The sequence below is a fragment of the Balaenoptera musculus genome, chromosome 15 (assembly GCF_009873245.2).
Source record: "Balaenoptera musculus isolate JJ_BM4_2016_0621 chromosome 15, mBalMus1.pri.v3, whole genome shotgun sequence".
NCBI lineage: Eukaryota > Metazoa > Chordata > Mammalia > Artiodactyla > Balaenopteridae > Balaenoptera > Balaenoptera musculus.
In genome coordinates this window covers 32487130-32631308 of record NC_045799.1, presented here as the reverse complement: position 1 = coordinate 32631308, position 144179 = coordinate 32487130, and the positions used below count along the sequence as shown (strand labels likewise).

The following is a 144179-nucleotide window of genomic DNA, read 5'->3' as shown; positions in this document are numbered from 1 at the left end:
AACAGGAACTGTTTTGCTAAACACTTTCCACTGAAGAGGTCCCAAGAATGTCCTTACTTTTGGTTTCAGATGTGGAGTCACTTTATCCATTTTCAGATATGGGTGCTATTGTGTGGGCTTGGTCACATCCAGCAGGATCCCCAGTTAGGAGAGAAGTAGTTCATTGTTTATGTGGCCTCTGATTTGTTTCAAATCTAGCAAGTTGCATAAAAGTCTTCCAATGTCCTCCTTTTGGAAAAATTGGGCTGGCATTATAACTATGGGAATAACTGTGATGGTGGAAAGGAAAAAGCTGCTAAAAAGAGAATAAAGGGAACAAAGAGGCATACTTCAGGTAGGATAGTCAGGGGAAGCCTCTCTGAGTGCACAATATTCAGTTAACACCTAAAGGAAGAGAAAGCCAGAATAAGAAAAGTATGGGAAGAGCTTCTAGGAAGAAAAGACAGCATATGCATAGGTCCTGAGGCTGGACAGGCTGGTGTAATGAGCCAAAGAGAGAGTGGTTTGAAATAAGCTTGGGAAGGTGGGTGGGAGCCAGGTCCTGTAGCAGATTGGAGGGCACTGCAAGTTTATATTTAATTCTGGGTGTAGTAGGAATCCATTGAGGGAGGTTAAATAGACCATGACATGAACAAATTTTTATTTCAAGATGCACCTATTGTCTATGTAGAGAATGGGTTGGATAGAGCAAGGAGATTGGGTGGTAATGAAGGACAGGTTGATAAAATCAACAGCACTTCCGGTGAACCGAATATAGAGAGCGAGGAGAAGGATGAATCAAGATACACTGAAGTTTCTCACCAGGGTGTCTAAATGAGAGATGATGCCATTTACAAGACAGGTAAGGCTTAGGTTGAGGCAACAAGTTGGGAGGTGAGGAACCAAAAGCACCAGGAGATACATTGTGATGTCTCTGAAATTCTCTAGTGGAAATACCAAGAAGGCAGTTGGATATAGGAATCTTGAGTTCCAGGAAGAGATCATGGCTGGAGATATTAATGTTGGCATCTAGATGGTATTGGAGCCATGGTACTGGATAAGATTATGCACAAAGAGCTCAGAAAAACAAGAGAAATGATCAGGAATTCCAAAATTTAGAGGTTGGATATTGGAAAAAGAACTTACATAGATGGCAATGAGATGGGAAACAAGGAGAAAATAATATCCTAGAAACCAGGAGGAGAGTATTTCCAGAAACAGTAGGGGGTCAACTGGGTTATGCTGCTTAGAGATCAGGAAGTACAAAAACAGAAAAATGTCCATCAAATTGGGCAACAAGTCGGTCGTTGTTAACCACAACGAAAGCAGGTTCGATGAAATGGTGGGGGCAAAAGCCAGGCCAGAGGGAATGGGGTAGGTGAAGAAGTAGAAACAGCATGTAGAGGGCATTTTTCCAAGAAATTTGGCTCTGTTGAAAGTTTAAAAACTCTGCTTCCCTACATATTATGAAAGAACAAAGCTCTAAGGTTCTTGCCACATTACAATCTGCTTTTCCCTTCCTGTTTTGATTGCACAGTTCTCTTTGCTTCAATTTTCAATTAGCACTAACTGGAAAATCACCTCCTTTCACCACAGCATGAAACCTGGACATTATTGTCCTGTAAAGTAACTACTAATTACACTGGCAAAAGTAAACTTCCTGAAAGACTGTGTCCTTGCTGAATAAAGATGTCATTTAGGCAACCCTGATTTCTTGTTAGAAACTTAAAATATCTTTCTGTCTCAGAAAACCAATTAATTATTCAGAAGAAATATTCCCCTTACAGTGCAGCCAAGAAATTGAAAATGACCTTTTAAGGGCATGGAGCAGTTTGTCTCCTGTTGTTGGTGCAGGAATAACTTTGGAAGAGAAGAAATTGGTCATTCTTCTAGCTTCTGTTCAACAAGATGTGTCAGGGACTATAAGCTCTCAAGACTCCCTACCCCACTCCCAGCTCCAGGACCCAATTATTACTTGACTTTTCCGTAAAATGCTCTTGGTTCCAATATTACATACCTCCTTAGTCTCTTCTTTTCTCCTTTGAACCATATCTTTTCCTTTGCTTAACTGAGCTCAGTTTCTAAGATGACCCCAAATGATACCCCACCTCCTAGTATTCATACTTGTGTGTAGTCTCCTCCCTCACTAATAAGGCTGACCTCTGTGACCAATAGAATATTATGGGAACAACAGAGGATGACTTCCAAGGTTAGGTCACAAAAAACATTGTGGCCTCCACCTTCCTCTCTCTTGGACTGCTTACTCGGGGAGAAGGCAGCCACCACGTAATGAGAACAGTAAAGCAATTCATGGAGAGGTCCCCATTGGGAGGATCTAAAAGTTCCTGCCTATAAGCAGAGCTATTCGAATGTGTCATCTTGGAAATGGATCTTTCAGCCCCAGCCAAGCCTTCAGAAGACTACAGCCCCATACAACATCTTGCTGCAGCCTCCTATGAGACCTGGAGTCAGAACCACTTAGCTAAGCTGCTTCTAAGTTACCCACCCACAAAACTGTGGTATAAAATTGTTTCACAACACTAAGTTTTGAGTTTACATAGGAATAGATAACAAACGCATCACTGAAACTGAATTACTGACAAGAGTCCCACAACCTTCCAGAAAAGTTTACATATTCTAAAGAGGATAGTTTAAAACCCAAATCTATAATTGATAATTTTCAGACAACAGAAAAAGTGCAATGGAAGATTCAAGGCAAGGAAAAAGGAGAGAAGATAATTTTCTGGGCATATGTATGTTTTGGTAAGTAGGAGAGGGCAGAAGATACTAATGTATAGTTAAGTAGGTCCTGATAACCTGCTTTTAGATCAAACCTCTTCTAAACCTGTACTTCTTGTCAGAGCTTCTTTCCTTCCTTCCTTTTAAAAAAATATTTCATTGAAGTAGATTATCATGGTAGATTAAACATAGTCTTTTCTAGGGAAGCCAGCCACCATGTAAGGTGTCTGACTACCCTTAGACCACCATGCTGGGAGGAAGCTCAAGCTATCTATCTGGAGAAGTATTTGAAAAGAGAGAGGTGCCTGAGCTGTTCAGTCATCCCAGCTAAGGTGCCAGACACGTGAGTAGAGAAGCCATCTTGGATATCTGGTCCACTCAGCCTTTCAGCCAGCTCCAGCCCCAGCTGCCAACTAACTGCAACTGCATGAGAAAGTCTGAGCAAGAACCTCCCAGCTGAGCCCAGTCAGCTGACAGAACTAGAGAGATAACAAAATGGTTGTTTTAAGCCACCAAATTTTGGAATGGTTTGTTCTGCAGCAAAAATAATTAGAACACTGAAAGAGGAAATTGATCAGAGAACACTAGGAATGCCTGTTTATGCTGGTGATCATTAGTTTATTATGATGCCATTTGTCTGGCTGTGTTACTTTCTCTAGCTCAGCTTCTTAGTTTCAGGAAGAGGGAATGGATAGTAGCACTTATGCAAGATGATGATGATAATGATGGTAAAGATGATGATGATTTAGTGGCTAAAACAACAATTTATTATTATCTTCTAGAATTTTGGGCCTGATGTGCTCAGCAGGGCAGTTCTTACTTGGAGTGTCTCAGATGGTGGCAGTCAGAGGGCTTCTTTTTCTACCCAGTCTCTCCACATGGCTAGCTTGGGCTTCCTCACAGCATAGTGTTTCAGGGTACTCAGATTTCTTACATAGCAGCTAGCATCCCTCAGAGCAAACATTCTATGAGACACAGGCAGAAGCTGCAAGGCTTTGCAAGATTATTATTTTGCCAATGGCATGAAGAGACATTAAACACTGAAGGAGTGATAAATAGGCATATAACAAGACTCGGTTGATTTTAAAAGGAGAAAAGGAATCCAGAAAATGGAGCTGTGGTGCCCAAAGACTTGTTGTCTAGAGCCAGTGTTGCCCAAAGAATTAAGTTATTAAAAAAAAAAAGTACAAACTGCTATATTTTAAAAATAAATAAAACTGTGCTGAAAGTAAAAAAAAAAAAATTAATAAATAAAATAAAATCTTACAAGATTTACAGGAAAAAAAAAAGCGCTAGTCACAGACCATTAGCATTTCTCTTCTGAACTCTTGGTCACCTTGTTTCATCCACACTTCTGTCTCTTCTATTATAGTTACTTGGGCACTTGAGTTATCCCAGCTATGAAATGGTGACATCCAATAGGACAAGGGCCGTCTTATTCTTTTGAACATCATAGTAGCTTCATGCCCTATGCTTTAAACAGGTCTTCAACAAAAGTTTGTAGTGCTGCTAGGTATTTGGTCTTTAAGAAGAAACATCAACATCCTCTTATTAATATTTATCTTGATCATGAAGCAGAGTGCTGGAAGCTTTCAAAACAACTAAAGATATGCTTTCCATCACTGTCGTTGGTCACTATGATGACTTTTCTTGGTCAGGTTAACCTCCTCAGTCTTGAGGTGGCTCTTGACTTTGGTGCAGGCTTTTAATGGAAAATACTTCAGACTCGGATGTTAAGTATACCATTTAATAATGAAAATGCTTATTCTTCAGGGAGGTAGGGAAAGGCAGGATGATTTTTATCAATATGAGCCTTTGGCACAGCCTCTGGCTGGCAACAGGATGGCACCTGAGAGGTTAGAGAAGGAGTTTTGGAGCTAAGTGTCCCTAGGCTTATCAATGGATGGTTTCTACTGGATAGTCAAGAATAAGGGGGTTTATTATCAGAACATGCAGGGACATGCTATTGAGAGAGGCCATAGGACTGAAGTTTATTTTCTTGACTTGTACCACCCACTATCTTGAGGGTGTTCTACTTGGAGAACAAAGTGTGAGACTTATTGTCTGGCGTTTCTGTAGAAGCGGTCTCAGTGTTGGCAAATAAGTTACAAACTCCACAACAGCCACTCCCAAATGATTAAAATAGGCCTAAACCCATCCTATCTGGCAAGTAGCTACAATTTCACAAAACAAAAGTGAGAAAAGTAAATGCAGACCAAGCCCAAGATTTCATCCCATGACTGTGTTGACTGGGCATAAAATAAGTACTACAGATGCCTACAGAGCTGGGTTTTTAATCTCACTAAATACCCAGAAACTCAGAAAAGATTTGGAGCAGAAACAATCAAATGTAAATACCCCACCACATCCACCAAGAGCTTAGGGGTAGGGAAAACTGGCTTTCATTTCACTAAAAAGGTAAAAGACAAAAGTTATTTTCTACATACCTTGAAAAAAGTTTTTATAGATAACTTATCTTGAAAACCAAATCAACCATAATTCTATAATCTCAGATAAAATAAATGTGTAGGATATTTTGTGAATCTCTCATTCAACTTGGAAAACTTTGTTTTTTGTCATTTAAAGAACACTTTAAAGAGGTACCAATATGTCTCTTCCATATGTAGTTTTTAGTAGCTTTTAATCCTTTTGTTATTGAAAAAAGTGGCATTGTGAAATTAAAACAGGTAGATTTTTATAGTGTGGGGAAGGAAAAATAATTTTCCCTCTACCCTTCTACATTCTTGGCTGAGACATCCCCTGTAATAAAAGAGAGATTAAGGGGAGAAAAACAGATTTAATTTAACTTTGTACATAGGGGGAGCCCAAAGATTAGAGACCTTCCGACAGTCAGGCTATTGAGGTTTACATGTCATCCTGAGCTAAGGAGAAGGAAGTAGGGGTCTGGGACTTCAAAAGGGAAGAAAACAATTCACAGAAATATGGGAAGAGCAAATGTTTGGTAAACCACCATGCCATGCATTTAAGTCTATTTTTAAATTTTTTCTTCCAGTTTTATTGAGATATATTTGACATACAGCACTGTATAAGTTTAAGGTGGACAGCATAATGATTTGCCACACATACATCATGAATTGATTATCACAATAAGTTTAGTGAACACCCATTATCTCATATAGATAAAAAATTAACGAAATAAAATTTTCCTGTGATGAGAACTCTTAGAATTCACTCTCTTAACTTTCATATATAACATAAAGCAGTGTTAATTATATTTTCATGATGTACATTATATCCCTAGTACTTATTTATCTTCTAACTGGAAGCTTGTATCTTTGACTGCCTTCATCCAATTCCCTCTCCCCCCAACTCCACCTCTGGTAACCACAAAGCTGATCTCTTTTTCTATGAGTTTGTTTGTTTTTGAAGTATAATTGACCTAAAACATTATGTTACACAACATAGTGATTTGGTATTTCTATACCTTTCAAACTGATGACCACTGTAAGTCTAGTTATGTCTGTTACTATACAAAGATCTTACACAATTATTGATGATATTCCCCATACTGTACATTTCATACTTGTGACTTACTTATTTTGCAACTTGAATTTTGTACCCTTAATCTCCCTCACCTATTTCTTTCTTCTCCTCTCACCCCTTTCGTCTGGCAACCTCCTGTTTGAATTCTGTATCTATAACTATGTTTCTATTTTGTTTTATTTTTTAGATTCCACATGTAAGTGACACTCATACATTATTTGTCTTTCTCTGTCTGACTTATTTCACTTAGCATAATACCTTCTAGGTCCATCCATATTGTCACAAATGGCAAGACTTCATTCTTTTTCATGTCTGAGTAATATTCCTCTGTGTGTGTGTGTGTGTGTGTGTGTGTGTGTGTGTGTGTGTGTGTGTGTATCACATCTTCTTTATCCATTCATCTGTTGATGGGCACTTAGGTTGCTTCCATATCTTGCCTATTATGAATAATGCTGCAATGAGCTATCTTTTCTAATTTTCATTTTCTTCAGATAAATACCCAGGAGTGGAATTGATGGATCATTATGGTAGTTCTAGTTTTAATTTTTTGAAGAATCTCCATACTGTTTCCCATAGTGGCTGCACTAATTTATATTCCCACCAACAGTGCATGAGGGTACCCTTTTCTCCATATCCTTGCAAACACTTGTTATCTCTTGTCTTTTTGATAATAGCCATTCTGACAGGTGTGAGATGATATCCCATAGTGTCTTTGATTTTCATTTCCTTGAATACAAGGAAAAGAAGTGATGTTGAGCATCTTTCCATATGCCTGTACGTTTTCTTTGGAAAAAATGTCAATTCAGATCCTCTGCTCATTTTTTAATCAGGTTGGTTGTTTTTTCAATTAATTTTTTTGTTTTTTAATTTGTATGCGTTCTTACATATTTTGAATATTAACCACTAATCAGACATAAAGTTTGCAAATATCTTCTCCCATTCAGTAGGCAGCCTCTCCATCTTGTTTAGTTTCCTTAGCTGTGCAAAGGCTTTCCAGTTTGATGTAGTCCCATTTGTTTATTTTTGCTTTGTTTCTCTTGCCTGAGGAGACATATCCAAAAACTATTACTAAGACCAATGTCAAAGAGTGTTCTTCCTATGTCTTCTTCTAGAAGGTTTATTGTTTCAGGTCTTATATTTAAGTATTTAATCCATTTCAAATTTATTTTTGTGCATGGTGTGAGAGATTAGTCCAGTTTGATTCTTTTCCATGTAGCTGTCCAGTTTTCCCAACAACATTTATTGAACAAGATGTCTTTTCCCCATTGTATATTCTTGCCTCCTTTGTCATAGATTAATTGCCCAAATAAGTGTGAGTCCATTTCTGGGCTCTCTATTCTGTTCCATTCATCTATGTATCTGTTTTTGTGCCAGTACCATACTGTTTTAGTTGCTGTAGCTTTGTAGTATAGTTCCAAGTTGGGGAGCATGATATCTCCAGCTTTCTTCTTTTTTCTCAAGATTGTTTGGCTATTCTGGATCTTTTGTGTTTCCATACAAATTTTAAATTATTTGTTCTAGTTCTGTGAAAAATGCCATTTGTATTTTGATAGGAATTGCATTGAATCTGTAGATTGCCTTGGGTAGTGTGTTCATTTTGACAATATTAATTCTTTCATTCCATGAGCACAGTATATCTTTCCAACTGTTTGTGTCATCTTCAATTTCTTTCATCAGTGTCTTAGAGTTTTCTGAGTAGAGGTCTTTTACCTCCTTAGTTAGATTTATTCCTAGGTATTTTATTCTTTTTGATGTGATTGTAAATGGAATTATTTTCTTTATTTCTCTTTCTGATAGTTCATTGTTAGTGTACAGAAATGAAACAATCAGGATCTAATAAAAGAAAAAATGCAACAGATTTCTGTGTATTAATTTTGTGTCTTGCAACTTTACCAAATTTAATGATGAGTTCTAGTAGTTATTTGGTGGCATTTTTAGGGTTTTTTATGTGTAGTATAATGTCATCTGCAAATAGTCACAGTTTTACTTCTTCCTTTCCAATTTTGATTCCTTTTGTTTATTTTTCTTGTCTGCAGTGGCTAGAACTTCCAATACTATGTTGAATAAAAGTGGTGAGAATGGGCATCCTTGTGTTTTTCCTGATCTTAGAGGAAATGCTTTTAGCTTTTCACCATTGAGTATGATGTTGGCTCTGGGCTTATCATATATGGCCTTTATTGTGTTGAGGCATGTTTCCTCTATACCCACTTTCTTGAGGGTTTTTATCATAAATGGATGTTGAATTTTGTCAAAAGTTTTTGTGCATCTATTGAGATGATCATATGGTTTTTATTCTTCAATTTGTTAATGTGGCATATCACATTGATTGGCAGTTATTAAACTATCCTTGCATTGGGTAGCATATATCTTTCCAAATTAGTGTTTTGATTATACATATTTAATGCAAATAGCTATCCTTTTTAGCAACTGAGATTGTAAATAGGAGGACATTTTCCCCAAATAATCAAGATGTATGGGATCTGCAAGCTCATATCAAAGATTTGTGTAGGTAAAAATGACATGGTATAATTTAGTTCACCTTAATTTCTACTTGACTTGGGAAATTTATAGAATTTACCTCTGAATTTGTGACTTCTGCATCCAGTTTTTACAATTTTTTTTTTTTTTTTTTTTTGGTTGGGGAGGGAGAGCACACAACCCACTTGCTTCCAACATCTTTGATGGGTTGTAAATATTATTTTCTCTGCTTACTAGCTATAGAAATAACATAAGAAGTTAGGTGATTTATCTAAGTTCTCCACAAATGTAATGTGGGAAAAAGTAAATGAAATTGGAAGCAAAGATATTGAATACAGTCCTGATATTTGTTATTTACCTTCTGTGCAAATATTTTCCCACATTTTGTTTGCTTTCATGAGTCATTATGCTAAGGTGACTGCATAACAGTGGGGTGTGAATTATCAGTTAGCCTCTGCCTGCAGGGAGGCAATTTAAACCCAGTATTGTAGCACCAGGTCATGTGCAGTGACTAATTGTTTTGTTTAAGAAATGACCCTACTGGGGAGGGTGGGAGGGAGGGAGATGCAAGAGGGAAAAAAAAAAAAAAAAAGAAATGACCCTACGATTTTAGGTGCATGTAATTTTTGATGACTTGTCTTGGTTTCGCCTTCAAGTTCGGTTAGTGTTTTACCATCTATTGATAGAACTCCTGAAAATATATGAACTAACCCAAGAACATCAGATGAGAGATGGATCACAGATGCCAAAGGCCTACAGAATGATATATTCTTTGAGCATTGATCCACTGTGTCTAGACTGTGGTGAGCCTTGCTGATCAAAGAGTACTTGCTACTCAAAGAGACTGGTAACATCAGCATCCCGTGGGAGCTTGTTAGAAATTCAGAATCTCAGACCCCAGACCTGCTGAATTAGAATCTGCACTTTAACAAGATCCCCAGTGATTCAAGGGTAAGTTAAAGTTTGAGAGGCACTGCTCTAGGTCCTAGATTCTAGGGCATTCCATAATTATATTTCATTTCTGCAGATTATCCAAGTGACCCATGACAACCCTCTCTCTCTCCCTTCTACCCACTTCTCTTTTGTTCTCTCCATCTCTTCCTCTTCTACCTCTTTCTCCTCCATCTTCTTTTCCTCCTCTTCCTTCTTCTCTTCCTCCTCCCTCTTCTCCTCCTCCCTCTCTTTCTCTCTCTTCCCCTTGCCATCCCCATCCTCTTTCTCCTCTTTCTCTCATCTATAGAATATATGCTAGGAAAATAGAGACTTTTAACTCATGCATACATATGCATATTCACAAAATCAAATAACTCAGCTTACATGGAATATGAATCTGTAAAGGAGCTGAGACTGGGTCTTGGAACAGTGGTGAAGAATGTGGGGTTATAGTTCTTACCACTGAGTTTGAGATGCTCTCTCTTCAGTGCAACAGAGTGAGGAAGGAGAATGACAGGTGGAAGCCAGAAGGTGTGGGGTTTGCCTCCCTTCTTTCCCAGCCCTGAGGTAGAAAAAAAGTGGGCTTCAGGCTGGACTCTTACAACTAGCCTCCTGTTTGCATTTCCTGAGACAGGAGATAGGTGGGCTCCAGGTAAGGCATTTACAATCAGCCTCCTGTTTGCTCTCTGAAATGCAAGTAACAACAGAAATAGGGTAAATAGCCAGCCTTTGTCTCCTATGGACACCTTAAGATAGCAGTCATGGCAAGAACAAAGAGGGGCAAAACCTTGTTTGAATAAAGGATCAAGGGATCTCTACTTCCCCCCTCCTTGAGGCAAAGGAGACACTACACATGCACAGAAAGGCTCCTTGGGGGTCAAAAGTCAGGGGACAATGCCAGGCCGTAGTGAGTCTTGCTTCCCCCAGAAGCCTTCATGTCAAGATCCATCTTGGCTGAGAGGTGCGTGTGCATCTAAGGGGAGGGTCCTGAGACAAATTAGCGGGGGGGCAACAAAATGATTGGCCAGAAGGAAGACAAAGACCCAGAAAAGTGTCTCTTTATAAAGGATTTAAACTTCCTAAAGACACAACTCTCTCTCTCTCAGGGTTAGCCCGTGCATCTTTCCGCATGTACACTGCTTTTCCAATAAACTTTTTACTTTTCTCATTACCTTCTGCCTCCTCGCCTGAATTCTTTCCCAACAAGCCAGGCAAGAACTGGGGGTTTAGGCCCTGGCCGGTGGCCTCCGTTGTCTAGCAGTTAGGACTCCCTGTCCAGGAACTAAGATCTTGCTTCCAGCTACTGCTCACTGCTGCTTTCTGCAAGCTGCCGCTTATTGCTGCGTGAGTCCAAAATCAGCCTGAGGTCGGTCACTGAGGTCTCATCACTTACTCAGGCTTTTGAAGAGGAGGCTAGACATTGTGACTCTGCCCCCCTTGCTTTCTTCTGTTACCATTTTATTTTGAAATAATTTCAAACTTAAGGAAAATTGCAAAAATGATGCAAAGGACTCCTATACATCCTTTATTCAGATTCACTATTTTTAACATTTTGCCATATTTGCATGCTCTCTCTCTTTCCACACACATACACATATATGCAAATTATTATTATCTGAACCATTTGTTAGCAGGCTGAATCCATCATGCCTCTTACCCTTTTATACTTCAGTGTATATTTCCTAAGAACAAGGAGACTCTCTTCAATTTGGCTTAAATAGAATTTTTCATTTCTTTCCTACATGGACTGATTAATTTTTTTGTCAACACTACATATGGGAACCCCACAAAGATATGAGACTCAAAGAAGTGACCAGAGCAGGACTACTTTTTAGACAAAGAAACAACAAATCTGTGAAGAATTGACAAGACAAAGGGGTTTGGGCTTGGGTAGTAAATCGGTGAAGAAGTAACAATTTTTTTAATATAGGCTTTCAGCCCTAAATTCCCTATCTCTGCTGATAAGGGTGCCATCTACCCTCCTGATAGAGGGAAGGTGCCTTTCACAGGGGAGATTCATCTCTTGCTTTCAGGGGGACAAAGAAGGGTCAGAGTGTCCTTGCACCACTGTTTCTCAAGTACTTTTAATTCAAAATAAAGCGGCATATTTTGGGGTGCATATACTATTATATTTGCATGGTGGAAATACTGTATAATGTCCTCAGTTATGCATCTCATCCCAACTCAACATTCAGTCATGTTGCACAGGTAGCTGAAAAATGACCATGGTGAGAGTATTTGTACCATGGAAACTGGCAAACGCTACAAATCGGAATTTTTTTTGGAGAGCCAACTGTTAAAGCACTGACTTGTATATTCTTTATTGGCTTTTCTCCCTCCCCTGTCCCCTTCCCCCTCCCTCACAATACTTTCTGAGATCACCTTGCAAATAAGCCATTCGCACACAATTCTTTGTCTCAGAGTAATGCAAACTAAAACAATAGGAAAGAAAAATCAGGTGATTCCAAGCTGACATTGCTGTTGGAACAATGAGCTATAGTCAGGGAGGCTGGCCTCTTAGCACAGAGCTGGCCACTGAATATCCACCCTTATAGATGAGTGCAGTTTCTAAGCAACAAAGAATTGTCGTGAGTCCCATAGTTACTGCAAGGGAACCTGAAGTAACTCTCAGCCTGGTGAAAATTTATATGAAATGAGACATTTTGGGGGAAAGAAGCTGATGTGGAATTCATCAGAGAAAGGAATTGAATCTCCTACTCAGCAAAGCTTGTGGATGTTGTGTGTGTGCACCTCACAGGCTTCAGTGTGCTTTAGGTCAGTGCTTATCAGACTTCTAGAAATTTTGATCTAACAAAGTAAATTTTAAAAAATTCTGGATCTAGACATAGGATTGCCAGTTTTACATTTTGCCCCAAAGAGAACTTTATAAAATGAAACAAACTCCTGTTTTTTCAAAGGATGTTTTAACCTTTAAAAAGTAGAAATAAATGTCATTCATCATAGGATATGTTTTTATGAGATAAACTTGGCTTCATGAAGAACTAATGACATTTCCTTTGCATTTCTCACTTTTCTTGTGGCTGGTAAACATGTCTTCAGGAATTATTACCCATTCCACATGGACTTTGGAGCAATCTCTCTTCTCATCAAGGTTCTGATGGTTTACAGTATAGAAAAAGAAAGTCTCTCAAGTGAACAAAAACAAAGGAGGGGGGACTTCCCTGGTGGCACAGTGGTTAAGAATCCGCCTGCCAATGCAAGAGACACACGTTCAAGCCCTGGTCCGGGAAGATCCCACATGCCACGGAGCAACTAAGCCCGTGAGCCACAGCTACTGACCCCGCATTCCACAACTACTGAAGCCCACATGCCTAGAGCCTGTGCTCCACAACAAGAGAAGCCACTGCAATGGTAAGCACGTGCACTGCAATGAAGAGTAGCCCCTGCTCCCCGCAACTAGAGAAAGCCCTCGCACAGAAACGAAGACCCAACACAGCCAAAAATAAATAAGTAAATTTAAAAAAAACAAAACCAAAACCAAAGGAGGGAATTAATGAGTTAATGGAAGGGATGCAGTGGAGGCCATACTGTCCATCTTTCAGAGATTGTTCCCTTTGTTTCACTCTTTATATCTGTTCTGCCTGTGTCTTCCTCTTCCCATTGCCTTCTCCTGTTGACTCATCTCGACTTGGCCTGGTTATTTACAAACTCCTGGCCTATAGAGCATTCACTGAGGACTTCCTTCTTTTTTTTAAATAAATTTATTTATTTATTTATTTATTTTTGGCTGTTTTGGGTCTTTGTCTCTGTGCGGGGGCTCTCCCCAGCTGCGGCAAGCGGGGGCCACTCTTCATCGCCGTGCGTGGGCCTCTCATTATCGCCGCCTCTCCCGTTGCGGAGCACAGGCTCCAGACGAGCAGGCTCAGTAGTTGTGGCTCACGGGCCCAGTCGCTCTGCTGCATGTGGGAGCCTCCCAGACCAGGGCTCAAATCCGTGTCCCCTGCATTGGCAGGCAGATTCCCAACCACTGCGCCACCAGGGAAGCCCAGGACTTCCTTCTTAGTATGTTATTGGATAAACTGTGTCCCACAGAAAGATATGTTCCAGTCCAATCCCTGTATCTCTGAACATGACCTTATTTGGAAATAGGGGCTTTGCAGATACAACCAAGCTAAGATGAGGTCATTAGGGTGGGAAATCCAATATGACTGATGTCCTTAGAAGAGGAGAAGAAACACAGAGATAGATGCACACAGAGGGAAGACAATGTAAAGACAGACACACAGGGTTAGGATGATGGCAGCAGAGATTGGAGTAATGCATCTACAAGTTAAAGAATGCCAAGGATTGGGACTTCCCTGGTGGTCCAGTGGCTAAGACTCCATGCTCCCACTACAGGGGTCCTGGGTTTGATCCCTGGTCAGGGAATTAAATCCCACATGCCACAACTAAAGATCCCATATGCCGCAACTGAAAAAAAAAAAGATCCCGCATGCCGCATCTAAAGATCCTGCATGCCTCAATGAAGATCCAGCACGCGGCAATGAAGATCTCACGTGCCACAACTAAGACCCGACACAGCCAAAAAAAAAAAAAAGAAAAGAAAAGAATGACAAGGATTGCTGGCAACACCAGAAGCTAAGAGAAAGTCATGGAACAGATTCTCTCCTAGTGCCTTTAGAGGGAGTATGGCTTTGCTGGCACCTTGATTTTGCTCTTCTGACCTCCAGAACTGTGACAGAATAAAATTTTTTTTTTTCCAATAATTATTTATTTATTTTTGGCTGTGTTGGGTCTTCGTTTCTGTGTGAGGGCTTTCTCCAGTTGCGGCAAGCGGGGGCCACTCTTCATCGCGGTGCGCAGGCCTCTCACTATCGTGGCCTCTCTTGTTGTGGAGCACAGGCTCCAGACGCACAGGCTCAGTAATTGCGGCTCACGGGCCTAGTTGCTCCGCGGCATGTGGGATCTTCCCAGACCAGGGCTCGAACCCATGTCCCCTGCATTGGCAGGCAGATTCTCAACCACTGCGCCACCAGGGAAGTCCCATTTCTGTTGTTTTAAGTCACTTAGTTTGTGGTACTTTGTTACAATAGACCTAGGAAACATGTGGCATCCTAACTGAAGTTGCTGAGAGAAGCTTCCCTCTGATTGGGTGCCTAACACTAGTCCAGTCAGAGGCCAGCCTAGCTTTGCCTCCCAGCCTAATTAACTATGAGTGGGACACTTTGACCTACATGTCTAGTACAGGAAAGCTGGCAGGACCCATGGGAGAAAGGCCAGTGAAGGTGGCCATTGCTGGATGACATAGAGGGGGAAGCAGGACTTACCTTCATTAACCCCTTGGGTTGAAGCGTGAGTTTCAGGAGGGCACAGTGAACTCCAACAGAAAGTTTCCCATTCTTCAGCCATAATAAAGTAGTCTCATTATTTTATCCTGGAGGAAAGGGAAGCTTTCTGGGGTCGAACACCAACCACTGAAATAATGTTGACCAATACTGCCTTATTTTGACAAAATATCTCAGTTTCTCCATGCCAGCCATTCTTGCAAGATATGGTTCTACAGAGGAAGAAACACTGGTTAATGAACTAACTACTAACTACTCCAAGACACAAGTATGCCAAACAAAATGGGCTATTCATAAAATTATTAATCTGGGCCCTTTATGGTAGTAATAAACAGGATAGAGATTTTAAAAAAAACAAAAAACCCACATCAACACCCAAAGATGTGTCTGGCATATTGTGTTTTCCTAATCAGATTGAAACAGCTGAAATGGGAAAAATCACTTTCTGGGGATTTTTTGCCGTTCTTGGAATTCCTTCACACTGAAGCTGGGAAAATAGGCCTCATGACTTGCAGATCCAAGTTATGAATCATTCCCCCTACATAAATAAATAAAACCTGAATTTGAGCCAGACCAGTAACTCCATTTTCTTTCAATTTGGGAGCTGTGGTGTGCTGGCAAATACCCCAAAACCAGTTCTCCTGGGAGGAAGGCCCTGATTTGCATCATTTGCTGGTTTCAGACTCCCACCATGGCTGATTTCAAGTCACTAACCTGAAGACAGTGAACTTGAAGTTGGGAGATATGTACCACCTACACACAGCTAGCTCCTGCACAGGATTCCTTAGGGGTATGTTTAATAGTTGTACCTGACATCTTTAGAGAACTTAAAATAATTTGTTTTCTTTCTTTTTTAAAAAATATTTATTTATTTATTTTGGCTGCGCCAGGTCTTAGTTGCGGCACACGGGATCTTTTAGTTGTGGCATGTGGACTCTTAGTTGTGGCATGCATGCAGGATCTAGTTTCCTGACCAGGGATTGAACCCAGGACCCCTGCATTGGGAGCGTGGAGTCTTACCCACTGGACCACCAGGGAACTCCTAGAATTTGTTTTCTTTATACCAGGTGTCTCACATAAGAACTCCTTCACAGTTGTCATTCTTTTTAAATTCTTATACTTGATGAGGTAGATACTATCTTAGTTTTATAGGCTATAAAATTGAAAGCCTAAGAGAATGAGTGGTTTGTATAAAGTCAGGTAGTGGAGCTGAACTAGGCAAGTTATTTAACCTCAGTGGCTTTTGTTTCCTTTTCTGCAATGTGGGTTAATAATAGTACCTCAGACACGGTTGGGAGGATTTTCTAAGATGATGCATATAAAATTCTTAGCACATTGCCTGCTGTGCAGTCATTCTCTATTTCAAATGCAATAAATATTCAGTGTGGAATGTTAAAAAGTACCAATATGCAAAAAAGAAGAAAGTTTAAAATACTTCTCACTGTTAACAATCTTGGTGCAGAATTTTGGTTCTGGCTTATGAAGGGCAATCCGAGCATACAAAATACTTTTTCAATGATGAAACATTTGAGCAATTATTAAGTGCAATTCTGTTTGGATCATGATGGAAGCTTAAGTTGCATATGAATGTGTGCAAATTACTTCTAAAAATAAATTAGAGCAAGAACAATAATGTCATTGTCACTCTGAGTATGATATGATGTTCTCTCTGGAGTTGGAGTCCTAAGAAAGAACGTGAAGCCAAGGTCCAGGGCATGTAATAACCATGGATGGGACATCCATGGGTGCACATGGTGGCTGTAAATTATATCCCTGGTGAATGCTGCAAGAAAGATGGGGAGAGAACTGAGTCAAACAGATTCACAGTTAAGGAGAGCTAATGTGTTTCTTCCAAACCAAGTCATTTGTAAGAGCTCCCTGGAGCACTGTGTTGGAAAGGATAGTGGAGCCTCTCCTCTGGGGGTGGGGGCGGAGGGGGTGCAGGGGGGCTGTGGGCTATTTTCAAATCACAGTTCTTCTCTTCCTGATTTGACTGAGGATTTTCAGTGGATTTCAGGGGAAACAAGAAGTGATTTCTTTTTTGGCTGCACCGCAGCAGCATGAGGAACTTCCCAACCAGGGATCTAACCCATGACCACTGCAGTGGAAGTGTGGAGTCTTAACCACTGGACTGCCAGGGAAGTCCAGAAAGTGATACTTTTTTTTGTTCTGAAAATTTCACAATTTTTTTGCATTCAAAACAAATTTCTTGGGACTTGCCTGGCGGTCCAGTGGTTAGGACTCTGTGCTCTCACTGCTGAGGGCATGGGTTCAATCCCTGTTTGGGGAACTAAGATCCCACAAGCCATGTGGTGCAGCCAAAAAACAAAACAAAACAAATTTCTTGTTTTATCTGTGTTACCACAATTTGTTTCTGTAATTCAGTAGAAGATGAACTTGTAGTTTAGTTTGCTTGTTTATGTCTTTTCTATTGTTCTCAGGCATGGTTAAAAAATTAACACATATTCACATAGAATATTTGAAAAACTGAGAAACGCACAAAAAAGCAACAACCTCACATATTTCCACTACCTTTTTGCGCATTCACTCAGCCTTTTAAAAGTAGTATACCAAAAATATATTTCTATAAACACATATATACATATATCAACAAATACTTTTATTAAAAAGTGGGCTCATACTATATAACCTACCACTTGCTTTTTTAACTTAACAATAGACTATGAGGGACTCCTCTGGTGGTGCAGTGGTTAAGAATCCACCTGCCAATGCACGGGACACTGTTTCGATCCCTGATCCAGGAAGATCCCACATGCCGCGGAGCAACTAAGCCCGTGTGCCACAACTACTGAGCCTGTGCTCTAGAGCCTGCAAGCCACAATTACTGAAGCCCGCACACCTAGAGCCTGTGCTCCACAACAAGAGAAGCCACCGCAATGAGAAGCCCGCGCACCACAACGAAGAGTAGCCCCTGCTCGCCGCAACTAGAGAAAGCCCTCACGCAGCAACAAAGACCCAAATGCAGCCAAATAAATAAATAAATAAATAAATAAACAAAAAACCACAATAGACTGCGGACATCTTTTTAAGTGGGTACATAAGGAATAATCAAATTCTTTTCGTGGCTGTTTATTTCTCATGTAAATAAATGAGCATTGTTTATGTAACCATTGCCAAACATCCCATTGAGAGATGTTTACTTTGTTTCTAGTTTTTAAATTTTTGTTTGTTTGTTTGTTTGTTTTTGTGGATTTGTGTGTGTGTGTGTGGCAATTTCAAGCTACGTTACATGAATACTCTTGGTATATCTTTATGTGCCTGTAAATATATATTTCTAGAAATATAAATTCTGGGTTGGTAGCTATGCACACAAATTTTTCACAGCTATGATTCAAATACTCTCCAAGAGTGTTATCAATGAACACCCTTAGCATTAATGTGCCAGATTATTCATTTTCTCACATCCTTCCAAAACTGGGTGTTATAAATTCTTACTTCTATTATTGATAAGTTCCTGTGGTTTCTCCTTGTTAAGGATTCTTGGAAACCCAGGAGGTTGAAGGTCACAGAACTAGATGTGGTGGAATGGATTGTTCTGTTGGCTGCTAGGAGAGTTTTGGCTTTAGAGTCAAAGAGGGCCATTCTGGGGTCTGGGCAGGAAGAGACTCATGCTTGCCCTTAGGCCAAAGGATTACACAGAGTGTAAGCCTGTGGTGGCATAGTAAGATGGCAGACCCTTTCATTTTGGCTCAGGGCAGCATCCTTTCTACTAGAAACAGGATGAGGAGGGGTTGCATCTCTAAGAATAATTTAGTGCCAAATTTTAAAAGTCATGTGAGATTAAAGATGTGTGATTCTGAAATCCCTTAAAACTCTACTAAGGATTAGATGGAGTTTAAATAGTCATGTGAGATTAAAGATGTGTGATTCTGAAATCCCTTCAAACTCTACTAAGGATTAGATGGCCCTTCAGGTGGCTGAGTCTAATTACAAGAGAGAGTGGGCTTTAGAAGTCAATTATTTATTTACTCAGGCAACAGAAGTTACCAAATCCATTTGAAAGGCATCGTTCTAGACACTGGGCTTCCAAATAAAATAAGGTAAGATTCAGTAAATTCAAGGAGTTTACAAATTAGTTGGGTAGGGTGGGGGAGACTGAAAACCAAAAGCCATACCAATCAAGGTGTGGTTGACATTTGCCTATGCAAATTTACCCACATAAATTTTTGTCACACCCAAAAAAAAATAACTAAGATGAAAGCAGGAGGAAAGAAAAGGCTTGTAAGGAAAGGCTTCCAAGATAAGGTGCAGATAACTTGATGGCTTCTTGGAGCTAATTTTACAGTGGTTCAAGTGGGGGGGGGGGATGGGCAGAGAAGAAGGTTTCTCTGGAGCAGATCTTCTCAAACTTTGTGTTCAGTGAACCCCTAGTAATCTTGTTAAAATGCAGATTCTGGTTCAGCAGATCTGGGGTGGGGCCTCGAGACTCAGCAGTTCTAACATGCTCCCAGGAAACATCAGTGTTGCTGGTTCAAGGACCACACTTAGAATGGCAAATTTCTAGGCTGAGGTGACCCTAAATCCTTTGGTATAAGTGGGAGGGAAGGGGGTGGCTTGGATCAGAGATAAAGCTTTAGGGTTAGGTAGGATCCAGCTAATTGTGGAGAGCCATTGGGATACTAAAAAAGGAGTGCTTAATTGGGGGTGGTGGTGAAATCTAATCCAGAGAGGCAGAGTATAAGAATACATCTCCTACCCTTTCCCTTTCTTTGTCCTCTCCTCCCCCTCTTCCTCCTCATCTTGCATTTAAGTCATAAAAGTGGAGAATTACATGAAGCAAGCAAAGAGGAAGGCTTCTCTGTTTTGAAGACAGAAATTTCTGGCTATTACAGAATTCTTAGGTCTCTGAATTCCTTAACATTTCCAAGATGAGTTTTGGTCTCCTACAAAAGGAATTTTGGCTGTTTGCCTTATACAGTGGGTGCCTGCTTTGGCATTAATGTTACTGAACTCATATTTGGCTGTTCACTGCTTGAAAGCCAGTATGCAAGAGACAACTTGTCAAGAGACAAGTGTTGGTTGGAAAGGAAAGTTTGCTTTATTTAGGGGGCTAGCAACCTGGGGAGAAGGCAGACTCATGTCCAAGAACCAACTTTGAAGATTCTGGTTGACCATGAAAGTTTCTTAAAGGGAGAAATGGGAAGTTAATCATTTGGGGAAGGTGTCAAGAGTCTTTGTTATCTTCCACTGTGTGCAGACTTTCTTCTGATTGGTTAGTGGTGAGGTAACAGGGTGATGTTCCAGGAATCTTGTGCTCAGCCTGAAGTTACCATCCTCCACCTGGGTGGGGCCCTTAGTTCCTACAGAAGGACTCAAAGATATATTGTTATGTATATTCCTTAAGGAGGAACCAGGACCCTGCCCCATCCCTGCACTATTGTTTCTTGATTGCCCTTCCTTTGTTCCTGCACTCCCTCCCTTAAATGGACACCAGACTTCCCTGGTGGTGCAGTGGTTAAGAATCTGCCTGCCAATGCAGGGGACACAGGTTCAAGCCCTGGTCCAGGAAGATCCCACATGCCACTGAGCAACTAAGCCCGTGCACCACAACTACTGAGCCCACGTGCCACAACTACTGAAGCCCATGTGCCTAGAGCCCATGCTCTGCAACAAGAGAAGCCACCCCAATGACAAGCCCACACACCACAACAAAGAGTAGTCCCCGCTCTCCGCAACTAGAGAAAGCCCGCATACAGCAATGAAGACCCAATGCAGCCATAAATAAATAAATAAATAAATAAATAAAAGAAAGGGACATGGAAAGGATTTGTACCTGGGAGTGCCCCACAGGGTCCTGCTCAATTTCAATTATTCTATGATTTGAAACATGAATTGGTGACTTGACAGTGGATTCTCTGGACAGGGATCTGGGATCTAAAAAAATAATCACTGATTTTAATAAGTTTTATGAGACCATGATGCCATTTTCTTAAAGAACCTTTCTGTAATAATCTCCCAACTGGGAACTTCACTCCCCAAATCCAGTAAAATAAACATCTCTAAAACCAACTAATTAGTTGTATTTACTAATGCTCATTTCTGTAGTTGGCTGGGTAATAAAATAACTTGGGTGATGATTTCCATTTCTGATGGACTTTGGTTGACTCCACACACCATAACTGAGTCCTCTGACCATGAATCATAGATATAATATTTGTGTTAAAGGTCATTTATTCAGATTTTTTAAAAAATGCCTGGTAGGGGCTTCCCTGGTGGCGCAGTGGTTGAGAATCTGCCTGCCAATGCAGGGGACACGGGTTCGAGCCCTGGTCTGGGAAGATCCCACATGCCACGGAGCAACTGGGCCCGTGAGCCACAATTACTGAGCCTGCGCGTCTGGAGCCTGTGCTCCACAACAAGAGAGGCCGCGATGGTGAGAGGCCCGCGCACCGCGATGAAGAGTGGTCCCCACTTGCCGCAACTAGAGAAAGCCCTCGCACAGAAACGAAGACTCAACACAGTCATAAATAAATAAATAAATAAAAGAACGTGAATTTCTTTAAAAAAAAAAAAAAAATGCCTGGTAGTTAACTAAATCTGGTGAAAAAAAGATGGCCTCAGAATTCTACCATCATTTTCATAGGTCCTTGGGGTTTTCTTCTTTTCCTTAAGGAAAATATTTTGATTATTTTTATTTTTCTTCTTATTTTTTGATTTATTTTTTATTTTTGATGTCTTAGCATTTTTATGTATAATCACATTAATTGATTGCATGGCCATGTTGATGAATTCCAAGATGATGATCTCCACCCTCTCTCCATGCCCCGTGGGTTGGGATTTACATTTGTTCTTTTAGCAGGAAAATGCAGTAAGGAGCATAGCTATGGCATCCGCCTATTTTCATAAAAGGAAAATAAGGATCTCTTTAACCCAGCAGGACTAGGATAATCAGTAGTTTGTTTTGTTGTCCTGGAACCCAGACTCCAGGCCTATCTGGGCCAGGCAGGACATATGACATGTCTGATTAGTACAGTGGGTTAGTAACAGGGAGTTGGCTCTGTGTTGGGTTAGGGTGCGCATTCAAAATTAAATTTAAAAAAATCACTATATATCTACAGTTGTGGGTCAAATATATCATATGACTAAATGTCATTAATGGTAACTGGACACGGTGATATGGGTGCAAGGGGAGGTCATGCTATGGAACATGTAGCAGTGGGTCCCTACTTCTCCAATGGGTACATGTGACATTGTTTATTATTAAACATTGACATCTGCATTGACAAACTACTTAATATTTTTTCCTGAACTTTTCAGTTATTCCTACAAGCATGTTTATACCTGCTATGTGCCAGGCACTATGCTGGGATCAATAATTCCTGCTCTTGAAGGCCTGATTACAGGAGGGCAAAACAGAAATGTAACAGATAAAAGCAATGAAGTGTTAGTTCTCGGGCTTGTTTTCATTTTATAGGTAAAATAACAAAGGTATGGTGCGAGACAGCATAACAGAGAGTAGAATCACCACCTCTAAATCACTCACATAATAAAGGCACCACCAATGCCAAGAACCTCTGCCTTCCTGACTCCAGTTCCAGCATTCCTTGGCCTGTTGCCAGCCTGAAGTGAGCAGCTGGGCTTGTGAGCCTGGTGTGTGGTAGCAGTGCTGTTAGTGTTATTTTGTTCAGAGTAAGAATATGCCCTGTGGGGCTTCCCTGGTGGCGCAGCGGTTGAGAATCTGCCTGCCAATGCAGGGGACACGGGTTCGAACCCTGGTCTGGGAAGATCCCACATGCTGCGGAGCAACTAGGCCCGTGAGCCACAACTACTGAGCCTGCGCATCTGGAGCCTGTGCTCCGCAACAAGAGAGGCCGCGATAGTGAGTGGCCCACGCACCGCGATGAAGAGTGGCCCCCGCTTGCCGCAACTAGAGAAAGCCCTCGCATAGAAACGAAGACCCAACACAGCCAAAAATAAATAAATAAATAGATAAAAAAGTGAAATTCTTAAAAATAAATAAATAAATAAATAAATAAATAAACTCAGTTGTATTAATTAAAAAAAAAAAAAAAAAAGAATATGCCCTGAAAACAGCAGCTCATTCTGTGGAGAGTCATCAATATTTTCACTAAAATGGTAAAATGATGATAGCCAGTCAAATGTGGAACAATTTGAGCAGTAAAGGGAACTCCTTTGGGGGATTCATTTTAGTGCCAAATGCACAAGACTGAGAGGCATTTGGAAAGACAAAAAATAGTAATAAGTTGAACAGGCTGAAGACAAAATGTTCAGCGTTTTCTGATATAACTTTTTTTGTGTGTATTAAAAAAATTGAGAGACTTCCCTGGTGGCGCAGTGGTTAGGAGTCTGCCTGCCAATGCAGGGGAAGTGGGTTCAAGCCCTGGTCCACGAAGATCCCACATGCCGCGGAGGAATTAGGCCCGCGTGCCACAACTACTGAGTCCCACACGCCTAGAGCCCGTGCTCCGCAATGGGAGAGGCCACTGCAATGAGAAGCCCGCACACCGCAACAAAGACCCAACGCAGCCAGAAAATTAATAAATAATTAAAAAAAAAATTGAAATACAGTGTTAGTTCAGATGTAATACATAGTGACTTGACATTTGCATACATTATGAAATGATCACCATGATAAATCTAGTAACCATCATCCCCATACAAAGTTATTACAATATTATTGACCATATTCCTTATACTATACATTAATATCCCCATGGCATATTTATTTTATAACTTGAAGTTTGTACTTCTTAATTCCCTTCACCTATTTCATCCCCACCCTCCCCCCTTCTGAATCTATGAGTCTGTTTTTGTTTTTTGTTTCCTTAGTTTTTTAGATTCCACATATAAGTGAAATCATACGGTATTTGTCTTTCTCTGTCTGACTTATTTCACTTAGCATAATACCCTCCAGGTCCATCCATGTTGCCGCAAATGGCAAGATTTCTTTTTTCTTTTTTTAAATGGCTGAGTAATATTCTGTTGTATGTATATATACCACATCATCTTTATCTGTTCCTCTTTTTTAAAAATTTTATTTATTTACTTTTATTTTTGGCTGTGTTGGGTCTTCTTTGCTGTGCATGGGCTTCCTCTAGTTGTGGCGAGTGGGGGCTACTCTTCATTGTGGTGCACAAGCTTCTCATTGCAGTGGCTTCTCTTGTGAAGCATGGGCTCTACGTGTGCGGGCTTCAGTAGTTGTGGCATGTGGGCTCCATAGTTGTGGCTCACAGGCTCTAGAGTGCAGGCTCACTAGTTGTGGCACATGGACTTAGTTGCTCCACGGCATGTGGGATCTTCCCGGGCCAGGGCTTGAACGTGTGTCTCCTGCATTGGCAGGCGGATTCTTAACCACTGTGTCACCAGGGAAGCCCCTATCTGTTCCTCTCTTGAAGAATGCTTAGGTTGCTTCCATATCTTGGCTATTGTAAATAATGCTGCTATGGACATAGGAGTGCATGTATCTTTTTGTTTTTGTTTGTTTGTTTGTTTGTTTTTAATAAAGATTGTGGTGTGGGATGGAGTTTTTTTTTGTTTTTTTGTTTTTTATTTATTTTTGGCTGTGTTGGGTCTTCATTTCTGTGCGAGGGCTTTCTCTAGTTGTGGCAAGTGGGGGCCACTCTTCTTCGCAGTGCGTGGGTCTCTCACTATCATGGCCTCTCTTGTTGCGGAGCACAGTCTCCAGATGCGCAGGCTCAGTAGTTGTGGCTCACGGGCCTAGTTGCTCCGAGGCATGTGGGATCCTCCCAGACCAGGGCTTGAACCCGTGTCCCCTGCACTAGCAGGCAGATTCCCAACCACTGCGCCACCAGGGAAGCCCACATGTATCTTTTTGAATTAGTATTTTTTGTTTTCTTCAGGTAAATACCTAGAAGTGGAATTGCTGGATCATACGGTAGCTCTATTTTTAATTTTTGAGGAACCTCCATACTGTTTTCCATCAATTTACATTCCCACCAATAGTGCACAATGGTTTCCCTTTTTCCATATTCTAGCCAAGACTTATCTCTTGTCTTTTTGATAATAGCCATTCTGACAGGTGTGATGCACTATCTCGTTGTGGTTTTGCATTTCCCTGATGATTAGTGATGTTGAACATCTTTTCATGTGTCTGTTGGCCATCTGTATGTGTTCTTTGGAAAAATGTCTAGTCATGTCCTCTTCCCGCTATTTAATCAGGTTGTTTGTTTGTTTTATTTTGATGTTGAGTAGTATGACTTCTTTACGTATTTCAGATATTAACCCCTTATCAGATATATCATTTGCAAATATCTTCTCCCAGTCAGTAGGTGGCCTTTTTGTTTTGTTGGTAGTTTCCTTCACTGTGCAAAAACTCTTTAGTTTGATGTAGTCCTGTTTGTTTATTCTTGCTTTTGTTTCCCTTGCCTGAGGAGATAGATCAAAAAAATATTGCTAAGACATATGTCAGAGGTACTGCCTATTTTCTTCTAGGAGTTTTGTGGTTTCAATCTGATATAACTTTTGCTACTTAGTTTTACAAGGTATTAACTCCTAAAGAGTCCATAGGACAGAGGACTTCCAGAATTACAATTATGTTACACATGGCAATTTTTCTTTAGAGATTGCTTCATTATATCCAGTTTTATCAATATGCTAGTCATTTACAAACAGTATTCACTACTCTGGATGTTTCTGTAGCATGCTACAGTAGCTAAACATGAAAATTTGAACTAATCCTTGAATGGGGCTGCTGGTCCACAGATGACTTATTTATAGATGAAAAGTTAATTTAGTCAAAATTGAATGAAAGACTTTCCCAGTCATTCATGAAAAAATGGTTATTCTACTGCCCCTTTTTGTGGAGGAGACTCTATATAGTAATTGACAATTCTTTCTAGATTATTCTTCCATTAAATTAAAAAAATTTTTTTGAAGCTCTCCCTTTTTGATTACATACATTTAAAATATGGATAAGGAAAGCTAATGGCTAAATAACTGTATCTATCTAAACAATTAGCTTAATTGCCACAATTCTGTGAGTTAGGGTGGACATTACCTTATTTCATCCATTCTGCCGTCCCCTTTTTAAAATATAACCTCTGAAATCACTGATGGCCAGGCAGCAGCCCTGACATAGTTGTCATGCCTTAGACACACTTGAATGCGGTTGTTTTCCCTGAAGACCATTTGTAGATGGAGTAGGTGTCCAGGCTATTATCTGTAGACCTTTGTTGATAACTTCTCTTAGGATCAAAAATAACAATGGCATCAAAACTTGCCCAATGGCTATCAGTGGTTTATGTCCTAGAGATAATATCTGAGCACTTAGAAAAATGTTGTGTCACTAATGTTATTGGATAATATTGTTTAGAAAACAAGGGCATTACAATATTTTTTATGGTTGAACTATAAATATGAAGAAGTTTGAAAAATACCTAAACCATTTATTTCACTTATATTTTCCTTCTCGTATATATGCACAAGAATAATATATAATAAAATTTATGTCTAAATAGGTATAAAAGAGCCAGGTAGTGGTTGTGGGCCAAGGTCTTTGTTGACAGCAACCAACTATCTTGTTGCAATGTGAAAGCAGCCACAGGCAAAAAAAAAAAAAAAAAAAAAGGTATAAAAGAACACTTTCAGTAAGTAAAATGAAACATTATAAAGTATAAGTATTTTGGCATAGTTTAAAGGGCAGCACTTTTTGATTCTTAGTATTGTCTTACAATCAACTTTTTAGGTTTGATGAAATTGGTAGTTCTTTCATAGAATAGAGGCACAGGGAAAGTCTAGGAGGGACACAGGCATTAGGTAGCAGCAGGTACTGTGTGCTGTGTGCTGGGTGCCTTCTCAAACTTCATTTGAAATAACCTATGGTACTTAAATTTCCACTTCATTGATGAAAAAACAGGTCAAAGAAGGCATTTTGAGCTTCCCATTTGAATCTTTCCCGCTACAGACATTTTGATCTAATGGTACAGTTGAGAGCTTGGAAAGTATACACCAGAAAAGCTGCAGCCAATTTGAAATTGGTTTAAAGGTTCACATTTGCAGCACTTAAATTTCTTTGGAAATCTGCAATTTCCTTGGTTTCCTCCATGTAGGGTTGATCTTATATGAAAGAAAAATTAACAGCAAAAACGAACTATAACAATTGTGTCACTTATATGATGAATAAGTGGCGCCTCCTATAACTTGGGAATTGCTCATGGACTCATGTAGAGGGAATGAAAGGCATGGACCTTACCTTCGAGGAAGAGGGCCACCGGTGAGGTAAATGAACACAAAATTGATAGCCTTTTGAGTCTGTAAAAAGATTCTGACAGTACAGCAATTGTGAAGTATCTATCTCAGGAGAATTCTCATAGTATTTTCATGGGTTGATCAAGAGATAAGTACAAATGATCAGTCTTTTATCCAAGTCATAATGAGTATTTCTGGGAGAAGACTCAGCACAAAACAAAGATGTTTAAAATCGCCAAAGTAAAATGTGCTTTAAATGTTGTTGGAGGAACCAATACTTTGTGACAAAAATATAGGCTTGCAAAACTAGACTTGGTAAAATAAGGGCCACAAAAGTAAACTCACAATGGTAGAAGCTATAGCTGGTTTAAAAAAAAAGAAAATGATACCAACATAAAGCATTTTTTTAGCAGTAAAATTTATATGAAAAAAACTGAACCCAATAAAAATAATTTCAATAAAATAAAAATGGAACAAACTAGCAACAACTTAACTCTACCTTCTAGAAAATTTAAGTAAGAAAGTAAATGGGCTTAAGAGAGTTTTCTCCAGAATAAAGCCTCAGAATTCATCAATAGTGGTAAAAATTTTTCCAAAGACTTATATTTAATCACAGATAGTGAGGGATAAGATTTACATTCAAGTCTGGGACCTACGTCTAGAGGTTTTTCCACCAATGCCACTACCACCTTTAAAAAAATGAAGGTATAAAGTGAGATTATGCAGCTGATTTTAGACAAACGAGATAACGTTTCATTATTTAATCAAATAAGATAATGTTAAATATTTTTAAATGAGGTAAGATCCAATTTAATCTCATTAAACATTTCTCGGAATAGTTATAACATTCCGCAGAGGTAGGAGGAAGGAATTTATTGTTTATATTGTTTATATTGTTTATTGTCAGTATCTCAATCAGAACAGGGTATACATGATATAATCTAAAATATATTGCATTATTAAAGAGTTTTTAAGCAAGGCTGTGTAAAGTGGCAGCTCCAGGAGTCCCTTCTTCCCCTGCATGGGTCCAGGTTTCTCTGTTCTCATTTTTTCAATTATCCAATGCTGCTGGCTTGTTTTATATCTTCTAGATATTCCTCAGTTTCTGGCCCACTGATAGCAACTTTCAAATATGTGTAATTCTTCTGCTATTTCAATAGGATTTTGGGAAGGAGCATGGATTAGATCATCAACTTGGACTATAAACATTAGGCAAATAATAGCTTGATTAAATGGTGATTATAGGAAAATAAAGATCTACTATAAACATTTAAAAGAAGCAAACTCATGTGAAAGAAATTCATCACTGAAGTGTGACTAACAGCAGAGGAATGAAATCAACTCCAAGCTCTTATGAAATGTACAACAGCAGACTTTATAGTACATAATTGGGAGGAATTTTTAATTCCTTAAGAAATTTGGGATTAAAACGAGTGCCATCAAGAAACCATTGCATTCTGTGCCTCGCACAAAGCAGGCACTTAGTAATTATTTATTAACTGAATGGATAACAGACATGCTCTGGGATCTAATCCAAGCTCAAACATCAAATTCCGTCATGAACGATCCGATTTATAAAACTAGAAGCTGGGGCTTCCCTGGTGGCGCAGCGGTTGAGAGTCTGCCTGCCAATGCAGGGGACACGGGTTCGAGCCCTGGTCTGGGAAGATCCCGCATGCCGCGGAGCAGCTAGGCCCGTGTGCCACAACTACTGAGCTTGCGCGTCTGGAGCCTGTGCTCCGCAACGAGAGGCTGCGATAGTGAGAAGCCCGCGCACCGCGATGAAGAGTGGCCCCCGCTTGCCGCAACTAGAGAGGGCCCTCGCACAGAAACGAAGACCCAACACAGCCAAAATATAAATAAACAAAGTGAAATTCTTTAAAAAAAAAAACAAAAAACTAGAAGCTGTCTAAAAGCTAGAGCTTATCTAACTCAAACGCCTTTTCAATAGGACCACAACTTGCTGCTCGAGCTATCTCTTAGAGTCCTTCAACATCTCTTTTTAAATTTTCAGTATCTCACTCGATTTAAATGAAATCTGATAACAATTTTCTATTACGGGTGAACCAGTGGTTAACCTTGATGCTGGAAAGTAACAGTTTAATTTGGGTGAGTAGCAAATGCTGATTAATTTTTTTGGAACCGTCAAAGGAGAGAACAACTCTTGCCTTTTTTTTTTTCTTGGTAGGGCCAATTTTTTTTTACCAGAAAATAAATGACTACAACTTTTGCAGAGAGGTTCTTTCTAGCTTCCAGAAAGCTTCCTTCAAACTTTACGTACAAATAACCTGGGGATGTTGTTAAACGCAATTCCACCAGACAGGTCTGAGAGGGTCCCGAGAGAGCAATTCTGATAGCCTTCAGGTGACACTGCCGGTCCGAACACCATGCTTTGCTTAGCAGAGGTATAAACTCTCAACCATCTTAGGTCACCTAATTCTCCTTAACGCTAAAGATTTGATCCAAGTGTGCTTGTTATTTTGTAACGAAAGAAAGTTTCCACAGAACGTCAGGCCTGTTAATTTCCCTCGTTTTCCAATGGGAAAAAAACGCAGTTCAGGATCGCAGCTCCACCTTCCATCCTAGGTTGTCCTAAGACGACTTAGGGGACCAAGGTAGGCGTCTATGAACCCAGGCCAGGTCTGTGCGGCGGCTCCCGGCCAGCAGAAAAACCCAGCGCCGGGTACCGCAGAGAGGCCCCGCCACCCTCGGCCACGGACGCAGGCCCTTTCCAGGAACGCGCGGGCCCGCCCCCCGCACGCGGCCGCCCATTGGCCCGACGGCGCCGGGCGTGACGTCAGGCCCCGCCCCGCCACTTCTCCGGCCCCGCCCCGCGGAGTGGCCTGGCGGTTTGGTCTGGAGCAGCTGAAACCGGTTTGAGCGGAGCCGCTTCCTGCCGCTCGGCGCCGCGGTTGGCCGCCTGGGGGAGCGCTGGCGAGGCGCGGACGGCGGGCGCCCGGCACCTCGGCCCGCGGCACTGGCTCTCGGGTGCGGCGTCGGTGGTGGCGCGGACCGCGGACTCGGCAGGTGAGGCGGGAGGCCGGGGGGCCGGGCGCGCGGTGCGGGGGCTGTGGCGGCCGCTCACGTGGCGGCCGAGTTGTCAGGGCGACCCGGCTGGGGGACGCGGGCGGGGCGGGAGGCGAGGCATGGGCAGGGTCCCCCAGCCCGGGCGGGATCTGCCCGTCGGGGAAACAGCGGCCTGGACGTTCGCCCCGGTAAGTCGGTGGGTGACACATGTTTATTGTATTTATCCTTTGCTGCCGCGATTCCGCTGGGCTGCTGGTGCTTCGTTCCCCTCCGAAAATTTTGCAGCGTTTTCGATATACGAGAATGCATAAACCGTAGGACCACCATGAGTATTCAAAGAAACGAGTCTTACTCACCACCAGTCTCTGGCTTTATCCATAAGTAATTCATAGTGTTTTGACAACTGCTTATATTCTGAAATTGCCTAACCAAGTAGTCTAGGGTGTGCTTGTATAATTCAGTTATTCCAAGAAACCGAAGCGCCTAAGTCTCTTAGGAAAAGGTTCCAGGAACAGTCATCAGTGCCCTTGATACAATTTTAAGACAGTTTCCCCTTCTTATAAAGCTCTGCTTTTTCCAAAGCTCTTCAAATTGCCTTGATGACTTCTGGGAGAAAGCCTTCATCAGTTAGGTGCTTCATCGGCCCCCTCTTATCCCACTGCCCGGTTATAAAGGAAATTAGGCGTGAATTCAGCCACGAATTGTAGAGAAATCTTTCACCATTGAGGCAGCTGCCTAGTCGGTAACACATAGAGGAACTGATAGAACGAAGCAGGATGTTTGGACTTGATGTTTTCTTCATATTCTTCTTTAGCCCTTCCTATTTCTGCCCAGTTCCTATCCACTACTCCCCCCCCACCCCTTATGTATCTTGCTACGTTTCTGACAGTTGTGACTTAGCTAAGAAATAAATACAAACTATCAGTCCTTTTTCCAACTCCTAACATTCTGGGTACAAATAACACAAGATAAAACAAACAGGTAAAACTACACGGTGGTTCAGTGGTTCTCAACTTCACTAGGGAGAACCAATATTCTAGACAAAATAAGATTAGGAAAGTTGGACTCCAATAATGACCACAAAGGAAATCTCAGTGGCAGAGTGAGTAAAATTTGATATGTACAAAAAGTAAGTTGATGAATCAAATCTTTGTGTATAACTTAACCAGGAAAAATAAATGAAATGCATATGAAAATAATATCAAGATGAAATGGAAAAAATTTGGAATAGTTTTATGGCATTGTTTAGAAGGTGATTAAAGAATTAACCGGCTTAATGAAATCTCCAGAACTGCTTTCTTAATAAAAATCCATTCATGTCTGTGTACATTTGATTAAAATACTGGCTCAAAATATACTGGGGTCTGAATAGTGGGGTCATAATGATCCTCCAACAGGATGAGCAGGAATTAACTCAGGAAAATACAGGCATTTCATATAGTCAGTTAGTCAGTTAGGCTGTTGGAGCCTAGGAAAGAGCAAGGAGAATTGGAAACAGCTTTTTTCTTTGAAAAAGTATTTGAAGGAAAACAGTGAAATTTTTTTGGCTAGAAAAAAAACACATTTTAGCTGAAAATATCTGTGACTTCAGTTTAGCTCTAAAGTAAATGTTCCTGTACCTTTGTTTGCTTAAATCTCCCTTTTGTTCCCCAAGCTGGCAAACCAGTAAAGGAATGTGTTGGGATAGTTTATTTGACAAAAAGAATAGAGTAAAACTTATTTCAGGTAGTGTGAACTCTGAAATATTTTTTAAATGTAAATTACAATGTCATTTTGCAAATTACGTGAGTCCTTAAAAAAGTTAAAGTAGTGTAAAATGCTACTCAAAGTCCCCGATGAGAATGCTGTTCAATGCTTATCTTCAAAAAGCACAAAGTGGAGGTTATGTTTAAAAACCAGACCAAACCAAAAACCTGTCTCAGAAAGTCTGTATGTGAGGTTATAGGTAAATTGGTTAAGTTACATATGCAGTCAGCTCATGTATGTAAAAATGACTAGCATTTTTCATCTTATTCTTGTTGTATGTATATCTAGAAGACCTCCCCTGTCCAAGTTGAGATTTTCTTTGCTTGTTTGGAAGAAGAGGAAGTGTTGGTTGTATAAATTTTTCATTCCACAACAGAACAGTATTTTACTTTGGTGGTAGCAGGGTGCCAAAATTGTACGCTTCAATTCTGCACCAGAATTTTGGCCCCTGTCCACGATCAAGTAAACTGTTGTAGGAGCAGCTCTGCAGGCTCTTATTTGGTACGGTATTAAATTTGGGCAATGGGGGGAATGGAAATTAACCAGATTATATGACTTAAGGCAATCCAAGTTGGAGATGATGCTTTGTTGACACCTGGGGAGGTTGGGGGGGGTAATTTTGTGCTTGTGTATGTAGCTTTGGTGTAGTAAATACTGGATTCTGCAGCTGGTTCCAGTCAAGTTACTATAGCCACTTTTACAAGCAACCTTAAGAATGAGAAGCTCAATTTTAATCAGTTGATTTCCTTTTCATTAAATTTACATGTTTCACATTTAACGCAGTAGAACTTTAGAGATAATTTTGTACTAGGTGTTGATTTTAATACATAGGAATAATTACATCTGATTTCCCTAAAATTGGTTAAAATAGTTACTTAAAATTGATCAACAAATAACTGAACACCAACTTTTAATTATGTAGATGAGATTGTTCTTAGTAACTGAACTGTGGCAGTAAACACTGGGTGAAAGTACAGGTTATATGTTGAGATGGTGGTTGGTTATTCAGCAATTTGCTGGATGATGGGGCTTTTTGCTATGTCTCAAAATTAATTCAGTAACTTAAAAAGCCAAGCTTTTTTGCTAGCCTTAAGGTTTCTTCTTGATATGATTGATATAGATAAATTAAATGTAAGATTGCAGTGCTTCAATGAATCATTTTATTTATTAGGAAAGGAAATAGTCTTATTATCTTAGGGTTATACTCAGATTCGTATCAGATGTCATATTAAAAGAACTATTAAGATATTTGGGTTATATAGGTAAAAGGTGAGGTAACAATCTAGAACTAATTTTAGATTTGGAACATTCTTTGGCCATGCTACAACTGGATGTATATGCTTTAAATAGATCATGTTCACTCTTAGACACAGAAAGTAGATTAAGGTATCAAGGACAGGTGTTTTTTCCTCCAGTGTGGAATCTTGGGTTTTCTAACTGAAATGGTAGAGTCGCCAGATACGGAATTCTTTAGCCAAGTGACATGAAACCACACTGACTGGTGGTCTTGCTTAGTATATATACTGTATTTACATTTTGTAATTGATGTAGATGGGATGATGCATAGTTTATAGCTAACATTAGCTATAAACTATGATCTTCATTGCAGCCCCCCTGTGGTTAGATATTAGAGATTCCTCATCCTCAGCCCTCTTGATATTTGGAGCTGGACAATTATTTGTGGAGAGCTGTTCTGTGCATTGTACGGTGTTGAGCAGCACTCCTGGCTTCTACCCACTAGATGCCAGGAGCATCAACCACAGTTGTGGCAACCAAAAATGTCTCCTGACATTGCCAAATATCCTTTAGAGGACAAAATTGCCTCCAGTGGCAACTGCTGCTATCGATCTATCTGCCTTGACTTGGAAGCGTGGTTAACTGTGGGTTTTAGTGTTCATTAAATGACCATTGCAGAGTTGTACATGTGTTCACAGGGAGGGGAACATAGCGAAAATGGAAGAAAGAATAGCAAGGAAAGGTACTTGAGGATTTTTTTTTGAATAAAATAATGTGTAAATGAAGATAAGCAATTTCAGTTGGTAAATTAAAGGAAATGATGTAAAGACATCATTGGAATTATTTTAGGAACATTGATGGATTGGGGGTACAAAAGTTTTTTTGGAGGTGTTGGAGAAGTTATGTACAATATGATGTGGCCTTGTGTGGAGTACGTGTTCTTTCTATATTTAAATTCTACAAACTGCATGAGAATTGATGTACATTAAAATTTTTTAAAAATTTCCTATCTTGGGACTTCCCTGGTGGTCCAGTGGTTAGGACTCTGTGCTTCCACTGTAGGGGGCATGGGGTTCCATCCCTGGTTGGAGAACTAAGTTCCTGCGTGCCACGGCCAAAAATAAATAAATAAATAAAAATTTAAAAAAATTTAAAATTTCCTATCTTTTCTTAAGTACTTAAATTAAGGGACAGTAAGGTGAATAGGTTGGTTAGGCTGGGAAAAACAGTGAAGAAATGAAAAGTAAGCTGGAGAGAAAATGTGGATAAGGAATAAAGGACATCAAAGACTTAGGGATTTAGATTTCTATAAGTAATGGAAGTGATTCCAAGCCAGGAATGTGAGGGATATTCTAATTGACATAAAATGTATTGTTGAGAAGCCAAAATATAAGTAGGAGACAGGGTTTTTAATGAAGTTTAAACTTAGAAAGAAAGGCATGTGTGTAAGAGCAATTAAAATATACAGGGTTTGATAATGTTGGATTGGCCAAAAAGTTCGTTCGGTTAAGGAATATGTTGTTCAATAAAGTTCTTGGTGAAAATGAAAAATGGCAGACTTCCTGCTGGCACAGTGGTTAAGAATCCGCCTGCCAATGCGGGGGACATGGGTTCGAGCCCTGGTCCAGGAAGATCCCACATGCCGCAGAGCAACTAAGCCTGTGTGCCACAACTACTGAAGCCCTCACGCCTAGAGCCCGTGCTCCGCAACAAGAGAAGCCACCGCAGTGAGAAGCCTGCACACTGCAGTGAAGAGTAGCCCCCGCTCCCAGCAACTAGAGAAAGCTCACGCGCAGCAATGAAGACCCAATGCAGCCAAAAATGAATATATTAAAAAAAAAAGAAAAATGGCTACTTAAAACCGAACGAACTTTTTGGCCAACCCAATAGATTGCAGAGTTGAGACTCTAAATTCAAATCTGCAGAACTACAGTAATGATGGGCCTGTGGTTAATAAAGAGACACTTGAAAAGAGTGATTTGTGAGGGGGAAGGGGTTTTTGTTATTGTTTTTTTTAAGCCATTGGTTAGGTCACTTAGAAGCAGGTTCTCAAACTTGTTTCAGAACGTAACTAGTTTGTTTCAGTGGGTGGTACTTAAGTTCTTTGGTTGTTTTCTTGTTATTAAAATTGGAACCTTCTTAATTAAAGTAGAAATGCTCTCTAGAGCCAAGTTTTTTTCTGTCTCTAGTTGTTGGTGTGTGTGTTTCCCTCCACTGTAAACATGAGCCTGGTCAGGAAAGATAGGTTGAGTTCAGAACAGCCGCTTATTAGAGGAGAAGGTATATGACAAGATAATCTTGAATTCTTAAAAAATGTTTGGACACACTTGTTTTGCAGATTTTTCTGGTCCATACATTCTTACAGAATAGGTTTGTAACACTAGGTCCTAAAACTTGCTAGGTACTTCCTAAATAATTCAGTCTCTTTATATAAGGTCTCTGAAATCTTTTGCTCACAGTTGAGATTCATTTTTGTTTTTGTGTTTTTTAACTTGTTTCTTGGTGGTAGCTATCTAGAGCTGATATTCATGTACTATAAATGACATCTTTTTCTTTCTAGCACGACATCCTAAAATAAATCCATCAGAATGACACCTTCTCAAGTTACCTTTGAAATAAGAGGAGCTCTTTTACCAGGTATTGTAAAACTTTACTTTTAAACATTTAAAAAAAGTAAATAAATGAGCGTTTTTCTTATCTGGATTATCTTAAATATAGAGTTGTTACTAGAGTGAGCCTAATTATTAGATGAAAGTATCTTTAGGACATGCCTGATAACAGGAATGTGCTCGGAGCATAACAAATTCAAGAAAAAAAAGCTTCCCAAACAGTAAATGTCTTAGTCTCATGTTTTCCAGGAAAGCTGTGAATTTTGCACAGGACAGATAATTGAACTGTGATTTTTTTTTTTTTTTTTTTTTTTTTTTTTGGCTGTACTGTGCAGCTTGTGGTATCTTAGTTCCCCGACTAGGGACTGAACCCGGGCCCTCGTCAGTAAGAGCATGCAGTCCTAACCACTGGACCGCCAGGGAATTCTCTGAGCTATGATTTTTAAGTCATGAAAATGAAGGAAGTTTTTCTAGTGTTGAGAAGTTGGTGAAATATTTGGCGAAGGTAAATTTGTTCCTTACTTGTACATCTGTTTTTTTAAGCTTTATTGTATTTTCTGCTGTCTACTGAAGCAGTGTGAAATAATTTTAGTGTAAGGTAGCATGTCAAAACAGTATCACACCTTGCTACTTCCCTGGTGGTCCAGTGGTTAAGACTCCTCCCTTCTGCTGCAGGGGACACGGGTTCGATCCCTGGTTGGGGAACGAAGATCCCACATGCCGCACAGTGTGGCCCAAAAAACAAAAAAAACAAAAAACAAACAGTATCACACCTGGGTTAAAAAATTCCTTGTTTAATACACTCTGGCTATGCTGGCCAGTTCCTCAAATCTTTTGCATTCCTTTCCTCCTTTAGGGGTTTCTCAAATTGTTTCCTTTGTTTAGATCTGTGCCCCCACCCACCACCCCCCTAACTCTCCTTATCCCAACTTCCCGTATTCAACTAGGTTAAGGTCCCTGTGAAATTCAAGGTTCTTTTTTGTAGTACCTCTTATGAGTTTTATGGAGTTATTTGAGTAATTTTTGTTGTGGACAGATTGTAAGCTCTATGAAAAAAAATGTGACTTTATCTTATTCGTGCTGAATTCCTGTACCTAGCACAGTGCCTGGCTCAGAGCAGGGGTAAGTATGTGTTCGAACAATGAATGAATGATTCATTCTGTATGTCAAGCACCTTTGATACAGCATCCATCACAGCACCTGACGGTGTGTGTTTGTCCAAGTTCAGATTCTTAGCCAAGATGATTTTGTACAGCTCCACCTCTGGGCAAGATTCTGCAGATTGAAGATTGCTAGTCAGTTGATGGGGTTGCTCCCTTGGGTCTAGTACTCACCTCTTGTCCTGTGTGTAACCTCTTCTGTGGAGAGAAGACTGCAGACCTATATCATACTTTTGTGCATAGGCAGTTTAAGCTAGAAGGAGCTGGCCACATCAGGCAAATGTGGTGACCACAGAATTAGCCACAGAAGGGTCAGCTTGACAAGGTGGAACTCCTTCTCAAGGACTAGTGGCAGATGTGAATGTAGGTGAATCTGTAGGTGGGAAGGAAAGGAGGTAGAGGGACAGGGAGGGGTTGTTGGGGTGGATTCTCACCTCCCCTCCAGATCTCATGTCACCTTGATTTCCTCCCCAAAGTAAGGTGGAAGTGTTCTCTGCTGAAAGTGGAGAGACTGCAGAGAGAAGTGAAGTAAGAGGGAACAAGTAAAAAGAATATGTGGGGGTGCTGTTTGCAGATTCCTTTAGTTAGCATTCAGGTCTTTATAATCTTTTATAAATGAAATCCAATTAAAGAAAGAGGTCTGTTCTGGTAAAAAGTTTCCCTTTTTTTCTCATAGAAGCCATATTCAAAGGCAATCAGCAGAAAGAGACATTGCAGGAGGGAATTGGTAAAATGCAGGAGCACTTATATAGAAGGAAAGTAACCACAGATTGTCCAAGTTTCACTTTTTCCATGTGGGATACATGTTCTTTGCAGAGCAGAGAATAGCTGCTATTTTGAATGGGGATAAGAAATAACTGACTCCATGAGAAAGGTTAATGAGAATCTCCTTTACAGAGGAAGTGCAACCGGCCTGAGTCAGTGATTTGATGGTAATCTGTACTTCGAGCTACAGTGAGTACAGATGGTAATCTGTACTTTGAGCTGCATATGCTGTGCATATGCAGAGCAACATATATGATCTTGAGAATAAATATTTGTGCTTTGTTTTTAGCAATAGTGTTTATCTTTTTTTTTTTTTTAATCCGAAGAGGTAGTGATAACCTAAGTTAATTGCAAAAAAAAAATCTGGTTACTTTAAAGGATTGGTGAATATTTTAACATGAAATCTTTATACGTAACCACCGTATGCTTTTACAGACATGTGTTTAGAACCCTGAAAACTCCTGAATGACTACCACACTTGGGATTTTAGTTAAGTTTTAGACAGTCCAAACATATAAAATGCCATGCAGGTGGCTAAAGCCAATTAGAACTCTAGTCTTACTATAGTAGTGCCCAGAGCTTGGAAACCAAGCTACTCTCAGAGTGTGGAGGAGTTTGTCCTGAAGTTTGTTCATTTGGGCTCAGTTCCTTGTTTTTTCTTTATGGATTTTAGTTATAGTAATTCAGAATGTGTTGATATGTAAGTTAAAGATATCTGCATACTTATATTCAAGAAGATGTAGACTTTTGCTAAATATATGGAAATTAGCAAACATAGGTGATGGCTATATGTTGGTTTGTGTGTTGATGACAAGTGTTCAGATGAAGTGTGATAGTCTTTATTTTAGTAAGGAATACGAGATTTTTGGCTAGTTTTTCACTAGTCTTTGTTCTGGGGACTTTTTTTTCTTTGGTTGTTGTTGTTACATTGCTCATGTCCCATTGATAATTTTCTTGATCTTTAGCTTCTTGGTAGCTACTGTTTGAGTTCCTGGAATATATCAGGTACTGGTTCTGTAGGATACTTATATGCTCCTTTAAATTGGAAGCTGCCTTGAAGGCAAGGACTGCCGTTTGATCACCTTGTCTTCTTGGTGCTCATTATTGGCTCAGCAAGTAGTTGAAAAATGAAGAAAAGTCTGTCCCTATACATCCTTCCTTTTCTCTGCCTTTGGTTCTGTAGAGGTGGGTCAGGTTAATAACGCAGGTGCTAGTGTGAGTGGCACCTGGGTCCAAACCCGTTTCTCCGCTGAAGCTCTTCCATCTCCACTGCAAGGGACTCTGCATCCCATTAAATTAGTGCAGTTTCCTAAAACTAAAATGAGATGTTCCTACTTAACCCACTATAACTCGTTACGTTTCTTTAGGAGAGGTTTTTGCAATATGTGGAAGCTCTGATGCTTTGGGAAACTGGAATCCTCAAAATGCTGTGGCTCTTCTTCCAGAGAACGAGACAGGTGAAAGGTAAGCATGGACATGTCATAATACTGAATAATTGTGACATTCAGATTATAAACTTGGGGGTTTCTAAGATACCTTGGTATATTTTTCTTTTAATTTTTATCAAACTTATCACATATGTATAAAGAGTGAAATCATTTTACAAAGTTTGCTGTGAATAAACAAGTTCCTCTGTTTCTCAATTTCCACCTCACAAAAAGTCATTTTCAACTCTTGGCTGTTGGCTGGTTCTTTTGATGCTTAATACCATATTTCTAAACAGGCTTATATTGTTATTTCTTATTTCTTCTTTTTTTTTTTTAAATAGATATTCACATTCACACCTACTTTGTATTAACTCTGCATGATTCTTCTTTTTTTTTTTTTTTAAACAATGGTTTCATGAGCAGTGATGGGGGGCCTCTTTGTGTGTGTTTTTTTTTTTTTTTTTATTATTTATTTTTATTTATTTATGGCTGTGTTGGGTCTTCGCTTCTGTGCGAGGGCCCTCTCCAGCCGTGGCAAGCGGGGGCCACTCCATCGCGGTGCACGGGCCTCTCACCATCGCGGCCCCCCCCCCGCTGTGGAGCACAGACTCCAGACGCACAAGCTCAGCAATCGTGGCTCACGGGCCCAGCTGCTCTGCAGCATGTGGGATCCCCCCAGACCAGGGCGCGAACCCGTGTCCCCTGCATTGGCAGGCAGACTCCCAACCACTGCGCCACCAGGGAAGCCCGTTATTTCTTATTTTAAAAAACTTTTTAAGGCATTTTTTGGCTTCTCAGTACTATTCTTGATAAAGGATCTAATTTTTGCTTTAGCCTATGAAATGATTTTCTTGAGACATATATTCTTTTAAAAGTAGCAGAGAGTGGAACACATCCTTAGAAATTTTAGCTAATGTAATGAAATGAGTTTACTACTGACATTAAATGCAGCACTAAACTTCGCATGGGTGTGTTGGTACATTGGAGTGGGGAAAGGAGGATCTGGGTGCCAGTTTCAGTTCCGCAGTTAGCTGTGATCTTGGGCAGATCTTATACCTCTAAACCTTGGTTCCTTTATCTGCATGGTAAAGGCGTTAGGATAGAATCAGTGTTGTCAACAAAGGTGGTCCTTCTCTGTGTGGATATTTTGAAGTGTTATGGATTGTCAAGATGTATGTGTGGGGGTAAAGGAAAGATGAGATTCTAAATAGTATACAAGTACATGCAGTGCCCCCAGGGAGAAACATCAGATTAGATGATTATTAAGCAGCGCTACTAAAAATGTGGCCTGTGGACTCAGTGCTAGACAAAAAACATTTTTTTATCAGTGCACGATGTGAGAAATAGAAAAATTGAGAGCAAGCATTTAGAAATGTTTATGGCAGTTTGACATTGCTGGGATACCCATGCATGTCATGGACTTACCTCATTGAACTGGGTACATCATAGACCAGAAGTATTGGTCACGGGACAAGTAGGGTAACACAAAGAAGTAAACAGAAACTGGTCCTTCACAGCAGACAGTTTGAGGAGCACTGATGGCAAAGCAGAGGGAAATAACAAGGAAAGTAAAACAATACCATAATGTAAACTCAGGAAAAGAAAACAAAAAACATACATAGAACACCTGTTTCTCTATTTGTCATTAGTGTGACACATTTTCTCAGCCAATTCTCTTCTGTTTTTATAAGTTAAGTTCTGTTGACAAATGATATTGGGATCACAGGAAAACGAGATGTTTATTCTCTTCTAGTGGCTATTTTTTCCTTGATTTGTGGATTAGTCACTCCCGTCTGAAGTGAAACCTCATATCTTTCTAAACTTGTTTACCTCTGCTCTGAACTCTTGAGCTGCCCTGTTACCTGTCTTAAGTCCATTCTAGCCAACCTGGTCAAAGTGATGTGAACAGAATGAGAACAGTTAACTTCTTAATTTTAAGGAAGCAGCCATTTTGACATTGCTGTACAATGAAATATAATTGATTCATATATGGCAGATAAACAGTGCTTCACAAAGAGAAAGGAAGTAGATGACACAGGTGATATAAGTAGTTGATACAAGATGATACAAAAGGTAAACAAATCTGTTTGCCTGTAAACAACAGTCTTGTGGGGGTTTTTGGTTGGTTGGTTTGTTTTTGGCAGTGTGCTGGATCTTAGTTCCCGGACCAGGAATTGAACCCTTCCCCCTGCAGTGGAAGCTCAGAGTCCTAACCACTGGACCACCAGGGAATTCCCCAGTCTTGTGTTTTAGAACTGTGTTTCTTTGGGATTTCAGTGTACTCTGCATTTAAGTCCTCTGTTCCTTCTTTTCAGAGTCTCTTAAGTCTCTCTGTACCTACAGGTTTGTGGTGACAAGAGCTCTGTTGGAATTTTTTTCTTACAAACAATTTGAAGGTTGTGGTGTTATTTCCTAATAATGCAGAAAATGTGGGTCACTTATGATTTTATTTGCCCTCCTTGGAGATTTTATGGTATTTTTGTGGGGAGGATATGAGGGCAATTCAAAATCAGACAGGTGCACTAAACCTTCTCACTGCCCCTCTTTCCTGGTTTTTCTTGAGTTTCATCAGGTTACGTTCATTCTTGACGTCACTGAACAGTTCTGGTTCATTTTTTTTTTAAAGTAATTTTATTTATTTATTCATTCATTCATTCATGGCTGCATTGGGTATTTGTTGCTGCACTCGGGCTTTCTCTCTAGTTGCGCTGAGCTGGGGCTACTCTTTGTTGTGGTGCGGTGGCTTCTCTTGTTGTGGAGCGTGGGCTCTAGGCCCGTGGGCTCAGCACTTGTGGCTCGTGGGCTCTAGAGCGCAGGCTCAGTAATTGTGGCGCACAGGCTTAGTTGCTCCGCGGCACGTGGGATCTTCCCGGACCAGGGATCGAACCCGCGTCCCCTGCATTGGCAGGCGGATTCTTAACCACTGTTCCACCAGGGAAGTCCCTCTGGTTCATTTATAACTTTGCTATGTTTGCTTAGGGAAGTAAAGTAAAAAGACTCATTTTATTGCTCTCACCATCTTATCTTTTCGTTTGGTGGTTCTGAACCAGGGGAGCACATTGGAATCACTTTAAAAAATGATTTAAAAAGCACTTTAACTGGTTTAAAGCACTTTAAAAAAGGGGGGCTTTTAAAAAAATGCCTAGACCCTGCTCCTGTAAGATTGATAAATAGTGCACGAGAGAGGGGCCCCAGCACATTTTTAAAGCTTCCCACTAATTCTGCTGTGCACATCTGGGGCTAGTTTCACATACTCTGGCTGGTTTTATGGGTGAAATAATACTGGAAATTTGCCTTTTTTTTTTTTTTTTAGCAGAGATGGGAAATAAATTTCATCTCAGAGTTGGTAGAATCTGCCTGGAGCCCTGTGTTGAAAAGGATTCTGAGGCTTATCAGGGAGAAGTAGTCAGGGCACATGTCCGAGCATTTAGGCTGTCCTTGTTGTGCAGCAGTGTTTCTCAACCAATCACATATGTCCAGTTTATCAAACTCCACGAGACCAAGCTGCACCCCAGATCTATGAAACCAGAGTTTCCCAGGGTGGAGCCAGGGCATATGTATTTTATTATTACCAGGTTAATCTGATTGTTGAAGCTAGGACCAGGGGTGACAGCTGGTTGTGGATATTTTGTTAGAAATCAGAATTGAGTCAGAGTGAGGATAACGCCCTAAGTCTGTCTTGGCAGAGCCAGGTGGGGAGCAGTGCTAGCCATCTGGTATCATGGAAGAATATTTGGAGCTGCCGTTTAGTCACTGAACTATTCATGCTGAATTAATGTTTGGGTAATGGTCTATGACATGGGCTCTTAAACTTGTGTTCATCATCAGAGTCACCTGGACGCTTGTTAAATTACAGAGTGCTTGGGCCCTCCCCCAGAGTTTCTAATTCAGTAGGTCTAGATGTGGCCTGAGATTTTTTTTTTTTTTAATTTATTTTTGGCTGTATTAGGTTTTCGTTGCTGCATGCAGGCTTTCTTTAGTTGCGTCGAGCACAAGCTACTCTTCGTTGCGGTGCGCAGGCTTCTTACTGCGGTGGCTTCTCTTGTTGTGGAGCACGGGCTCTAGGCGCGTGGGTTTCAGTAGTTGTGGCATGCAGTCTCAGTAGTTGTGGCATGTGGGCTCTAGAGCGCAGGCTAAGTAGTTGTGGCACATGGACTTAGTTGTTTCGCGGCATGTGGGATCTTCCCGGACCAGGGCTCGAGCCCGTGTCCCCTGCATTGGTAGGCAGATTCTTAACCCCTGCGCAACCAGGGAAGCCCTGGCCTGAGATTTTGCATTTCTAACAAGCTCCCAGTTGATACTGATGGTCCTGGGACCACACTTTGAATATCATTGGCCTATGATTTGAAGCTAAAAATCAGTTATAATCATGAATTGTAGTGAATTCTTTCACTGTTGAGTCCAAGCTTTAGAATTAGCATTAGAATATGTAGAATGACATAGTTCAGAGGAAGACGTTGAGTAAGATACAAGTACAAGTAAGATGCAGACACTGATTGCTTGGCTAGGGAAATAGCCAGAGGCTGGGCAGGACAGAATAAGGGAGGTTGGGAACAGGCATTTAAGTTAGTGGCCTTGGCCTGAAAGCCTCTTAGCAGCCATGTAACATCCCTAGCTAAGTGGAAAGTTAGAGAAGATTCAGAGGTCTGCACTGCTTGCCTTTTCTGTTTGGAGTACTACTTCTCCTGGTTCTTTGTATGGCTCATCATTTAGGTCTCAACTCAGACAGTTCTTTCTTGTTGAGGTCTCCCTCCAAAACTTGTTACCTCAGAAAGGTCAGCTAGCCCTTCCTATGTATGCTGTTTGCTTATATATTTGTCTATCCACATAAGCAAGCAATCTCCTTGAAGATGGAGCTCTTTCTGCCTTATTCATCACTGTGTTCCCAGTACCTGGTTCAGATAGGCCTGGAGTAAAATTTTGTGTAGGAATAAATAAATGGTATTGATCACAGACCTTACTTGAGGGGTTTTATGAATTAATGAAGACCTTATGCATTTTAGTTTGATACTGATGCTGCTGCTTTAATTCTTTTTTCTCACAGCATGTTATGGAAAGCAACCATTGTACTTAGTAGAGGAGTATCAGTTCAGTACCGCTACTTCAAAGGGTGCTTTTTAGAACCAAAGGTATGTTTTCTTTATCTAGTTTCCAGTTTCTTTAGAAGACTTCTTTCAAAAGCAACTAACTTAAGTTTGGAAACATTAAAAATAAAATGAGTTTGTTTAGATCAAATAAGGAAAAAAGAACTCTAGATTAATAATATTTTAGTACCAAAAAGAAAGGAAGTAGCCTCTTCAGAGGCAAATAGTGTGTGCAATGGAATTTTTAAAAGACTAATAGTAAGTATGTTCTGCAATATTCTTATCATGAAATTGGTTTTAATGATAAGTGTTCTTGATAGGTGTGCATTTTCTGTAACTTTTGTAAACTAGTTAGTAACCAGTAGTAAGGGTTTTTCTTTTTGTTTCATTTTTTTAATTCGTCTGTGGTATAGATATATTTAGAGGTGTATATAGCCAGCTTTAAGTAACTTTGAAAAAATTATTTCAACGCAGCCATCTCCTAGTGGCTGCATTAACTCCTATCAAAACTGAAGTCATTCCTTTTAGATTTTTTTCAGTGATAGTGTTGATAGACCAGGATCTTTTCTGAAGGCCTTTGGAATATCAGTTAGATCTAAATCTGCTTGCTCACAATGATTTATTTATTATTTTGGGAACGTTTTCATATTTAGAAAAAGAAAGTTGATTCTTTATTTTAAAGATACTTATTTGCTGAAAGGATTCTTTTCCTTCAGATTTTTACCTTTGAGCACACTTTGGGCTGCATGTGAACAAGGGCTTAGGGAGGAGTCTAGGAAGCAAACATGGATTAGATCTTTTTAAAAATTTATTTCCCTTTGGGGTCCTTGAATACTTGTTACATGTTAAAAAAAAAAAAATGCAAGCAGCCACTGTTATCTCAGTCTCTTAGCCACCATTATAAAAGAGAGAAAAACTGACAAACCCACTTCAGCTGTCTTTTGCACCTATTACGTTTCTTATTCCAAGAATATATTGTGAATATACTCAGTAATTAAAATTAAATTACATTATAGTTGATCATTATGTTGGCTTATCTTGACAATAGTCTCACTTTAATGACTAAGGAAAAGATCATTTATTTGGCATAGGGGTTGTGCATTGTGGCAAAGTTCTTTAGTATAAAGTGAACATTTGTGCATAGTTATGTAGATCATAGCACTCATGACTTTGAAAGCTTATTTGAGAATCCTGGTATGTGAAATTAACTAAATTTTACTTAAGGGGGCATTTGGACAAGAAAAATCATAATGAGTCTTTTGGGCGTAGTTTCCTAAAGTAAGACTGTTGTCAACACAGGTCAAATTAAGCCAACCTACAGTATTTTCTCTTTTCATTGAAAATGTAACCAAAAGCAGCAAATCCGTCCAAAATGCCTTTTCCAAAAAATTGGCACGAAGTCTGCTTACCGTAAGAAACAAGTTTTTCCCCTTGTAATACTTGCAAAAGTTTACAGTATGTGTTGGTGAGTGTGTTTCTTTAAGTAGGTGCTCTGTATCGTGTACACATGTACCGTGTGATGCAGGGGCTGCCATGGTAAGTATGTTTTTCATGGAATAGAGTAAATAGCCACATAAAATCCCATGCATATGGCTAGAGGTTTTTTTTTTTTTCCCACACGCCAGCTTAAAGTGACACTTCTTTTCTTTTTAAAGTTGGTGGCGCTTTTTAAATGAATCATAATTTTTAATAGAAGTAATTAGAAACTTTGTCTCAATTGTGCATTGTCAAATGATAGAACTAATGTGCAAGGAATCTTAAATCGTGAAATGATGTAAATTATTGGAGTATATATCTTATGAATATAAAGAATGATTGGAAAGCAAAATAATTATGAAAGCATTGAAAAACTGAAATGGGTAATAAGGTTAATTTTACTGGGTCAAAAGTTTTAGGTTATCCAAGCAGTTGTAGAACCTAAGCTAAAAATCTTGTGATCTTGTCACTTGACCTTCAGAATTCAGCTTCCTCATCTATAAAATGAAGGGTTTGAACTATAGATTTCTTACATCCCTTCCATTGCTAAAATTTTTCTGTAAATAAAATTTTACCATTCATAGTTTCTCTTCCGTAATTTGCTCTTTCTCTCATATTCCTTTTAGTTTAGAAGTTAAAGAGTCTTGAAGTCCTTTTTCTCTTAATTTCCCACAGCTGTATGTTCTTATACTTTGTAGAATTAGAATAAGGTGTTAATATATTAAATTCTAAAATAATTTTTTACAGGTGACAAATATTATCTTATTTAAACATAACAAACAAAGGTAGTAGATATTCCTGGAATGGAAACATTGCTGTGAGTCTGCAGATAACCCATTAATTTCACATCTTCACCAAAGATAATTTTTGAATTAATGTGTAATTTAAACATTTTTTAATCCATGTTCACCCCTTTTTATTTGTGGCTGGAATTAGGGATTGTTGTCTCATACTGAGATGTTAGCCACTTTTTAATTATATTGTCTTTGAAATTTTCATTCATTTCAGTGAAATAGCTCTTTATTTTTCAGTAACATCTGCTTTTAATTTTTACAGGTGTTAACATTCACTCATAATTAGATTCATTACAAATTCTTTTACCTTGTTCTTAATGTCCCTTGATTTTTATTTAAATCCTTTAACAAAAGAATCAATCATCTGGTAGGCAGACAATTGTTTATTTTCAGAATAGCCCAGGTTGTCATTTTGTACAATGGTTTCTTAATAAAATTCTTCTGGATGCTAAATACCCTCAGCTGTTAACTTTGAATTTGAACCATCTCAGAGATGTATGTCGGCCTAGCCTTCTTTGCTTTACTCACTCCTAAGTGACCGTTTTTCTTCCTAGTCTTGTTAAAAATAGTGATTTTTAACTAACTGGCTCTGGCCTCTGACATAGATTAAAAATTCAGAGCCCCTTTCACATGGGCATTTTTTTTCCACTTTTTTCAAAATCGTAGAAAGGAAACAGTGAAATTTTTAAAGTTTACGCTTAACAGTTTTTATGATATTTGAAAGCAGTGATATTCCACGATAGTGATAGTTTTGCTTGGTGGTCTGTTAAAAACAAAAACCCCAGTCTACCTCTTATATAATCTTGTTTCTTTTTCTCAGTGCTTGATATAGCTGAGTGATGTCAATCAATAACTGTTTAAGAAAGCAGTCATTATGACTTTTTTGTGGAAACAGGTTTTTTGTATTTTTGTTAATATGCATGTTTGAGAAACATTCCAGCAATCATCTGATTTAACACATGCTAAAATGTGAAATAACTCTACCAGTCCTGTTAGTGGAGTACTGTCTTGGACTGATATTGTTACTTTTGTCTCCAAAGAGTCATTTTCCGCTTGACTCCAAAGTGCTTAAAATTGTGGCAGTCTTTTACAGAATGGAACTCTTGCTTTTTTCCTAAGATCTTGAAGAATGACTTACTGCATTTAGCATATTAAAAAGGATTGCATGTTTCGGAATCGTTACTAAGATCTTTAATTTCCCAATGCTCAGGTGTTAAGGTTTTTTTTGTTTTAAAGAACATTGGTAAGCTAAAATTTAAGATTACCTACTAAAGTTTAATAAAGTAGTCATAACAATTTTGGAAATTCAGTGTGTTTTAAAACTTGGTTCATTTGTCAATATTATAACATTTTATGTACCAACCATGAATTTGTAGTGTGAACGCCAGTAGACACAATTATAAGCCATCTGTTGAATTGGCCCTTTGGACTGCTCCTCAAGACTCCATTCTGTTCAAGCCTAGTTTGCTTTATGCTATGATTAGTGGGTTTGTTACTAAAACAGTTAGGGGTGGAGTTTTAAAAATTACTACTAAAATATGTTCCCTCTCAAGTGTTTAATCCACAGGGCTATTCTTACATGATTAAGTATAGATACTGTAATCAACACTTTTTGTGGAATTCCCCTGACACCTGAATTAAAACAAAAAGTTAAAACAAAAAGTCTCTCCTTTCTTTTACCCACTTTTAATCCCTGCTGATATTTACTATTATGTTCATTGAATTAAAACAAAAAGTTAAAACAAAAACAAAGTCTCTCCTTTCTTCTACCCACTTTTAATCCCTGCTGATATTTACTATTATGTTCATGGCACCCTTTCAAGTCACATTTGATTAGTAACTTTTATAAGAATATGGATCTACACCACTTTTGTAGCGAAGAGGATTTTTTTTTTTTTGAGGGGAGTGCAGGGGACATGGGAGGGGTGGAAGAAGGGAATAGATTAGTTATTTCTGGTTGCCCATTATTGCTAAGAAACATTCCTATTTTAATGTATACATTTGCATCTTTTGAGGGTTAGAAAGTTTGATGTGTGAAAACAAATTCAAAAAAGTGACAGCAAAAAGTTGTAAAAAACATCTAGCAGATGCAGGATCAGATGTTTCTTGTTTTTTTAGCGTAATTCACCATATTTTAAGATTAGCACTTTCACATTTACATTTTTAAAAACGTCTACACAGTTTATTATCAATTCACAAGTGAACCCTTATAACAAGGATGTATTCAGCTAGAGAAAATGAGTTCCTGTATTATCCCAGGATTAAGGAATTGAATGTATATCTAATGCAATTTTAGTTTTCAAACTTCAAAAGTTTGCAAGTTTTAAAAATGATTTTAACCTCTGGTTATTTTAAGTGACAGAATTATCTCTTGCCTGATTTGTTACATACTTATTTGTTATCATTTGGCACATTTATTATTAAATAAAATCAATATTGAAATCCTATAAAATGTTACAGAAGAGTATTTAATGCCATCTACAGATGTAATAAAGAGAGAAGCTTATATGTTCCAGACTTAAGAGTATATATATGCCTAGACAAGGGTTTAAAGATATGTGAAAATATGGATAGTGATTATCCCTAAGTAGTGTGATAATGGGTGATTTTTGTTTCTTTTTGCTTCTCTGTATTTTACTAAATTTCTTCAGAAGAAGAAAGAAAAATACCTTGTAAGGATATAGTTTGAAATTTTGCTTTTAAAATATGTATTTAAGGATTGTATTTTGGCACATAAGTTTAATTAGACAAGTTTAGGGTTTTTTGTTTTGTTTTAAATACTTCAAGGAAAATTAGGAAACACTTCATACTTCAGTACTTTAGGAACACACAAGGGAATCCTTGTGGTAGTTCATTCTTGCTTTTAAATTGCTGTAGACATTATCAACAATACATAAAGCTTTATTTTCTTTTTTAGTAAGAGAATTTGATAACAAGACAGTATTAAAATTTTTCACACTGTATGAATTTATAAACTTTAAGGCATTAAGAGTAAAACTGGATGTTCATTCCCCTTTAATCAAACTTGTTCTTCAGATTTACCCATGCATGTGTCCTTTCCTAAAGGAAAGGGCTTCCTGTGTTCCTTAGAAACACTGGTTACTATGATACGAGAATCTGATATTCTTCCTGTTACCTACTTACTAGTTAAATATATGTAATAAAGAACTTTATTATGCCCTCTAGTTCCTTGAGTATTGTGATAATTGATCTTGAAGTATTCGTTCTCAGTATTTCTACTATCAGAGAGTTTAGGCTTTTTCCAAACACTTGAGGAGTTACTTCAATCTTCCAGTAATACTTCCTTGACTTCCGACATACCAAACATAAAGTATATTTGCTGTTAACTTTAACTTACGACAGAATATCAGTTAAAGAATAAAACTGAGTATTGTAGGCAGATTTAAGAATGGGTTTAAAATGGTTTTATGTGCCAGTTCATCTTATTTTTGTTTACTGCCTCACCCTCATTTTCTTCCAGCATTTATCATGTTTTGTGACCTGGTACATTCCTGATTTTTCGCATATAATATTGATATTAACAAGGTGAATCTCTTGGTTTCATAATTAGTATAAGACTTAGGCCACAAACATCTAATGGCGTCATGGGTAGAAAATAAGATACAAGAAATTATTGCAGACGTTTAACTTTTAAATTGCAGACTATCGGTGGTCCATGTCAAGTCATAGTTCACAAGTGGGAGACTCATCTACAACCACGATCAATAACCCCTTTAGGTATGGGCATTAACTGCATCTGTTTGAGGCATATGCATAAAGTTACTAATATGCTGCACAATGGCTTAGTGGGATTTAATAAATATTTATTTTAAAGTTTAAGGTCAATGCATTGTCAGTACTACAAGTTTCACTTAGCATATCATGGGTCTTACTTTCAAAACTAAACAGTTCTTAATTGCCTTTCTTCATAAACTTTAGAAATGCTTGCCTAGTTATTTTTAATTTCTTGAATTAGATGGGTTTATTGTGGAATATATATTTACATTTGGAGTATTTACAAAAGTTTATAAAATAGCATTTATTTAACTGAGCATCCATCCGTGGCTTTGATATTACTTGCTCAGAGAACTTAGAACATTTGAGGAAAGAATTAATCCAAAACAATGATTCTTACATTTTTAACTTTGAATAGTAATAGAATAAGTTATTCTATTTGTGTGTGTTTTTTAAACTAGTAAATACTTGAATAAACTTGTATGAATGAATTCAGATTTCTTGGTTGTAGCAGACATTTTCCCCCAATACCCTGCTGGCTGTGTTAAAGTTGCTATTCAGATAATTTTTGTTTGTTTGTTTGTTTAAACGTTATTTAGTTTTCTTGTGCCTAAAAATGGCATTTCTCTTCATACAAGTATTTTTGAATTTCCTTTTCCATACTGAGATTAAAATTTGAAGTTCTTTTCACATACATTAAATTACCTACTTGGTTTCATCTATAAATTGACTTAGTGTGCTGAAAACTCTATTTTAGTTTCCAGAGAAAATTAGAATTTAAAGAATAAATGGCTTGTTAGTTACTAGCTTAGATTAGAAAGTAGTGAGAGATTCTGCTTTACCCTGTATGCAGCAAGGACACATCTCGTTTAAACAGCTATCTCATTCCATCCTCTTTATTGGATTTTCTTTTTGTATATACATTTTTGTAATATATTTTTGATAGTATATTTAGAATTTTTATGTAGTGTACTTTAGAATTAAAATAGTGCCATACTGAGGTTGGAAATTATTAGGAATTGGATATTTTAAAAATTGCATTTTGAAGCATCTTGCAGTTAAATATATTTTCTTATTTTGAGAAAGGATGATTTTGTTTCTTGTCTTTTTAATAAATGTATTTTATACTTTTGGAAAATATAACTTCTGAACTTAACAGCTGCGTGAAATATACCAGAGAATCTTTATTGGGAACTGTCACACTTATATTGACAAATTCAGATTTATGTTTAAAGTAAACTGGGAAAGGAAATAGCAGGGAAGATAATTAGTATTTTACTCAGAGGGTGGGGCTTAACAGCTTTTCTCATTTAGTTGAAATTTCTGTTAGGAGGCAATGTGCAAACACTTACTTTTTGGTAATTCCTCATAGCTCTATATATACAGGTAAGTTTATGCTGTTTAAAAAGCTTTTAGCTGGCTATAGAGAATAGTTGGGGTTTGAGGAGCATTATATTTTAGGTAAGTTCAGAATACGCACTACGTAAGAATAAGCATTTTAATTGTGCCAAGACCTTTGGTTTGAAAAATCAACCAGGAGATACTGTTGTCCAGCAACTTGTCAGTCTCATACATTGGTTGGTATAAACATTTGTACCAGTGCCTCTAGAGCACCTCTCTGAGGAGTTTTCTTTCTCTTCCTTACAACATTGTGAATAATCACCATGAATATAAGAACCATTACTGTTTGATAGCCTCCTTAAAAGGGATTTCTTTACTGAGGGCTACAATAAATATGCTTATTCACTTTGGGCTGCTTTTAAATTCTAAATTAATTTTTAAAAAAATCCTTAAGGTGGGTAATTTCTCAATTGTTCATTCTGTATATACATCATGAATTTTAACTAGATTTTCTATTTTCCTTCAATTTTAGAAAGTGAAATTATTATTGACGATGGACAATTTGGAATCCACAGTAAGTGAGACTGAGTTTTGAAAATTTTTATTCACATGGTTGAGATGTTACCTTACATTTCATTAGAAACAGCACAGGGAAATATGACAGTATGATATTGGAAATAGAGACTAGAAGACTAGATCCAAAAAACAAATGCATTGTGTTAAATAATAGTTTCCAGTATAATTATTATTATTATTATTATTTTGGGCCATGCCACATGGCTTGTGGGATCTTAGTTCCCGAACCAGGGGGATTGAACCCGCACCCCCTGCAGTGGAAGTGCAGAGTCCTAACTGCTGGACCGCCAGGGAATTCCCTCCAGTATAATTCTTATGCTTTAAAATTTTATTAATTTTTTAGTTTTTATTTGGCTGGTGACTTTAGGTATATGAATTAATATAATTAATTTAAAAGTATTATACTTAACTGTTACTATATCATCACTTAACACTACTATGTTTGAAAATGATGTTAATTGTTCTCAACATTTAAAGTGTGAAGTGTTACTCATAAGCTACGTTTGTGCATTTTGTGTTTGTATGTGCATTTATAGTAAAATCAAGACTAAGTAGCAGAATGTTCTAGTAATTATGGCTGAGTATTTAAACAATTAATTTACAGTGGAATATGCATTCATATACTTTCTGCATCAGTAAATACTTTATCCGAAGGATTCAAGTTGTTTCTTCAATGACTGGAATTCTCACAGTGTATCAGCATTATCATGCTAAACTGCATTTTCATTTTAGATACTATACTGTAGGAGTCAAAAGGTGTAAAGGGGGTGGACAGAATGTGTGCTTGCATTGACTGTGAACCAGAGATAATTGCTCATAACCAGTTTGCATTCCTGTTGAGTACAGGAAGGAATAGGGCCTGAATGTTTTGGTTGTGGTTTTACTAAGTACATATGTTTATCCACTTTAGAAATGTACATGCTTTTGCAGTATTTGGGCAGGAATTTAACTTATTTTTCTTGATTTTGTTGGGATTATTTATATCACATCATAAGGTAGTCTAACATACTCAAATAGTTTTATTTAGTGTTTTAGAGACTACACAAAATTTATGCTACATGTTTTGGAGAGCTTTTGTAATGGAGAAGTTGTTTTCTCATTTCTTCAACTGTGATGATGACATTATATCCTTCTATTATATGTTAGTTACTATGCATGGTTATAAACGCATGGCATTTCTTTTGTCATCTGTTGCTGTTGTCGTCATCTTCCTAAATTCAGCTTTAGTTGGCCTTCAGGATAGAAAGCCATTTCTCCAACTCTGTCCATTTCTGAAAACAGTTTAAAATTAAGAGATGGTAATGGTTTCTCTTCATGTATGAAATTTGATAGTTATGAAATCATACCTAAGGAGAAAAGTTTCTTGATTTTTTTTTTTTTTTTGAAGTCCTCTTGATGAAGAACTTAGGCCCAAAACAGTTGTCAGCTCCCTGGTATTTATGAAAATGTTGTTACCTTTGTTAGTAAGAAATTTCAAGTTAAACAGTGCTAACAGTGTTATCATAATCATGCAGTTTATCTATGGCAGAATATGTAAAATGGAGAATACATTTGTTTTGTTATTACCACCTCGTATCTCCACTGCCAGCACTAGTGGAATAACTAGTTTCAGCTGAATATTTCATGTGAAGCTTTGGAAGTGTAGTAGTGATCCACTGCCAGTGGAACAAATGCTAGGTTAGAAGCTGTCTTGGAATATGTATTCTTTCTGAGATAGATTTGTATTACTTCAATAATATATTCAACAGAAGTATTTTAATTTACTTTAGTGCTAAAGTTTGGCTAGTTGTTAATGTTCATTTAACTTTTCCCCCCTACTTGATATAAAAGTTCTTTTTCAATGACAAGACTACTTATATATTTGCTTTGGAGAGAAATACCAGTGATAGATAACCTGAGTATATTAAACTGTGAATGTGAACTAGAATTGTCAATATATATTGTACTTATTGGATTGGCTTTAAAAATGTGTATATTAATTACTGTTCTTCATATTTATTTTGCCAGATGGTGTTGAGACTCTGGATTCTGGATGGCTGACATGTCAGACTGAAATCAGATTACGTTTGCATTATTCTGAGAAACCTCCTGTCTCAATAACCAAGAAAAAATTAAAAAAATCTAGATTTAGGTATGACCATGTGTATTTGTTACTTAGGCTATTTATTTTCACTAATGCTGTAGATTTCTGATCCATCTGGTTATAGCCTTTATGTGTATAAACTAAGAAAATAACACACTTACAGATAATGTCACATTTTCTAATAAATACAGTGTCTTGTGAGAGTGAACTGCTTCCCTGCCTGAAGATTGCTACAGTTAAATGTACTTATGTTAGTCTTAATCTCCAAATTGGAAACCAGAAAATTTTGTTTTTACTTAGATAAATGATTTCTAGGCTTATGTATCTTTGTAGTTTCTACCATTTAAAATTTCTTAGTGTAGCAATAAATATTTTGTTTTAAAATTGACGTAACGAAGTGATTTTGTGCTAAATGAGGGGAGAATGGCATGAACAGAGAAAAATGATTGTTGGAAATATACTTCAGTGTCCTAAATTTTCCAGTGGCTTGAAAACGAGAAACTTTTTTGTTAAGGAGAGGTCACAGTTACCATAGCAGTTCCAGATTAGTTTAATTTTAATCTTAAGAAGATTTAGATGTCAAGCTTTGTATAAATAACAAAATAGTAAGTAACTTAATTTTTCTGTAATGTCACCATGTATATCTTTGAGTGAACTGATTTCTCAACGACCGAGGCAGCCCTATCATTTGAATTTTTGTAACTTTGGGACTGAGAGTTCTAAGTCTTGATACGTTATGCAGCTTTTTCTGACAAAATGTCAGGGCTGGGTTGAAAGGGCCATTTTCAGTAACTGAAGTAATTAATAGTAATACTTATTATCTTCAGAATAAAATTGATAATGATGTTGCAGTTTGTAAATCCATAAATGTTTTACAATAACTGCTGAAAATATTATAGTACTTACCTATACCAGTCATAAAATACCTAAGGGAAAGGGTGGGTAACACTTCACAGTCCTTTCCATTGGCTATTCTGTGAGTAAAGAGTTTTGGGTGTACCTTGCCTCTGTTCATTAGCTTTTCTAGGCCTCTGCTTTGCTTCTGAAAAACCTAGGTAATTGGACCACGTGGCTGATCTGCAAGATCCATTTGATCACAAAGATTCCCTAACCAGTTAGTCATAAATAACTGAATATTTTATTTACATGTTAAAGGAAGCAAATAAATTGTATTAACCACTGTAAAGTGTTTTATTAGCATAAGACCTTGAAATAAAGGTAGCAGTAGAAGATAAAGCCTTGGTTGGTTGGGCTTATTAGGATTTTTTTTTTTCTTTGACTGTAATTAAGAAATTAATAGAGGGAATTCCCTGGCAGTCCAGTGGTTAGGACTCTGCTTCCACTGCAGGGAGAACAGGTTCGATCCTTGGTTGGGGAACTAAGATCCTGCATGCCACGGTATGGCCAAAAAAAAAAAATTAATAGATAATTAATGGGGTTCTGATTGGATTGCACATGCATACTGAGTCCTGTACTGTTCTTGTTTATATAGTAATTGAGTGTTTGTATGTATTATTGTATTGCTTAGGCTTAAACTGGAAGATTTTTATAACCATACTTAGTTGGGCTCTACAAATTAAGTGACTGATTCCTACTGAAATAATTGTGCATAGCTAGAAACCAATGTTTGTTTTGACCATCTTTTTTCCCCCAAATTCATATTATTGATAGGTTAAGCCTTCCTTGGCTAGAAAATAAATTTATCTGCAAGTTTATCAGGACTTTTAAAATCTTAGCAACAGCATTTACATTTTAAATAAAACACTAGACATGATGTTTTATCTCATTACCACCACGTTTTCAACAACACAAGTTTCTCTTTCGCTTGATTCCACCAGAACTTGGAAAGCAATGTTACTTATGATAGACTATAACATTTATATAGCTATTTGAGTAAAACCTTTAATATTTAGTTCATTTAGAACTAAATTCTTTCATAGATCCCTTTAAACTTGATTTTTTTTGGGGGGCGGATAGATGCACATTGCTATTTGTAGATTAGCCTTTTTTTTTTTTTTTTTGGCTACGGCATGTGGGATTCTAGTTCCCTGACCAGGGATCGAACCCCAGCCCCCTGTATTGGGAGCGTGGAATCTTAACCACTGGACCACCAGGGAAGTCCTTAGAATAGCCATTTTTAATCTTCCATTCCTTCCTTGCTTGTTCATTACTATCCACTTGTGGTCGCTTTTCATATGTCCTGGTAGAGAATGTTTGTTCCTTCAGGCTCACCAACAAAATCAGTAAATCAGTTGTTCAGAACTGTTCCTAAGAGTTTGGAGAGAAGAGATGATCATTTTTGTTTGGATTATTAAAGTGGTGCTACTTTTGGTTTTACAGTATGATTACGGAACATTATTACTAATTGAATAACCTGTGTTCATATCCCCTCTGGAAGGTCTCAGAGTGTGTGCCTGTGAGGCAAGTCTGCACGGTGGTTGAAGGCAGCAACGTCATTCGGAGAGAGCAGGCCTCACTAATACAGTTCTGTTACTTGTATTATTAAGTGGATCTCATTTAAATCTAGAATGAAAAGTTTTCCTAGCGCAGCTGTATTCTGTACAATAACGTTGCTTCTACATCACTGGTATTAGAGTTACTTAATCTATGTACATTCCAGTTGGTGCAAGAAATATTCTAGAATTGAGTTGACTGTTTGGCATTGCAAGTGCTCTGTGCAACTAATCGCTTCTCATTGGGAGTAAACTAGTCTTTGTGACCCAATAGCCTGGGTAACTTGTCTTTTGTTTTCATTGCTGTGGAGTCTATAAGAGTTTTAGACTCTTGGTTTATTTTTTTATTCATTTGTTTCATTAAAAAGGTACATACGTACACATAAAACCATGAATACATACAAATATATATATTTAATACAATAATTTTCTTTAATGATGTACTGTTCACAAAGTACCTGGACTCACTGTGGTGAGGAGAAGAAAGAGGAAATGTAAAAATTTACAACTGCCAACTCTAACAGTCTTTTAATGCACACTAACAATATGGTTCAAATTTGTACTTGTTTTATATATATATTTGTGAAACTTCTCATAAGAAATTGAGATAGCCAATTATAAATGGATAATAGTAAATGTCCTTTTAGATTCATTTTAAAAAACCTAAAGAATTAATGAAAACAGCCTTAGGCATAATGAGCATTTATCTCATTTTAATACTTTGCAGAAATGTGTGGAGATAAAACATCACTATTTTATAAAGTATAACTAATGCCTTAACCTGTAGTATGTGTAGTCTGTGTAATATTTTTATTTGAGGGTTTAGCATATACAAGGAGCATTTTTAAATTTAATGTTTTGGTAACATTTATATGGATTTTCCCTCTTTTTCACTTTTTGCATTTCATTATTTTTTCCTTTTATGTAGGGTAAAGCTGACACTAGAGGGTCTGGAGGAAGATGACGATGATAGGGTATCTCCCACTGTTCTTCACAAAATGTCCAATACTCTCGAGATATCCTTAATAAGCGACAATGAGTTCAAGTGCAGGCATTCACAGCCGGAGTGTGGGTATGGCTTACAGCCTGATCGTTGGACAGAGTATAGTATACAGACAATGGAACCAGATAACCTGGAACTAATATTTGATTTTTTTGAGGTGAGTATATTTCACTGAGGGGGGTGAGAGACAATGCAGACAAGAGCTTATTTTTACATATGTTTTGATTTTTATCATAGTTTAATTTGTGTAAATGCATCATTCATACAACTTTTTAGATGCTTACTCCTCTATACATGTTAGCAGATTTTAAAAACGCAAGAGTTGACAGATTCAGGTACTATTAAAAATATAATTGAGAACTTCAGAATTAATGTTTTCAATAATTTTCGACTATAATCTCTTCAGATATTTTCTCGGGTCCCTTCTTTCTCTCTTCCCTTTCTGGGACCCCTATAATGCGAATGGTGGTGCATTTAATGTTGTCCCAGAGGACTCTTAGGCTGTCTTCATTTCTTTTCATTCTTTTTTCTTTATTTTGTTCCGTGGCAGTGAATTCCACCATTCTGTCTTCCAGGTCACTTATCCGTTCTTCTGCCTCAGTTATTCTGCTATTGATTCCTTCTAGTGTATTTTTCATTTCAATTATTGTATTGTTCATCTCAGTTTGTTTGTTCTTTAATCTTCTAGGTGTTTGCTCTTTAATTCTTCTAGGTCTTTATTAAACATTTCTTGCATCTTCTCGATCTTTGCCTCCATTCTTTTTCCAAGGTCCTGGATCATCTTCACTATCATTATTCTGAATTCTTTTTCTGGAAGGTTGCCTGTCTCCACTTCATTTAGTTGTTTTTCTGGGGTTTTTATCTTGTTCCTTCATCTGGTACGTAGTCCTCTGCCTTTTCATTTTGTCTATCTTTCTGTGAATGGGGTTTTCATTCCACAGGCTGCAGAATTCAGAATTGATGTTTTAAATCAAGACCAGATGTCTTGATGTTTGTGTCTATTCTAAATATAAATGAATTGTATCCAGAGGAGCTTCCAAGGATAGAAGTAAGGGCAGGCTGTGTAACTCTTGGTGGCAAACTGATATAACTAGCATGATTGAGTCCTTTATGACTGAAGTCTGTGGTTTATTGAAGCATTTTATAAGAATTCATTTTAACAGTGGACCCATTTTTGCAACTTTACTTGATATTATAAATATGTAGGAAAAAATAGTTGCTATGAAAATTGTGCCAGGTTATTCAGAATCTGTGCTGCCAACTTTCCAGAGCTGCTTGTGCCACTTTACACTAGAGCTCTCTGCTTATGGGCTGTTCAGCTGCTCCTCACGAATAACACTGGGTCCTCCCCTAAGGTCCTGGCTCTTTGGTGTTTCCACTCTCATTTCCACTAGATTAGAGTTTAGCTTTTTGAGAGTAGGGAATATTCCTTGCTCAACAGTAGCACCTAGCCACTGTTTCTTAAAAGAGCAAAATTCAGGATGGATTAGAATCCAGTACATAACACTTATAATAAAGTTATAACCTTATAATTAGATCTTGCCTAATTAATAAGATCTGTGAGACTTTTATTCTAAAAATATGAGGTTTTGGTTGAACATTTCCTTGTTCTTTTAGTACCTACCTCTTAATAATCTCTCAAGCAGCCTAACTTCCCTTTCATTTGGTTAGCAGTTTTGGAAATACAAATTTATTCATAGACTAGGCGGATAAAATATGCTGTATAATCTCAAAGTTGAGTATTCGGTGTCCTGTCCCTCTGTGTCATCTGTGTAGATGCATTTTTAATGAATAAAGTATACATTAAAAGTCACTACAGGTGTATCTTAGCATTGGAATGTAAAAGTACTTAAAAACTTTCAGTCTGAGCTTTATATTCACCTAATACATGTTAGAGGATCAGAAGTACAAATCAACAGTTTTGATCAATAAAGTAACACATAAAATCTTAAATATACTATATACTAAATATCTTTATATGCTAAAAGAAAATGTGTTACTCATTACAACAAAGCTATCTAAATTACCTGAATATAAATTTGGTTGTATTTCTTACTGATCTTCCTCCATAGATTGAGTTGATTTTAAAGGGTGTCTTTTGATCTTTAAATGGAAAATATTGAAGTAAAAGAATTTGGGTTATTCTTAACCTCATTTTTCAGGAAGATCTCAGTGAACACATAGTTCAGGGTGATGCTCTTCCTGGACATGTGGGTGCAGCATGCCTCTTATCATCCACCATTGCAGAGAGTGGGAAGAGTGCTGGAATCCTTACTCTTCCCATCATGAGCAGAAATTCCAGAAAAACAATAGGCAAAGTGAGAGGTAAGCCTGGAGAAGCAGGGTGACCCTTTACAAATAAGCAGATTAAGTTAGGATTTTAATTAGTTTCAAATTGAGCTTTTGAGAATGGTAAAGAATTAAATTAATAAGTTGTTTTAGAATATTGACAAATACAATAACAATAAGGACATATCTAATTTTCTGGAAGCTTTAATTTGAATGCGTTTTGACTTGATTTCTTTCTATTTGATCGATTGATAAAGCTATTTTGAGTGGGTTTTAAGTGTAATTGAGCTCGTCATAGCCTTTTTTTAATTGTCTTTATTTCCCTTCCCCCCTTTTTTTCATATGAAAGTTGACTATATAATTATTAAGCCGTTACCAGGATACAATTGTGACATGAAATCTTCATTTTCCAAGTATTGGAAGCCAAGAATACCATTGGATGTTGGACATCGAGGTGCAGGGAATTCTACAACAACGGCTCAGTAGGTTGCATATTTGAGTAGTACTAGCATTTGGTAGCTCATGCTTGATAAAGTTAAATAGGTTTGACCAACTAAAAGGTCAAATGATCCTTTTAATTCTTACCCTGGGATTTAAATGTAATTTGGTAATTGGGGTTTCCAGTTCAAATTAATTAGAGACTAACTCTCTTGTAAGATTCTGGTCAGTCTTTTTAGTATTCTGCTGAATTGATGAGAGAGACATTAAAACTAGAAAGCCAGGAGGGGAGAGCTTGATGCAGTCAGCCTGATGACATCAGTGTGTCTGTATTGTGGTCCTGACTTTCAGCATGTTGTTCTCTCAGGGTCTTAGTTTCCTCACCTGTTCTCAGTACAGTTTCCATACTTTCACCCTGTTGGTGTGTCTGCCCTTTTCCACCCTTCCCTGGTCTGCCAGTATCAAGTCACCTGAGGCTTCAATGCAGGGAGCAAGTTTCTCCACTACTTCATGCCCATTGCAAAGGATTGTTTTCCTTAACCGGTCACCTCACTTGGGGAGGTATAGGGTGGTATAGGATATATCTGTATTCAGCTTGTAAATACCTAAAATTGTTAGAGCTTGACTTATGGAATGAATGCACACACCAACCAAGTGATGGTCACAGTCTTATTTTGGGGATGGCAAAGTTAGCCTCAAAATAGAGAATAAGTACTATGTCCATTGTTGAAAATGTAGTTGACTTCTTTACTAAATTTATCTTTTCTATAGTAATGATAACTATATTTCTATATATTTCTTTTCTTTCAGGCTTGCTAAAGTTCAAGAAAATACTATCGCTTCTTTAAGAAATGCTGCTAGTCATGTAAGTGAATCTCTCTTTCTTTAAACAACTTTGGACTGGTGGTCCAAAGGTAGAAAAGTAGAGAAATGTAGGTCTGGAGAGCCTTCTTCAGTCTGCATTAATAGGTTAAAAGGGAGAATATTTATGCTTTTTCTGAATATATTCCTAAGTGAAGATAAAGTATTTCTAGGCATTTTTATTTAGACTCATGGTGAAGATTGGAGTTAAAACAATGGAATCCTAAGCATCCTCTTAAAAATTAATTAATTAATTAATTTGAAGTATAGTTGATGTATATTATATAAATTACAGCTCTACAATATAGTAATTCACAATTTTTAAAGATTATTCTCCATTTATAGTTATTATAAAATATTTGCTGTATTCCCTGTGTTGTACAATATATCCTTGTAGCTTATTTTAAGCCTAATAGTTTGTACCACTTAACCCCCTACCCCTTTATTGCCCCTCCTCCCACCTTCCCTCTCCCCACTGGTAACCACTAATTTGTTCTCTGTATCTGTGAGTCTGTTTCTTTTTTGTTATATTCACTAGTTGTTATGTTCTTTAGATTCCACCTAAGTGATGTCATACAGTGTCTCTCTGACTTATTTCACTTAGCATAATACCCTCCAAGTCCATCCATGTTATCACAAATGGCAAAATGTCATCCTTTTCTTATGGTTGAGCAGTATTCCATTGTGTGTGTGTGTGTGTGTGTGTGTGTGTGTGTGTATACACACGCACACACATACCTTCTTTATCCATTCACTTAGGTTGCTCCCATATCTTGGCAGTTGTAACTAATGTGCTGTGAACATTGCAGTGCATATGCCTTTTCGAATTAGTGTTTTTGTTTTCTTTGTACACTCCGGAGCGGAATTGCTGGATCATATAGTAGTTCTCTTTTTAATTTTTTGAAAAACCTCCATACTGTTTGCCACAGTGGCTATACCAGTTTACATTCCCATCAACAGTGTAGGAGGGCTCCCTTTTCTTTACATCCTTTCCAACATTTGTATTTGTGTTCTTTTTGATGATAGCCATTCTGACAGTTGTGAGGTGATAACTCACTGTAGTTTTGATTTGCATTTCCCTAATGATTAGCGATGCTGAGCATCTTTTTTTTTTAAAAAAAATATTTATTTATTTATTTATTTGGTTGCACCAGGTCTTAGTTGCAGTAGGCAGGCTCCTTAGTTGTGGCATGCATGTGGGATCTAGTTCTCTGACCAGGGATCGAACCTGGGCCCCCTGCATTGGGAGCACGGAGTCTCATCCACTGCATCACCAGGGAAGTCCCTGAGCATCTTTTCATCTGCCTGTTGACCATCTGCATTTCCTCTTTGGAAAAATGTCAATTCATTTCTTCTGCCAGTTTTTTACTTGGGTAGTTTGTTTTTTTGATGTTGAGTTGCATGAGCTTTTTATATATGTTGGATATTAACTCCTCATGAGTCATAATCACATGCAGATATTTTCTCCCATTCAGTATGTTGTCTTTTCATTTTGTTGATGGTTTGCTTTGCTGTACAAAAGCTTTTAAGTTTAATTTTGTCCCATTTGTTTTTTAAGCATCCTTTTTTTTTGAGATATCATTTTAAGTGTTTGAGGCATGAAAAACATTCCCCATTAAGCACTGCATTTCATCAATTGAATTACTATGCTCATTTAGATACTCACTTTGGAAATAATGTTTACAGAAGGATTTGATAGTGATTTTATGTAACACTATTTAAAGTCTGTCAGTTTGCATCCTGTATACCAACTTGATTATGTTGAATTTCTTAACTCCTTTTATATAATTATTCAGAGTGAGTCCTTTTTTTTTTTTAGCTTTTAGTTTTTTCAGCACCTGAAACTTGACATTTTTAATCAAGAACCTGCGTATTTCCCCCTGCATTCCACTATACCTCAAGTTAAGCCTCATGTTCTCAAGTTAAACTAAGGGGAAAATGGAGGAACATCTCATTATATTTTGGTTTTTTTCCAGTGTCCTCCACATGCCTTAAACTTAGCCTTTTTTAAAATAGTTCACCAAATAAATTTGATTTGTCAGATGTTTAACTTTATCACTTACATGAGCAAACATCTATTCTAAGACATACTTTTTTCATATTTTAATCTCTCTAAAATTGGGATAGTTTTACAGCTGTTTTAGCTTGTCATGGTTTGATTGGCGTTGTTTTTTCTCCCTCTTAGTGGTATATAAAATAATGATGCATTTTGTATTTCATGACATATTAGATTGATTATCATAATTATTTATTTTAATGTTTAAAAATGTTAATAGTGGATAGTTCTGTCTTTGTATTGAAAGGATATTAAATCTGTGAGTGTGTTGTGCTGTAGGTCATTATTTGGAACCAGTTTTAGTTCATTGTAGCTAAGTAATCTAAACGTGGTTTTATTAGCTGTCAACACATGAAGATCCCTAATAAAGAATTTTTAGGGTCTCTGCTTTTTGAGAGAGGATTTCATTAAGCCCTTTTCTTCTGTTGAAACCCTTTGTACTCTTATGGATCTTATGTTAGTTATGAAAGGCTGGTTTGATTTAATGTTAAAGACATCTTTGAAGAGATTTTGGTTATTATTGGCTTATTTCTTAAAGCTTGCTCACACATAAATTTTTTCTTTTTTTTAAATTTTTGGCTGCACTGCACAGCATGCGGGATTAGTTCCCTGACCAGGGATCGAACCCGCACCCCTGCAATGGAAGCGCAGAGTCTTAACCACTGGACTGCCAGGGAAGTCCCTTACACATGAATTTTGAGATCAAGTTTTATCTCTTAGTAAATTTATCTTTCTAAAGGATGGTGATCATGTAAAATTAAACTTTTAGGGCTTCCCTGGTGGCACAGTGGCTGAGAGTCTGCCTGCTAATGCAGGGGACATGGGTTCGAGCCCTGGTCTGGGAAGATCCCACATGCCGCGGAGCAACTGGGCCCATGGGCCACAACTACTGAGCCTGCGCGTCTGGAGCCTGTGCTCCGCAACAAGAGAGGCCGCGATAGTGAGAGGCCCGCGCACCACGATGAAGAGTGGCCCCCGCTTGCCGCAACTAGAGAAAGCCCTAGCACAGAAACGAAGACCCAACATAGCAATCAATCAATTAATAAAATAAATAAATCTTTAAAAAAAAAAAAAAACTTTTAAACTGGGAAGCTATAATTTCTTTTAATCGTTGTAACTATTTAGGGGACATAGGGTTTGTTCTCTTTGGTAAAAATGATTTGTGTCATCATCTTGTTGACAACAGAAGGAGCTAAGCTTATTTCCTGCTTCAGAAGTCATTGAGGAAGTAGGCTCCTTTGGTTCTAGTCTCTGATCCATATGTACTGAAAAGTTGAGCATCTTCCTTGACCTAAAGCTAGGGTAAGGGATGGAAACGTGTCCATCCATTCTTACACAGCACTTCTCTGGGCCATAGACACATTACAGAATCCTCAAACCTTGTATTCTTTGATCCCAGCTGGCTTTCTTTTAGTGAATGCACAAATTTGTATGTCAGTTTATGTTCTCAGCCTTTATTTGGATTAATTCATATGTCATGATGGATCTGACTTAAGTCTAATTTGTGTCCACCTTTCTTCTGTTTAGGCTTCTATTAGGAAATTTGGCATATGCATCATTCTTGTTGCCCATTTCTGCTTTCTCTTTCTTTTCAGCAGAAGTTATAGTTTCCTCTTCAATATGATTATTGAGGTTTTATTAAGAAAGGTTGTAAAGTATACTGCTCAAGTGCACCAAGGAGCAGAGCTAAGAGACTGAAGCTTATTCTTGTTCCCACCTCACCGTTGAGGTTCCCCTGTCCATCTGAGGTGTGTAGGGGCAACGAGGTGCGAGGTGGCCATGCTCCAGGCGCCATTTCTGCTAATAGCAGTAGCAGAGGTGACACTGGTGGAGGCTATCCACTGCTACAGAAGGGCCCCAGGGTGTGTTCGAGTAGGATCAGAACCCATTATTTTGCCAGGAAAAAATTGCTGTGCTATTGCAAAAAAGAAATTATAATTGTTTTAAAAGAAGAAATTACCTTTTAGGAAAAGCTTGAAGTATAGCATTAAATAATTCGTGAAGAAGTTTTGTGTGTACAAGTCTGTAATTTTATGGTGAACAATAAATTTCTCATGTTCTTATAGTTTTAGATGTATCGTGGGCCAGATAATATTTTTCAAATACTTGTTTCTTTTATTTCTGTCAGGGTGCAGCCTTTGTAGAATTTGATGTACATCTTTCAAAAGATTTTGTGCCTGTAGTGTATCATGATCTGACCTGTTGTTTGACTATGAAAAAGGTATGTAGAAATTCCTTTATTTTAAACTCTTACAGTTAAGACAATAGGTTTTAAAACTAGGAAGTTTTGTATAGACATACTACGCCATTTTACATAAGGGACATGAGCATCTGTAGATTTTGGTATCTGTGAGGAGTCCTGGAACCAATCCCCTGCAGATACTGATGGATGACTATATATTTAATTATTTATTTAATAGAGTTGGTTAGTTCATTTTCTTGGGGAATTACTGCCAATTCTTTCCTCTCTCAAGCTCCTTCCTACAACATCGAGAGAGAGGGAAGAGTCAGGAATTAATTTTCTAGAGTATTTTCTCTGTATTGCTGAACTTTCCTTTTTTTATGTTATTTAAAAAAAAGGATATTACACGTGGTTTCTGTATCATTCTGCCACTGTCCCTCTGTTGAGGTAGGAAAGGAAGCTATTGGAGTGTTTGTTTTCAGGCTCCTTTCTCTTTTTGCTTCAAGCTTTTTCTCAAGTTAATAGGCTTATATGATTTGACTAGTGGGAAGAGCCACAGTGAAAAATAAAATTGGAGAAGTGCTTCGGAGCCAGATAGTGGAGAGCCTCACGGGTTTAGACTTAGGAGCTAGGGACTTTTTTTGAAAGACTTTTGAACCAAGTAGGGAAATGTTTAGAAGTAAACTTCCAGATGAATATTTTGGTACCTGATGTAAGGACAACTTAAGAGGACGGAGACTAGAGACAAGGGGAGTGGAAATGTGGGCCAAAACTTAAGACAAGCCTGAACTGGAGTAGAGACAGTGAGAATGGAAAAGAGGACGTGATAGAGGAGAAAGTCCAGAAGGAGATTTGAAAAGCACATAATTTCTTTAAAATTATAATTACTGTTGTACAGAAATAATTGTAATAATTATATAGTATCTGGACTTCAGTATACAAGTTAACCAAGTGATTTCTGAGGGACTTAAACTAGGAGGGTTCTTTAAAACCCTTTTCTTTGGCATTTTCTTTAAAACTGTGTTGGGTATCATTTTCCATTGTGTTGATCTAAAGTTAAGGCTGGGAAAACTCTACAGCTACATGTAGAAGAATGAATTAGAACATTCTCTAACACCATATATAAGAATAAACTCAAATTGGATTAAAGATCTAAATGTAAGACCAGATACTATAAAACTCTTAGAGGAAAACATAGGCAGAATGTTTGACATAAATTGCAGCAATATTTTTTTGGATCTATATCCTACAGTAATGGAAATAAAAACAAAAATAAACAAATGGGACCTAATTAAACTTTAAAGCTCTTGCACAGTAAAGGAAACCATAAACAAAACAAAAAGACAACCTACTGACTGGGAGAAAATATTTGCAAATGATGCTACTGACAAGGGATTAATTTCCAAAATATACAAAGAGCTCATACAGCTTAATATCAAAAAAAAAAATCCCGATCAAAAAGTGGACAGGGGCTTCCCTGGTGGCGCAGTGGTTGGGGGTCTGCCTGCCAGTGCGGGGGACACGGGTTTGGGCCCTGGTCTGGGGGGATCCCACATACCGCGGAGCGGCTGGGCCTGTGGGCCGCAACTGCTGAGCCTGCGCATCTGGAGCCTGTGCTCCACAACAAGAGAGGCCGCGATAGTGAGGGGCCCGTGCATCGCGATAGGGGGTGGCCCCCGCTTGCCACAGCTGGAGAAAGCCCTTGCACAGAGATGAGGACCCAACACAGCCAAAAATAAGTGATAAATAAATAAAAAAAAAAAAGATGAGACCCTTTAAAAAAAAAAAAAAGTGGGCAGAAGAACTAAATAGACATTTCTCCAAAGAAGACATACAGATGGCCAACAGGCACATGAAAAGATGCTCAGTATCTCTAATTGTTAGAGAAACGCAAATCAAAACTACAATGAGGTATCACCTCACACCAATCAGAATGGCCATCATCAAAAAGTCTAAAAATAATAAATGCTGGAGAGGGTATGGAGAAAAGGGAACCTTCCTACACTGTTGGTGGGAAGTAAATTGGTGCAGCCAGTATGGAGGTTCCTCAAAAAACTAAAAAATTGAGTTACTGTATGATCCTGAAATCCCACTCCTGGGATTTCTGGAGAAAACTATAATTTGAAAAAATACATGCACCCCAGTGTTCATTGCAGCACTCTTCACAATAGCCAAGACATGGCTAAATGTCCATTGGCAGATGAATGCATACAGATGAATGTGTAAAGATATGCACACATACAATGGAATACTACTCAGCCATAAAAAAGAATAAAATAATGCCATTTATAGTGACATGAATGGACCTAGAGATTATCATACTAATTGAAGTAAGTTAGAAAAAGAAAGACAAATACCATATGATATCACTTACATGTGGAATCTAAAATATGACACAAATGAACTTATTTACAAAACAGAAACAGACTTAGAAAACAGTTATGGTTACCAAAGGGGAAAAGGGGTGGTTGAGGTATAAATCAAGAGTTTGGAATTAGCAGATACAAACTACTATATATAAAATAGATAAACAACAAGGTCCTATTGTACAGCATAGGGAACAATATTCAATATCTTATAACCTGTATGGAAAAGAATCTGAAAAAGAATAGATATATAATTACTTATATATATATACACACATATATAAAAGTATAACAGAATCACTTTGCTGTACACCTGAAAGTAACACAATATTGTAAATTAAGTATACTTCAAGATAAATAAAGTTTGATTTGCTAACATGTACCAGACACTGCATGGTGTAGTATGCAAGGCACCTATGACAAGGCACCTAACTCTGCCTGCTAGTGGATTCTAAACAGTCATATCAGTTTGGATTATCATTTATAGAAAAGGACCCTTCCCTTTCTGTGAAATGGTATTAGGAGAAGGAAGGAAGGTGATGCGCCTATTTGTTTGTTTAAATTTATTTATTTATTTGTTTAAATTTATTTATTTTTGGGGGGCCACACTGTGTGGCTTGTGGAATCTTAGTTCCCCGACCAGGGATTCAACCTGGGCCCTTGGCAGTGGAGAGCACTGAGTCCTAACCACTGGACCTCCCGGGAATTCCCGAGATGCACCTATTTAGATGACAGAAGTAGAATTACTTAATAGAATTGGGGCAGGTTTTTGCTGTGGGGAAATGTTAATGCAAAGCGAAATGAGAAGGAATGGAGTGGTGAAGGAACTCACTAACCAAGATTGAGATTAATGACTCTAGCTGTAATTTCTAAAAATCCATGAGGGCTAATTGAAGAGTAGTATAACTGATCCCCAGTTTTCGCCAGACTTTGTCCTGCTCTTAAGTTGAACCTGGTTCAGTTAATTGTGGAATGAAAGCAATGAATTATATATTTTTTAGTATTAATTTTTAAGTTGGTATTTTCCTTAAAAAACCAATTTATGTTCATTTATAAAATTATAAGTAGTTCAGAAGATTATGAAATGAAAAGTAAATCTTCCTTTACTTTCTCTCCTTGGCCGTACTCCCTTCTCTTAATAGTTTCTTGCGTGTCCTTCCAGAAGAAATTTATACGTATATAGCCTCATACTATATATACATGAATGAATATAAATGTAACGGATTTTAATATATTTGTTAGATCGATGATTTATTGGTGGTACATTAACTCATTTTCTTAAGATAGAAGTGCCTAAACAGTGTGACAATTGATATGATATTAAAATCTAATAAAACAGATTTGCTCCTTGGGAAAGCATTTATAATAGATTAGGGTTCCTATTAAATATTACTACTTACAGCTAACCAGATGATTTTTTCATGACAGTTGATTTCTGTGGCTATTTTTAACCAAACTTCAGTTTAAAAGGTTTAGAAAAGTTTAGAAACTTACTGATAGAAACTAATCCTTACTTAGATCCTGCATGCCTGTTGATTTCCTAGTCATGTAGCATGGATATATGTCAAATAAAATATATACAGCATGACAGGAAGTAGGGGAAATGACTGACTTGTGGCTTGGTTCTCAGTGTGTCTTTAGTGCTACAGCTTCTTCCCAGCTGTTTTCTTCCAGGCACTCCCACCTACATTAAAAACAAAAGCCAGAATTTAAGAGCTGGGGGGTGGTGTTCAGTAGCAAGGGCTCCCCTGCGTGGGCTCACTGTGGCCACCAAACTGTTATTCTCATCAGTAAATTGAGATATTAGGTCAGTTTAGAGTAAACATTCAGTAATAACGTGGGGCCCAATTTTCTCTCTCTCTTTTAGAAATTTGATGCTGATCCAGTTGAATTATTTGAAATTCCAGTAAAAGAATTAACCTTTGACCAACTCCAGTTGTTAAAGGTAGTAATAATAGTGTAAAATGTAAATTATCTTTCAGTTTTAGGACTATTTGTACTTGTTTGTATATAGTAATGTTCTCTTTGTGCATGGGGATGACTAGATATATACAGCATGTATTGAGTCTGTGCTTTGGTTTTCTGTTCTGTTAGGAAGAATGGGTTTGTGCTCATCTATCTGTCTTCTTTAACAGTTTCTGTGGACCCCATCTTTTTTTTGCTTTTTTGAAGGAGATGGGCTATAAGTCTTTATAGGCCATAGGGGCTAGCCATAATCTTAGGTTGTCTCTGGTCTGCTTTAGCTCTGTTTTATTTTATACTTGGACTTCTATGCTATTGTTGATTTTTATAACTATGCTACTATCTAAGATCCTCCTGTATTTTACTATGTAATTTTACATGATCCCTCTTCTTATTCTCATTAGATACCTAAATAATTGGTTGATTGAATATAAACAGTTTCCTAACCTAATAATTTTTATATTCTCCCCTACTTGGGTATTTGATCATGATCTTATGCATTTGTATATAAATATAGAATATGTACAGTGGTAAGTGCTTATTCTTATTAAACTGATGATTCTACATTTTATAATTTCTCCTAACTTGCTAGCTTTTCAAGTTATAGTTCTATTCTGATTACATTTTGTGTGTATGTGTGTTTTCTAGCTCACTCATGTGACTGCACTAAAATCTAAAGAACTGAAAGGTATGTACCAATGTGAAAACACTGTTTTCATTTCATAATTAGCATTATGAATATCCTTATCATTTTAACTTACTCTTGATGACCTTAATGAATATAATACTGGGTTATATAAATGTAATTTTATATACATGAAGGCTTTATATGTATTAATTGTCAAATGCATACACATCATGTGTATAGTAAGCATGATTTTTCACTTTTATGAATTTTCTTAGCTTGATGATCAAAAATTCTTTATAATTTTGTACGTATTCATTCTTTTTTTTAAAAATTAATTAATTTGGGTCTTAGTTGCGGCAGGTGGGCTCCTTAGTTGTGGCATGTGGGCTCCTAAGTTGTGGCACACAGGCTCCTTAGTGTGGCATGCAAACTCTTAGTTGCAGCGTGCATGTGGGATCTAGTTCCCTGACCAGGGATCGAACCTGGACCCCCTGCATTGGGAGCACGGAGTCTTAACCACTGTGCCACCAGGGAGATCCCTCTTTCCAGACATTCTTAAGCATTACAAAGTACAGAATGTATCAAGTATAGAATCTGGCTCCAGAGCCAGGAGTTTGAAACCAGCTCTAGCATTTACCAACTGTGACCTCGGTTACTTTATTTAACCACTCTGTGCCTCAGTTTCCTCAAAGCTTGTCCTACCCACAAAATCCCTTTGTAATTCCACTTTACTTTCTACTTCCACAGAATTTAATAGTCTGTGACATTCATTTTAGCCTGGTGTGTCCTTTTTTTAACGCTTTATTTTTCTATATGTCCTGCCTCTTCTGCCAGGATGTAAACCTCTCAAGGGTGGGGGAAATGTTTTTATATTCCCTGAAACATTTACAGTACTCTGGTTATAGTAGGTACTAATTAGATGTTAATCTGCATTTAGGATAACAGGATAGTTGGAATGCCTTTATGAAGAAATTAGTGAGGTGCCAAAGACTCCAAAGATTATTTTCAGAGCATAAATATGACTTTACAAGCTTGTAAATAGTTCATAACTATTAATAGTAAAATCAATTTTACCTTTAATTTATTTGACTGGAAAATTTTACATGATTTAGTTTTTGAATTTGTAATGCACTAGGGTTGGTTATTTTTGTTGTCTTTTTTGTTTTGCTTTTTGTTTGTTCCTGGGTGATTTTTTTTTTTTAATCTTGATATAAAAATTTTTCTCTTTTGGAAAAAAATTCTTGTGTGCCTTGAGACATAATCAATTTTGGATTAAATGGTAATGATACCAAAGACACAATGGTACCTATAGATTCTCTTAATTTCTAACTTGGTATCTCAAGTAGAAGTATTAGCAAGATTACACAGCCCTTATTAATTCCATTGAGAAATAACAAATCACTGCTTGTGACTTCTTTCTTAAAATTATATTACAGTTTTTATAAGAAAATAATCACTGTTGAGGTCATAAACTGTGATGTTCCTACTAAATGTTGTAAACCAGTCTTCATAAAGGATGCTTATTTTGAAAATGGGGGTTTTAATGGTTAAAATTAATAAATACAGGAGCCTTCAAAAATACTATATATGAAAGGATCTCATAACTACTTCATCCTTTTTTTTGCCTTCAGAATTTAGGAAAAGGTCTTAGTGATAAAATGGCATTTATCTACTGAGTTTTTGTAATTTAAATTTTCAGAATCTGTGGTTGAGGAGGAAAATTCCTTTTCTGAAAATCAGCCATTTCCTTCTCTTAAGATGGTAAGTTCCTTAGGAAAACTAGGGCAGGCTATCATTATTCTGTTATATCTGAATAATTTATTTTGATCTTTTAAATGGGCACTAAAAAGGCTGTGTAAAAGACAACATTAATGTAAACTTACGTTTGATGCTTTTTAGAGAAGATACATTCTTGTGAAGTGTGCCTATGGTGCCTTTTTTTTTTTCTGAGAAACTTATTTGCTCAAATGAATAAAATTCCTACCTCACTGGGTTAATTTGGTAAGAATAGGAAATTCACATATTTCTGTATATAAACAGGAAGGAAAGGGCACAGAAAAGGGGTTGGGGAGTGTGACGATGGGAGAGGCATTTTTACAATATGTAAGGCTGGTCCTTAGCTTTCAGAGAGAAATTCCCCAACCAAAGAAAATAAGTACCCTGGTTACTTAAAATGAAATACAGATTTCAAGTATTCACTCTGAAAATGTGTAACAAAAACTGGCATGAAAATTTAAAAACTAGACCCAATTCATAGAGGAATTCCTTTGACAGCGTCAGGCAAGCCTGCGTGGATACCAGATACCTTCTTTGGCCATGCTGACTCTCCTTTTCTTGCTGGCTCCATTTCCTAATTTTTTCTCTTCTCCACTGTCTTTTTCTGGTGATGTGTCAGGTACAATAGACTTCTTAGGCAAAAATAGGTAATTTCAGTTTATCATGATTATCCACCCTCCAAAATAGGATGCTACAAGAGACCCCCTAAAATAGACATTGTCTTAGTGCATTTAGAGCATGATTTGTATAAATTTTCAGATATTTATGAAGCCCAGCTAAGTCATTCCTTCTAGTCCAAAATTCTGAAATCGTTTGGTTCTTAGAAATTCCATGATTTCTAGGCTTGTGATTTCATAGAACAGAAAAACAGGTTTTTAAAAAATTGTTTATCAAAGGTTTGACAACTTTCGTTTAGCCAAATAAATTAAGCACACATTTATTCATTCACTTTGCCATCACTATAATTTAATCAGAAAGTTTAAATCCAAAGAAAGGCCAAACGCAATCTTAGTATAAAGGGGAATCCTTCTGCAAATTTGATGTATACCAATCTCAAAACTAATATACACTGTTGTCCTATTTTTCTGATTTTGCATTAGTCCAGTAAAATTGTGGCAGGTACATTAACTAAATAAGGCTAAACATATCAGAGAACAAAGTCAAAAAGCCCCACAGGAGATTGAGTACAACCTGTTTTAGGTACTGTACTTTTCATGCAGCAGGGGCTAGATCCCAGGTCACCAGAGTCCCAGGCTGTGTTCTTACTCTGTTAGAATTCTTTTATTTGCTATTATAAAATTAAGTACCATATATATTATACATGTTAAGTGATTTCTACACTTTGAAATACTGACTAAACAAACCAGCTGCTTGTAAGTTAATAACCAAGCTTCATATTTTAGATTGGATTTTCTAGTTATGCTGCCCAAGTGGTGTTATTGCAAAGTGTGTAGATAATTTAGTTTTTAATTTTTTAATAAATTTATTTTATTTATTTTTGGCTGCATTGGGTCTTTGTTGCTGCATGTGGGCTTTCTCTAGTTGCGGCGAGCGGGGGCTACTCTTCACTGCGATGCACGGGCTTCTCATTGCGGTGGCTTCTCTTGTTGCAGACCACGGGCTCTAGGCGCATGGGCCTCAGTAGTTGTGGCTCACGGGCTCTAGAGCGCAGGCTCAGTAGTTGTGGTGCACAGGCTTAGTTGCTCCGTGGCATGTGAGATCTTCCTGGACCAGGATTTGAACCCGTGTCCCCAGCATTGGCAGGCGGATTCTTAACCACTGTGCCACCAGGGAAGTCCAAAGTGTCTAGATAATTTAGATATATTGACACTATATTATTTGTTAATTTATATAGATATAGACGTATTTATTTATGAGCCTCTTTAATTTGGAGTTAACATCTTTCCAGGAGGTTATCACTGTGGTGTTAGTTAAGCTTCACCACCTTCACAACAAGCTGGAAATCATGGTTTTTCATATAACCATATCTTAGTAAAGTAGACTGACATACCTGAATGCAATTCAGAGAACATGACATATGTCTTTAAATTCATGAGGCTGCCTATCTTATTACTGCTCACTTTAGCTGTTCAGTAGTGATGGTGAAAAGGATTTTAGGTTAGGATCATCTTTGCGGTTAGTAGTGATCGATTATCACAGATATTGCTAAAGACTACTACCTTTGCTATTTAATTTCTTTTGACTTTCTTATTCAACTTAATCATCAACCAGGTTGTCAGTTTGAGTATAAGAAAAGATAGTGGTTTTTGGTGAAGGCACAAAACACTTTATCCTTACTAGTGATATGTTTTCTTATAGTTTGCTTTTGGTAATTAATCCGTTTTTCTTTTTTCCTTCTTATTCTACCATTCATCTCACCAAAAATGAAACAAAATTTACCACCAACAAACACAACTCTAGGTTTTAGAGTCTTTGCCAGAAGATGTAGGGTTTAACATAGAAATAAAATGGATCTGCCAACAAAGGGTAAGTCATTTTCCATGTGGCACATTCGTCGTTCCTCCCTCCCCGTTTCTTGAAATGCATTCATTCCTATCTCTTTGTTTTAATGGAATAAATGAAACTGAAATCGTGGCTTCTTCCAGCAAGCACAGTGCTTGTTGGAACTTTTAAGTAAAGCATATCTTACACTTACACTAATATTTGAGTTCTTAAAAGTAGTGATGAATGTATTATAGCAGAAATTCTAATTTACATGTGTCTCATGTGCACATTAATACGGATGGTTTCTGGGCACACTTATAAAGTGAACAGTGAGAACTCTGGCCAGTCAGAACCTTATAACTCTGATTAGTTTTTGGTTTTTTTAACCCCCTGTCTCAATATATACCTTAAATAATTGCCTAAGCAGTTTTCTGTTAAGTGGCAGTAGCTAGAAATAATTAATCAGGAAAAGAAATTTCTGCAGACATGTTTTAAATCACTCTGAAATTTAGTCATTCTTTTGTTCAATTATTATTGAAAAGCTGCTATGGGCCAGGCATTTTCTGAGTTCTGTGCTTAAGTAGTGAAGAAAACAGAATAAAGCCTTGCCTTCCTGAAACTTAACAGTCTTCTAGTCGAGGAAAACAACTAACTCTTGGATGTATCAGATGGGGATATGTGTAAATGGATAAGGCTGCATGGTAAGAGGGCTGATTGGGGTGGGGGGACATTGGAAGTAATTAATCCAGGCATCATGATTGGGCAATCCTGGTATTTGTTCTGGTCAGAATAATCTATAACTGCCCTTAAAGCATGTCTTCTCTGTAGCTATTTATGATAAGCCGGTCCTGGCTAACATGTAACATGTAAGTGCACAACCATGGTTTTTCTAGTAGGTGATTTTTAGTTTTCAGAACTTTTAGAATTATTGTAATGACTAATACTTAAAATTTTTAATATTTGAATATCAACAGGGCTCTTGGTATCTTAGCTATAATTAGAAAATTATTTTTATTATTTATTGAGGGCACTTGATATGCCTAAGACTCAAAGAATGAGATTTTTAACTGGTAATTCTTAATTACCAGGGTTTTTTGGGTAGTGAGTTAGCAAACGAAGTGGAGTCTTTTTGTCCACTTACAGTTTATGAAGATTGTATAAAAATATTTTAAAGTCATGGTAGATTTCAAATTTCCAGAGTTTTAGTTTTTATTTTGTTAACCTTATTAAAGCAAAAGTCTTTTGATGTTATAATTGCTTTGTATATAAGTGTCTCTATACCTAATTATGATAATAATTCACACAGGCCTTTGCTTTCCTCATCTGTAAAATAAGAGTTGGACTAGATGTTCTCGAGAATTTTTCCTAGCACTGTGATTCTAAGGTATTTAATGACTTTTGTTTTCCTATTCTTCCATATAGGATGGAATATGGGACGGTAACTTATCAACATATTTTGACATGAATCTGTTTTTGGATATAATTTTAAAAACTGTCTTAGAAAATTCTGGGAAGAGGAGAATAGTATTTTCTTCATTTGATGCAGATATTTGCACAATGTGAGTAATTCAGTTTTTTTCTCCTATACGCTTAGACTGTAGCTAGGACTAAGGGTACAGAGATTGTAGTTGGAGGTGGGGAAGTTCCCAGACTTCACCCCTGATTTTTCTCAGTCCCATTATATATATTCTCTACTGGGATGCCCTCCACACCCACTGGGTTGTAGCACCTCATGCCTTGTATTTCATTTTACAGATGTATAATATCCTCCTTAACAAATTGTAAGCCCTCAAGGGATTTCTTTTTGCCCATTTCTGAGAATATTTTAACTCTTGTATAGAATAATCTAAATTTTTCTTTTTTTGACTAAAAGGCAATACACGTTAATGGTGGTTATATCTCAGTAATGAGTATGCTTTTAAAATTTTGTTTCTTTATATTTTTAGTATTTTCTAAAATTTCAAAACAATATATTATGGTTATCTCCCCAATGAAAAGTATTTTTTAAACTGTCTTTTTTAGGGTTCGGCAAAAGCAGAACAAATATCCCATATTATTTTTGACTCAGGGAAAATCTGATATTTACCCTGAACTCATGGACCTCAGATCTCGGACAACCCCCATTGCAATGAGCTTTGCACAGTTTGAAAATCTACTGGTAAGCTATGGTTGAATATTTTAATATTTATTTTTTAAAAATGTTTTAGAGCACTAGTAAATAAAGTTATATATTAATTTAACATCTAATTGGTTAGTTTTGACCTATGTATAATGAGCAGGTAGCTCTACTTAAAATGAGGATATTAAATCTCAGACTCTGAAAAACAGTTAAATGACCACCACCAACAAAAATTTTCTTGTAGGCCTAGGTTAAGTAAGTTTTGTAGTTTAGTTTTCTGAGTGGGTTTTATGAATCATCTAAAACGGTTAGATTGTAAACTTGTTTGATCGCATAAATTGTAAGAAAAAATTCTAACATTTTCTTTCCCTGTCCATTCTGCTTTGCAGCAGGTTCTTATTATCTATTTTATACATATAATAAGTTTCTTTTTCATGAGTAACTTATCTTTCTTCTTTTAGGGGATAAATGCACATACTGAAGACCTTCTCAGAAACCCGTCCTATATTCATGAGGCAAAAGCTAAGGGACTGGTCATATTCTGCTGGGGTGATGATACCAATGATCCTGAAAACAGAAAGAAATTAAAGGAATTTGGAGTTAATGGTCTAATTTATGATAGGTATTTGTTTTTCATGAAAAATTTTCGTGGATTGTTAGAAAAAAAGTAGTAGAATTATCTTAACATTTGTCAGTGGAATTTTTCAAATTTTGAAGTTATACCACAGTCACTTGGGAAGCTTATTTAAAAATTCAGATGACTGGGCCCTAACCCAGATGTATTGAGTCATCTTACGGGTGAAGGTGGCTGCCTTAGACCTCTTCTCTGTCTACACCAGCTTTCTTGGTGATCTCATCCAGTTCTGTGCCTTTTCATACCTTTGTATATCCCCAACTCAAGCCTTTCACCTGACCTCTAAACTTTTATATCCATCTATCAACGCCTATTCTTCCTATAGACTTCCTGATTTCGGTATAAATGACAACTTTCTTTCCAGTTTCTGAGGCCAAATCCCTGGAGTCTTTCATGATTCTGTTCTTTATCTCATACCCAAATCCAGTCAGACAAAATCAAAATCATGTTGGTTCTATCTTCGAAATATATCCTGAATCCTTTACTGTTGTCACTCTCCACTAAGCCACATCGTTTCTCAGGCAGATTATGGAAGTAACCTGCTCACTGGGACTGCGTCCACCCATGCACCCTGCTGTCCATTATGGGGGCGGGCAGGACTGAAAACTGAAGTCAGATCATGTTACTGCTTAACCTTCCCCCCGTATTCTGTGTCTCCTAGTGTAAAATCCCACATCCTTACAAGGCCCTATGTGAGGTGATCCCTGCCCCCGCCCCCAATTGGCCTCCTGCTGTTTCTCTTCTGATAAAGATTTCAGGAAAGACTAAAATGTCACCTTCTTAGTAGGGCCTTCCCCGAACATCCTAATTCAAATCAAAACCTCTACTCACAGTGCACTTCCTGACTTTTCTCCATACATTTACCACCACCTGATATATCCATATACATACTATATTTTACTTATTTTCTCCCCAGCCTCCTTTCCCACCCCACCCTCAACACACCCACACAAGCAGAAGCTCCATGAGGGCAAGACTTTGCCTGTTTTGTTCACTGCTGTATCACCAGAGGTTAGATGTAGAAGCTCAGATATTTGTTGAACTAATCTTTTCTTTTTAAATAAACTCCCTGGGTGTTTAGGATGTAAGTCTGAGATCTCTGAGAGATGAAAAGGTTGCTCAGTGTAAAGAAATTTTGGGTTAGAGGGAATGTCATTTGTTCTGCTGAGGGGATTAGTGGGCTTGCTAATACTTGAGCAGCATCATAGAAAGAGTAAGTGATGAAATTGTTACCAGGCCTGCTTTAAAAATACAGTCGTTGGATTTAGTTTATATTACTGTTTGTTCTATAAAGTTATATCACTTTCTTAATAAAGCTTTTCCCCACCCCAACTATTTTGTCTGAATTAGTTTGGTTTTAAAACTGCCACCAGGATAATGCCTGCCTTTTAAAGTGTTTGGTTAATACTGCTTTAAGTGGCATGATTCATAGCTCTTTTTAATAGACATTTCCAACTTATTAAAGGAAAATTAAAATTTTTAAATTACAATTTGATGGAAGTGCTTTATTTAGCAAATTTTGGGGGAATATTTCTTTGAGGAGGAGGAAGGGATGATTGCAAATATTTTCAGGCAAGAAAAGTATATTGTGAGATTATACTAGGTACGGCGGTTGTAGGGTATACAAATTTTAGTTAGATCCTTCACTTAAAGGGCCTTACTTGGTTGTAGCCAAACACTGACCTTGCAAGGAGAACAGGAAGATACTATGTGATACAAAAGGCCCTAAAGAAAGTGAGTTCTTCCTGGCTCACGGTCAACAACAATAATTTTAAAGAGGAAGGATTGAGATGGATTTGGGCGGAGGTGGTGGTTAAATTAGCTTTGACAGGATTTGCATTTTAGGCAGAGGTGCAAGCAGCCACCAGGGCAGGACTGTGTTGAGGGTGTGGAGGATGTTGAGGAGGCAGCCCAGCACTGGCCTCCTGTTCAGACCTGATGAAAGGAGAGGTGGACCGTGTTAGAGTCAAGTCAGTCTTTATTATCCTTGGAAGTTTTTCCTTCTTTTTTCAGTTTTAGTCAAAGAACTACATATGTATATATAATCAACCACACTTATATATATGAACTACATATATGTGTGTTGTGTGTGTGTGTATATTCTTCAAATAGTTCTACAAGACTAACAATAAAAACCAACAGTCCTGGGAATTCCCTGGCGGTCTGTGGTTAGGACTCGGTGCTTTCACTGCCGAGGGCCCGGGTTCAGTCCATGGTCGGGAAGCTAAGATCCCACAAGCCGCGAGGTGCAGCCAAAATAAAAATTAAAACAAAATAGCAGTCCTTACACCTATCCCTTTCATTGTCTCTAGCTGAATTCCTGTGCCCTAATTTTTTTTGGAACTATTTCTTGGTACTTAAGGTGCTTATGCTGTTATTTTTTCATTATCAAATTTAGACCTATAGAAGGTTTGAATGATAGTGATTCAGAGCCTTTGCTTCATTTTACATGTAGGAGCATTGTGATGTGTTTTAGTTTATCAAAAACCAATTTGTTCTCTTTTACAAAGGCATTAACACAGATTTTACATTTAATCATGGTTTTGTGATATATTATAAGCTGCTATGCTTGATTTGCTGATATTTGGAATTTCTGCATTTGTAGTAATGAGTAAGGTGGCCTTTAATTTACCTTTATCAAATGGTTGTTGTCTAATTTTGGCATGAGGACAATACTTGCCTCACAGAGTAAACTGAGCAATGTTTCCTCTTTTTATACTGTGTCTGCTCAAATTATTTTTAAAAATTCAGTAACAGACACCCACATTTAAAGAACATTAGTATTAGATTTGAACTCCCCTGTGTTCTCCTCTCTAATTCTATGCCCCTACCTCCTCCCTCAGATAATAACTGATAAGCAAGCAATTACTCTTTTTTAAAAGCTTTTAAATTCTTATATCTATTGCTAAACAATGTAACATTTAGTTTTTCATGGCTTTAAGCTTTATTTGTACTCTTTTCCTACTTGTTATATCCTTAAAATCAATCCATTTGTTATGTTTAGCTGTAATTTATTCATCTTCATGGCTGTATGATTCTACCACAATTTATTCTACTATTGGAGAACACTGAGGTGGTTGCCAGGTTTTTGCTATTACAGTGTTTGCTGTAAACATCGTTGACCAGGTCTCCTATGGTATGTGTATAAGTTTCTTTAGGGCAATGACTTAAACCTTTTGACCCCAAAACCAGTTAGAAATGCATTTCACATTGTAGCCCAGTGCACACATAGATATGTATATCTACAAGTGTGTACCTGAAACTAAATTAAAAAGATAATGCCCCTTGAATATTTTATTTATATGTGTGTGCTTTTTAAATGATTGTGCCACTGGCTCACACCTATTTCAATGCTTTTCTTAACTTTCTGAACTGATTTTGTGACCCACTAGGTCTCTAGTTCAGCATGACAAGGCATCCATCCGTGGGTCAGGCATTGGAAGTACAGCAGGACTATGGGTACATGGAGTGGGCTGTTCTGTGCTCATTGGAGCCTCCTACCAGTTCTCAGGAGTAGGCCACCCATAGTAAATCTGTCAGGTAGAGTGGACACTGAATCAACACATGTTAAATGGCTCAGGGCACTCTGTCCGTAGGTTTCATAGCTGGTAGGATGGGCAGGGGCCCTCCTGGAGTGATAGCCCTGAGCATACGTGCCCACCCATGCAGGCTCCTCCGGTACATATTGTTTGACTTCTTTGGGCACAGCTGCCGTGCTGAGCTACAGTTCTTGTGTCAGACCTTCTGTTTCCTTTAGTCCAAGTCTTTTTCTCTCTTGCTTTACTGTCATTTTTATGGAACACATCCTTCAGTATCTTCTTGAGAAAGGATGGAGAGTAAATGTTTTTGAGGTCTTGCATGTCTGGAAGTATTGTGGCCAGGCATAAAATTCCATGTTAGAAATCATTTCCTTTAGACTTTTAAAAGCATTTCTCCATCGTCTTCACAATTCCATTGTGCTGTTAAGGAATGTGAAACCATGTTGATTCTTACTCCCTCACATGTGATTTCTTTGTTTCTTCTCTGGAAGTTTGGAGAGTTTTCTCTTTTGTCCCCAGTGTTCTAAACTTTCATAGAGATGGTCTTGTGGGTCTGGTTTTACCCATCGTGCTGGACACTTGGCAGCCCTTTTAGTCTACTGATACATGTCCTTGAAGATGTGAAATAGTTAGTGAATTATTTCTTTGATTTTTATTTCTTCCATTTTTCTGAGTTTGTTTTTTTTTTCTTTATAGAATCCTTTTGTTGTATATTATACACTCTTGGACAAGACTTAAAATTCTTATCTTTTCTCATATTTTCTATCTTTGTCTTTTCCACTTTCAAAGATTTCCTCAACCTTATCTTTCACTCATCCTATTGAGTTTTTCATATCTGCTATTGTGTTTTTAATTTTCAAGAACTGTCTTTTTTTCTCTGGATTCTCTTTTTTTCTATATATAGTTAAAAAATCCTGTTCTCATTTGATGAAAGTACTATTTGTCTGAAGGCATTAAGGAACTTTTTTAAAAAAAAATTTCTTTTGCTTACTATTTTACCTGTTAGAAGCTTTCCTCAGATATTTAGAAATTCTTGGCTGCTTCTTACGATAAGGAATTAAGATCTAAAAAGCTTGTTGGAAGCTCTGAGCGTGTGAATAGGGCTTATGGGATTTTACTATGGGGTGATCTGGGTGACCTGTTTGGTCATACATCTGTCAGTAGATTAAAAAACTTTGCTTTTTGACTGGTCAGATTCCTTGTAGAAGATGCTTTAATAAATTCTGCTTAGAGGATACAGGTCTGGTTTCTTGGAGTCAAGTGTGAGAAGAGAGATGGGGGAAGGAGGGCATGTCTCTGTATTTAGCATGTGTTGTATTTGTACCATCTCTAATATCCCTGATGCTGATGGCCATTTTATAAAATACCCCAAACTCTCTAACCTGGTCTTGTCCTCCATTCCAGATTTCCTGTTTAATTCTGGAAATAAACCTCAACCAAGTGGGGTAAGAGCAGCCTCCGCAGCAGGGAGTAAGAGGAAGGGAACCACTTGCTGCTGCTCAAGCTTCATCCTGTCCTCCCTCTTTGAGCCCCTTCCTTCCCCCCGAGGTTCTACAGAAGTTCGGGGCTGCTTTTAACTCACCCTTTTCATTTTGTCAACTACTGGCTTGTGGTTTGGCCTATCCATTCTGCTAACTGAAACACTTTGTTATTACTTAATCCATCTGTTTTCTAGCTTCCAAAATTCTGTTGTACTGTCTCTTTGGTTCTTTTCATGTTCAGTGAATTTTCTTTTAATACCTTCATTTTATTTTTAACAGAATATAGGGGGTGAACGTAGATGCTTTTGTTCCGTCTGATACCTTGACCCAGAGGTCACTTTTCATTCTCTTATGTATATCTTTAACAGAAAGTCTTTATGTTAGAATAGTCAAATACTTAATAGAATCAATACTTTAAAACTCTTGTTTAAGAAATTCTTCCCTACTGTGAGGTCATAAAGAGTTAGTGCCTCACATAAATTGTCTGGCTTTCACATTTAAAGCATGAAAGACCTTCCTTTCTCTGCTGATAGGCAATGCTAGCGCTGCCATTGTCACTTGGGGCTTTTTCTGGACTCTCAACTCTAGGTACATCTGCCAGTACTGCATAGCTTTAGGATAATTTTCACACTGGTGAGCAGTCCTTTATTTTATTTTACTTTATTTTATTATTATTTTTTTGGTGGCGCCACATGGCATGCAGGGTCTTAGTTGCCTGACCAAGGATGAAACCCGTGCCCACTGCAGTGGAAGCTTGGAGTCTTTTTGGGTGGGGGGGTAGGTATTTTATTTATTTATTTCCTTATTAGTTATCTATTTTATACATATTAGTGAATATATGTAAATCCCAATCTACCAATTCACCCCCCTCCACCCCGCTTTCCCCCCTTGGTGTCCATACGTTTGTCCTCTACATCTGTGTCTCTATTTCTGCCCTGCAAACAGGTTCATCTGTACCATTTTTCTAGATTTCACATATATGCATTAATATACGATATTTGTTTTTCTCTTTCTGACTTAACTTCACTCTGTATGACAGTCTCAAGGTCCATCCACGTCTCTACAAATGACCCAATTTCGTTCCTTTTTATGTCTGATTAATATTCCATTATATATATGTGCCACATCTTCTTTACCCATTTATCTGTTGATGGACACTTAGGTTGCGTCCATGTCCTGGCTATTGTACATAGAGCTGCAATGAACATTGGGGTGCATGTTTCTTTTTGAATTATGGTTTTCTCTGGGTATATGCCCAGTAGTGGGATTGCTGGGTCATATGGTAATTCTATTTTTAGTTTTTTTAAGGAACCTCCATACTGTTCTCCATAGTGGCTGTATCAATTTACATTCCCACCAACAGTGCAAGAGGGTTCCCTTTTCTCCACACCCTCTCCAGCATTTATTGTTTGTAGATTTTTTGATGATGACCATTCTGACTGGTGTGAGGTGATACCTCATTGTAGTTTTGATTTGCATTTCTCTAATTATTAGTCACGTTGCGCATCCTTTCGTGTGTTTGTTGGCAATCTGTATATCTTCTTTGGAGAAATGTCTGTTTAAGTCTTCTGCCCATTTTTGGATTGGGTTGTTTGTTTTTTTGATATTGAGCTGCATGAGCTGCTTGTAAATTTTGGAGATTAATCCTTTGTCAGTTGCTTCATTTGCAAATATTTTCTCCCATTCTGAGGGTTGTTTCTTTGTCTTGTTTCTGGTTTCCTTTGCTGTGCAAAAGCTTTGCAGTTTCATTAAGTCCCATTTGTTTATTTTGTTTTTATTTCCATTTCTCTAGGAGGTGGGTCAAAAAGGGTCTTGCTGTGATTTATGTCATAGAGTGTTCTGCCTATGTTTTCCTTTAAGAGTTTGATAGTGTCTGGCCTTACATTTAGGTCTTTATTCCATTTTCAGTTTATTTTTGTGTATGGTGTTAGGGACTGTTCTAATTTCATTCTTTTACATGCAGCTGTCCAGTTTTCCCAGCACCACTTATTGAAGGGACTGTCTTTTCTCCATTGTATATCCTTGCCTCCTTTGTCATAGATTAGTTGACCATAGGTGTGTGGGTTTATCTCTGGGCTTTCTATCCTGTTCCATTGATCTATATTTCTGTTTTTGTGCCAGTACCATTTTGTCTTGATTACTGTAGCTTTGTAGTATAGTCTGAAGTCAGGGTGTCTGATTCCTCCAGCTCCATTTTTTTCCCTCAAGGTTGCTTTGGCTATTCGGGGTCTTTTGTGTCTCCATACAGATTTTAAGATTTTTTGTTCTAGTTCTGTAGAAAATGCCATTGGTAATTTCGTAGGGATTGTACTGAATCTGTGGATTTCTTTGGGTAGTATACTCATTCTCACAATATTGATTCTTCCAATCCAAGAACATTGTATATCTCTCCATCTGTTTGTGTTGTCTTTGATTTCTTTCATCAGTGTCATATAGTTCTCTGAGTATAGGTCTTTTGCCTCCTTAGGTAGATTTATTCCTAGGTATTTTATTCTTTTTGTTGCAGTGGTGAATGGGATTGTTTCCTTAATTTCTCTTTCTGATTTTTCATCATTGGTGTATAGGAATGCAACAGATTTCTATACATTAATTTTGGATCCTGCTACTTTAACAAATTCATTGATTAGCCCCGATAGTTTTCTGGTGACATCTTTAGGATTTTCTGTGTATAGTATCATGTTACCTGCAAACAGTGACAGTTTTACTTCTTTTCCAATTTGTATTCCTTTTATTTCGTTTTCTTCTCTGATTTCCATGGCTAGGAATTCCAAAACTATGTTGAATAAAAGTAACAAGAGTGGACATCCTTGTCTTCTTCCTGATCTTAGAGGAGATGCTTTCAGTTTTTCACCATTAAGAATGATGTTTGCTGTGGGTTTGTCATATATGGCCTTTATTATGTTGAGGTAGGTTCCCTCTATGCTCACTTTCTGGAGAGTTTTTATCATAAATGGGTGTTGAATTTTGTCAAAAGCTTTTTCTGCATCTATTGAGATGATCATATGGTTTTTCTCCTTCAATTTGTTAATATGGTGTATCACATTGATTGATTTGCATATATTGAAGAATCCTTGCATCCCTGGGATAAATCCCATTTGGTCATGGTGTATGATCCTTTTAATGTGTTGTTGGATTCTGTTTGCTAGTATTTTGTTGAGGATTTTTGCATCTATATTCATCAGTGATATTGGTCTGTAATTTTCTTTTTTTGTAGTACCTTTGTCTGGTTTTGGTATCAGGGTGATGGTGGCCTCGTAGAATGAGATTGGGAGTGTTCCTCTGCAGTTTTTTGGAAGAGTTTGAGAAGGATAGGTGTTAGCTCTTCTCTAAATGTTTGATAGAATTCACTGGTGAAGCTGTGTGGTCCTCGACTTGTGTTTCTTGGAAGATTTTAAATCACAGTTTGAATTTCATTACTTGTGATTGGTCTGTTCATATTTTCTATTTCTTCCTGGTTCAGTCTTAGAAGGTTATACCTTTCTAAGAATTTGTCCATTTCTTCCAGGTTGTCAGTTTTATTGGCATATAGTTGTTTGTAGTAAGTAGTCTCATGGTGCTTTGTATTTCTGTGGTGTCCGTTGTAACTTCTCCTTTTTCATTTCTAATTTTATTGATTTGAGTCCTCTCCCCTTAATGAATCTGGCTAAAGGTTTATCAAGTTTGTTTATCTTCTCAAAGAACCAGCTTTTAGTTTTATTAATCTTTGCTATTGTTTTGTTTCTATTTCATTTATTTCTGCTCTGATCTTAATGATTTCTTTCCTTCTACTAACTCTGGGTTTTGTTTGTTCTTTCTCTAGTTCCTTTAGGTATAAGGTTAGATTGTTTATTTGAGATTTTTCTTGTTTCTTGAGGTAGGATGTGTTGCTATAAACTTCCCTCTTAGAACTGCTTTTGCTGCGTCCCATAGGTTTTGGATCGTCGTGTTTTTGTTTTCATTTGTCTCTAAGTATTTTTTGATTTCTTCTTTGATTTCTTCAGTGATCTCTTGGTTATTTACTAGTATTTAGCCTCTGTGTGTTTATGGTTTTTACATATTTTTCCCTCTAATTGATTTCTAATCTCAGCGTTGTGGTCAGAAAAGATGCTTGATACGATTTCAATTTTCTTAAATTTACCAAGGTGTGATTTGTGACCGAAGATGTGATCTATCCTTTAGAATGTTCCATGTGCACTTGAAGTGAAAGTGTAATCTGCTGTTTTCAAATGGAATGTCCTATAAATATCAGTTAAATCTGTCTGGTCTGTGGTGTTTCTTTATTAATTTTCTGTCTGGATGATCTATCCATTGGTGTAAGTGAGGTGTTAAAGTCCCCCACTATTACTGTGTTACTGTCGATTTCCTCTTTTATAGCTGTTAGCAGTTGCCTTATGTATTGAGGTGCTCCTATGTTGGGTGCATATATATTTATAATTGTTATATCTTCTTCTTGGATTGATCCCTTGATCATTATGTAGTGTCCTTCCTTGTCTCTTGTAACATTCTTTATTTTAAAGTCTATTTTATCTGATATGAGTATTGCTACTCCACCTTTCTTTTTATTTCCATTTGCATGGAATATCTTTTTCCATCCCCTCACTTTCAGTCTGTATGTGTCCCTAGGTCTGAAGTGCGTCTCTTGTAGGCAGCATATATATGGGTCTTGTTTTTGTATCCATCCAGCAAGCCTGTGTCTTTTGCTTGGAGCATTTAATCCATTTACATTTAAGGTAATTATCAATATGTATGTTCCTATTACCATTTTCTTAATTGTTATGGGTTTGTTTTTGTAGGTCCTTTTCTTCTCTTGTGTTTCCCACTTAGAGAAGTTCCTTTAGCCTTTTTTGTAGATCTGGTTTGGTGGTGCTGAATTCTCTTAGCTTTTGCTTGTCTGTAAAGCTTTTGATTTCTCTGTTGAATCTGAATTAGATCCTTGCTGGGTAATCTTGCTTGTAGGTTCTTCGCTTTTATCACTTGAAACATATCATGGCACTCCCTTCTGGCGTCCAGAGTTTCTGCTGAGAAATCAGCTGTTAACCTTATGGGAGTTCCCTTGTATGTTATTTGTCAGTTTTCCCTTGTTGCTTTTAATAATTTTTCTTTGTCTTTAATTTTTGTCAGTTTGATTACTATGTGTCTCGGCATGTTTCTCCTTGGGTTTATCCTGCCTGGGACTCTCTGCTTCCTGGACTTGGGAGGCTATTTCCTTTCTCATGTTAGGGAAGTTTTCGACTCTAATCTCTTCAAGTATTTTCTTGGGTCCTTTCTCTCTCTCTTCTCCTTCTGGGACCCCTATAATAAGAATGTTGGTGTGTTTAATGTTGTCCCAGAGATCTCTTAGGCTGTCTTCATTTCTTCTCATTCTTTTTTCTTTATTCTTTTCCGCGGCAGTGAATTCCACCCTTCTGTCTTCTAGGTCACTTATCCGTTCTTCTGCCTCAGTTATTCTGCTATTGATTCCTTCTAGTGTATTTTTCATTTCAGTTACTGTATTCATCTCTGTTTGTTTTTTCTTTAATTCTTCTAGGTCTTTGTTAAATATTTCTTGCATCTTCTCAATCTTTGCCTCCATTCTTTTTCCGAGGTCCTGGATCATCTTCACTATCATTATTCTGAATTCTTTTTCTGGACAGTTGCCTATCTCCACTTCGATTAATTGTTTTTTGGGGGTTTTATCTTGTTCCTTCAACTGGGACATAGTCCTCTGCCTTTTCATTTTGTCTGTCTTTCTTTGACAGTGGTTTTCCTTCCGTAGGCTGCAGGATTGTAGTTCTTCTTGCTTCTGCTGTCTGCCCTCTTGTGGGTGAGGCTGTCTAAGAGGCTTGTGCAAGCTTCCTGATGGGAGGGACTGGTGAGCTGGGTTTTACTCTGGTGGGCAGAGCTCAGTAAAACTTTAATCCGCTTGTTTGCTGATGGGTGGGGCTGAGTTCCCTCTCTGTTGGTTGTTCGGCCTGAGTCAACCCAGCACTGGAGCCTACAGGCTCTTTGGTGCGGCTAATTGTGGGCTCCGTGAGGGCTCACACCAATGAGTACTTCCCAGAACTTCTGCTCCCAGTATCCTGTCCCCGTGGTGAGCCACAGCCGCCCCCCCCCGCCTCTGCAGGAGACCCTCCAACTCTAGCAGGTGGGTCTGATTCAGTCTCCTGTGGGGTCACTGCTAGTTTCCCCTGGGTCCTTGTGCGCACACTACTTTGTGTGTGCCCTCCAAGAGTGGAGTCTCTGTTTCCCCCAGTCATGTTGAAGTCCTGCAGTCAAATCCCGCTGGCCTTCAAATTCTGATTCTCAGGGTATTCCTTCTCCTGTTGCCAGACCCCCAGGTTGGGAAGCCTGACGTGGGGCTCAGAACCTTCACTCCAGTGGGTGGACTTCTGTGGTGTAACTGTTCAGTTTGTGAGTCGCCCACCCAGGGATTTGATTTCATTGTGATTGAGCCCTTCCTACCATCTCATTGCAGCTTCTCCTTGGCTTTGGGGTGTCTTTTTTGGTGAGTTCCAGTGTCTTCCTGTTGAGAATTGTTCAGCAGTTAGTTGTGCTTCTGGTGCTGTCGCAAGAGAGAGTGAGCGCATGTCCTTCTACTCCACCATGTTGAACCAATCCGGAAGCTTGGAATGTTAACCACTGGGACTTCCAGGGAAGTCCCGAGCAGTCCTTTTCATCTTGATCTTTAGTGCTTTGAAGTCAGAACTGGGTATGAATTCCAGCTCTACCGTGTAGTAACTTTCCATCTGTCAAATGAGGCATTGCTGATTGATTAACTTGGAGAGAAGATACTTGAAGAATCACTAATAAGCTACAGATTTCATATTCTATCAATTTATAATCAGCTCTTTTGCTTCAGGGGTACAAAAGACAGTGCTGCTATTCAGGATTATTGGAAAGACTGGGAGAAGAGAAATATTTTTGAATAGAACTGATGCTTATATCTTTTAAAGAAAAAATAAAAGGACTCTGTAGTATAGGTGTTCTAGGCATTCGGTAAGCAAATTCTTCTGAAAAGGTTAAGTCAGACCTGTCCTAAGTAAACCATAAAATTACCCTATTTTATGTTTTGTGTTTTTTTCATCACAGGATATATGATTGGATGCCTGAACAGCCAAATATATTCCAAGTGGAGCAGTTGGAACGTCTGAAGCAAGAATTGCCAGAGCTTAAGAGCTGTTTGTGTCCCACTGTTAGCCGCTTTGTCCCCTCGTCTTTTTGTGGGGAGCCTGACATCCATGTGGATGCCAACGGCATAGATAATGTGGAGAATGCTTAGTGTTTATTGGGCGGAGACCATTCAGGGCATGCATCGCTGTTCTGGATATTCACTTTTCATCACTGAGCATTGTTTATCTATGCCTTTTAGGTTTTCAGTCCAGTGAAGCAATAATGAAGTATTTTAATATTTCACTACAGTTCTTGCTAGAATTTCAAGTATTCTATTTAAATCACTTGGCCAGGTATAATTACCAGTCAGTCTCTTTACAATGAAAAAATTTATTGGTTGGTAAATATTTTAAACTAAATATGTAAGTTATAATGTTAAACAAATATTCATTAAAAACATAACACTTTGAAATTAACTATACAAATATCTCATATTTACACTTATTACAGCTTTTCATTTGATCAGGTCTGAAATATTTAGCACTCAAGGAATATGACTATGCATAATTATACCTGACCATGGGAAAAATAAGTACCTCAAATGCATGCATTTGCACTGGTGATTCCAACTGCACAAACCTTTGTGCCATCTGTGTATTTTTCACATGAATTGACATTCACACCATTTTCATTCAGTATGAACCTTGAGGCTGCTGCCATTTCCCCACTTAACCAAACCAATGCCTGTGTAAATAGCCTAGAGGTGATCCTTGAAAACTTGTTTTATAAATCTTTCAAAAGTTGTTTTGCATAAATATTAAAATTTCAAAAAGCTGCAGGGTAACTTAATGTATAAAATATTGGAAGTATGGATTGAGGACTTAGTACAGTAGATGATAATGTATAAATTCTGTTGAATGCATGCTTTTTGTTTTAAGCATGAGATAGTACACGTTTACTGTAAGTCCTTGCATCTGTGGTGCTAGGTGAGTGTGAGAAGGTGTCAAGGACTGAAAAATAATTTGTTGCCTAAAAAAAAAAGAAAAAAAAAGCCTATTTGTAGGCATTTTAAATATGCTTAAGTGTCTCTCACTACCTATTACACACCGTTGCTTTGTGGATTTGTTTTGTGTGTGTGTTGTACAGTAGTTAAATCTCTGTGCAGAGAAATAAATGTCCTGAATTCTTATATTGGTATTCTTTATTGGTTTATGAATATCATGCATGTAATTTATTTAGAAATGCAGAACATTCTATTAAATGTATATGCATGTTGTTAGGATTATACCAAGGTTTCTTTCATTAGAAGCAGATTGTTTTGGCATAACTGTAACTTATGAATGAATGTTGAATAAAATACACAGATTTATTTTCTTCATTATAAAATGAAATTTCAAGAAGGTGTTACTTTTGTAGCATTGGTTCTATATTATTACGAGAAATTGGAATTTAGTGTCTACCATGAAAGGATGGCTTATTTGCATTTACCTTTTATTGCATGTTCCTCACTAGGCAGTTTATTCATGTATTGACATGATTTGGTAGTAGCTGAGAACCTGAAACTTGGATTATATATTTGTATCTTTTTATTTTTTTAAGCCAAGCAATGCAGCTTTGGTCAGATCTTAATTGTGTGAAGATAGGCTTTAAAAGCCTATGGTATTGTGTTTGTAACACTGATATTTAATGGAAAATAGTTTAGGAAATGGAGTCTTCTGCAGGGGTTTTATATACTTTTCTCACGTTGAATGAGATTTTCCAACACTTGGTGTGAATTAGGCACTTTTAGAAAACTCCTGAAAAAGAATTACTTTTCTTGATCTGCAGACCTGGTACAGTACAATTACCATTACCTTACCGTAACTTGATTAGCCATATGTGTATTTCAAGTCGTGTTTGTTTGCTCCTCCCCTGTGCCTTTCCAGTTCCAGCTCCATTTTGAAGACCTGCAGATCATGAAAGAACAGGAAAGGAAGTGATGTGGGGGTCAGTTTCCTGAACTGTGTAATTTGCTGAGAAGAGCTTACAACATTGCTTATGACAAGGACAAAACCTCACTGCTCAGTTTCTTTCCTGTCTCTTCCTGACCTTATAAACACCAGGGTTAGTGGATGATTAACTCATAGCAAGCAGTGGCTCTCATTTTTATAGGACTAGGTCCTGGCTTCCATATTACTAGCTATTGCCCCGTATACTCTGCTCCAGCTACACTGTACCTGTGCTAGGCCCTAGCCACGCCATATTCCTACACTACTTCCTGTCTGTAGCCATGTGACCTCTGCCTGGAAGCCTTCTTTTTCCTTGATACTTTCTCCCTGCCAAACTCATTTCTCCTTAAGCCATTCATTGACCTCTCTCTGCTGCACCCTTGCCAAAACTTAAGAAGGGATGAATCCACCTTTTCTACTCCATGGCCCAATGTTCATTCCTTGATCATGCCATGTACCATAGTACATTTTAGGTAGACATAGTTGAGGTTTGTCTCACCAGGCTGCAGGCTCTTCAGGGGCAGGGACTTTGTCTTACAAATTTTTATTTCCACAGTGCATGGAACATAGTAGAAACTAAACTTTGGAATTTTGGGGATAATTTATATCAAATGTCTTTTTGAATTAAGAGATTTAGTTATGTTTACCAAGAATGTAAAGTTTGAATTGGTTTACATTTGGCAGTTGGAACAGTTTATTGATGTCAGTTTTAAATGTAGAGGTATAATGTTAAATTATTTTATATTTTCTGGAAACTGAGTGAAATGTTTGATAAAATGCTGCCATTGTTCTCTGATATTTTCCACTGTCCGGAATTACGTACTGTAACCGACTGGATGTAAATGTGAGGAATACAGCTCATTGCTGTGTCAGTGGTGCCTGAGGGGAGCCACAGCCACCCGTGACTTCACTCCCATTGCTCCTTGTGACACTCGTCTTTCTTCCCTCTGAAGCCCATGCTTAGGCCTACCTCAGCACCGCTTTCCTTGTCTTCCTTCTGCATTCAGCTCAGGTGCCACCTCTTCCAAAAAACATTCCTCAGCTCATGATGCAAACAAGTACAGACAGCCTCTAAATCTTACCACTTTTTTTTTTCAGCCTGGGTTATAAACCCAGACAAGTTAACTGACTTACCGGGTTGGGACTAGAACTGGGCTTTGTGACTCCTAAACCCGTGTTCTTATACGACGCTGCCTTCTGAATTTTTGTGGCATTCTTTAGCATATGCTTTCTTGTAGTCCCACTTTTTATGTGCCTGTTATATTTCCCTAATAAGATTGTAAGCCCCTTAAGGGCAAGGACTTCTTTGCATTTCTAGCACTACCATAGTGTTCTATACTTAGTTATGAACTAGATAAATAAATGGTGGTGAATACAATCCTAGTTTCCTAACTCAGATTGTTTCACAACATACATACGTTTTCGTACGGTGTACGTGGCCGTGTTGTCTGGAGTGTGTGTGCTTGCATGTGCATGTATGTTGGCATGTTTACACATGGAGTTCTCACTCCACCCGTTTCTTGGGGTCACATAGTTAAGGGGTTACCACAACCAATTTCTACTCCATGCTGAATGGGGACAGTCACGGGAATAGATGGCAGATAAGGTACAGTTTTCCCCCAGGCCTTGTCCCTTTCTAGGGCAATACACCTAAATCCTGCAGCTGGTGGCCCTTAAGTGAAGCAGGTACTGCCTCGGATAGAACTTGCGTGACCTGTGGGGGGTGCTGTTTCATGAGTCCTGAGGGACCATCATTGTCCTTTGTGCCTTGACTCTCTCTTCACATCTTGACTGCATTTTGTTTTTCACATTATTCCTGGTTTGGTACGCTAGGTTGACAGTGGAGTCCTGTTAATTGAGATTTGGATACAAGTGATTTACTCCTTTATGTTTTAGGTTTGGATCATGTGCTTTTTGGGGTAGAAAGCAAAGTATGAATATTAGAAATACTGTATTTGGTGTTCATGAGTGAAAATTTGTTGAAATATCTCTTAGTGGGTTTATATAGTTAGAGAAATGGATGTGAAATGTTTAAAAAGTAAGAGAGAATATGATTAAGATCACATGAGTATGTGTTGGAGGTAAGAAAGAGAGCTCATGGATTGGAACAAAGACTTCATTAGGCTCTCAAGCCCTTGCAGAATGGGGTGGAGGTCAGGAGTTGTGAAGCCAGTTTGGGCACAACTTTTGTAAATTCAGAGGCCAGAGTATTATTGTGTTCAGAGAGGGTCAAGGGGCCATCCCAACAGTGGAAAGGATTTTGGGATGTCAGAGGCTTTGCATCCTTGCAGGAGGTAAAATTTTATTGGTGGTTTTAAAGGAAAATGACATTAAGATGAAATGTGTTTTCCAAATAATGAAGAAAGTAATATTAGTACAGGAATAGTAATAAAAGAAGTACAGAGATTAATTTGTCTAGTCCTCTACTAAATTGATCCAAACATACGTCTACCTGTTTCCTCAGATAGAAAACAGAAACACAGGTGGGATGGGTGAACTTCTGAAACTTACTTGCAAAGCCAAATTATATAATTTCACAGAAAGAAAACTAAAACCTAGTAAAAGTTCCATGGCCTCCCATGATTTCAAATGTGTCTCTCTGCAGCCCAGAGCTCTCCTAAGCTCCAGATTCGTATATCCAGCTGTCACCGCTTCTCCACTTGGAGGTCTAATGGGCATCTCACATTTAATGTACCTCAGCAAAGCTCTTTTTCCCTCCTTTCACCAAACCTGCTCCCATCCCACCTCCTCTAGTGTTCTGTATCTCAGTAAGTGGCACCTAGGAGTCTTCCATGATTTTCCTATTTCCTTGTGATTAGTATAACTTTTAACTATGATATGTGATAGGTCAGTGGTCCATTTATCCTTTTTCAATTTTTAAAAAATTCACATATTTTGTTTAATAACACAAGAATCACCTTTTCAAGCCAACAAAGTCCCCTTGAGATCTTGATCAGTGTTGGATTGATTTTCTGGATTAATGTGTGGGAAGGATTAGCGTTTAAAAATATGACATCTAAATATTTACAGCACAGGTGTGTTTCCATTCAGAATTTTTATGTCCTCCTGTAAAATGAGTTTTTTCATTTAGGTGTTGTATACTTTTTAAAGTTTATTTTAAACACTACTTTCCTTAAATACGTTCTTCACCATTAATTAGCAGTTAATTTTTGTTTTTCTTATCTAGCTACTTTGCTGAATTCAATTAGTCAAAATAGGTATTGGGTCTCTGGGATTTTTTAAATAGATAAATAAATTTTTTCTGCAAATGTGTTTTTCTGATTTTAAGTAACAGCTGTTTATCTTGCCTTGTTTCATTAGCTAATAACAGTTGTAGGCATCCTTGTTTTTTTCCTGCCTATCATAGGAGGTAAGTATGATGGCTGCTGAAGTTTCTAGTAGGTGACCTTTATCAAGTTAAGAAATTTTCCTTTTCTTCTTAGTTTGCTAAAAGATCTCTTCCCCCCCGCCTTGCCCCCCAAGGGATACGTTTTGAATTTATCCAGTAAGTTTTTGAAGATTTAGAATGTAATTCTAGTTATTTGTGAATTTTAATGTAGTGAATGATGCTAATATATTTTCTGAATTTGGATTACCCTCAGCAACTGGTATAAATGTATTTATGAAGTTCTGATTTGCTAGTTTGTTTAGGATTTATTATCTACACTCATAAATGAGATTGACTTAGTTTTCTTATGCTATTATGTCTAGTTTAAGAGACCTTTGGGATAGCCTTATAAAATGAGTAAGCTCTTCAGGTTTTTCTATTTCGCCAAACAGTTTATATGTTGTGAGAGTCATTTATTCATTGAAAGTTTAGATGAACTCTCCTATAAAACTATGTGCATATTTTCAAGTGTTTTTTTTACTGCCCTTACAGTTTCTTCTTTAGTTATTGCCTGTTCATTACTGCTCTTAAATTTAGTTTTAAAAATTCTACCTAATTTTGATTTATTTGTACCTTCTCGAGTTGAATCTACTTCAATATTAAATACAATGGAATAATAGAACTGATCTTAGACAAATATTGTTTTAATGGAAATGGAACAAGAACTTTATTTTTAAATTTTATTTATTTATTTACTTATGGCTGTGTTGCGTCTTTGTTGCTGTGTGTGGGCTTCTCATTGTGGTGGCTTCTCTTGTTGCAGAGCACGGGTTCTAGGCACGCAGGCTTCAGTAGTTGTGGCTCATGGGCTCTAGAGCACAGGCTCAGTAGTTGCAGCATACAGGTTCAGTAGTTGTGCACGGGCTTAGTTGCTCCACGGCATGTGGGATCTTCCCAGACCAGGGCTCAAACCCGTGTCCCCTGCATTGGCAGGTGGATTCTTAACCTCTGCACCACCAGGGAAGTCCCAAGAACTTCAATTTTTAAAAAAAGAAGGAAAAATATGTACTCCTAAGACCTGATGTTTCTATAATAATGAAACTATGCACTATATATCGTATACACTATATAAAGTGCAAATCTTGTTTTTTAGTTTCTAACTAGTCTGCTTGCATTGAATTTCCTTATATTCATTAAAACATAACCAAAATCAAATATTTGTTGAGGGCTTGGGTAGTAGAATAAAGTTAACTTCTGTTTTCAGTATGCTAATTATTTAGTTGAGGTAATATATATTTTTAAAAATGCAAAATTGTAGTAGTTGTCCAAGAGAGCAATAGAAGGAAAGTCTCCAAGCTATATCCTAATGCTCATTTAGCGACATAAATCAGTCCTACCACCTCTACTTTAACTGGAATGGCTCTGCTTTGACAAATTTTATTTCTTCTAGTAGAGATGTGATTTGAAGATGTGATTTGGCTAAAAATATTTAAGACGCCTATTATACATGTAATCTGAGAGGTGTGTATGTTGCATTTTGGGTGATTTCCTCAGTGTTGTTTTCCAATTCACTCATTCATCCTTTCACTATATCCAGCTTACTCAGTTAATTGCATTTTAAATATTAAAACATATTTTTCATTTGCAAGATTTCTAATTGATTCTTTATGTCCATCTGATTTTATTTCATTCCCTTCCATTTTTATTAAATAATTTATAGTTCTTTTTTAAATGGAAGTGTAACTTCCATTTAGCTCTTTGAACGTTTTCAATCTATTTGATTATTTTATCCTTTTCTGGCTGTTCTGGAATGAACTCTTGTTCTGATTTTGATTTTATCGGCTTTTTCTTTTTCTTTCTTTATCTCTTTTTCTTTTCTTTTTCTTTTTCGGCTTTGAGTTTCCTCGTGCCTCATGTGTTTTGGAGTTTTGGTATGCAAGATCATGTTTCTGTGTCTTTCCCTCCTTCTTCCAGTCTCTCTGCTGGTCTTGTGGCTGCCTCCCTTAGGGGCTCCAAGACCTCAGTCTAGATCCAGGTATATCATGGCACCTGACAATTAATGCCTGGAAGGACACTGGGGACATTGTACCCCACCCTAGAGTCACCCAGCAGCATCGTTTTGATTTCTGGTCCAAGGAGATTTATATATATATATTTTTAAATTTTCTCTTTTCTAGTTGCTTGCCTTGTATACTTATGTGTCTATGAGTCCAGGATATAAAGAACAAGACGTTGCTTTGATGGCTTGTCAGAGAAGCTTGTCCCAGTGCTTTATACACATATACTTGCCTTCTGTCTTTTGAGTGCCCATCAGGGAATTATATCTGTGCTGCTCGATCCATTAAGTAAGCAGATCCCACATGCACACAGGAAATTTATTACCTAGTGCCAAAGATAGAAACCAGCTGCCCCCAAAAGGATTTGACTCCACTCTCACCTCAGAAACCTGCTTATTGAAACTTCTAGCATGTAACTTCCTTCCCAGCATCTCTAACCCATTCCTCCTTTATGGCCCCTCCCTTTCTATGCTAATTTGTCCTGTCTTCCCACCTCTCCCTGGTACTGAGAATCTTTGTTGCCCCTCTAGCAGCTGATGATTAGGGAGGGGACAGCATCATCTAACTTGGGTTAGCCAATGAGTAACAGCCAATGGCTGATTTTTTCTATGGCTGATTCTAGTTCTTGAGCTGTCAGAAACTTTCTTGAGAGTTGCAGTTGGAGAGACTGAGGTCCTGCATGTCCTCAACTCCTGGAACCTGGACCTCTGATCATAGAGCCACACCCTATGGGTGGCTCCTAGAAATGCTTTGTTTACATGTATATAGAGAACTTTTAAAATCCAATTTCTTGCTTTGGTAGTGAGGAAATTCAGATACTCTAATTTCTGAGAACTAATAAAAGCCAAAATCAGCCTACATCAATTAGAGGTGGTAACAGTCTCTCTTTTTTAAATTAACTAAATTATTTTTTAAATTTGCATTGAAATATAGTTGATTTACAATGTTGTGTTAGTTTCAGGTGTACAGCAAAGTGATTCAGTTATATATATGGTACTTTTTAAGATTTTTTTCCATTATAAGTTATTAAAAGATACTGAGTATAGTTCCCTGTGCTATACAGTAGGTACTTGTTGGTTATCTATTTTAGATATAGTAGTATGTATATTTTAATCCAAAATTCTTCATTTATCCCTCCCCCCTCCCCCATAATAGTCTCCTGAAAATAGAAAATAGATTTCTCAAATGGTCAGGGGCCCACCAATATGTCCATATTTAAATATTTAATACTTTTTATAACAGGTGAAATAGTTTCATAATAATCTCACCTAGTTAATATCCATAGGAAATGAGCTGAATGTATGAAGTCTCTGGGAAGAGTTACTAATCTGAAGGTGACAATGGTAAATGGCTGCTTCTACTAAAGACTAAGAAGAAAAGACGTAAAGATTTGGAGGTAGGGTTTATATTGGCAGTTAGGAAGGTTTCCTTTTGTAAGTTACTGGATCTGAACAGGTAGCAGTTTTTTGTTTTTTGTTTTTTTAATTAGTGTGCTACTCTGGGCTGAAATGGAAAAAAATCTCTTATGACCTGTAAGAGAATGAACAATGGCTTTATTTTGACCTTATGTGTGAGCCGCTTTCAGTTTTTAATTTAAATATACACCTACCATACAACCAGCCATTCTGCTCCTAATTGTTTACGCACAAGAAATGAAAGCCAATGTCTGTATAAAGACTTGCATGTGAATGTTCATAGCAGCACATTGGTAAGAGCCCCAAACTGGAAACAACCTATATGTCCATTAACAATTGAATGGTTACAAAAAAAGGAACAAACTATCAATACAACAGTGCAGAAGAATCTCAACAATAATTTTACTTAGTATAAAAGGCAAGACAAAAAAGGATTTAATGCCATATGAGTTCATTTATAAAAAATTGTAGAAAATGAAAACTAATCTACAGTAATAGCAGATCAGTGCTTGCCGAGGAATGGGGGTGAAGTGGGGAGGGAGGAATGAATTATAAAGGCATGAGGAAATTTGGGGGAGTGATGGATATGTTTAGTATCTTGATTGAAAATGCTTATTTGAAAAATTTTTTACTCTTTGTACTGCAGCTCCATCTGAATAAAACAAACCAAATGTGGTGTTTGGAAGATAAGCCAGATCTCACAAGAAAGGCTGTTAGAACTGATCCCCAGACTGGAACATGTTGCTGTAGGGTGGGAAATATATGTATATGGATATATATATCTCTCTCTCTCTCAACACTCTGACTCTTAAGAGTATCCATCGTGTCCATACAGGGAGATGGGGGTTACTCATGTTTGTCGGGCTGACTAGCCCACTTACAAGTGTCATTTGTCAGTGGTGGCAATCACAGAGGGCCTACACCTTTGTCCAAGATACCAACTTTTCTCCCCTCTGGTTCCATTGATTCCCTTGGGCAGAAAGAGCCCAGGGGATCCATACCTGGAAAGTAGGGGCCAGGACACAAATCTGTAAAGTATCAGCTTATCGGGAGTTTTAAAAAGCACACTAAAATAAGGATTCAAATGCTATTCGGTGTTAGTTGAATGGAACCCATACTCCCGTTGCAGAAGTGAACATAACCTGGGGTGCGTCATATGAAGGGAAGACAGTAGTAGAAATCAACTTGTAGGTACATGACTTTTTATTATTTCCAAAGTGACACATGTTCATTATTTTAAACATGGAAAATAGAGATAAGCAAAAGGAACATAAATATTATCCAGAAGTCTACTACCCACATATTACCATTATTATAATTTGGTATTTTTTCTAGGCAGATATGTTTTATTTTTAACAAAATTGTGGATCTTACTGTTTTTTTCATTTTTTGACTAAAATGTATATGATGAAAAATTGAACTTCTTCAGGAAAGATGGAATATACATGCTTCCCATATTCCTCCTGTCAATACAGCTAAAACCCCTGAACATTATATGAACAATTATATGCAAAACAAGCATAAGAAGACTCAAAGATGAAGAGAAGACAGACTAACTAGGGACCTCAGGACTCAAGGAACAACATGTGAGTTCCCTGGGTTTTCTTATCTGCCTCATCTATCCCAGACAATACTGGTGAAGTTGGCAACCAGGAAACACCAGTAGATGTAGGCAAAAACCAAACCAAACCAAAACAAAAAAACAGCAAAAGCCTGCTCTCTCCAGCTAAAGGACCAGGAAAAAGGCAGCCTAAGAAGGCAGAAATCCATTAGACAGTAACTGCTCTATTCCAATCAAATACCTCAGGAAAGACTGCAACCCTATCCTCACCCCCACCAGTTAAGGCTAAGGGGAGAGCCTAGATTCCACTCCAGCAGGCTTAAACTTAGCACCTCAACCCTCTACGAGGATGATGTCAGAGAAGGTCTAGTGAGGAGCCTGGACTCCATCCTCCTTGCTTTCTGGGATGGAAGCAGAGGAGACCCCATGGAGAATCAGGGTTTTCACCACTGCACAGAGGTAACAAAGCTGCCTGCACTGCACAGTGTCAGTGGAGACCGCACAGGGAGGCTAGACTTCATCCCCATCCTGCAGTAACAAGGTGCCTCTCCCCCTGCCCACTGGGTGGCGTCAGAGGAGGTCCAGGGTGAAGCCTGAACTCCCAGCCCTTCCTGTCCCCAGGTGTCAACAGGAACCTTCTCCTACCTGGCAGTAATGAGGCAGTGCTGTGGTAGAGGGAGCCTGTTAAAAATACAAGACTTAAATAAGATTCAGAGTCTTATAATACCAAAAATGTCCAGGTTTCAATTAATAATCACTTGTCATACCAAGAACCAGGAAGATGTCAAACCATGTGAGAGAAGACAGCACAGATGACATAGATGTTAGAATTATCTGACAAGGATTTTAAAGCAGCTGTCAGAAAATGCTTTGACAAGCAATTAGAAACATACTTGAAACAAATGAAAAATGGTCTCAGTGAAGAAATAGAAGATATAAGGAAGAACCACACAAAAATTTTAGAATGAAAATGAACAAATTTTAAAAGTCAGTGAATGGGCTCAACAGAATGAAGAGGACAGAGGAAAATAAGAGAACTTGTAGATAGAAAAAAAATTACCTAATCTAAACAGAGAGAAAGTAGACTGGGGGAACAAATGAGCATGACCTCAGGAACATGTGGGACTAAAACAAAAATCTTGACATGTCATCAGAGTCCCAGAAGAAGAGGAAAAATAGGGTGGGGCTGAAAAATTGAAGAAAAAATGGCTGTAAATTTCCCAAATTTGGGGGGGAAACTAACTTGTAAACCTAGAGATTTGAGAAGCTGAGCAAACCACAAACAAAATAAACCCAATGAAATCCACACCAAGACACACGGTAGGTCAACTTCCGAAAATTAAAGACAAAATCTTGAAAGCAGCTAGAGAGAAATGGCCCATTACCTATAGGGGAAAAACAATTCAAACAGCACGTTTCTCTTCAGAAATTATGGAGACTAGAAGTATATGACATTTTTCAAGTGTTGAAAGTACTGCCAACCCAGAATTCGATATCCAGCAGAAATAATATCCCCTGGAAATGAAGGGGAAATCAAGGTATCAGATAAAGGAGAACTAAGAGAATTTCTTGCCATCAGACCTACCCTGAAAGAAGAGCTGAGGGGGAGGTCTCTAAAAAGAAAATGGTAAGATGAAATGCAAAAACACAGGCCAATGCAATAGAATTTCCTTATCCTATTGAGTCTTCTAAATTATGTTTGATGCTTGAGGCAAAAATTATAACACTGCCTAATGTGGTTCTCAGTGTATATAGGGGAAGTATTTGGGAGAGGGAAAAGCATGTAAAGGAGATGTTTCTACATTCAAATTGGTAAAATCACGGCACCAGTACACTTTGATAAGTTGTATATATAAAGGGTAATAAATTGAGTAACCACTAAAAAAGCTATACAAGGAAATACACTCAAAATACTATAAGCAAATAAAAAAGCAATTGTAAAAAATGATCAAGTAACCCATAGGATGTTGGGGAAAAGAAAGCAAAGAAAAAAATCAGAACAAGTAAGAAACAAAAAATAAAATAGCACATTTAAGCCTTAACATCAGTAATTACATTAAATGTAACTAAACATACCAGTTAAAAGACAGATTGGTAGAGTGAATATGCTGTTGACAAGAAACTCAAGTATAATGATAAAGGCAGGTTGAAAGTAAAAGGACGGAAAAAGATATGCCATGCAAAATATCGAAGACAAGTACAACAACTATTAATATCAAATAAGGTAGGCATCAGAGCAAAAGTTACCAGAGACAAAAAGAGACATCACATAATGATAAAAGGGTCAATACACCAAGAAAACAGCAATCTTAATAGTGTATATGCAAAAAAAAAACCCCACAAAAAACAAAAAAACAACAGAGTTGCAAAATATGTGAAGCAAAAACTGCTAGAACTGAAACAGATACACAATCATAGTTGGAGACTGCAATATCCTCTCAAAAACTGATAGAACAACTAAACAGAAAACAGCAAGCATATGAAGAACTCAACAACGTCAACCAACAGGATCTAGCTGATGTTCCAAAATTTGTGGGATACAACAAAAGCAGGGCTGAGAAGGAAATTTATAGCACATAAATGTGTATGTTAGAAAAGAGGAAACATCTCAAATCAATAACCTAAGCTTGCATCTCAAGAAACTAGAAAGAAAAGATCAAAATACACCCAAAGCAAGCAGAAAAAAGGAAATAATAAGAGTATAAATGAGTAAATTTGGAAACAGAAAAAGAATAGAGAAAAATCAATGATATAGAACACTAATTATTTTAAAAGATCAATAACACTGACAGACCTCTAGCAAGACTGGCAAAAAAAAAAAAAAAAAGAGATAAGACAAATTATTAATATCAGGAATAAAACAGGTCCTGTTAACAGACATCAGAAGGATAATCAGGTAATACTATGAAAAACTCTACACATAAAATTGACAACTTCGATGAAATGGGCCAATTTCTTGAAAGACGCAAACTACCACAACTCACCCAAAATGAGGTGTATATTGAATAGCCCTATAACTATTAAGGAAATTGAATTTTAAAAACCTGAAAAAGAAATCTCCAGGCTCAGACAGAGAGTTCTACCAAATGTTTAAATAAGAATTAGGACAAACTTTACAAAATCTCTTCTAGAAAACAGAAGTTTTTCCATCTCATTCTTGGAAGCTAGTTATTAGTTATTACCCTGATACCAAAACCAAAACCAAATGAAGAGAGTACTAAAAAGACAGTAATTTTTTAAAATAGAAAGCAAGAAAAGAAGAAAAACTACAGACCAACATTCCTTATGAATGTAGACGCAAAAATCCTTTTGAAATGTTAGCAAATAGAATTCAGCAATATATAAATAGAATTATATACCATGAACAAGTGGAATTTGTTTTAAGGATGCAAAACTGATATAATATTTGAAAATCAAACAACGTAATTCACCATATTAACAGGCTAAATTAGAAAAATGACATGAGCGGGACTTCCCTGGTGGCACAGTGGTTAAGAATCCGCCTGCCAATGCAGGGGACATGGGTCTGATTCCTGGTCCAGGAAGATCCCACATTCCACAGAGCAACTAAGCCCGTGCACCACAACTACTGAACGTGTGCTCTAGAGCCTGCGAGCCACAACTACTAAGCCCCTGCACTGCAATGAAGAGTAACCCCTGCTTGCCACAACTAGAGAAAGCCCACACACAGCAACAAAGACCCAACACAGCAAAAAAAAAAAAAAAAAAAAGAAAAAGAAAGAAAAGTGACATGAGCATATTAATGGATGCAGAAAAAAGCATTTGACAGAATTCAACACCATTTATGATAAAAACTCTCAAAAGAAAAGGAATAGAGAACTTCTTCAAACTGATAAAGAATATCTACAAAAACATACAACTGAAATCATACTCACGGTGAAAGATTGAATGCTTTCCCTCAAGATTGGGAACAGGACAACAATGCCCACCATCCAGTGCTATTCAGCATAGTACTGGAAGTTCTAACCAGTGCAATAGATTAAAAAAGGAAAAAAGAAAGAAAAGGCATACAGATTGGAAAGGAAGAAATCAAAGTGTCCCTATTTGCAGATGACATGATAGTCTACACAGAAAAATCCCAAGGAATCTACAAACAAACAAACTACTAGAACTAGTAAATGAGTTCAGCAAGGTCAGAGGATCAACATACAAAAACCAAAAAAAAAATTTTAAATCAACATACGAAAACCACTACTTCTATATACTAGCAATGTACATGTGGACACCAAAATTTTAAATACAGTACCATTTACAATTGCTAAAAAAAGAAAAATACTTAGGTACAAATATAACAAAAGTTAGGGCATATATGCTGAAGGCTATTCAACACTGACACAAGAATAAAAGATCTAAATAAATGGAGGGGTATTCCAGGTTTATGGATTGGGAGACTCATTCTAGTAAAGGTGTTGATTTTCCCCACACTGATATACAGTTTTAATGCAAGTCCTATGGTACTCCCAGCAAAACATTTTGTAGATATACACAAGATTATTCTAAAATTTATATGGAAAGGCAAAGGGCCTAGAGTAGCTAAAAACAATTTTGAAAAATAATGAAGTGGGAGGAATCACTCTACCTGAGTTCAAAATTTAATGTAGTTTCAGGAATCGAGACTGTGTGGTACTGTGAAAGGATAGAAACACACATCAATGAAACAGTAGAGAATCCACACAAGTACAGCTGACTGATTTTTGACAGGGGTGCAAAAGCAAATCAATGAAGGATTGTCTTCAACAAATGATGCAGGAGCAATTGGACATCCATTTGCAAAAAAAAAAGGAAAACCTTGATCTAAATTTCATATCTCATACAAAAAGTAACTCAAAATGGATCATAGATTGAAATGCAAATTCTATCTTTTAAAAGATAACTTTGGAGAAAATCTTCAGATCTTAGGACGTGGTGAAGAGATCATAGAGCATAACATCAAAACACAATCCAGGGGCTTCCCTGGTGGCGCAGTGGTTGAGAGTCTGCCTGCTAATGCGGGGGACACGGGTTCGAGCCCTGGTCTGGGAGGATCCCACATGCCGCGGAGCGGCTGGGCCCGTGAGCCACAGCTGCTGAGCCTGCGCGTCTGGAGCCTGTGCCCCGCAACGGGAGGGGCCGCGATAGTGAGGGGCCCGCGCACCGCGATGAAGAGTGGTCCCCGCGCCGCGATGAGGAGTGGCCCCCGCTTGCCGCAACTAGAGAAAGCCCTCGCACGAACCGAAGACCCAGCACAGCCAAAATAAATAAATAAATAAATAAAAATAAAAGTAGCTATAAAAAAAATTAAAAAAAAAAAAAAAAAAAAAACACAATCCATAATTTTTTAAAAAAATTGCTAAGAGGGATTTTATCAAAAATTAAAAACTACTGCTCAATGAGGGCAAGATGGCGGAAGAGTAAGACGCGGAGATCACCTTCTTTCCCACAGATACATTAGAAATACATCTACACGTGGAACTGCTCCTACAGAACACCCACTGAACGCTGGCAGAAGACGTCAGACCTCCCAAAAGGCAAGAAACTCCCCATGTACCTGGGTAGGGCATAAGAAAAAAGAAATAACAGAGACAAAAGAATAGGGACGGGACCCGCACCAGTGGGAGGGAGCCGTGAAGGAGGAAAGGTTTCCACACACTAGGAAGCCCCTTCGCGGGCGGAGACTGTGGGTGGCAGAGGGGGGAAGCTTCAGAGCCACGGAGGAGAGCGCAGCCACAGGGGTGCAGAGGGCAAAGCAGAGATTCCCGCATGGAGGATCGGTGCCGACCAGCACTCACCAGCCCGAGAGGCTTATCTGCTCCCCCGCCGGGGTGGGCGGGGGCTGGGAGCTGAGGCTTGGGCTTCGGTCGGATCGCAGGGAGAGGACTGGGGTTGGCGGTGTGAACACAGCCTGAAGGGATTAGCTCACCACAGCTAGCCGGGAGGGAGTCCGGGAAAATGTCTGGAGCTGCCGAAGAGGCAAGAGACTTTTTCTTGCCTCTTTGTTTCGTGGCACGCAAGGAGAGGGGATTCAGAGCGCCGCCTAAACGAGCTCCAGAGACGGGCTCGAGCCGCGGCTATCAGCACGGACCCCAGAGACGGGCGTGAGACGCTAAGACTGCTGCTGCCGCCACCAAAAAGCCTGTGTGCGAGCACAGGTCACTCTCCACACCGCCCCTCCCGGGAGCCGGTGCAGCCCGCCACGGCCAGGCTCCCGTGATCCAGGGACAACTTCCCCGGGAGAACTCACGGTGTGCCTCGGGCTGGTGCAACGTCACGCCGGCCTCTGCCACCGCCGGCTCGCCCCGCATCCGTATCCTTCCCTCCCCCCCGCCCGAGTGAGCCAGAGCCCCTGAATCAGCTGCTCCTTTAACCCCGTTCTGTCTGGGCGGGGAACGGACGCCCTCAGGCGACCTACACGCACAGGTGGGTCCAAATCCAAAGCTGAACCCCGGGAGCTGTGCGAACAAAGGTGAGAAAGGGAAATCTCTCCCAGCAGCCTCAGAAGCAGCTGATTAAAACTCCACAAACAACTTGATGTGCCTGCATCTGTTGAATACCTGAATAGACAACGAATCATCCCAAATTCAGGAGGTGGACTTTGGGAGCAGGATATATTTTTTTTGTGAGTGTATATGTGTATGCTTCTGGGTGAGATTTTGTCTGTATAGCTTTGCTTTATAATAGCTTTATTTTATTTCATTATATTTTATCCTCTTTCCTTCTTTCTTTCTATTTTTTCTCCCTTTTACTCTGAGCCGTGTGGATGAAAGGCTCTTGGTGCTCCAGCCAGGCATCAGGGCTGTGCCTCTGAGGTGGGAGAGCCAACTTCAGGACACTGGCCCACAAGAGACCTCCCAGCTCCACATAATACCAAATGGCGAAAATCTCTCAGAGATCTCCATCTCAACATCAAGACCCAGCTTCACTCAATGACCAGCAAGCTACAGTGCTGGGCACAGTATGACAAACAACTAGCAAGACAGGAACACAGCCCCATCCATTAGCAGAGAGGCTGCCTAAAATCATAATAAGGCCACAGACACCCCAAAACACACCACCAGACGTGGACATGCCCACCAGAAAGACAAGATCCAGCCTCATCCACCAGAACACAGGCACTAGTTCCCTCCACCAGGAAGCCTACACAACCCACTGAACCAACCTTAGCCACTGGGGACAGATACCAAAAACAACGGGAACTACGAACCTGCAGCCTGTGAAAAGGAGACCCCAAACACAGTAAGATAAGCAAAATGAGAAGACAGAAAAACACACAGCAGATGAAGGAGCAGGGTCAAAACACACCAGACCTAACAAATGAAGAGGAAATAGGTAGTCTACCTGAAAAAGAATTCAGAATAATGATAGTAAGGATGATCCAAAATCTTGGAAATAGAATAGACAAAATGCAAGAAACATTTAACAAGGACGTAGAAGAACTAAAGAGGAACCAAGCAATGATGAAAAACACAATAAATGAAATTAAAAATACTCTAGACTGGATCAATAGCAGAATAACTGAGGCAGAAGAACGGATAAGTGACCTGGAAGATAAAATGGTCGAAATAACTACTGCAGAGCAGAATAAAGAAAAAAGAATGAAAATAACTGAGGACAGTCTCACAGACCACTGGGACAACATTAAACGCACCAACATTCGAATTATAGGGGTCCCAGAAGAAGAAGAGAAAAAGAAAGGGACTGAGAAAATATTTGAAGAGATTATAGTTGAAAACTTCCCTAATATGGGAAAGGAAATAGTTAATCAAGTCCTGGAAGCACAGAGAGTACCATACAGGATAAATCCAAGGAGAAACATGCCAAGACACATATTAATCAAACTGCCAAAAATTAAATATAAAGAAAACATATTAAAAGCAGCAAGGGAAAAACAACAAATATCACACAAGGGAATCCCCATAAGGTTAACAGCTGATCTTTCAGCAGAAACTCTGCAAGCCAGAAGGGAGTGGCAGGATATACTTAAAGTGATGAAGGAGAAAAACCTACAACCAAGATTACTCTACCCAGCAAGGATCTCATTCAGATTTGATGGAGAAATTAAAACCTTTACAGACAAGCAAAAGCTGAGAGGGTTAAGCACCACCAAACCAGCTTTACAACAAATGCTAAAGGAACTTCTCTAGGCAAGAAACACAAGAGAAGGAAAACACCTACAATAACAAACCCAAAACATTTAAGAAAATGGGAATAGGAACATACATATCGATAATTACCTTAAATGTAAATGGATTAAATGCTCCCACCAAAAGATACAGACTGGCTGAATGGATACAAAAACAAGACCCATATATATGCTGTCTACAAGAGACCCACTTCAGACCTAGAGACACATACAGACTGAAGGTGAGGGGATGGAAAAAGATATTCCATGCAAATGGAAATCAAAAGAAAGCTGGAGTAGCAATTCTCATATCAGACAAAATAGACTTTAAAATAAAGACTATTACAAGAGACAAAGAAGGACACTATATAATGATCAAGGGATCAATCCAAGAGGAAGGTATAACAATTGTAAATATTTATGCACCCAACATAGGAGCACCTCAATATGTAAGGCAAATAGTAACAGCCATAAAAGGGGAAATTGACAGCAACACAATCATAGTAGGGGACTTTAACACCCCACTTTTACCAATGGACAGATCATCCAAAATGAAAATAAATAAGGAAACACAAGCTTTAAATGATACATTAAACAAGATGGACTTAATTGATATTTGTAGGACATTCCACCCAAAAACAACAGAATACACATTTTTCTCAAGTGCTCATGGAACATCCTCCAGGATAGATCATATCTTGGGTCACAAATCAAGCCTTGGTAAATTTAAGAAAATTGAAATCATATCAAGTATCTTTTCCAACCACAACGCTATGAGACTAGATATCAATTACAGGAAAAGATCTGTAAAAGATACAAACACATGGAGGTTACACAATACACTACTTAATAACGAAGTGATCACTGAAGAAATCAAAGGGGAAATCAAAAAATACCTAGAAACAAATGACAATGGAGACACGACGACCCAAAACCTATGGGATGCAGCAAAAGCAGTGCTAAGAGGGAAGTTTATAGCAATACAAGCCTACATCAAGAAACAGGAAACATCTCGAATAAACAACCTAACCTTGCACCTGAAGCAATTAGAGAAAGAAGAACAAAAAAACCCCAAAGCTAGCAGAAGGAAAGAAATCATAAAGATCAGATCAGAAATAAATGAAAAAGAAATGAAGGAGACAATAACGAAGATCAATAAAACTAAAAGCTGGTTCTTTGAGAAGATAAATAAAATTGATAAACCATTAGCCAGACTCATCAAGAGAAAAAGGGAGAAGACTCAAATCAATAGAATTAGAAATGAAAAAGGAGAAGTAACCACTGACACTGCAGAAATACAAACGATCATGAGAGATTACTACAAGCAACTCTATGCCAATAAAATGGACAACCTGGAAGAAATGGACAGATTCTTAGAAATGCACAACCTGCTGAGAATGAACCAGGAAGAAATAGAAAATATGAACAGACCAATCACAAGCACTGAAATTGAAACTGTGATTAAAAATCTTCCAACAAACAAAAGCCCAGGACCAGATGGTTTCACAGGCGAATTCTATCAAACATTTAGAGAAGAGCTAACACCTATCCTTCTCAAACTCTTCCAAAATATTGCAGGGGGAGGAACACTCCCAAACTCATTCTACGAGGCCACCATCACCCTGATACCAAAACCAGACAAAGACGTCACAAAGAAAGAAAACTACAGGCCAATATCACTGATGAACATAGATGCAAAAATCCTCAACAAAATACTAGCAAACAGAATCCAACAGCACATTAAAAGGATCATACACCATGATCAAGTGGGGTTTATTCCAGGAATGCAAGGATTCTTCAATATATGCAAATCAATCAACGTGATACATCATATTAACAAATTGAAGGAGAAAAACCATATGATCATCTCAATAGATGAGAAGAAAGCTTTTGACAAAATTCAACACCCATTTATGATAAAAGCCCTGCAGAAAGTAGGCATAGAGGGAACTTTCCTCAACATAATAAAGGCCATATATGACAAACCCACAGCCAACATTGTCCTCAATGGTGAAAAACTGAAACCATTTCCACTAAGATCAGGAACAAGACAAGGTTGCCCACTCTCACCACTATTATTCAACATAGTTTTGGAAGTGTTAGCCACAGCAATCAGAGAAGACAAAGAAATAAAAGGAATCCAAATCGGAAAAGAAGAAGTAAAGCTGTCACTGTTTGCAGATGACATGATACTATACATAGAGAATCCTAAAGATGCTACCAGAAAACGACTAGAGGTAATCAATGAATTTGGTAAAGTAGCAGGATACAAAATTAATGCACAGAAATCTCTTGCATTTCTATACACTAATGACGAAAAATCTGAAAGTGAAATTAAGAAAACACTCCCGTTTACCATTGCAACAAAAAGAATAAAATATCTAGGAATAAACCTACCTAAGGAGACAAAAGACCTGTATGCAGAAAAGTATAAGACACTGATGAAAGAAATTAAAGATGATACAAATAGACGGAGAGATATATCATGTTCTTGGATTGGAAGAATCAACATTGTGAAAATGACTCTACTACCCAAAGCAATCTACAGATTCAATGCAATCCCTATCAAACTACCACTGGCATTTTTCACAGAACTAGAACAAAAAATTTCACAATTTGTATGGAAACACAAAAGACCTCGAATAGCCAAAGCAATCTTGAGAACGAAAAATGGAGCTGGAGGAATCAGGCTCCCTGACTTCAGGCTATATTACAAAGCTACAGTAATCAAGACAGTTTGGTACTGGCCCAAAAACAGAAATATAGATCAATGGAACATGATAGAAAGCCCAGAGATAAACCCACGCACATATGGTCACCTTATCTTTGATAAAGGAGGCAAGCATATACAGTGGAGAAAAGACAGCCTCTTCAATAAGTGGTGCTGGGAAAATTGGACAGATACATGTAAAAGTATGAAATTAGAACACTCCCTGACACCATACACAAAAATAAACACAAAATGGATTAAAGACCTAAGTGTAAGGCCAGACACTATCAAACTCTTAGAGGAAAACATAGGCAGAACACTCTATGACATAAATACAGCAAGATCCTTTATGACCCACCTCCTAGAGAAATGGAAATAAAAACACAAATAAACAAATGGGACCTAATGAAACTTAAAAGCTTTTGCACAGCAAAGGAAACCATAAACAAGACCAAAAGACAACCCTCAGAATGGGAGAAAATATTTGCAAATGAAGCAACTGACAAAGGATTAATCTCCAAGACTTACAAGCAGCTCATGCAACTCAATAACAAAAAAACAAACAACCCATTCCAAACATGGGCAGAAGACCTAAATAGACATTTCTCCAAAGAAGATATACAGATTGCCAACAGACACATGAAAGAATGCTCAACATCATTAATCATTAAAGAAATGCAAATCAAAACTACAATGAGATATCATCTCACACTGGTCAGAATGGCCATCATCAAAAAATCTAGAAACAATAAATGCTGGAGAGGGTGTGGAGAAAAGGGAACACTCTTGCACTGTTGGTGGGAATGTAAATTGATACAGCCACTCTGGAGAACAGTATGGAGGTTCCTTAAAAAACTAAAAATAGAACCACCATACGACCCAGCAATCCCACTACTGGGCATATACCCTGAGAAAACCATAATTCAAAAAGAGTCATGTACCAAAATGTTCATTGCAGCTCTATTTACAATAGCCAGGACATGGAAGCAACCTAAGTGTCCATCATCGGATGAATGGATAAAGAAGATGTGGCACGTATATACAATGGAATATTACTCAGCCATAAAAAGAAATGAAATGGAGGTATTTGTAGTGAGGTGGATGGAGTTAGAGTCTGTCATACAGAGTGAAGTAAGTCAGAAAGAGAAAAACAAATACAGTATGCTAACACATATATATGGAATCTAAGGGAAAATAAAAGTCATGAAGAACCTAGTGGTAAGACGGGAATAAAGACACAGACCTACTAGAGAATGGACTTGAGGATATGGGGAGGGGGAGGAGTAAGATGTGACAGGGTGAGAGAGTGGCATAGACATATATACACTACCAAATGTAAAATAGATAGCTAGTGGGAAGCAACCGCAAAGCACAGGGAGATCAGCTGGGTGCTTTGTGTCCACCTAGAGGGGTGGGATAGGGAGGGTGGAAGGGAGGGAGATGCAAGAGGGAAGAGATATGGGAACATATGTATATATATAACTGATTCACTTTGTTATAAAGCAGAAACTAACACACCATTTTAAAGCAATTATACTCCAATAAAGATGTTTTAAAAAAAAACAAACAAAAAAAACTACTGCTCTGCAAAGACCCTGTTAAGAGGATCGAAAGAGAGATGATAGACTGGGAGAAAGTATATGCAAACCACATATCTGGCAAAGGACTCGCAAAACTCAATATTAAATACAATTCAATTAGAAAACAGACAAAAGACATGAAGAGACATTACATTGAAGAGGATATACGGGTATTAAATAAACACATGCAAAGATATTCAACATCACTAGCCATTAAGGAAATGCAAAGTAAAATGAGATATCACTACATACCTACTAGAATAGATACAATACAAAATAGTGCAATACCAAGTGCTGGTGAGGACATGGAGAAAGTGGATTTCTCATACTGGTGGGAATGTAAAATGGTACATCCGTTCTAGAAAATAGTTTGACAGTGTCTTTAAAACTAAACATATACTTAACATATGACCCAGCAATACACTTCTAGGTTTTTATCCTAGAGAACTGAAAACTTTTGTTCACACAGAAACCTATACACAATTGTTTGTAGCAGCTTTATTTGTAATAGCCCCAAACTGGAAACAACCAAAATGTTCCTCAATAGGTGAATGGTTAAACTATCTGTGATACAATCATATCATGGAAAACTATTCAGTAGTAAAAAAGAACCAACTATCGGCATAAGCAATAGTTTGGATGGATCATAGGGGCATTATGCTGAGTGAAAAAAGGCCAGTATCAAAAGGTCATATACTGTATGATTCCATTTGTACAACATTCTCGAGATGATAAAATTAGAAAGGTAGAAAACAGATTAGTGGTTGCCAAGTCGTAGGGATAGGGGGAGATCTTCATAGTGATGGAGTGGTTCTTTATCTTTACTGCAGTGGTGGTTACATGAATCTAAATATGTGATGCACTGAACTATACATACACACTGTACCAATGTCAATTTCCTGGTTTTGATATTTATACAATAATGATAATTACATAAGACATAATCATTGGGGGAAACTAGGTGAAAGGTATGAGGGACTTTATTTTCTTTGCAAAGTCCTGTGAAACTATAATTATTTCAAAATTAAAAGTTTAAAACTGTACATATATAAAATGAAAAATTCCCATGCCACTCTATATTTTACAGCTTCATTTTTGATGGTTTCCTGGGGACCCTGCCACTTCTGATCATTATTCAAAACATTTTGAATGTTCTAGTACCTTTTATTTATTTATTTATTTATTTTTAATTTAAATTTATTTATTTATTTATTTATTTATTTTTGGCTACGTTGGGTCTTTGTTACTGTGTGCAGGTTTTCTCTAGTTGCGGCGAGCGGGGGCTACTCTTTGTTGCTGTGCGTGGGCTTCTCATTGTGGTGGCTTCTCTTGTTGCGGAGCACAGGCTCCAAGTGCACAGGCTTCAGTAGTTGTGGCTCGTGGGCTCAGTAGTTGTGGTTCACGGGCTCTAGAGCACAGCCTCAGTAGTTGTGGCGCACAGGCTTAGTTGCTCCGCAGCATGTGGGATCTTCCCGGGCCAGGGCTCAAACCCGTGTTCCCTGCATTGGCAGGAGGATTCTCAACCACTGCACCACTGGGGAAGCCCCTCTACTACCTTTTAAATGGCTTGGCAGTGGCAGTAGCAGTAGCCAGCAATTCATCTTGGAAAAAGGGGCTATGAGGGAGCCTCTAAGGAGAAGTCTATCCCCCAAGTCCTAAATTCTGAGAGCTAGGAGAGGGGCTCCCCGTCTCCTCAGTACTGCACTTGGGGTCTCTGAATGGCTCAGGCCAGGCTTTATTCCTGCCACACTGGTCATGGGATCCCTTTTCCAAAAATGTTGAATAAGTGGGAAAGGACAAAATTTTGGGACTGCCTCCTTCTACCTGGTAATGCATTCTTTTTCAGTCTTTGTTGATGTCAGTTACCAAAACACCAGTAATTCTAGAAGTATGGAGGAAAACGTGTCTTTGTCTCTCTCTTTTTTAAATAAATTTATTTATTTATTTAGGGCTGTCTTGGGTCTTCTTTCCTGTGTGCAGGCTTTCTCTAGTTGTGGTGAGTGGGGGCTACTCTTTGTTGCGGTGCACGGGCTTCTCATTGCGGTGGCTTCTTTTGTTGTGGAGCACTGGCTCTAGGCACATGGGCTTCAGTAGTTGCAGAATGCGGGCTCAGTAGTTGTGGCTCGCGGGCTCTAGAGCATGGGCTTAGTTGCTCCACGGCATGTGGGATCTTCCTGGACCAGGGATTGAACCCATGGCCCCTGCATTGGCAGGCGGATTCTTAACCACTGCGCCACCAGGGAAGTCCTGTCTTTGCCTCTCTCTTGTCTCTTAGTACTTTACCTCCTCCTTATTCTTTGAATTAATGTCAGATGTCATGGCAGCTGACCAGCTGTCACTGAGTCAAACCTGCTTCTCTCGAAGGGACCCAGATCTCTGAGTCGAGGTGGTTTCTGCTGCTTTTGCTGCTAGAGAGAGTGGCCTCTCAGCACTGCTCATCAGGGCTGTCTCTGTCCCCAGTGGCTCCAAGTGAACTAGCTGGAGGCCGCTGTCTCTCTTCCTGGAAGCCAGTTCCAGGAAAGGGGGATTCTGTGCAGCTTAGCAGGTACCATTGTCTTTTGTAGAGCAGAAAAGAGCTGGCTGCATTTCACCAGCATTCCACAAACATCTTCCCAACTCTGTTCCACATCAGATCCCATGTCATGCTGAGGACTAATGGTGGACATGAGCCAGCCTCTGCTCAGCACATTTCGGGTCACCTGTGGTAAGGACTGCTACTAGCCCAGTGCACTGCTTTGGAATGAAGCAGTCTGGTAGATATCAGAGATGCCCGATGCCATGAAAAATAATTGTTCTTGTTTGTTTGACTGATTTAAGGCAAACTGGGTTCACATACACAAAATAATAATAAAAACAATAAATAACTGGATCAAAAAGAAGTAAGCATGCATTAATTTGCTAGCATCAAATAAGTAGGCTTAAGATACAGAATTTTCCTATAGAAGACTACACACATCACAACATCACAATGAATACAGAAGCTTGAGTTTTACCTGAATTTTCTTTTTTCTTCTGAGGTTTTTTCTTTTTTTAAACAATATTCACATGCAACAGAAAATTCAAACATACGAAAGTTTGTAATAGGATAACAGTTTGGAGTTATACTTCCAGATATTTTTCTTTGCCTCAAATGATCTTCCCTGGCAACTGTTCTGCCATGTGGCCTTACGCAAGGTGTGAGTCAAGGACACTGGGAAAGAGGAAGCAGGGGACATCCCTTCCCAACAAGAAAGGAAAGTAAGAGAAAGCATTTCCAAGCCAGCCATGTGTGGGGAAAAAAGAGAGAGGGAGAGTGAGCAGGTGAGATTCCAGGGTCTTTGCATCTCACTTCCTCCCCTTGAGGCAGAGTAGGGAGGGCTGCCGAACCAGCCCCCAGATAAGTAGGGAGGATTGTGGAATACTAGTGGCTCCATCGCTGCACACACATGGGATTGGGGCAGGTTGCACAGCTCCAGTGCAGGAGACTTGGTGAAAGAAGGGGCTTCAGTAGACAGCCTGAGCTACGCTGCTGGCTGCTGAGGGCATAACGAGCTCCTGGGAGCAGCAGAAGCCTGGCCTGTTAGAAGGTGGTCAGTGACAGAGGGGATCTTGTGAACAAGCAACAACACAAACGCTATTCCCTCCCAAAGGCCAAGTGGAGCACGCATGCAACTGTACCTAGGATAAATTCCTGGAACTGGAATTCTTAGTCAAAAGCCATGTGGATACTGTGGCTATGTTTAAAAATTCTTGCCTGTTGGAAACACTGATGCAATTAAAGGTAAAATAATACTATGGCATAGATTTGCTTTAAAGTAATAATCCGGTCAAAAATTAAGTGAAAGTTGGGGAGGTGGTGATATGAAACAAGAATGGTAGAATGTTAATAATTGTTGAAGTTGACTGATGGCTACTATATTCATTTGCTAGGGGTGTCGTAATGAAATACCATAGACTCGGTAGTCTAAACAATGGAAATTTATTTTCTCACAGTTCTGGAGGCTAGAAGTCCAAGATCAAGGTGTGGTTTGGTTTATCTATCTATTATCTATCAGTCATCTATCTATCTATCATTCATCTATCTATCTATTTATGTATCTATCTATCTATCTATCTATTATCAGAGGGAAACTTCCATGTCCAGCAATATGGCAGATTAGATACATTGAACAGCTTCTCACCACAAAACATAAACTTATTTAAAATAATAAATGCTCCAGAAAGCAAGAAAACCCCACAAAAGACAAAACCAAAATTGAAACTATGGCTACCCTGAAGAGTCTGCTGTTCCAGAAAGCTAGAGAGTGGATTTCAAAGACCCCGGGGAGGGACAGGTCATAATGTTTTTGGCCCATGCAAGATGGAGGACAGAACTGAGACTCTCCGAATGCCAGGGATGCCAAAAGGCTACAGTTTGGGTGAAAGGGTGATCTAGAAAATTAATGACTCCCAGCAAATCACTGTCAGTGTTTCTCAGGACTCTGCTCAGGGTTAAGTGGGAGAAAAGTCTTCCCTAAAATTTCAAATCATAGGTCTGTTAGGGGAAACACTGACTGAAACCGCCTGCCCTGGCCAGGCAAGATAGTAGCCACTTACATGAGTTATCTTAGAACAGGAGGTCCTGGTAAGGAACACAGAACTAACAAACTACCACCAACCTGAAGAATTAGGGAAAGGGCAAAAGGAGAGAGGGGACGTCAGTCCATATGTCCTAACAACCCCCCAGAATCCTCCTCGTTGGAATCCATCTTGGCTGAGCGATGTGCACACCACCAGAAGGACCCTGAGTCAGAGTGATTGGCCAGAGACAACCCAGAAACTAACCCCACCACCATAAAACCTGAGACTGCGAACCACATGGCAGAGCAGTCCTCCTGGGTTCCCTTCCCCTGCTGCTCTCCTCCTGGGCACCCCTTCCCAATAAAGTCTCTTGCTTTGTCAGAATGTGTGTATCCCTGGACAATTCATTTCAGAGTGTTAGACAAGAGCCCACTCTCGGGCCCTGGAAGGGGTCCCCCTTCCTAGAACAGGTCTATCCTCACACTGTTTCCAGGTTTGAATTTACACTACCACATGATCAGAAGAAAACCCAGACTGAGAAATGATTTTCAAATACTTCCTGGTTGGTCGTACCCTGGGATACCTTGCAGAAGTAAATGCAAACTTCACTTGGAAGAAGTCACTCTCATCCTTCAAATTAAGGCAAGCCAAATATTGGTACACGAAAAAGTTGCCAAACATGCAAGCAAGCCATCATGAGTGAGTCAGCAGAAATGTCAAATAGCATATTTGGACCCCCAAGGACCCCAGACTCTCCTGGTTGGAACTGGAGAAGGTCTAGATGAGGAGGTAGAGATGGCAGAAGCCAGAAACTAGTTGGGGCTGACAGGTCAGTGTCTGACTCGCTTGCTTCGTTGAAGGAGTTGTGTGCCACGTCAAGTGAATTTTATGCGCAAGACCATGACATTGATTGCTTAACGACTCTGACCCATTAGGTCCCCATCTGTCCTCCGTGGACTCTTTTCCAATTCCCTGGGATTGAATTGGCCACTTGCTTCCTCCTTTGTGTCTTCATCACCTGGGACACTTTACCTCAGTTACTTTTCGTGTGTTTCTTCTCTTAGATCTTTGAGTGAACAGAAAATATCTACTCTGTAACATTAGCACCAAGCACTGATCCAGAAGTAATGCACACATGTAATATTTACTGAATGGGTGGGTGTTTAGCCGAGGAGTGAAAAGATTGTTGCTTTATGTTTATTAAGTGTTTTATTCTTTACAGCCACCCAGTGAGGCCGATACCATTATTACGCCAATTGTCCAGAGAAGAGACTGCTGGTCAATCAGGAGAGAAGTAATGAGGTCCTCAGCATGAGCGCTGGCAGGAGTTATGGGGGAGGAGGGGAGGTTCAGATCTGGAAGATACTGAGCAACAGAACCTGCAGACCTTGGTGTGGCTGCATGGTGTGAGGGAAAGGGAGGTGTCGATCATGACTCCTAGGTTTCTGTCTTGAGCAGTTGGGTGGATAATCCTGCCATGTGCTGACGTGAGGGCATGTAGTGATTTCCCCTTTGGGCCCCTCTGGTCTAAAGTGTCTGGGCACACCCAAGAGGAAAGTCCCAAGAGCGTCTGGATATATTGGTCTGGAACTGAGCAGGATGTCAGGTAGACAATTCAGAGTCATCATCACGTAGATCTGACTGCTACACACACACACAAGCCAGGAAAGTTCCTTTACTCTTTGTTACACAGTCAGAAATTCCAACAGCAGTTTATTAGAGTCATAGACTTATTTTAAAAATGCAAAAACTTTGGGACAAAGTTTTTATAGTGCCTACTATGGAATTCTGGAGACAAAGGTAAGATGTAAGAGGTGTTATACAAAAAAAGCGTTCTCTAGGTAAAAGGTTAGGGAGACAGTCCCACTCCACACCTTTGGAAATTCTGACCGACAGCATATCAGAAGCTCTGGGGAATTAGTAATAAAGAAGACTGTCCAACTTCAAAAAATCGCTTGTCTACATACTCTTTCTGGGAAACACTCTAGTAAGATTTTGATCCAGTCAGTCATTTGCATCTCAGTGTGGATTAATTTCTGATGCAGGTGCTGAGGGAGTGGATGTTCTGATTGGCTAGGAGGACAGGCAGATAATTTTGGAGCACAAGTGGGTCTTATCCTGCCCTCTATACAGCAAGACAATATGGGGGACAAGAGCCCAGGGAAACAGTTACAGGATTTAAAGGAAGGTTGAGAGGATGCCAAAGAGAAGAGAAACTAATAAACAGCACTTTTCCTAGCTTGGCCCCGTACCAGGAAAGGACAAGTCTTTTGGCTTCCTCTGCTCTCTCGTCCCCTTGACAAGAAACTCAGACTAAGAGTATGTATTCTGCAGTTCAGCAGCATGCACGCATGCTGGGCTAGCCTGGGACCCTGCACAAAAAGCTCCCTTCCTTTCCACCTGCATCTGCATCCAGTCTCTGGGCAGCCTTCCCTGTACCATATGGCCAGCTATGTCCCTGCTCCAGGGCACTGAGCAGTTTGCAAAAGAGCAGGGGTTTATCTAGAACTTTCTGGCATCATCACCCCACCTACAGCACTTAGCACATTGCTTTGTACTTCTGATTTATGTGCCCTTTGTCTTAGTCTGCTTGGGCTGACATGACAAAACACCACAGACAGAGGTGGCATAAATAACAGAAATTGATTTCTCACAGTTCTGGAGGCTGGAATTCCAAGATCAGGGTGCCAGCACGATTAGTTCCTGGTGAAGACTCTCTTCCTGGCTTGCAGATGGTCACCTTCTCTTTGGGTCCTCAAATGGCCTTTCTTTCCTTGGTGTGTGCTCTTGGAGAGAGAATGAGCTTCTCTTCCTCTTCTTATAAGGGCACTGATCCCATAGCGGACATCTCACCCTCATGACCTCATCTAAATTTAAGGACTTCCCAAAGGTCCCATCTCTAAATACCATCACATTGAGGGCTAGGGCTTCAGTGTGATTTGGAGGGACACAATTCAATACCTAGCACCCTTCTTTTCACCAGGACAGAATTTAACCCCAACACTTGGTTCAGAGCCTGGCACTCACTAGGCCCCAGGTGATACATGGACAAATAAATAAAAATGACCAAAGTATAACACCTCAGGTCTGTCCCCTGTAGGTGGGCTCAGGCCAGGGCCCCCATGCTCCTGAATGCCTGGAGTGGGCCCCAGAGAACCTGGCAAGGCTGAGTGACGGGGTCGGCTCTTTTCCAGGCTTCTCAGAAAAACACCTCCGAGCGCTGGTGAATGAATGAATGAATTCATTGAATGAATGAATGAATGGTACATTGTGAGATACAATCTCATTTTCTTCTTCCTCTTAAAAATGTCTTTTTGATTTGAAACTTTAAGGAAATTTAGAATATAAATAAGCAAAAATCTACAAAATAAAAGTAAAGGCCACACATTATCCCTGAGAAATGACACTGATTTGGTTAGGCTATTTCAGACCTTTCTCTGAACAGAAGAGTGTGTATGCTCACACAGTATATTATTGCTTGTAATTTGCCTATTTCCTTTGAATTGTACATCTTGGGAATAATAATAACTGAACTGCTTTAGTAGTCTTTTCAGCATCATTTAAAAAGGCCACTTGGCACTTGGTCTTTGTTGCTGCTTCCCACGAGGGCCTGCTGAGGACCTGGGCTAAAATCAGGGGCAAAGGCTTTGCTGCCCTTGGGGAGCTGACCATGTGACCATGGCCCTGGGAGACCACACTGGGAGATGTGAAGAGCAGGAAGGGGTGATGTGCTGCCCCAGCTGCCTTCTGCTCCAAGACAGCTGCAGAGTCAGCCTGGGACCCGCTAAGTCACTCCATGACTCTGTAACCCAGAATGAAGGACCTCCCTTCTTGGGAGCAGGGAGGATGGTGCTCTGCAGCTGTGAGAGATCTCCATTCAGAGCGGGGATGTTGCCCCAGTGTATGAAGGTCACGGCTCTTTCTTCATCCCCCTCCCAGCACTGGGCTTGTGATGCTCCGTGAGAAACAAGCAAGCTCTGGGAAGGTGGCCTCAGGGGAGGGACTGACAGACTGCTTCTCTTCATCTACTTTGTCTGAAACCCCTGAGAGCCTGTGTCTAGGCTGCAGGCAGTTAGAGGCCACGTGAGTGGGGGAAGCAGTTCTGTTTGGATTCTCCTAAAACACGGAGGAGGTGATGGGGAGGTGAGATCCTTAGGATAAACTTAAAGGTCCAGGGACACTTTCGTGCTGCTTGTACCCAGAGGGCTGTCTCCAGCTCCTGATTCTACCAAGAAGACATTTTAAAAAATAAATTTATTTATTTTATTTATTTATTTTTGGCTGCGTTGGGTCTTCATTGCTGCATGCGGGATTTCTCTAGTTGCGGCGAGCGGGGACTACCCTTTGTTGTGGTGCGCGGGCTTGTCATTACGGTGGCTTCTCTTGTTGCGAAGCATGGGCTCTAGGCACGCAGGCTTCAGTAGTTGCAGCACACAGGCTCAGTAGTTGTGGCTCACGGGCTCTAGAATGCAGGCTTAGTAGTTGTGGCTCAGGGGCTTAATTGCCCCGCGGCATGTGGGTTCTTCCCGGACCAGGGCTCAAACCTGTGTCGCCTGCATTGGCAGGCGGATTCTTAACAACTGCACCACCAGGGAAGCCCTTAGAAGACATTGTTTATCCATTCATCCATTTATTCCACAAACCTTTACTGAGTTCTTAATATGTGCCAGGTGCCACAGAGTAAACACATTTCATCTATAGTTTGAGGGTCCTTGACCATTGGAACAGTGTAAAGTTGAGGTGCCTTAGCGGTAGTGAGGGCCCTTTCCCTTTCATGAGGTGGGATGCTTCACCAACTGTCTTTTTAGATGAGATGACCTTCAAAGCTAATATTGAAATTTAATGAGTGTTTGTTGTAAACACCCATTGGCTTTGTTCTGACCTCAGAGTCTAGGCAACTTCTTCCATGGTGTCACGACAAGTTCTGGGCTTCCCTCCAAAGTTGAGTGAGCAGTAGGAGGGAGTGAGGAAGGAACTTAGTATGGGTCAGTGACTTCCTAGATGGTCTGGTGGCATCACCCATGTCCCTACTTCAGGCCTCACTAATGACCCAGCCCTGAGGTGAGTCACCACTGGGATGTCCCAGTCCTGGCTGCTGGCCTCTCATGGGCCACAGCCCCACAGTCTCTGCCTAACTCCAAGTACTACCCATCTTTTCAAGCTGAGCCTGCCATCCCTCCATCAGTGGGCATGTCGTGGCTCCCTCAGTTATACTGAACTGGTAGTGTGATGGTCTGGTGCCATTTGGAGATGTGGATATTTTGATATGCAAATGACAACGGATGTAATCTGAGTCCTGAGCAATCTCAGACCAAAATGGTTTCACAACCACTTCATCATGCTAAATAAACAAAGCATTGAACTTCCCATTTGTTCAATTGAACTTTCAGCTGGTATATGGACAGTAGGTAAGTTCACTCCACCCTTGAGTCTCACTCTGCTCCGCTCTGCCTCCCCTCCTCTTCCCCAGCCTTCCTGATGCCCCACATCCCTGAGCCGCACCCAACAGTGAGACCACTCCTGCCCTGGGCCTCCACTCCCACCTGGAGCTTCAGCCCGTCCCTGCTCCTCCGGCTACTCCCACTGCTTCCTGTCCCCAAGTCCCACTTTATCTCTGACTCTCAGAGAGAGGAAGAGTCAGAAGTGGGTAATGGCAAGTGGGAATTTGTTCTTTGGATGTTGGATGTCAAAATGCTCATTCCAGAACCTGCCTCAGCTAAGCCATCCACTCTGGTCAAGGGAAGCAGTGTTTGGAGAGGAAAGGGGTTAGACAGTGCCTGAATCAAAACTGGATTCTTCCAAGGGCTAACCTGAACCTCCAGAATGTTCTGCTTTCTCCCCCTTTACCTCTGTGTCTGCCTAAGTGACTATGACGCAGCCATGTTAAGAGGAAAAACAAAACAAAAAGCAAAGCATGAGATCTGGACATACAAAGAGCTTCAGAGGCCTTAAAAGAAAGGGGCTATATAAACTCACAGAGTAAAATTTCCAAGGTTTATTGCCAAGTGAAGAGGTGATGAAGACCAGATTCTAATGACCACAACTGCTAGCTAAAGGAAAGGCCCAGATATGCCCTAAGGAACAGCCAGTATCAGGAAAGGCTGTGGAATGTCACATGAGTCACACTGGACCAGCAGAAAATAGATTTTAACAGGTGTAGAGCAGGGCTTGAAGGAGAAGTCATGGGATACCTTATTATGCCCAAAGAAAGGAAGGTATCAAAGAATGGAATGAAGTCAAAGAACACACGAGCCAATCTGAAGGGACTTTCACTCACCTAAGTTTGAACAGTTTTAGCACCAAAATAGATAATAGACTGAAACGTATCATAATGATACAAGAACAAAATGAAAAAACAAAAACCCTGCATTTGTCACCACTAGAAGTTTCCAGGGCTCAACTCAGTTTTCTGACAATTGATAAATAAAGGGACAGAATTAAGCATTTATCCTTGACCAGATCAGCTGTATTTCAGGAAAACCAAGTAGTTAATAAGGAAAAATTTTCCTTTGTAGAAGAATTCCAGCTAATAGAAGCAAAAGGAATTACAGAATTAGAAAAATCGTCATCTTGCAAGCATTAATGAAACAGTGAGTGTAGGCAGTGATCTTCAAGAGATGCTAGAACCACAATGTGAAAATTCATAGGAAGCTTTATAATGGAAGGATCAGGCCAATACCACCTGGACCTGGTGAGCAGCTTTAGCATCACCAGAAATAGCCAGGAGCTATGATATGCCCCTGATGGATAGCCATAACAAATGCACAATACCTCCTGTCTTCTTGCCTAAAAAGTTGAATCTGAACCTGAGTAAGGCTCTAGACCTGACTTCTGGTGTTCGGGAAATACAGGTAACAAGAGAGAACCATGGGACACAGATGACACCACAGGAAGCAAAAAGTCAAACTCAGAGCAAGGAACATTCTGGGAGCCATTTGATCCACCCTCTTGAAGAAATCAATGGTATTAAATCAAAAAGAGAGATAAGATTGCCATAGACTACAAGGGACTTAAGAGACATACAACCAAATGTAATGCATAAATTTTTTAATCCTGATTCCAACAACCCAACTACAAAGACACATTTGATAATCAGGAAAATGAATATCGACAGATATTAGATGATACTAAAGGAGTTGTTATTAACTTTATTGAATGTTTAATGGCATGTGTTTTTCTTTTTATAAATATTTTTATCAGTTAGAGAAGCATGCCAGAGTAGAAGAGAAATGACATAGTATCTTGGATTTTATTTAAAACAATTCAGTGCAAATAGAAGGGGGAATAGATAAAACAATACTGGCAAAATGTTGATAATGGTGATAATTTTTGTAGCTGAATGATGGGTATATACGGAATCATTATAGTATTCTGTCTACTTTTTTATGTGTTTGTAATTTTCTGCAACAAGAAGCTAAAAAAGGAGGCAGAAAAGGGGTAAGTGTTCTAGTTCTGATTCTGTCACCACCAGTTTTAAGCTTCAGTCTCCTTATCAGCAAATCGATTAATCAAAATGACAATCTTGCAGTCTGACCTCTGTGGTTCTTTATCCTCTCTTCGACTTGGAAGGCACTTTTAAAATGCCTTCCCATTTATGTCCATGATGGGAGGCATCCATAGTACAGGTTGTTTGGGAAGGGGAGGGAGGTTCCAGAGGAAAGAGGAATGCAGAACCAACCCAGGGTTAAGTGGTGAAAATCAAGTTTGTGTTTTGGTTCAGCTAACCAAGGAGCCACAAAAGGGAAGACAGATTCATCTGATGCAATGTCCCTCTTTTTTGCTTTTCTTTCCCTCCCTCCCTTCCTCCCTCCCCCCTTCCCTCCCTCCCTCCTTCCCTCCCTCTCTCCCTCCCTCACTCTCTTTCTCTCTCTTTCTTTCTCTTGTGTATGCTCTTGGTTAATTACTGTGCAGAAAGCTCTGTGCTAAGGGTCTGGACAGGAGAACTGCTTATTCACCAGTTGGCCTAATGCAGAGGGAATGGCTTTCTTCAGCTGGGGTGACATGGCTGGTTGAATTCAAAAGGCTCTTACCCAACATTTTATTTTTTGTAACAAAATTTTATGTATGCAGGGAAATATTTGCAACGAGGCAGGAACAACTTGTGAGCAGGGTGAGCAGTGGTTAGAAAGTTCTCGATGAGTTGATGGTGATAGGTTCTCTATGTTATGAAATGTAGAAACACCAGTCTGGCTTCTAGACCCTTGTACTCTCTATTAGCTGGTAGGTGTTCAGGGTAATATAAGATTGAGCTAAATGTCAACAGGAAGATAAATCAGGGGGAAAGATCGCCCTAAAAAATGAATTGGCTATTATTTATACCATAGTTATTCAGCAAACTATTGGGAAATAACTGGATTGAGCTAGAATTTTTTGACCTCAGAATTCACATTCCATAGCTTTAAATACCATCTAGATGCTGAAGACTCTCAGATTGATATCTCTAGCCTAATCTCTCCTGTGAACTGCAGATTCCTACCACCAAGTGCCTCAAGGTCTCTGTTTGGAAGTCTAAGAGGATCTTTGAACCTAACGTGTCCCAGTGTGAATTCATGCCATCCATCACCTCCACCGCAGCTTTGACTTACAGTCTTCCCTTTTCAATAAAAGGCAACTCCATCCTTCCAGTTGCTCATGCCAAATCTTGGAGTCACCCCTGACTCCTCGTTTACTTCCATGCCTCGAAAAATATGCTTCCTTCAAAATTTTTCTGTTTTCCCTGCCTCCTTTGGCAGAGTGAATTGGGGCCCCTGACTAGAACTGGATAGCCTTCTTACCTCCAAAGAGTCACAGCTTCACCACCAGTACCTGCCTTGAGAAAATCAGGACTTAACTCTTTATGATGTTTGTCTCTGCTTTCTCCAGACACCACAAGAGGCCCAGGACTCCCTGGAGATCCCTCAGTCCCAAGACACCCATCCCCGTATGACTGTGCTTCTGCCTCTCTGACCCCTCTGGCAGCCCCAGCCAACCCCAGAAGTCTTTCTACTGTGTCTCCTGGAATACTTAGCCAGTTGTCATCTAAGTGTCCTATGTCCCCCATCTCTTCTCTAGGAGTTTCCTTCATCTTTCTCTAAGTTGGCACTGCCCAATAGAAATGTAATGTGAGCTGTATATGTAATTCTAAATTTTCTAGTAGTCACATTAAAATAGGTACAAAGAAGCAGGTAAAACTAATTTTAATAACAGATTTTCTCACACAACAGGTCCAACATGCAAAAACATATTTATGTAACCCAACATACTTCATCATGCAAAAAGTATAAAAATATTAATAAGCTATTTTACATATTTTAAATACTGACTTTGAAATCTGGTGTGTATTTTGCACTTAGAGCATCTTTCAATTTGGGTTTTCAACAGTTAAAGTGAAATGTAGTCCTACCAAAACAATAAAGCTGTGATTAACAGAAAAATATTTTATACTGCTTCAGCTTTTAACCTAATTGGAATTATTATTTTAAAAAAATCTTTATTGGAGTATAATTGCTTTACAATGGCTTGTTAGTTTCTTCTTTATAACAAAGTGAATCAGCTATACATATACATATATCGCCATATCTCTTCCCTCATGCATCTCCCTCCCTCCCACCCTCCCTATCCCACCCCTCTAGGTGGTCACAAAACACCGAGCTAATCTCCCTGTGCTATGCGGCTGCTTCCCACTAGATATCTATTTTACATTTGGTAGTGTATATAGGTCCATGTCACTCTCTCACTTTGTCCCAGCTTACCCTTCCCCCTCCCCGTGTCCTTAAGTCCATTCTCTAGTAGGTCTGCGTCTTTATTCCCGTCTTGCCCCTAGGTTCTTCATGACCAACTTTTTTTTTTAGAGTCCATATATATGTGTTAGCGTACGGTATTTGTTTTGCTCTTTCTGACTTACTTCACTCTGTATGACAGACTCTAAGTCCATTCACCTCACTACAAATAACGCAATTTCGTTTCTTTTTATGGATGAATAATATTCCATTGTATATACGTGCCACATCTTCTTTATCCATTCATCCGATGATGGACACTTAGGTTGTTTCCATGTCCTGGCTATTGTAAATAGAGCTGCAATAAACATTGTGGTACATGACTCTTCTTGAATTATGGTTTTCTCAGGGTATATGCCCAGTAGTGGGATGGCTGGGTCGTATGGTAGTTCTATTTGTAGTTTTTTAAGGAACCTCCATACTGTTCTCCAGAGTGGCTGTATCAATTTACATTCCTACCAACAGTGCAAGAGGGTTCCCTTTTCTCTACACCCTCTCCAGCATTTATTGTTTCTAGATTTTTTGATGATGGCCATTCTGACTGGTGTGAGATGATATCTCATTGTACTTTTGATTTGCATTTCTCTAATGATTAATGATGTTGAGCATTCTTTCATGTGTCTGTTGGCAATCTGTATATCTTCTTTGGAGAAATGTCTATTTAGGTCCTCTGTCTATTTTTGGATTGGGTTGTTTGTTTTTTTTGATATTGAGCTGCATGAGCTGCTTGTAAATTTTGGAGATTAATCCTTTGTCAGTTGCTTCATTTGCAAATATTTTCTCCCATTCTGAGGGTCGTCTTTTCGTCTTGTTTCTGGTTTCCTTTGCTGTGCAAAAGCTTTTAAGTTTCATTAGGTCCCATTTGTTTATTTGTTTTTATTTCCATTTCTCTAGGAGGTGGGTCAAAAAGGATCTTGTTGTGATTTATGTCATAGAGTGTTCTGCCTATGTTTTCCTGTAAGAGTTTGATAGTGTGTGGCCTTACATTTAGGTCTTTAATCCATTTTGAGTTTATTTATGTGTATGGTGTCAGGGAGTGTTCTAATTTCATTCTTTTACATGTAGCTGTCCAGTATTCCCAGTATCACTTATTGAAGACGCTGTCTTTTCTCCATTGTATATTCTTGCCTCTTTTACCAAAGGTAAGGTGACCTTATGTGTGTGGGTTTATCTCTGGGCTTTCTATCCTGTTCCATTGATTTATATCTCTGTTTTGGGGCCAGTACCATACTGTCTTGATGACTGTAGTATAGTCTGAGGTCTGGGAGCCTGATTCTTCCAGCTCCGTTTTTCTTTCTCAAGAATGTTTTGGCTATTCGGGGTCTTTTCTGTTTCCATACAAATTGTGAAAATTTTTGTTCTAGTTCTGTGAAAAATGCCATTAGTAATTTGATAGGGATTGCATTGAATCTGTAGATTGATTTGGGTAGTATAGTCATTTTCACAATATTGATTCTTCCAATCCAAGAACATGGTATATCTCTCCATCTGTTGGTATCATCTTTAATTTCTTTCATCAGTGTCTTACAGCTTTCTGCATACAGGTCTTTTGTCTCCCTAGGTAGGTTTATTCCTAGATATTTTATTCTTTTTGTTGCAATGGTAAATGGGAGTGTTTCCATAATTTCTCTTTCAGATTTTTCATCATTAGTGTATAGGAATGCAAGAGATTTCTGTGCATTAATTTTGTATCTTGCAACTTTACCAAATTCATTGATTAGCTCTAGTAGTTTTCTGGTGGCATCTTTAGGATTCTCTATGTATAGTATCATGTCATCTGCAAATAGTGACAGCTTTACTTCTTCTTTTCCAATTTGTATTCCTTTTATTTCTTTTTCTTCTCTGATTTTTTCATTCATTTATTGATGGACACTTAAGTTGTTTCTATATCTTGACTATTGTGAATAATGCTGCAATGAAAATAGGGGTGCATATATCATTTTGAATTAGTGTTCGTTTTCTTCAGAAGAATACCCAGAAGTGGAATTGCTGGATTGTATGGTAGTTCCATTTTTAATTTTTTGAAGAAGTTCCATACTGTTTTCCACAGTAGCTGCACCAGTTTACATTCCCACCAACAGTGCATGAAGGTAATCTTTCCTCCATATCATCACCAACATTTGTTATTTGTTGTCTGTTTGATAATAGCCATTATAACAGGTGTGAGATGATATCTCATTGTGGATTTCATTTGCATTTCTCTGATGATTAGTGATGTTGAGCATCTTTTCATGTGCCTATTGGCAATCTACATGTCTTCTTTGGAGAAATGTGTATTCAGATCTTCTGTCCATTTTTAAATTGGATTGTTGAGTTTTCTGATGTTGAGTTGTTTGAGTCTTTTGTATATTTTGGATATTTACCCCTTATCAGATATATCATTTGCAAGTATCCTCTCCCATTCAGTAGGTGGCCTTTCTGTTTTGTTGATAGTTTCCTTTGCTATGTAAAAGCTTTTCAGTCTGATGTAGTCCCATTTGTTTATTTTTGCTTTAGTTTCCCTTGCCTGAGGAGACATATCAAAAAAAAAAATTGCTAAGACCATTGTGAAAGCATTACTGCTTATGTTTTCTTCAAGGATTTTTATTGTTTCAGGTCTTACATTTAATTCCTTAATCCAGTTTGAATTTATTTTTGTATATGATGTGAGAAAGTAGTCCAGTTTGATTCTTTTACATGTAGCTGTCCAGTTTTCCCAACACCATTTATTGAAGAGGCTGTCTTTTCCCCACTGTATATTTTTGCCTTTTTTGTCATAAATCAATTTACCATGTAAGTGTGGATTCACTTATAGGCTCTTTATTCTGTTCCATTGATCTATGTGTCTGTTTTTGTGCCAGTACCATACTGTTTTGATTACTGTAGCTTTGTGGTATAGTTTGAAATCCAAGAGTGTGATACCTCCAACTTTGTTCTTCTTTCTCAGGATTGTTTTGGCTATTTAGGATCTTTCATATTTCCATGCAAATTTTAGAATTATTTGTTCTAGTTCTGCGAAAAATGCCATTGGTATCTTGATAGGGATTGCCAAGATATTTTTGATGGAAGAGAAAGAAGACACCTTCAGTTAGAGTATTTGTCCTAGATTTCAGCCATCATGAAGCAGTAAAAGCTTAGACATGAGCACCACCTGGAGGAGTCCTTGTGTACTGGGGGAGTGTTGGGAAGTTCATGGGATTAAGAGTGTGCCTCGGTCTTTACTATCTCTGTTCCATTACCAAGATTCCTAGTGGCTCTAATAGTTAGTTTTCCCATGTGTAAAATGAGGATAACAATTGCTACACCAGACAGCTGCAGTAAAGTTTAATGCATAATGCACATGCCCAGTATCAAGCTAAATTCTCAATAAATGAACAGTAGCAATTATGAGATGCAGGGACAGTGTACGGCACAGCCAGCCTCAAGCCATGAACCCAAGAGGGATACCTGTACTGAACAAATCCTCTTAAATGGCCAGAAGATCTAATAAACATTTCTCCAAAGAAGACATACAGATGGCCAACAGGCACATGAAAAAATGCTCAACATTGCTAATTATTAGAGAAATGCAAATCAAAACTACAATGAGGTATCACCTCACACAGGCCAGAATAGCCATCATCCAAGTGTCTACAAACAATAAATGCTGGAGAGGGTGTGGAGCAAAGGGAACCCTCCTACACTGTTGGTGGGATGTAAATTGGTATAGCCACTATGCAGAACAGTTTTTAGTTTCTTAAAAAATACTAAAAATAGAACTAACATATGATCCAACATTCCCACTCCTGGGCATATATCTTGACAAAACTCTAATTCAAAGAGATATATGCACCCTTATGTTCATTGCAGCACTATTTACAATAGCCAAGACGTGGAAGTGACCTAAATGTCCATCTCAGATGAATGGATAAAAAAGATGTGGTATATATATATATATATATATATATATATATATATATAAAATGGAATATTACTCAGCCATAAAAAACAATGAAATAATGCCATTTGCAGCAACATGGATAGACCTAGAGATTTATCATACTAAATGAAGTAAGTCAGAGAAAGACAAACATCATATGATATCACTTATATGTGGAATCAAAAAAAAAGATACAAATGAACTTATTTACAAAACAGAAATAGACCCACAGACATAGAAGACAAACTTATGATTACCAAGAGGGAAAAGGGAGAGGAAGGGATAAACTAGGAATTTGGGATTAACATATATACACTCCTATATATAAAGTAGATAACCAACAAGGGCCTACTGTATAGCACAGGGAACTATACTCAATATTTTATAATAACCTATAAGGGAAAATAATCGGAAAAAGAATAGATACATATATATATGTGTATAACTGAATCACTGTGCTGTACACCTGAAACTAACACAACATTGTAATCAACTATACTTCAAAAAAAAAAAAACCTTTTATCTGGTATCATTACTTTCTGGCTTCAGGTGCAAGAAACATACTTTTCACCAAAAGGTGAAGAATTCTAACTACACGATCTCTTGTCATCCTTTGAATCTATGTATCTACCTCAAAATTCTTCGTGTTTGCAACACATTATCATAAAAGCATGCTTCATCATAAACCTTTTTTTTTAACATCTTTATTGGAATATAATTGCATTACAATGTTGTATTAGTTTCTGCTGTATAACAAAGTGAATCAGCTTTAATGTATACATATGTCCCTATATCCCCTCCTTCTTGCATCTCCCTCTCACCCTCCCTATCCCACCCCTCTAGGTGGTCACAAAGCACCGAGCTGATCTCCCTGTGTTATGGAGCTGCTCCCCACTAGCTATCTATTTTACATTTGGTAGTGTATATATGTCAATACTACTCTCTCACTTCATTCCAGCTTACCCTTCCCACTCCCCTTGTCCTCAAGTCCATTCTCTACATCTGCATCTTTATTCCTGTCCTGCCCCTAGGTTCTTCAGAACCTTTTTTCTTTTTCTTTTTTTTAGATTCCATATATACGTGTTAGCATACGGTATTTGTTTTTCTCTTTCTGACTTACTTCACTCTGTATGACAGACTCTAGGTCCATCCACCTCAGTACAAATAACTCAATTTTGTTTCTTTTTATGGCTGAGTAATATTCCATTGTATATATGTGCCACATCTTCTTTATCCATTCATCTATCGATGGACACTTAGGTTGCTTCCATGTCCTGGCTATTTTAAATAGAGCTGCAATGAACATTGTGGTACATGACTCTTTTTGAATTATGGTTTTCTCAGGGTATATGCCCAGTAGTGGGATTGCTGGGTCGTATGGTAATTCTATTTTTAGTTTTTTAAGGAACCTCCATACTGTTCTCCATAGTGACTGTATCAATTTACATTCCCACCAACAGTGCAAGAAGGTTCCCTTTTCTTCACATCCTCTCCAGCATTTGTTGTCTGTAGATTTTCTGATGATGCCCATTTTAACTGTGGTGAGGTGATAACTCATTGCAATTTTGATTTGCATTTCTCTAATGATTAGTGATGTTGAGCATCCTTTCATGTGTTTGTTGGCAATCTGTATATCTTCTTTGGAGAAATGTCTATTTAAGTGCAGGATTTTCCAGGATGGCAGGGGTATTACCGGAGGACAGTTTAATTGCAAAATTCTCTGGGTGAAGGGGGCATTAAATGCTGTGTGCATGTGCTGCCATCTCGTGGTATTTTGAGGAACATTTCTCTGATGTGTTCTGGCGCTGTTAGCTCACTCGGTGAGGTTTAACCTTTCTGAGCATTGCATACTGCATACTACATACACATACATCTTACATAAACACCCATAAATCCACACACAAAAGTTGTGTTCCACAAAATGGGCCACTTTGCCCATGAAGTTATTCACAGGCTGTTCTAAATGTAGGAGAACGGATGACAAGGCACATCTCTTCCAAAGAAGGAAAACCATATGTCCCTCCATAGGCCTAGGAGGCTGCCCTATTGAGTCTCTGTTTCCTAAGTGCTTTGGACTGAAGCAGATCTGGGAAACCTAAGGCCTTAGAGATGTAGTTCAATATTTACCAGTTATACACTGAAGTATTCAGTTCTGCTAGTGTGTCATCATTGCTCTTTCCCAGCCTCCCAGCACACACCCTAACTCTGCCCCAGTCATGTACTCATTCTCTGGAAAGTCACAAACAATCCAAGTCTAAACTTCTGCAGTATCTGCTCTCAAACTTCTCTGGACATTCACCCACTGAAGGACATCTGGATTGTGCTATTAGGTTGGGGCTATTATGAATGAAGTTGCTATCAACATCTGTATACATAAGTTCTCTTTTCTTTTGGGTACTAGCTTTGTAGTAAAGTCTGAAGTCAGGGAGTATGAACCTCCAGCTTTGTTCTTTTTTCTCAAGTTTGCTTTAGCTATTTGGGGTCTCCTGTTCCATATAAGTTTTAGGATTATTTATTTTAGTTCTGTGAAAAATGTCACGGCTATTTTGATAAGGATTACATTAAATCTGTAGATTTCTTTGGGAAGTATGGTCATTTTAACAATATTAATTGTTCCAGTCCATGAACACGGGATATCTTTCCATTTTTTTTGTATCATCTTCAATTTCCTTCATCAATGTTTTATAGTTTTCAGAGTATAGGTTTTTCACCTCTCTTGTTAAGTTTATTCCTAGGTATTTTATTCTTTTTGATGTGATTGTAAATGAAATTGTTTTCTTGCTTTCTGTTTCTGATAGCTCATTACCAGTGTATAAAAAAGCAAAAGATTTCTGTATATTAATCTTTTATCCCGTGGCTTTACTGAATTCATTTATTAGTTCTAATAATTTTTTAGTTTACAGACTTTAGGGTTTTCTATGTATAGTATTGTGTTATCTGCAAATAGTGACAGTTTTACTTCTTCCCTTCTAATTTGAGTGCCTTTTATTTCTTCTTGTCTAATTGCTGGCTAGGAATTCCAGCACTATGTTAAATAGAAGTGGTGAGAGTGGGTATCCTTGTCCTGTTTCTAACTTTGAAGGAAAAGCTTTCACCTTTTCACAATAAGTATGATGTCAGCTTGGGTTTGTCACATATAATCTTCATTATATTGAGATATATTCTCTCTATAACCACTTTGATGAGAGTTTTTTTTTTATCATGAATGGATGTTGAATTTTTTAAATGCTTTTTATGCATCTGTTGAGATGATCATGTGAGTTTATCCTTCCTTTTATTAATGTGATGGATTACGTTGATTGATCTGCAGATATCAAACCATCCTTGCATCCCTGGAATAAATCCCACTTGATCGTGGTGCATGATCCTTTTAATATATTGTCAAATTTGGTTTCCTAATGTTTTGTTGAGGATTTTTGCATCTATATTTATCAGAGGTATTGGCCTATAACTTTCTTTTTTTTTGTAGTGTCTTTGGTTTTCATATCAGGGTAATGGTGACCTCATAGAATGAATTTGGGAGTGTTCCCTCCTCTTCAGTTTTTTCTGGAATAGTTTGAGAAGAATAGACATTAGCTCTTCTCTATATATTTGGTAAACTTTCCCTGTGAAGCCTTTCAGTCCTGGACTTTTGTTTGCTGGTAGGTTTTTTTTTTTTTTTTAATTATTACTAATTCAATTTCACTACTAGTGTTTGGTCTCTTCAGATTGTCTATTTCTTCCAATTCAGTCTTGGAAGAGTGTATGTTTCTAGAAACTTATGCATTTCTTCTAGGTTGTCCAATTTGTTGGCATATAATTGTTGTAGTATTCTTTTATGATTTTTTCTTTCCCTGTGATGTTGGTTGTAATTTCTCCTCTTTCATTTCTTATTTTATTTATTTGTGTTCTCTCTTTTTTTTTCTTTTCTTTCTTTTTTTAACTATGGAATGCTTCATGAATTTGCATGCCATCCTTGTGCAGGGGCCAAAGTGGTCTTAAATAACACATCAGACCAGTTGAACTTAATAGATATCTACAGAACATTCCATCCAAAACAGCAGAATACACATTCTTTTCAAATGCACATGGAAAATCATTCCAATTTTAGTATATGTGTTGCCAAAGCAAGTACTTTCTTTTTTTTTCTTAATGAGCCTCGCTAAAACTATCTTTTCAAAAGAACAGCTCTTTGTTTCATTGATATTTTCTATTTCTTTTTTTTGGTCTCTATATTATTTATTTCCTCCCTTTTGCTGATTTTGGACTTTGTTTGTTCTTCTTTTTCTAATTCCTTTAGATAGTCAGTAGGCCTGTATCACTATACAGACCTGTATCACTATAAACTTGAGGTAGGCCTGTATCTTGAGGTAGGCCTGTATCACTATAAACTTCCCTCTTCGAATTGCTTTTGCTGCATCCCATAGATTTTGGAAAGTTGTGTTGTTATTTTCACTTGTCTTGAGGTATTTTCTGATTTCCTCATTGACCTATTGTTGTTGCTGTTGTTGTTTTAGTAGCATGTTGTTTAGTCTCCATGTGTTTGTGTTTTCCCCATTTTTCTTCTTGTAACTGATTTCTAGTTTCATACCCTTGTGGTTGGAAAAACTGCTTGATATAATTTCTATCCCTTTAAATTTATTGAGACTTGTTTTGTGGCCTAGCATGTGATCTATCCTGGAGAACGTTCCATGTGCATTTGAAAAGAATGTGTATTCTGCACTTTTTGATGGAATGTTCTGTAGATATCTATTAAGTTCAACTGGTCTGATGTGTTATTTAAGACCACTCTTTCCTTATTCATTTCTGTCTGGATGGTTTGTCCATTGATGTAAGTGGGATGTTAAAGTCTCCTATTTTTATTGTATTATTGTCTATTTCTCCCTTTATGTATATTAATATTTGCTTTATATATTTAGGTGTCCCTATATTAGATGCAAATATGTTAATGAATGTTATATCCTCTTCTTGTATTGATCTTTCAATCATTACACAATGTCCTTCTTTGTCTTTTGTTGTATTTTAAAGTCTACTTTGTCTGATATGAGTATTGCTACCTTAGCTTTCTTGTCATTTTTATTTGCATGAAATATTTTTTTCCATCCCCCTCAATTTCAGTCTGTGTGTTTCTTTACCTCTGAGGTGAGTCTCTTGTAAGCAGCATATAGATGGGTCTTTTTTTTTATTGAGATATAGTTGATGTACAATATTATATAAGTTACAAGTATACAACATAGTAATTCACAATTTTTAAAGGTTATACTCCATTTATAGTTATTATAAAATATTGGCTATATTTCCTACATTGTACAGTATATCCCTGTAGCTTATTTTTTTACATAGTATTTTGTACCTCTTAATTCCCTACCTCTGTCTTCCCCTCCCCTCTTCCCTCTCCCCACTGGTAACCACTAGTTTTTTTTTGTTTTTTTTTTTTTAAAGGTTGATTTGCACATTTTATTTTATTTATTTATTTATGGCTGTGTTGGGTCTTCGTTTCTGTGTGAGGGCTTTCTCTAGTTGTGGCAAGTGGGGGCCACTCTTCATCGCGGTGCGCGGGCCTCTCACTATCGCGGCCTCTCTTGTTGCGGAGCACAGGCTCCAGACGCGCAGGCTCAGTAATTGTGGCTCACGGGCCTCGTTGCTCCGCGGCATGTGGGATCTTCCCAGACCAGGGCTCGAACCCGTGTCCCCTGCATTGGCAGGCAGATTCTCAACCACTGCGCCACCAGGGAAGCCACCACTAGTTTTTTCTCTACATTTGTGAGTCTATTTCATTTTTGTATTCACTAGTTTGCTTTATTTTTTAGATTCCGCATATAAATGATATCATATAGTATTTGTCTTTCTCCAACTTATTTCATTTAGCATAATACCCTCTAAGTCCATCCATGTTACAAATAGCAAATTTTCATTATTTTTGATGACTGAGTAGTATTCCATTTAGTGTGTGTGTGTGTGTGTGTGTGTGTGTGTGTGTGTGTATGTATATCTTTATCTATATAATTTGTTGATGGACACTTGGATTGTTTTTATATCTTGGCAATTGTAAACAGTGCTGTTATGAACACTGGTGTGCATGTATCTTTTCAAATTAGCATTTTTGTTTTTTTCTAATATGTTCCCAAGTGTGGAATTTCTGGGTCATTTTGTACTTCTATTTTTAGTGTTTTGAGGAAACTCCATACTGTTTCCACAGTGACTGCACCAATGTACATTCCCACCAACAGTGTACAGGGGTTCCCTTTTTTCCACATTCTTGACAACATTTGTTATTTGTGTTCTTTTTGATGGTAGCAATTCTGACAGGTGTGACGTTATATCTTGTGGTTTTGATCTGCATTTCTCTAATGATTAGCAACGTTGAGCACCATTTCATGCGTCTGTTGGCCATATGTATGTCTTCCTTGGAAAAATGTCTATTCAGGTCTTCTGTTCATTTTAAAATTGGGTTGTTTGTTTTTTTGCTGTTGAATTATATGAGCTGTTTGTATATTTTGGATATTAACCCCTTATTGGTCATATCATTAGCAAATATTTTCTTCCATTTTGTAGGTTGTTTTTTTGTTTTGTCAATGGTTTCCTTTGCTGTGCAAAACTTTTAACTCTAATTAGGTCCAATTTATTTATTTTTGCTTTTGTTTCCCTTGCTTTAGGAGGCAGATCCAACAATATATTGCTATTATTTATGTCAAAGAATGTTCTGCCTATGTTTTCTTCTAGGAATTTTATGGTTTCCGATCTTACATTTAGGTGTTTAATCTATTTGAGTTTATTTTTGTATATGGTGTTAGAGAATGTTCTAATTTCATTCTTTTATGTGTCGCTGTCCAGTTTTTCCAGCACCGCTTATTGAAGAGATTTTCTTTTCTCCATTGTATATTCTTGCTTCCTTTGTCATAGATTAATTGGTCGTAAGTGTGTGGGTTTATTTCTGGGCTCTCTATTCTGTTCCATTGATCTATGTGTCTATTTTTGTGCCAGTACTCAGTCTTGTTCTTTTAAATTTGATCAGCCGCCCTACGTCTTTGGATTGGAGCATTTAGTCCATTGACATTTAAAGGGATTATTGATAAGTATGTACTTATTGCCATTTTGCTACTTGTTTTCTGGTTGTTTTTGTAGTTCTTCTCCTTTTCATTTTTTCCATGTAGTTCGATGACTTTCTTTAGTGGTATGCTTGTGTTCCTCTGTCTCTAGTTTTTGTGTATCTATTGTAGGTTTTTGATTTGTAGTTACCATGGGGTTTATATATGTTGACTATATCTACTTGTTTTGAACTGATAATCATTTAAGTTCAAACACATTCTAAAAGATCTACATTTTTAATCCCCTTCTTCATGTTTTGTGTTTTTAATGTCATATTTTACTTCTTCATGTTTATCCCTTAACTGTTTATTGTAATTATAGTTGATTTTACAATTTTTATCTTTTAGTCTTTGTCCTAGCTTATTCAAGTGGTTGATCCACAGCCTTTACTATATAGTTGCCTTTACTAGTGGGATTTTTCATTCCCTATAAATTCTTACTTCTTGTAGCCTTTTCCACTTAGAGAAGCCCCCATAACACTTCTTTTAGGATCAGTTTAATATTGACAAACTATTTTAGTTTTTGCTTGTCTGAGGAATTCGTGTCTCCCCTTCAATTCTGTATTATAATCTTTCTGGATAGAGTATCCTAGATTGTATGTTTTTCCCTTTCAGCACTCAAAATATATCATGCCACTCCTTTCTGGCTACAAAGTTTCTACAGAAAAATCAGCTGATAGCCTTATGGGAATTCCATTGTATGTGACTCTTTGTTTTTCTCTTGTTGCCTTTAGAATTCTTTACCTTTAACTTTTGCTATTTTAATTATGTTATGTCTTGGTGTGGGTCTCTTAGTTTCATCTTGTTTTGGACTCTCTGTTCTTACTGTACCTGGGTATCTGTTTCTTCAGATTCAGGAAATTTTCAGTCATAATTTCATTAAATAGATTTTTGACCCCTTTCTCTCATCTCCTGGGACCCCCTATAATGTGAATGTTAGTATGCTTGATTTTGTCCTAGAAGTCCCTTAAACTATTCTCATTTTTAAAATTTGTTTTTCTTCTTGCTGTTCTGATTAGATGATTTCCACTATTCTATATTCCAGATCACTTATGCATTCTTCTGTATCACCTAGTCTGCTGTTAATTCTTTCTACTGTATTTTTCATCTAAGTTATTGTATTCTTCAGCTCTGACTGGTTCTTTTTATATTTTCTAGTTCCTTGTTAAAATTTCCACTGTGCTCATTTGTTCTTTTCCCAAGTTAAGTTAGCATTCTTATTACTAATGTTTTGAACTCTTTATCTGGTAAATTATTTATCTCTGTATCATCAGCTGTTTTTTCAAGTTTTTTTCCTTGTTCTTTCATTTGAAACAAATACCCCTGTTTTCTCATTTTGTTTAACTTTCTCTGTCTCTACAAAATTAGGTGAAACAGTTACCTATTTTGGTCTTGAAGGGGTGTCTTTGTGTGGGAGTGTCCCTATGTAGTCTACAAGTGCCCAGTGGCTTTGGTGGGAGAGCTTGATGTGAAGTGAGCATGGGCTGCATCTTCCCCCAGGGTGTGTTGGCAGCTATCACCTTGGTGAGAGGTGGGGCTAGAGAATGAGGAGTTAGAGCCAGAGCCAGGTGTGAGCCAGGGCTTCTCCTATGCTCAGCACCATCACCACCCTATTGGGGGCAGGGGTGGGTTCCAAGATATTGGAGCAGAAGCCCTGAGGGTCAGGTTTGAGCTAGTTCCATTTCCTCTAAGTGTACACTCTCCCCCCTTCCAGCAATAGCACCTTTGCCCAAGGGGGGAGCAGTTTTGGATCAAAAGGGGCAAGACTGTGTGCTCACTGTGCATTGGGATGGTCCCAGAATTCCAGTCAGAACTTGGGACAGCTCCCTTTCCACCACCTCTTTGAGCACCAGCAATGGCCCCTTGCTCCATTCAGACGCAGTCCCTGCCCTGTCCCCTCCAGTCCCAGCTCTGTCCCCTTGAACTGTGTACTCTCCTCAGCAATGGCAGCCACCCTAGCAGGGAGCTGTGCTGGAGCCAGAGTGCCCTGAGCGGATGCTCATCATGGGCTGGGGACACACTGGGGTGGTGGCAGAAAACCAGCTAGATCCCTGGGCAGTTTCATCTGTTTCTTGGGAGTAAGCAAGCAGGTGCATGAACTTCATGAGCAAAGTCTAGGTTTCTCACAGCCGTCCTCTAAGTCCCACTGGTTTTCAAACCAGTGAAGGGGACTTGTCTTCTGTGTGTTGGACCCCAGGACTGGGGTTCCCAGTATGTGGTTCTAAATACTGACTCCCCAGGGAGGATCATCAAGCCTGTGTAATCCCCCTCCTCTTCTGTATCTGCTGCTAAGGACTCAGGTCCTGGCTGATCACTTCTCCTCCCTTCCTACCCAACTCTGTGTGGGAGCCTTTGTTATAGAAGAGTCTTTCTGCCAGTCTCCAGTTTGTTTTCAGTGAGAATTGCTCCACATGTAGAGGTATTCTTGATGTGTTCATGGGGAGGTGAGCTCAGCCTCCTCCTACTCCACCATCTTGATCTCTTCCTGTCACTATTTTTTATTTTAGCTATTCTGATAACTATATAGTGATATCTCACTGTGGTCCTAATTTGCATTTCCCTAATGTTTCATAATGTTGAACATCTTCTTATGTGTCAATTTGCCATCTGTATAGCCCCTTCAGTGTGTGTCTCTTCTGCCCATTTTGTAATTGGTTTGGGTTTTTTTCAAGCTATTGAGTTTTTTTTTTTTTTTTGGCTGCATTGGGTCTTCGTTGCTGTGTGCGGGCTTTCTCTAGTTGCGGTGAGCGGGGTCTACTCTTCGTTGCAGTGTATGGGCTTCTCATTGAGCTGGCTTCTCTTGTTGTGGAGCACAGACTCTAGGTGCATGGGCTTCAGTAGTTATGACACATGGGTTTAGTTGCTCCACGGCATGTGGGATCATCCCAGACTAGGGTTCAAACTGTGTCCCCTGCACTGGCAGGTGGATTATTAACCACTACACCGCCAGGGAAGTCCCAAACTATTGAGTTTTAAGTGTTCTTTATATACTCTAGATATGTCATTTTTTTCAGATATGTAGTTTGCAAATATTTTCTCCCTATCTAGAGATGCTCATCATCTTTAAAGAATTTCTTGCACAGGAAAAGTTTTTAGTTATGATGAAGTTAAATTTATTATTTTGCCCTTTATTTATCAGGATTTCAGTATAAAATTTAACAACTCTTTTCTAGCCCTAGATCATAAACATTTTCTCTTGTGTTTTTTTTCTTCCTGAAAGGTTTATAGTTTTGCATTTTACATTAAAGTTCATGATCCATTTCAAGTTAATTTTTGTATAAGGTGTGAGAATTGGGTCAAGGTTTGTTCTTTGCCTATGGATGCCCAATTGTTCTATCACCCTTTCTTGAAAAGGCTGTCTTTCCTCTATTGGACTGCTTTTGCACCTTTGTCAAAAATGCATTCACTATACTTGTGTGGGGCTATTTCTGGGTTTTCTATTCTGTTCCTTTGATCTATATCTTTATTCTTCTGCCAATACAACACAGTCTTAATTATAGCTATGTAATAAGCCTTGAAATCAGACTGATTTCTCCCCCTTTATTCTTATTTTTCAAATTGTTTTAACTATCATAGTTCCTTTGCCTTTCCTTATAAATTTTTCAATAATATTTTCTAAATCTGCAAAAAAGTCCTGCTGGGATTTTTATATGATTTGCTAAACCTGTATACCAATTTGGGGATAATCGATCTCTTTTCCATATTGGGTCTTCAGTCCATGAACATAGTATGTTCCTCCATTTATTTAGACCTCTTTATATTTCTTTCACCTGTGTTTTGTAGTTTTCAGCATGTAAGTTTTGTACAAGTTATGTTACATTTGCATGTAAGTATATCTTTTTAAGTAATTGTAAATGGTATTGTATTTTCAAATTTAGTGCCCACATATTTGTTGATAGTGTAGGTTGATCTTGTATGCTGAACTCACTTATTAGTTCTAGGAGGTTTTTTTATTACTGTTTTTTTAGATTCTTTGGGAATTTCTAGGTAGAACATCATGTCATCCACAAAGAGGACCCATTTATTTTGCTAGGAAATTTCTGATATAGTTATGTGATTGTCTTCTTTGGCCTGCTAATATGGTGGATTACATTGTATAATTGGTTTTCAAATATTGAATCAGTCTTGCATTCCTGGAACCAGCCCTACTTGTTCATGATATATAATTCTCCCTATATTTTGCTGAATTCTATTAGTCAATATTTTGTTAAGAATTTTTGTATCTATATTCAGGACTATTGGCCCATAGTTTTCTTTTTCTTTTCTTCATTTTCTTCTTTTCTTTTCTTTTTTTTTTTTTGTACAGTCTTTATCTGGTTTTGGTATGAGGGTGATACTGGCTTCCTATAATGAGTTGGGAAATGTTCACTCCTCTTATTCTATTTTGGAAGAGGTTTTGTTGAGTTAATTTTAATTCTTCTTTAAATGTTTGCTAGAATTCTCCAATGAAACCATCTGGGTTGGAGATTTCTTTTTCAGGAGGTTAATTATAAATTCAATGCATTTAGTAGTTATGTGGCTATTCAAATTATCTATTTCAATTGGGTGAGTTGTGGTAGTTTGTGATTTTGTAGTAGTAGTTGTTAAATTTATGTGTGTAGAGTTGCTTATAGTATTCCATTATTATCTTTTGATGTCTGCATGGTCTGTAGTGATGTAATAGGGGCAGGGCAGGTGCATGGTTGTTAGCGAGTGACCAGTAGTGGTCCTGCTAAGCCATTGTCAGCGTCACAGTGGGCCCCTCCCCCAAGCTAGCAACCGTTAGGGAGCAACTGTTAGTGAGTAAACGTTAGCAGTCCTGCTCAGCCATTGGTTGAAATCACAGTGGGCCCCTTCCCCTCCCCTTCCTCTGTATAAAAGGAGCCTGAATTTGGATGAAGGGAAGATGTGTTACTGAGCCCAAGCTCACTCTTGTCACCAAAACCATCTTGTCCCAGTCCGAATTCAGGCTTCTTTTATACAGAGGAGGGGGAGTGGAAGGGGCCCACTGCAGTGCCAACCAATGGCTTAGTGGAACCACTATTGGTTGCTTGTTGACAATTGCTCACTTGGGGGAGGGGCACACTGTGACACTGACCAATGGCTGAGTGGGGATGCTACAGGTTGTGCCTGCCCCACCCTTATTACAGATGGTTTTTTTGAGACACTAGTCTGCCATCTTCTCCATCTGCTAACTTTCTGGCTAAAGTCATTATTCCTTGCCCCAACAACTCGTCTGCCGATTTATTGGGCTGTCATGCAGTGAGCAGAGCGAGCCTGGGCTTGGTAGCAATTTTGGCAAAGCCAGCCAGGAGCCTTGCTGCTTGTGGCCAATTGCCCTGGTTGGAGAATTTTAGGGTGAGGCCCTAGCAGCTGCCTGGACCACTTGTCCTGAGGCTCTTCCTTTCAAAATTTCCTGAAGTGGCACCGGCTGCCCCAGTGCTTGGCAGTTGGAGCAATGAATCAACATTTGGGAGCCAATGGGCTCCATATATTAGGGTATTCGCCTTTTTCTTTAGGAGAAAAGCCAATTTGTTTTACATTTGATTGGGGTAGCCTGTTGGAGAGGGAAATTGTTGTTGGACTCTACCTGATTTGTGAACTGGTTTATTTGCTTCTGTTTTGCATTCATTCATGATGGGATGTGTGCTTTTGGTATTGGAATTTGCTTGTGCTTTTTGTGTTTTGCTGTTTTTGAGCTTATAAATTTGGGAAATACTCCATCTGTCCCTAAGGAAAGGCCTTTGGGACATATCTTAAATAAGTGGGCAAAATATTGCTGTGGGCCTGTGACTAAGAAAGAGATGATATTCTATTGTAATAGTGTGTGGTCCAAATATATGTTAGGATCAGGAGAGCGATGGACCTTGAATGGCTCACTTAATTATTATACGATCTTGAAATTAGAATTGTCTTGTGAAAGAGCAGGTTAAAATGAGATTCCAATATGTAGAAGCATTTATGCTATTGCATCAGGAGGAAAAGAAGTCAGATGGCTGTTGTCTTATGGTACAGCAGTGTAAAGGGAAAACCTGTTCTACAAGAGGGAGAGGGAGAAAATGAGACTGAGGACATGTTATTTCAAAACATAAACCCCCCTCCAGCAAACCCAGCTCTCCCACTGGCTGAGCAGGCTGCATTGGCTGTTGTTCCAACTGCCCTCATGCCACCAATATATTCACTCCTTTCACCATCTCCTGTTTCCCCTACTTATGGGGATCAATTAGAAGTTTCTGTGTTAACCTCCAGGGCACAGGGGCCTGGTTTGGTGTCACCATCTAAGACCCGACAGGGCACCCAATTTGGACTGGGACCCACTTCCAGAGCAGGGCAATTTCCCTTGTGCCAGTATCCTGTAAGAGGTCTTAATGCAGATGGCCAACCAGCTGGGTTTCTATGGGTGCACAAGCCATTCTCAATTTCAGATTGGTTTAATTGTAAAAATCATAAACCTTCTTACCAAGAGGACCCCCTCTGCATGACTGAACTTTTCACTTCTATCTTTGCCACTCAACATCCCTCTTGGGCAGACATTGTAATGGGTTGCCCAGTAATGGCGCTCAGTGATGGCCACGTGCTAAGGGCTGCTCACTACCCTGCTCTATTACACTGAGAGGCCTAGACAGCAATGGGTTTGTGAACCCTTAGAAGGGTTAAGGTTGCTCTTCGAAAAGGGTAAGTATTGAGATTAAA

The 144179-nt window shown here is 38.5% G+C and overlaps 1 protein-coding gene and 1 long non-coding RNA gene across 3 annotated transcripts; both read left to right on the top strand.

Annotated features, from left to right (window-relative positions):
• Positions 1-30002: 30002 nt before the first annotated feature.
• Positions 30003-92853, top strand: GPCPD1 (glycerophosphocholine phosphodiesterase 1). Of its 2 annotated transcripts, XM_036825356.1 has the most exons (20): positions 30003-30155; positions 35698-35774; positions 39039-39135; positions 44143-44227; positions 50115-50190; positions 52061-52102; positions 54112-54235; positions 57569-57800; positions 59806-59968; positions 60282-60414; positions 61181-61235; positions 65416-65508; positions 69703-69780; positions 70446-70485; positions 72125-72186; positions 74623-74688; positions 76069-76205; positions 76669-76804; positions 77227-77387; positions 89467-92853. In XM_036825356.1, exons 2-20 carry the CDS (start codon positions 35726-35728, stop codon positions 89654-89656), a joined length of 2019 nt encoding a protein of 672 aa, XP_036681251.1. In that variant the 5' UTR covers positions 30003-30155; positions 35698-35725; the 3' UTR covers positions 89657-92853. The 2 variants fall into 2 exon arrangements, with proteins under 2 accessions (XP_036681251.1, XP_036681252.1); XM_036825357.1 differs by lacking the exons at positions 30003-30155; positions 35698-35774; positions 44143-44227; positions 50115-50190.
• Positions 92854-98145: 5292 nt separating this feature from the next.
• On the top strand, positions 98146-99053 carry LOC118881402. Its single transcript, XR_005016523.1, has 2 exons — positions 98146-98256; positions 98922-99053. It is a non-coding gene; the product is annotated as an uncharacterized LOC118881402 (long non-coding RNA).
• The last annotated feature ends 45126 nt before the right edge of the window (positions 99054-144179 follow it).

Coding starts and splice junctions, on each gene's coding strand:
- GPCPD1 (XM_036825356.1), top strand. CDS start 35,726: ATGACACCTTCTCAAGTTACCTTTGAAATAAGAGGAGCTCTTTTACCA. Junction 50,191..52,060: donor ACGATCAATAACCCCTTTAG/GTATGGGCATTA, acceptor CTTCAATTTTAG/AAAGTGAAATTATTATTGAC. Junction 52,103..54,111: donor TGGACAATTTGGAATCCACA/GTAAGTGAGACT, acceptor TTATTTTGCCAG/ATGGTGTTGAGACTCTGGAT.